Source organism: Choloepus didactylus, chromosome 8 (genome assembly GCF_015220235.1).
Source record: "Choloepus didactylus isolate mChoDid1 chromosome 8, mChoDid1.pri, whole genome shotgun sequence".
NCBI classification, from domain to species: Eukaryota; Metazoa; Chordata; class Mammalia; order Pilosa; family Megalonychidae; genus Choloepus; species Choloepus didactylus.
In genome coordinates, this window is record NC_051314.1 from 61107448 (window position 1) to 61240620 (window position 133173).

Consider the following 133173-nt stretch of genomic DNA (forward strand, 5'->3'; position numbering starts at 1 on the left):
ATATGAATAATAAGAACATGAGATTTATGTGCTAAAAAATCTCTTGCAACTCTACTGCTGACAAACATTCCTCTGCCAATAGAAGAAGAATCAAAATAACAGCATCTTTCCCACACCAAACACCAGAGATTCCATTAAAAGATCAAGTGGTAAACTAGTAGCTAGACCTAGGTCATGCTGGGACAGGCTGGTACTACAATTTAGGACATCCAAGCTTTATTTGAATCTAAAATACTAGAGGAATCCTGAAATAATCCACTCTAGAATTAACTGCCTCACTCCATTGTCTACAAAGGCTACACTGTTGGTAGAAAGGAAAACAAGTTTCCAACCATATAAAAAACGTATAAGCTTTATGTGATACTCATGCATCTGTGCTATTGGCAGTCTGGTCTTTACAGTTGGCCAAAATGCCCCAATGTATGTGTGAATGCTTAGTTACTCAATCCCTTTATAATCCCATTATTATTGTTACAATGATTCTGCTCCCTGCAGGTATAACAAGAACAGCTCATATTTATTTTAGAGGCTATCATGTGGGTTACGTATTTTATCTCATTTAATCTTGTCTATTGTAGATACTCACTGTATTCCTCTTTCGTAAATGAGGAAACTGAGGTTTAGGGGAGTTAAGTAATTTGCCTAAGGACACACAGATATAGCCTGCATTTGATCTGAAGGCAGAGTCTTTCAGCTCCTCATCTCTGGGTTAACATTTATGTTAACAGGTTTATTTCAAAATGCCTTCTAGGAGAGCAAGGGCCATGACTTTTCTTTTCTCAATAGGTGGACTCTCACAATTAATTTCTATCCATATGGCACATGGTTATCAGTGTCAAGGTAGAGTTCAAACTTTCCCATCCAAATTTACTTGCAACAGTAAGATAAGGGAAAGACAACTATTCAGCAGCCCATACCTAGAAGGAGAGCTAGTGTGGCTTAAATCTCCAGCTAGAGGATTTCTGGCCATTCTGAGTTGGAAAAGGTATATAAATCCTCTATAAGCCAGACTGAAGTATCTGATGTGAATTCAGCTGTAAAGAACTGAGAAGGGTCTTAATACCCTGGGAGAGAACCCCTCATTTGTAGAGGAAACCAAACTAAAACAAACAAATCAAAACAAAGACAATGGGAAGGTCAAATGCAACTACCTGGATCCAGATTGTCTGGGTTACATTAAAAGCCTTGTGACCAGCTAGTATTTCCATCTTCCCAAGAGGGCCTGTCCCACCCTCACAAAAAGCTTAATGTCCATCATGCATTGCAAAGCAGAGTTACAACTCTTTCTCTTGAATCTGTTTGATTCCCAAGCTACATTCTGCATTCTAGTGCATGTGTGTGTGTAGTACAGACACCCACACACATGCTCACACACACACACATAAACACATGGCAATCATGTGCCTAAATGTGAACTCCACATCAGACACCATCCACTCACTACCCCCTCCCCCCAAACACATGCACCACATCACATATGCTCAACAAAGTCAATGTTTAGTGGATCCAAGTTGACACAGCTGAAATGGCCTCTTTATTTTTCCCAAAAGTTTTTAAATACATCAAGACAAAGTAAAGTTGGAGCTGCCTATTTTGACCTCCTAGCTTCCTTAATACGAGAAGCAGTATCTTCAAATCCAACAGTACTGTTTCCTCCAGGAAATGTTTTCTTCATAGCCATGGCAAAATCAAACATCACATTTTCTCAAGTTCCAGCAAACACTTACTTTCCTCATTAATGACTCAAAACTGTTGGAAGCCAAAGCCTGAAAAAGTCCTTCAGCACTAACTGAATATTTTACAAGAAAGAAGTTGCAAAAGGATATACATTTCTGTTAACAGTATTTCTGAGTATTTTTCCCAATACTCAGAGTTCCCAACCAAACATGAATAAATTAGGTACAGCGTCGATAAAAGTAAAAGGAGTAATCTGTAAAGAATATCCCAGCAAAATAAGGATCCGTTGAACAGTCTGCTAAGCCCTGAAACAATAGGAAAAAAAAGAAAGATTAATATAAGGATTTGTGTGGAGGGTGGGGGTGGGGTTTCATTTCTTTCTTACTGAAAAGAAAAAGGAAAAAAAGAAAGCTTACCGGTGCAGCTACACGGAAGTGGTATGCACTTTCAGAGAATATGGCTACAGGGAGACTCCAAATGTGCTGATATCCCTGAATAATGAATGAAAGAGAGATCCATTTTATAACATTTTACACTCAATTGGAAAGAGTATACACCAAGAAAGCATTTCTTTGACTACTGTAGGAGAGGTATCTGTGAAAACAGCTTTTGCTAGGCATAGCTAGAACAGTTTGCAGCTTCTTAAGGACACAAGGAAGAAGCTGAGCAAAGCCCTGTGACCAGGGTCAGCCAGCAAGGGCAACACTGGCATTTGACTGAAGGCATCCCTCTCTTAGGGTGGAATACAGAGAGGTCCACAACTCTAGACACGCTTCCTGCTGGAACAGAGACCCAGAGCCAAGGAACCAGGAAAACATTACCTGTGTCATCTCCTGGGAGACTTCTTGGCTTTGGGTTCCTTCAGCTTCCCTTTTACTATGGAAACATATATTTCCAAGGGTGAATTCGCACTGGAAGACTATCAATGGCTCTGTTGTACTTTGAGAGACAAAGGAAAGAAAGGACAAATGGAAGAGCAGTTACCAGCTTCTATGTGGATACTTGATAAGAAAAGGGACTAATGGGAATGTAACTTGGAAATCCATTCAAACTTCACAACAGGCATTTTATTACACAAAGCTCACTGACGCCAATATGCTGGCTCGCATCTCATTATTACAGAAAGAAAGGATCTCCAATGACTACTGGAATAGCATATGCTTGTTCTAAAACTTGCTGTCATGATTTAAATCATGTCAACATCAAAACTTCTCATTTCCATAGATTTTTATAATATTTGGATATATCCCTTCTCTTTTCACTAGCAACTATATTTACATCTATTTGATGGTTCCAGGAGTTCAGATTCTGCAAACTGCTGGTTTCGGTAGATATAGTTTGAAACAGCAATGCAAACAAACAAAGGCAGGGATTTGGGGGTGAGCCCCATTAGGAATCACTAGCTTTCAAAGCTATCACAGAGTAGAAGTCCTGTGAGAAAGCCTGCTTTTCCTTGTCTGGAGGTCTGCCCATTAATAAACACAAAAAGGATGAGATCCATCTGTCTTTGAAGACAATTCTTCTGCATGCATAGGGATAAACTAAAATCTCAGTTTAGATATATGTGCTATTTTAAAATCATCCATATTAGGAAACTGGGTCTTAAACTAAAAGGTTTAATTCAGTGGCTCAAGATGATTTTTGCTGCTTCAGGGGATATACCATTTAATCTCATTTCCCTCCATCAAAAGCTAGTCATGAATGAGGAAATGCTATTTCAGATTACTCAAGGAGTGCTGGAGAATAGTACATTTAGCTTTTGTTCTGACTTGAAATATGGTGGGTTCAGAGTCAGAAACATTAGCTGCTGGAAACAAACCTTTCTAGGGTTGAATGTCACTAGGTCCTTGCAGAAGCAAAATTGATGAGAGAGGTATGCAGCATGAGTGAAACAGAGGAAGAGACAGAGAGAGCAGGGAAAATGATAGGGAAGGAATAGCAGAGGTGGGGAAGCAGAAAGAAACAAGGAAAGAAAAGGACAGAGGAAAGGGAAAGAGGAAGAGAATGAAGAGGAAAAGAGACAAAATGGGGAAGAGAGAAGAAAAGAGACAAAAATCAAGAGATACAAAATAAATTCATCTGTCTTCCTAGTGGGTAGTTCCCTGCATAATTTTTGAATGAAGTGAGTCAAAGGTATTAATGTAGTTAAAAGATCTGATAATAATAGATTAAATTAGGGTTTTGTGATTTTGGTGGAAAGGCAGTCATAATAAAAGCTACCATTTATTAAGTGCCTACCATGTGCCAGAGACGGCAATGTCTTTACATACCTTGTTTCATTTGGGGGGCAAGAGAGTGATGGTTAAAAGGATGGGCTGAGTTTGAAGCCCAACTCCACCAATTAATACCTGGGAAATTTGGAACAAGTGTTTAGATTTTTCTAAACCCAAGTGCCCCTACATGAAAAGGAAACTAGAATAGAAACAGTAACCACAGAGGGTTGTTCTGAGGATTATTAACCCAGAATTAAAATGTACAGTGTCTGGCATATTGTCTGTGCTCAACAAACAGTAGCTATTAATTTTCCTATCGTTAACAATAATTCTCACAGCAGCTCTACATATTATGGTATAATGGCATACTCATTTTACAGAAGAAATGGTAGTCCCAAGAGATCACACAATTAGTGACAGAGACAGAATTTGAACACTAGTCTGCCCAATTCCAAGCTCTGGCTCCTTTTTACTTGCAAAAAGGTTGGTATCTACATTAGCACAGTTAGCAGGATCTCACCAAAACATGAAGCCCTCCATCCGGGCCATGCCATCATTCTGGCTCCCACCCCTACTCAAAGACGACAGCTAAGGGCAGTTTGTAGCTCATGAGGATCAAACCCAAGGTCACTCCCACTTCCTAGGTCTGTACAGCCTATGAGCCTTTCCATTTCACTGCAGGGAGCCTGAATGTGCCCTGATCAAATTGTGAAGAATGTTTATTAAAATGTATTTATTTACTTATTAAAATATTAAAATTGTTAATAATGAAAACGGAATTTTTTTTTATCACCATGCACTTACTTGATTTCCAGAGAGAATTTTACATTGTTGGGTGTATACTTATTAACAGGAATATTGTAATTGTAATTTCCAGTTCTAAATAGGGAAAAATAAAACCATAAATCAAAATATGCAGGAAAGGCTTCAAAAGACTTTTTGCCACTCATTACATATTACATAAATTGTTAAATATTGTATAGCAAATAATAAATACAGAAAAGTACATTTAACTTGGTATAGTATGTTTTTTTGAAACATACTTGTCAAATTTTACAAAGGGATCTCTTTCAGGGCTTAATATAAAATCAGCCACAAAGATTTATGTATTTTTAGAGCACACAGAGTAAATGACAGAAAGTCAAAACCCAGACCAAATGCACAAAACTAAACACACAGGAAATAACTTCAGTTCCCCTTAAAAAGATAAAGATTTCAGAAAACAAATGAGGTAAAGACGTCAAGCTAACAATCCTCCCGGAAAGGAGGAATGGGAATAATAAATGCCAGCTTTTCTACCATGTATCATTCCCTTTTAAGCAACATTAGCAGAAAGTATCATGCACTTTCAGAATTTGAATTAACTAAATTATTTTCCTAATTACTCTCTAGTAATGGTGAATTAATGGAGAATATGCCTATGTGTATTTCCCTTCCCTGTAAGAGAAATATTTAGGAAAAAGTAAGAGTTCCTTTGATTCATATTGTAATGGAAAACTCCAGCAAAAATGTTCTTCTTATGACCTGGCTGTCCCTTCGAATTATATGGAGAAAACAACTTAAAAGCAGATAAATGGGGAAAGAGGCCATCATCTAAAATGATTCACTTTAATGAATACTAAAGTAGGTTGTAAGAAAGGTGAAAGCAAAAATGAAGGAAATAGAAATATCTGGATTGGGATCAGGAAAGCTTTGTTTGACTGGGGGAAGCTTAGGTGAATGGAATTTAATTCCAAAGGTGTTCCTCCCAGAATCTGCCCACTTCACAGCAACCGAATTCAGTAGGTAGTATCTTCATTTAAGATGAAGAAACGGATATGCAGGGAGAATAAGCATATTGCTGAAGTTCTAGAATTTGAAACTGAATCATCTGACTTCTCTTCATTATGTCACCCTGCATTCTAATTAATGTTCTGTCTTGGATGCTTACAAGATGGGTGACTTCAGGCAAACTTTCAACCCCTCTGTGGTAGTTTGGAGCTATGTACCCTAGAAAAACATGTTCTTAAACTTAATCCATTTCTGTGGGTGTGAACTCTTGTAAATAGGACCTTTGAATGAGGTTACCTCAGATAAGGTGTGCCCCAGAGTGGGTCTTAATCCTATTACTGAAGGTCTTTTAGGAAAGGTCATAGAGAGAGAAAAAAGCCACAGACGGAGCAATCAGAAGCTGAAAGTCAAGGGATCCTGTAGGAGCTGGGAGAGGCCAGGAGAGGCTGTCAAGTGTACTGCCATGTGACAGAGGCATCAAGGACCAAGGATCACCGGCAGCCAGCCCCAGAACACCAGTCCTGGAGAAGAAAGCATCGCCTTGATGATGCCTTGATTTGAACTTCTCCTAGCCTCAAAACCGTGAACCAATAAATTTCCATTTGCTTTAGCAACAAGGAAACAAAAACACCCACTGAATCTCAGGTTCCTTTATAGCAAAATGGGGGTCAATAATATCAACTTCATAGAAAATTCATGAGATAATGAGTGTAGAGGTCATAAACAATTCATAAAACACCATACAGGTCATTTTTATAACTCAGGACCATCAACTTGAAGCCTAAAGCCACTTCTCAGATTGAAAAAGAAATAAGGGTGAGAAGCCATAGATAGGAATTGTGATACTAGTTCAAATTACAGAGCCTATCACCTTGCCTTTAATCAGCAGGCACTCCATAACTATTCATCAAAATTTTTAAAACTCCTCATTCTTAATACCTGCAGCTTTTATATTGTGCTTGCTGAAGCTATTTGCACTCTCTGCTTCTACATGTATCATTACCTCGATAAAGTTTGTACACCATATGCTGGAGATGGATGTTGCTGATAACATTTGCAATACCTGGATTTCTCCTGCCTAACTGAAAAAGCTAATGCAAATGATTTTTTTCAGTAATTGAAATAATGATATCCCTTATTATTAAAATATACAAATGTTATCTCATTCATAACTTGGAGCCATCAGTAACAATGTCTTTCCTGTCTATAAAATTAACTAACAGCTCTGTGCCTATGTGCCCTCAGAGAATCAACCACAGAGCTGCCCCTTTGGTTTTTTTGCTTTGGACTTATCTATTAAACCAGGTGACAGAATTGTTGGAGCCGTTATTCCCAGACATTTGCTAATAGCAGCCATTCTATGGTCTCCTTGTCTCACCATGTAGCCATGTGTTTTCACTTAAGAAGCAAAATAAGCACACATTGATTTCACCCATAGCTTTAGCTTTTAAAAACTTCATCATTCCTGTTTCAAAAACTCAGACCCCTGGGTAAATTTCAGAAAGAATGGGGACACAATGAAGAGGCTTACCTACCCACATTGGTTTCTACTGCAATACCGACGATCTATTTTTTGCTGGATTTCCATAATCTGAATAGAACTGATGGTTGTATCAATCCCTGAATTGAGAAGAAACAGAGAAAAGGAAATAAATCCCTCTGCACTGGGGTGGGGAGGGCACAGTAAACTCTTTTGGGTATTACATCAGTCCCCAAATTGCAAAATGTGAAATAAGGGTTTCCCAGATAAATGGATTCCATTTGCATTCAAAATGGGAAAAAGAGAACATTAATAAAAATTAATAAAAATTCAGGCCCAATAAACAGCCTCATAATATCCCAAAGCATTTCTGGACCACAAAAGTCCTACTAAATTGAAATTTATTGAAAAGGAAGGGTGCAGCATGAAATGCAATCTGACAAATAAAGAAAGCTTTAAAAAATCAGAAAACAAACTGAAAATATATAATCATAAGAGAAGAGGAGGGCAGTGAGTTAAAATAATTACTAAAAACTATGGCACTCAACCACAACTTGTCCAGTAGTGAGGGACCGTTTCTAACGCCTCAGTTTTGGTTAGGCTGGTGTTGATTATAAAACATAACCCCATTGGCCTTTGTCCTAGTTCCTCACCCCAGAGATGCTTTTACAACTCGTTGTCACTCTGCCTGGCCCCTCACACTGAACCCCAAAATGGGGCCACTTATGCATAAACTTACAGTCACTCCCCCAGTCAGGGCTGGTTAGCGCATCTCTTGCCGGCAACGCTTTGCTTATACCTTCTGAGAAAGAAAGAAGTCTGTCAGTGTTTAAGGTTTGCTCTGGATGGGAAGAAACCAAGTGTAAGGCTTTAGTTTTCTCTGCCTTACAGACCTAGATTATTCTCACCCTTCTCTAAGAAGCCATCCCAGATCAGATTTCTCAGGCTCAAAGCTGCCTCCCCTCTCCTGCTTTAGCATTTATTAACGAAACCATCTACGTGGTGATCAATCAATGCTATTTCTGTCACTGTATTGGAGTTCATATTATTTCTTTGTTATTACTTATCTTTTCACATAGTTTTGCCCTTTCTCAGCAACTCCAAAATAGGTTCCCTCTATTAACTTTTGTTGAATCCCCTGCAACTCCTGGTGTAATATCTGACTTGTATTATGGAGGCCATGTTTTACTTTGAGAAATGACAAACTAATAGTGGTTGTATTTCTTATCTAGTTTGTGAATTAGTAATGTAGCTAATCTAAATCAAGACTACAGTGTACTTTTCCAGGCACCTAGTGTTACTATTTTAGGGTTATACATGCTAAGATGAAAGAAAGGAAGGAAGGAAGGAAGGAAGGAAGGAAGGAAGGAAGCATGGAAGGATGGAAGGCATCATCCGGGAATCCTTGTTTGAGTGTCTCCAGTGATGGGTCTTCCCTGACTCCTGAGGCAGCCCATTGCCTGACTGGGCAGCTCTGAACACCAGCTTTTTTCTTTTATTGAGCCTCATTTACCTTCCTGCCAATCCCCTGCTGATCTGGTTCTATCTCTTGGGTAAATATAACAGGCCCTAAAAGCAACTCCTCTGCCCAACCCAAGCCCTGCTCATTTGAGGCTACTAAGAGGCAGGGAGATGCTTACTAGCCATATTTCTTTTACATAGTGAGGGCAAAGGCCATTAAAAATAAAGCATTTAGAAAGCAGGAAAGAAAAAGAAACAATAACACAGATGTCTGGAATCTGACTTCTAAACTATTCCTAGAATTCCAAGGGAAGAGCAAAGAGGCAGAATTGTTCCATTTAAAACTCCCTTTAAAATTGAATCCAGGAACCACCAGGGCCTAGTGTCGAGTATATATCGGTCTCCATTGGTTTCCACCCCTGCCTTCTTGTGTGGCTGCACTGCTGTTTGATGAACCCTGTTAAAGTAGAGAATCTGGTTCAAGGACAGTGGAGAAAGGTAGCAAAAACTAAGAAAAATAGGAGCAAACCTTTTTTTTTTATGGTAAAATAATGAAATATTAATCATTTTCATACAAATAGTTTGGAATTTCTAAAGATAAGCAAAATTTATAAAATAAATTGCATATAAATGCCTTACTGTTTAATAATCTGAATATGAAATGTTGGAGAACATTCTAGGATGTATATATTCTTTCACTGAAGGGTAATAATGATAACTACAGATACTATTCATTGAACATTTACTATTTATTGAATATTGTTCTGAGTGTCTTACAACAAACCTATGAGGGAGATTAGCCTCATTTTACAGATAGTAAACTGAGGTACCAAGGGGTCATTCTGTGAGTAAGGAATAGAAGAGGGATTCCAATCCAGTCTGAGTCCATAACTTGGCTCTTCTAGAAATGTATAAAATGCGATACACACACACACACACACACACACACACACACACAATGTGAGTTTAAAGCCTAAGGTGAGGACTGGGCTACAGTCAGCTGAGAGGGTGATCAAACCGTCTGGTATCAGGCTAGAACAGGCTTGGAAGACAGGAAGTGACTGAGCCCACTATACTCACCAAAAAGGTGTTTTTAAAGCAATCTTGAAAAGGTAGGTGTTCAGTTGATTGTTGTTAAGGGTATGGAAAAGATACATATATTTTTAAGTTAATTGGGAAAGCAATCATTTAGGTGTGCTGTTAAATAAACTTTAATCTCTTTTTTTTCAGATTTTTTTTAGAGGAGAAGTAGGTTCACAAAAAAAAAAAAAAAAGGCATAAAATACAGAGTTCCCACATAACCATGCTCTTGTTAACACCTTGCATTAGTGTGGTATATTTGTTACAATTTATGAAGGAACATTGTTTATAATTGTACAATTAACTATAGCAAATCTTAATCTTAATTTTCGGATTTAGATCTATGTTCAAGTTTCTCTGTTGAATTTCAGGATAAAACTAAAAGCCACAGTGCACATTACTTGGGGACAATCACTCCTAAGTATCTCTGTCCCGGTGAAAGGGCTTGTTTACTTGTTTGCTCACCTGGCTGTGGGCTCCTTGAGTACCACGTTTGTTCACTGTTGTATCCCCAGAAAAATGCAGTGCCTGCTAACAGCAGGTGCTCAGTAAATATACGTGGAAGGAAGAGAGGAATAGAAAGAGAAAGTAAGGGAAGAAGGAAGGCCAGTTATATAACCTCTAGAAAAAAATGTTTCCTCTTACATGTTTGCAGGGAAAATTCCCAGGGAATGAGTGCAGAAGGATGCTGGGAATGAACATGGGAAGCTGGGTTCCTTCACTTCTAATGCAAATGGGAATGATACAAAAGTTGAAGACAGGCAAGTTCTTTGAGCCTCCTGCCCAACATGATGCTTTCCACTAAGAAGAGTCAGATTTTGATTTATGAGGATTTTCTAGATAATGGAATATTTCTGTCCCTTTATATATAAATATGTGTACTACCCAAAAGACCCCCAGATTTCTTGGATTCCAGCTATTCCAATAATAATTTTCACTATGCTTCGTGCTGTTACTTTTGTTTATGATTGCTTCCACGCAAGGCTGTACATTTACAGCACAAATGAGGCATGAAGAAAAGGGAAACCAGCACTTCATCTTTCTGTTTTCTTGCCCCACCTTTTGTTCTACCTTCCTACTGGATTTGCAAGAAAAGGGTTTATTATAAATTCCAGCAATAGAACCTCAGATTTGCCTCCCTACCACAGAACCATGTTTTCAGGTTCCTGGAGTCATAGAATCCTAAAATAGGACTGAGTATCTGATTGGATAAAGCATTTTTTAACAGGCATAAAAAGGTGAGGTTGAAGAGAGATAATTAATCTTAAAGATTAGAATTTTTTTCAAAAGCAGTATTGGAAACAACAATGTTTAAATCTCCTATAAAACACCTCCAATTTGTCACTGCTCTAAAGCAAGACTATTCCATTTTGAAACACTGGTTATTGGAAAACCATAAATACACCTATAGTCTTACAAAGGTAGCATTTTACAAATACCTTCCAGCAATATTCACTCTAAATAACAGTATAACAATATTCACTAAGATTCCCAGTGGTTTTCACTGCAAAGTTGAAGATACAGTTCACAATTGGGGGGTGGTAACCTCCCAGTAAACTAAATTAGAAGCTTCTGGTAAGGAGACATTTGAGATGGTATCCAGCCAAAGCACGTACTGTCATAGCAGAAGGTATACATGCAAAACTGTGTTCGTGGCTGAGTTCCAATTCAACATCTTGACTGCCTTTCTCTTCCCTTGATTGAACCACATTCATGCAAAGAAGACAGCAAGGAGCCACACCAGTCAATGATTGAGTCCTTTAATATAGGGGACCATTTTCTTTTAGTCAATTGCTCTTCTCAGAGTTCTGATCTTCAAAATAAAATGAGCATGAATCCAGATGGCTTTTTGTTTTGTGACTTTTTTTGAGTCTTCGCCAAGTCTTTTACAATCTGTAGAATTCCATAACTTTCTTCTCAAGAGCTTTTTACTTTTTAATATTTAACTCTGCTGTCTACTTGTTTCCATGGATTAAAATCTAATCTATAACCTTCAGTTCATTTCTCAGAGTAGACATTCAATATCCCAAAATACCCAGTTTCTAATTCCTGATTATCTTATTTACCCCCACCTTTTATAGTGGAGGAAAGAAATAATCTTTCTGAAAGAAAATCAACTTAGGTCCAAAAGAAGAAAAACGACTTAAACTCAGCATATTTTAAACATGCTGATTTCCTTTCACCTATTTTACTTGGAGGGTCACTCCTCAGGGAGGAGGCTCATAAATGTGTTTTGGGGCTTGATAAACTGTTAGATATTACTCTGCATCCCACTGAGAGTTTTCTAAGTATTTTTTTTTAACACTTACATTTCTTTCTTATTTTTACTTCTTATTTTTAAATTGGTCTTTAATGCCTCAGAAACATCTGTTGAAAAGGAATAGTTGCCTGCTTTCTCCTCTTTGGGATTTAGAATCCTTGTGGTATATGAGGCCTTGGACAGAAAGGAAGAATGGACCAACACAGAAGGGAAGTGCCTCTCCTCAGACCTCCAGAAATATCCCACACTGGGGTTATCTCAATGGCTGGAGGCCAACCTAGGGGCTGAAGGGGCTTTCTAGAACCATGAAGTAAAAACTTTCTGCATCTTCTAGCATTGATCCCAGGTATATTCACCCACTATGCCCAAATAAGTGGAGGTAGGATAGCGGAGTAGAAAGAACCCAGAATAGGGAAACAGGAGACCCAGAGTTCAATTCCAATGTTTCTAACTCACCACAGGACCTTAAACAAGTTCCTGAGCCTCTGTTTCATCAACTGTAAAATGGGTAAGTTGTTGTAAATCAGAGATTCTACTGACGTGGGGACTCTGGAATTATGGGTAATTACATGAAGGAGCTTGTGGTGTCATCTGTGAACTTGAAAAGAAACAACTCTCACATAGATTTGTACTATTTCTCAATTATTACTATTGGATTAATAAAAATAATTCAATTAAAAGCTTAACCAAATTCATAGTTATAGTCTCCCTTCATGTATTTCCTCAATTAAATAATTGTAAAAATATGTTAATAATCAATCCTGAAGGTCAAAAAGTTGAGGTGCCACTGGTCTAGCTGCTCTCTGACAGCCTTGGACTCTAAATTCTCAATAGTTTTCAGGTTTCTTGAAGATGAAAGTGAATATAACGGTTAAGACCTTTCCATTTTTCTTCAATTGAAAGAGGAAAGAGGGAAGGATGTTCCCAGTTTATCAGCAGGGAGCCTGGTAAGGCAGAACTTAAATTTTATTTTTAGCCAGAGAAGCTGCTAGTGTGTCTTGGTGGACACAGGTAGATACCCTGGAGCAGATTTTCTTTCTTTCGGAGTCACTGCAGTTTCTCTCCTAGTTATGGAAACTTAGATAAAGAGACAGTCATTGTCTAGAGAAGATGGTAACAGATCCCCATGAGGTTTGATGAGGCTCCTCTTCCAAATATTCCTTTGATGTGAAGAGCCTGGTTGCTATGGGAGTAAATTTGCTCAGGGGTCAAGAAAACTTTTGAAAATGGAGATTGGACCAGTCTATGACCTCTTCCTATTCTGGATCCATTGTTGTCAGCACAACTCACAGAGGTAGGATGGTCTCTTCTGAGGGCTGCTCTCAGGGAAAGACACCAAAGTGGACTCCTGAGGCAAGAAAGGAGTTTACCAGCCACAAGATGCCATGAACTTTTGCAAGGGATAACAACTATGTGACATTTTTATGGCACTGCTGGATTGCTCCATATTTTTAAATATTGAGAATCTGATGATCAAAACTAATTCCTTTCTTCAAGTTAACCCTATAGTAATGCATCTGTTCCCAGATGCAATCAAGAATTGCTTTCATGAGAAAAATAATGCTAGCATTGCCTCCTAAAGTGTGTGTGTGATGGAAGCCTATTTTATAGGCTTGCGAGGATTAAATGATTTATTCATGAAAACTACTTATGACAGTGCCTCACATATAGTAATACCTCACCACATCATGAAGATGATAATGATCATGATAATTTTTAAGTTATTTATCCAAGACTAGGAGATATCAAAAGGAAAAAGAAATAACTTTGTAGCCCCCAAACTTCTACCACTGACCATAATCTACATGTCAGTGATTAGGGCTGCTCACAAATATTCTGTCTCATCCTCTTCCAGGCACATGTTCACACTATACTTCCCCACCTGCTTTGTAATTAGACATAACCAATGTGACTTCCTTTGGCCAATAGAAAGCAGAAGTGACATGTGTTATGCCTAGGTGGAAGTTTTATGAGCCAGTACGTAATTTGCTCATGCTCTCACTCCTGCTACAGAGATTGTGGAAATATGCATTGAGCTGGAGTCTCCATCAGCTGGTCCTGAATGATACAATAAGCAAAAGCCCTCTTTTGATCTACATGTGACATATAAAATGAAGGAGAACTAAATTTTTGCCGTGTTAAGCCACTTCGATTTGGGGACTGTTCTTGTTACTGCAACCACCTAATAGAAAACTATTCCAATGTGTATTTATTGCTATTAGTAGCATCATCATTATTTTAGACACTCATTAATATATATGCATACAGAAGGGGATTTCTAAAAACAATAATAAATTAGTGTGCATTTGGATGTATTGTATTCGACCTTACATTAATAAGTACACTTTTAGGCCTTGATCAAGTTTCTATAATTTTTTTAACATGAAAATTATGTTACTTAAAAAATCTATGTGTATATATGTGTGTTGTGTGTATGTCCCTAAGGAGAAGATAATCTGAAAGTGGAATTCTAACCTTGTGTTTTTCACTAATTTAAAGCTTACCATGAACTCATTAGAGTTTCTAAAGTATCTTATCTTTGTCCTAGTTGATTTAGGCAGAGAGCCCAGATACCACATCATTTTTTAAGTTCTAAGCAAGCCAAAATATCTACCTATGTGCGTGTAATTACTTCACTAGTGCTACTATTACTATCTTTGTTGGCAACAGACAAATGAGAACTTTTCACTTGGTGAAAATTATAAGGACTTGAACCAACCAAAATTTCATCCCTGGGCAGGGAATTCAATACCATAAGTGACTGCCAGTTTGGGTATTTCCATTTTAAAGACTCCAAACAGAAAAGTGGAACCATTATCTAATCATTGACAGACTATCCAGTAAGTACTGGCAAAGCCCTAGCTGTTCTCTTTGAACGTCTTTTACCTGCCCACTGCCTCTGATGGATTTCCTTCTCCTCCTCCTCGGATTGTCTTTGTACACGAGTTGAAATGATTCTTGTGATTCCCCACATGGGGCAGCAGTAAGTCTCCTGACATGGCAGGATCTCACAGAAAGTGATTTCAGGTACTTGGAGGGAGGACTGTGTGGTTGCCAGGGATGTATCAGTAGCTGAAAGACAGAGGGCAGAGGGCAGGGAAGCAACAAGGTTAACCTGAAAGGTGGGTTTCTTCTGTTGACAGCTCACATGAAGGGGAGGCTTCAGGTGAGGAATGGGAAGACCTTACCGGAGGGGGAGGCTGTGGGAGTCGGATCTGGTTCCTGAGAGGCTGTGATATTGCTGGAGGAAGAGAACAAAATGATTAATGAAGGAAGCCTTCTACAATCCTCCTCCCCAGAGGAAAACAAGACCTCAACTCACCTTGAAGGGAGACTTGGGGCATGTCGGTCTTGATCTTTCAAGCTGAGTATGTAAAGGGATACTATTGTCAAGGCACTGAAAAAAAAAATGAATAAAGCATTATGTGGTGGATTTGATTCCAGACTTTTCTCACATATCCAGCTGGCCAAGGATGTACACTAACAGGCCACACAGATGGGAGAGGAGGGGGAGTGGGAAGCCATGGCTGAAAGGAGTGTCATGGAAACAAGCACAGTTAGGCTTTTCTATCCTGGTGAGAAAAAGCCCTCAGCTTCTGGGAGCTCAGGGGCTCCTGGGGTACTCCAGGTTGATGAATTTTTCCACAACACAGCCCCCTGGCTCTGGCAAGCTGTCTCAGAAGTGTCTGTCACTAGTGGAAGATTACAAGGGGAGGTGTGTGAATAGCCAGAAGCAGCCTCCTGCTCCTGGCAGGAAAAAGTCAGGGCGAAGTTCACATCCCACTGATGGAAGTTGCCTGCACTATAGCATTCGGAGATGAAGGGCGGCACAAGATTAGCCAGCTGTAGATGCCAAACCCTTTGGTCACTTCTCTGACCTCTTCCTGCTGTCTGTCTTTTCAGGGCACAATACACCAAATTGGGCAGAGGAAGGAAAAGAAATGCAATAAAGCATCTATTTCCATATTACATGACTTCAAAATAATGAGACTATCTTTTTTCTCCCAATTATCAGAACTCTTGTATCCAAATGGAAGCTTTCCTTAAGGGTGCTGATTTTGGGGAAGTTATTCTCAACAAAGCTCATGGATCCAAACACTTAGATTTCTCCTCTTTTGGGGATGCCTTTATAGCAATCTCACAGACTATACAAGGAATTCTGCCTTACAACTTTACAATCACACTTGGTGGTGGACTTGAACAACATTACCTAACTTGACTTCTTGCCAGCTTAACTTTATACCTGGTCCTCTAGACTTGACTGCTCATTATTTAGTTCTCCCATTAAAAGTATTGGGTTTATCATCCTTGAATATACACAAAGAAATGTGCCACATGACAGAATTCCATTCATAAAGAAAGAATTCTCAACATGTCCTCAGCAGCTGGTTACTCCCAGCAGGCACAAACCTGCCATCGTCAGACAGAATATGTAGTGTTTTTGTGACAACTGTTTGCTGTGGTCCCATCTGCCTTATTTTGTTCTCCCACGTATCCCCCCTCACCTCTCCCCCCAAAACTAATCCTTAACTAATCTTTCTGAATTGTCTGTGCCATCTACCTCATTATATAACCAGAGAATTTCCAGGACCATAGGGCAAAATGAACAGGTCCCTTCTTTGGGGGTATAGCCTACTGTTTGGCTCTTCTCAGGTATACACCAGAAACCAGGCTAGGAACAAGATAATAGGCCTAATACCTCCCATTTATGGTCTTGGATGGCTAATAATATTGGAATTCATAAAATCTGATAAGCACATTTTACAAAGCCTCAGAATTAGACCTTTCATGACTTTTCCATTGGTTTTAATGGAAATCTGTATTGCTAGAGAATGCTAAGTATGTCTGTCAAAGGCAGACACCGTGCTCTTCTGAGTTGAAGATTTTGTTTAGTTGTGTGAAATACTTGAGCCAACTTCCCACAGTGGGCAGCAAGTCAAAAGTGAAAATGTTAGGGGAAGAGATGGATACAGAGAGAGCTACCCTGGCTTCTATAGCCAGGAAGCTGCTGTAGATCAAGGAACCAGAAGCACCTTAGGAAAGTCACTTGCTTTTCTCTGATAATGATTGTCTCCCATAAGATAAGGCCCAGGAGCCAGTCCTTTCCCACACTAACAAAGCACTTTTTGAAAATTAGATAAATACTCCTTTCACCATGTGAACAGTCAGACTAAAAACAAGAAACAAGAGCAGGAGGCCTGCGGAAGGGAGCACAGGCTGACCAGGCCACAGGGAGGGGAGGCAGCACGGCAGCAGAGACCTGAGAAAGCTCATTCCACTGCCTGGGGAGGAGGGACAGCTCATCAAAAGTCACCCAAGGCTTGCATGCAAATACCGCTATCCTTACTGTATTTGTTTTATTTAATTTGCTTAGTAAATTTGGCAGCAGTTTCATCTTATTGTACATTGTGGGGTAAGCTCATAGTCCCTTTGGTGCAAAGTCTTCACTAAACAATTCAAAAGACTTCTAATAAATATGGGTGAACAGGGAAGGGTGGATTGTAACTGATTGCCTACTCACTCCTTTCCCCCAAGGAGACAGGAAGAACAAAGAATTTGAGAAAGTTATTTGCATGAGTAAGAAAGACACGTGTGCTAGCGCGCACACACCCACACACCCTCACACATAAGTGAAAGGCCCAGTGAGCTGCTAAAACATATCCGTTGACTGACACTGTCATTCATGTTTAAGGAGGCCTCCTTCATCTCACATTAAGTGCAGAAAGCCTGTGCTTTTCCCTTCAAAATATGAGTTTTAAAAGAGCTCTCTTATCTATAAGCTAAATAGAAGGTCAATCCCTGGTTTAAAGGGCTGCGTCTCTTCAAAGTAAATGGAAGGTCAACCTCCAGTTCATATGTGAGAAAAGAAAGATGAGAAGAAAAAAAGAAATAGAGATAACATTGAAGCTTTTCTTACCAAAATGCCATCACAGCAATTAGAGTTATAACCAAGGTCTGGAAAACCCAGTTAGGGCACGACTGTTTTTTTCCTGAAAAATAAACCTATAAAAAGATTCAGTAGTGAGTAGTGATAAATCAGCAACACTGAAGAAAGGAAGTCTGAGAAATTGTTCCCACTAGTGAACTTTTCAGCTCCCTTGTAATGGTTGGTGTGCTCTCGTCAGCTCACATTTCCCTCCTTCCCTCTATTTCTCTGAAAATGACTTTCTTTCGACACCTACCTCAAGTCCCTTTCCTTACACTCCAGGTCATAGCGATCTCTCCTTTCTCTGAAATCTCACAGGACAATTGTCTGTGCACTTAATCTTGCAGTTTTGTGAGGAAGAGGACCTGATGTGATATGGTTAGAACACAGATGTCCATCTCTTTAATAGGATACATTTGAAAATCAAAAGATCTTCAGGATATGAAGGAATAAATTCCAATGGAAGAATTTCAGGACATTCAGAAACACTATGGAAAGGATATTTGTGGCACGAAATCCTACCAAGTACTCCTTAAATCATATACATTGGTACTCAGTTCTTCCACCTGTTTAGAAGGACAGCTCTGGACCTTTGTCTTATTAATTCTTATAGCCATTCAAGAGATATTGACTGAACACTACTGTGTGCAACACTCTAGGGAATATAAAAATAAATAAATTACAGTCTCTAGAAAGTGAATAAGAAAAACCTTTAAGACTGGTACATACCAGCATGAAAACTTGCATACAGGTTATGGTCCAAGAGCCCATACCTCTCTACCTCCAAGAGTTAGGTGGGTGATTCCTGCTATGTGTAGGGTTGGGGTGAGGTGGGAAGGCCATCTGGGTTCAAGGAAGTATTTACTGAATATGTGGAGGATAGACAGTTGTGGAATGGAGGGGAAGCCAGCTGAAGAGACGGGCAGAGGTTTTCTGCCCACTTAAATAAGATGACACACGAAAGCAACTCACATGTCTGACACAGTGGGTATTCCTTAAATACGAGTTTTCCTTCCAATGCAATGGGGAGTATTATTTTTGTTTCCTCCTGGGGTAGAGGGCAGAGCCATGCTTTTGGTCAGAAAGGTGTTGGATGATGGTGGTTGTTAAGAAACAGCTTAAACTTGATATTTGGTTGAATTCTTTTATGCTAGTTATTTGACTAAAGAAAATGTTCTTCAATGTAACGTTGAGGGAGATAAATTAACTATACCCTTTTTAATAGGTACACAGCCCTATTGTAACAGACCCATAAGTACAGCTGGAAGCCACTCTGAATATCAAGACATGAATGGTTTGTATCATTCCTACATCTCACTGGGATGAGTCTAAGAATGTTCTAATAGAATGATGCACTAAGAAAGGACTCAATGAAATTTGTTGAATTGATTGGAATTAAATAGTATTAGTCTCAGAATAAGTGCTTTCCCCTCCAACTTACTCTCCCATACCTGCCAGGTTACTTTAAGTCTCTGTACTTTTGCTAGAAATCCTTTGACCTGGTGTATGGAGATGGCCTAAAACCTGGAGTCAGACTTGGTATCAAGTCCTGAACAACTTACCTAAACATCATTGATCCTCATATTCTTTGTCAATAAAATAGGAATAAAAAAATAATACCTGCCAACCTTCCAGAGTTATTGGATAGATCCAATTAACAATGTAATTGTTCTCAAATTCAGGTGTACATGAGAATTACAATGGAGTATTCTGTAATATCAAAAAACTAAATGCCCTGGAAAATACGATTCAGTAGATTTTATTTGGGGTGGGTTGCGGCCTGGAAATCTGTAAGAGGTGGGATAATGAAGAGTACTTATCAGTATTCATTCCTTCCCCCCTCTCTCCTCCTCCACATATTCAGTAAATACTTCCTGGAACCCAGATGGCCTTCCCACCTCACCCCAACCCTACACATAGCAGGAATCACCCACCTAACTCTTGGAGGTAGAGAGAGAGAGGGAAGGAAGAAGAACCCTATGGATTGGATGAGAGCTAATTAGATGAGACCTCAATATTCCTCCAGAAGAAGCACCATCTGCATCAGTGTTGGGAGCCGCATGGAAGTTGAGGCAGGGCCCAGCCTCAGTCATCCAGTAAGTACCGCCAACTGCCCACAGACAGCACTTTGCTCATCAACACCCCCCACCAAACCCTAGAGCACATACCCTGCTCACACATTTATTTGAATGACTCAAGGATCTTGGTGGCCCCTAGGAACAGAGATCACCTAGGGGGTTTGTAGTAGAATGGAAGAGAAAGTCAACCTCAAGGGAATAACTGAGACCTCCTACAAAGACAACACAGGGGAAGCAAAGCACCCCAATTACTTGTACTTTATTTAGCTCTGTGGAAGATTCTGATATATACCAAAGTATGAGAATCATGACTTTGAAAATAATAATAACCATGATCATTTATATGGCATTATTATGTGCCAAATGCTCTTTTGAGTGCTTCACATTTATTAATTTATTTAATCCTGACAATAATCCTCACCAACTCTATGAGGCAGGTATGTTATCATCCCCATTTTAGAGGTGGGGATAATGAGGCACACAGAGGCTAAATTCCTCACCCAGCATCACACAGATAATAAATCACGGAGACAGGATTTGAACAAAACAATTCTGCTTAAGAGTCTGTGCCCTTAACTACAATGTTTTGCTGTCCCCCCCCCCCTCCATTTTTTGGTCTGTAAAAGAAGGAAACACTACACAGCTAAGGTATTATTGTTATTATGCAAAAGATTTTCATGGCTTACTAAATGAACTCTTTAGCCTGGTGGTCCAAGAGACTCTGCGCCTAACCTAGATCTTTGGCCTTATCTCCCACTATTTCCACACCCAACTCCCACCCAATCCTTCACTGAAGCCAATTCCAGCTCCCTAAATTATGTTGTAACTTTCAGCTTTCAGAACCTTGCTCATGTCATTCTGAAACCTCTCCTATCAGCTCCCATCACTGTCTAGCCAAAGCTTAACCTTTGTTTAAGGCCCGGCTCCCCTAATATTCCTGCAGTATTCTGAGCCTCTGTGGCATTGATCACATCCAGTTTTGCACATCTGTTAAGGGTATTTCCTTCTGGTTTCCCACAGCTATCTTGTAGTTCCTTAGCAGGAACATTATCTCACTCATCTTTTTCTGTCTCCCACAGGCCCAGTGCAGTAACTGCAAGAGGTTTCTGAGTTGAGTGGGTGCTCTTAGGACCGACCTAAGTCTCCAACTCTGTGTCCACACACTAATCTCCCCACGCCACCCACCACCCAAGATACTGCACCCAGTGAGTCTTCAGGGAATGTTTTCAGACTGGGTTCTCCACTCACACATTTTTATATAAGTATTTGTTGAGTGCCTATTATGTGCTAGTCCCTGGAGATACAGAGTGAGGAAGGCAGACTCAATGCCTGTTCTCATGGACTGGACATTCTAGTTGATATTCTGAAATAACTGCAAAATAAAGAGTAGGTGCAGCAAATTGCAGCAATCAGGACTTTCATGGGTATCGATTCTGTCCCACTGCGAACTTGCTAGTACAAGGTAATCAGAAAAACCAAATTCATAGAGTCAGAAACCAGAATTCAGTTCACCAGGGGCCAGGTGGGGGGATAGGGAATGGGAAGCTAATGCTTAAATTGTACAGAGTTTCTCTTTGGAGTGGTGGAAAAGGCTTGGTTATGGATGGTGACGATGGTAGCACAGCATTGTGAACGTAATTAATAGCACTGAGTTATATAATTGAATATGGTTAAAAGGGGGAAATTTTAAGTTGTATATATGTTACTAGAATAAAAATTAAAAGAAAACCATAGGAATGTACAACACAAACAGGGAAACCTAATGTAAACTATGGACTATAGTTAACAGTACAATTATAATAATAAACTTTCATCAGTTGTAACAAAGATACCACACTAATGGAAAGTGTTAATAATAGGGAACATATATAGGGATTCTGTATTTTCTGCATTTTTCTGTAAAACTACCAGTTCCCTAGTTTAAAAAAAATGGGGGGGGGGCACCTTCACTACACCATGTTTTTAGTATGATTTTTAAAAATAATTCATGTTGTGTTTACTAGCATCCTAAGCTACATGCCAGGTATTGATCTAAAAGCTTTAATCCATGAACATTTATTTAATCCTATCAACAGATTTTGTAAAGTGGATATTATTATTGTCTCCATTTGCCAGTGCAATTAAGTAACTTTTCCAAGAACACTTCTATATGGATAAATATATCCAAGTATTTCAGGTTTTTGGTACATCAAGAAGCTAGTCCACAGCAGAGCATTTTATTTGTTTTTAATGTAGAAGGATTCTGAACTCCTTCTGCATCCTTTTAGAATAGTTCAATGCAGTATAGTTTGAGGAATAGAGAACAAATGGGTGAGGGGAGGGTGAGTTGTTTGTGAATGCCAAGTACCAGGTCTGCCCTTAACAGTGTATCAATTAAGTTTCTGATTTTTCTCCAGAAAATCCTTCACGAAACACTGGTGATCAGAGCAGGCAAGCAGAGTTTCAGCTATCTCTGAATTGCAGCTAGGAAGGGAGAATTGCAGCTAGGAAGGGGGTTTGGCAGCCTCAGCCCATGTCTTCCCTGACTGACATTTCTCTGCACAACAGCCAGGTCTCCTTTAAGTTAATAAGTGATTGACCTTCATATTTTAGCTGTAAATGTTATCCTAATTGATGACTGCCCACTCACAGTTCTTCTCTGGTTACATAGCAGCTAAAGTTATCTTTATTCATTAATTAAAACCATCACATTTCAATCGTTGCAAGCAAGGGAGTACCTATTCTCCCATTTGCATATACAGAACTAAATATCAAAGAGGAAAGAGGGATTTGGGGATTAATTGATGTCCTCTGGGATCTTCTGAAGCCAGAGATAAGGGATTAGGTAGAGTCAAGGCATGCACACAGATCTTGTAGCTCAGTGTCATTGCTATATGCATGTAGAGGCTGACACATTTCACCTGATGGGGACAATATAAACTAAAACTGTCAGGATAATATTTCTGAAATGGACGTGCTCTAAATTCATCTCTCTAAACTTCTGTTCTTTAAAAAACCTGCTAGTATCTATTAAAGGGTCTGTATTTAAACACCTGAAGTGCAAAAGGATGCAAAATAGAGACTCTATCACCAAATAAATGAAAAAAAAAAATTCTTGATCAATTTCTCTAAGGACAAAGATTTTTTTCATTTGGTATAGTAGACATCATCTGTAGTCATTATAAATTTAAGTTTATTTACCTTGGATTTTTTAGGAATGTTCCTTCTTGAAGAAGATGCACTAACAGCTCTGCTAAATTTACTTTAAAAAGAGAGAGAGAGAATTGATTACTATTCAAATGCCTCTCCAGGCATTATATGATAAAAGCCCAGGCTGTCACTAAGACAGCAGCATGACTTTCTTTTGCAATATGGTGGTGTAATTTAAAAAAGGAAAAGTCAAAGCAATTGAGAGTTCCTCTTGTGGAAAAGAACAAAAGCATAAATGAATGCATTAAACATTGCATTTCTGTTTTTCTCAAAATTAGACCCCAGAATATGTGCAGTCACCTTCTTAAGTAATTAAAAAAAATAAGTTTTTTCCCTGAGTACCCAACGATTTGCTAAATTTATAAATGGCCACATCTACTCATTAAAGAAGAAGCCTCCTTTTTGCTAAAATTTAGCACTTCCCACAACAATTGCTATTAAGCAGATGCTTCATGTTATTTTGCTTTTAAGCAACTAGTAAAAAAAAACAGAAAGAGGATCACAGAGGGCAACTGTATTCCAAAACATTCTAAAAGAAGAATAAGGACTTTATTATCAGAAAGAAATAGCTTCTGCTTGATGAAAAAGACCATTTTGATTGATCTAGTTATGAAAACAACCCACTCTCCTTTCCCCCAAATTTCTATGACAATCCTGGGTATACCTGATTGAGCTTGCTTCACTAACCGAGGACTTCAAACTGCTGAGCCGTTTTAGCCTGGCCAGCTTTCTGTTCCATATTTCCAACTCTTCTATTCTTTCTTCAAGGTTGTTGGTTAGTTTGCAGAGCTGCTTCACTGCACCCACATTTTCCATAAAGATCTGGTCCTAAAAAGGAAAATAATACAGAGTGCCTAAATTTACAGTTGTAGATCACCAGAGAACTGTCCATAGCCCAAAGTCAGTTGGAACATGCCATAGAAAATGCTTTAAAACACATGGCCTCAAGTTCATTCAAGATAAATCTGGGAAGTTTTGAAACTTAAAGTGGTCTTGCCAACCACTGGCTGTGTTGTAAAACTGCTTATGTTCCATTTGCAATAAAATGGAAATATGTCCTCGTAATCCAAGACAGAGAATGGAGCTGAAGGACATTGTCAAGTTTGGAATCCAAAGATTTATTTCCAATGACCATTATGCTATATTTAAAGCTCTTTAAAAGAAAGTCAGAACAGGTGTCTGAATGTTGATTTGGGTGGTCATCCCTAAATCCCCCTAAGAATGACTCCAGCTTTCCTTGGTAAAATGCCCATCAGCTCACTCAGATGAAGAAGGGAAGAATGAAGATCTGGTCTTCTCTGGATTCCGCTGTCTACCTACTGTGAGACTCTAGGTAAAACATATTAACCTCTCTGGGCTGCTTCAGGTTTCTTCATCTATAAACGAGAGGATAATTCCCGAGGTGTTAACTTCTGTTTTAACACCCAAGAGCTAGCTATCATGCACAATTTATATTTTAGCCGAAATCCCAAACAAAAGTAAAAGAAAACTTCCTCTTTCTGGCCCATCAGGAAGAGGAAGAGAGGGGAGACCAACCAAAGCCAGAGATGCCCTTCAGCCCTCTTCCCACCCACCCTCCTCGGTCGTGATATGAACATCCGCATCTCTCAGTCATAACAGAAACCGCAGAAAGCTCATCAACTCTCACCCCAAGCCCATGACTTCTCCTTCTTCCGTCTATTTACAAATACTTCAAAACCCCTCAGCATTCTTCCAGAGGGTGGTCCACGGTGGTAAACTGATAAGCTTAAGACCAAAAGAGAAAGACTGTTTTGTGGTTGGGGGTCAACCTTGGGGCTGTGTGCTTGGAGATTCTCATCATGCAAAGCAAGCTTTAAGGGACTCAAACATCTTAAAGCAGCCTATCAGAAAGGAATTAAAAGTTGAAAATTATAGATTTAAGGCTTAGTTTATGCAGTTGAAGGACAGGTATGTCTTGTGAAACATTAAGGACTCACCTCCTGAACACTTTGCACTCCCCCATACCTGAGTCTTTATTCAAACAGTTACCTCTGATAAGGCCAGTCCAAATCCTGTCTTACCCAGGAGGCCTTCCCAGCGGTCACCAGTCAGAGGCGCCCCTTTCTTCCCCAGTGATCTCCAAGCGTGTTCCATTTTATCACGTGCCCATTTGCCTTAATCAAGTGGTATGTGTCTGCCTCCTCACCCTGATTGTGAGTTTGTGGAGGGCAGCGATTATGTTGATTATGTTTGGCTCACACAAATCGGCACACTGCTTTGCCTGTAGTAAACGCTCAGAAAGAATGTACAGAATTGGAATTGAAAGATGGTGGGGGTTAGCAGAAAGCTAACCTTTTTGAGGAAGCAAAGTGACCAAAAACTTGGTGTCTGAGATCTATTATGCTTTCTCTAAGGAATCTTACAATAAGGAAAAGAAGGTAGGAAAGGAAGGAATGAAGGAAGGAAGGAAGGAAGGAAGGAAGGAAGGAAGGAAGGAAGGAAGGAAGGGAGGGAGGGAGGAGGGAGGGAGGGAGGGAGGGAGGAAGGAGGGAAGTCATCAGAAAAACCTTAGATTTTTCCTAAAGTCTTGTCAGACATCCTTCAAAATTTATCCAAAGAATGCAAATTGATAAAATCCTTATGAAGTAGAACTTGATGATCTCAAACAAAAATACGTATGTTTTTATCTTTGACCTAGTAACCCCACTTCTAGGAATCTATTTCACTGACCCCTTGGTGGAAGTAAAACAACAAAAACATATTCATAAAGCTATTTATTGAAGCATTACTTGTAATTGCAAAAGACTGAAATCAACCCAAATGTCTATCTATATGGGACAGGATGAAGGAAGTGTGGTACATTCACACAGTGGAGTCCTATGCAGTTGTAAAAAGGAATGAGGTATATCTCTGTACACTAATATAGAGCAAAGTATCAGATAAAAGCAGGTGTAGAAGAAGATGTATACTATGCTACCTTTTATCTAAGAAAGGAGGAGAACAGAAAAATATAAACATATTTTCTTATACTAAAAAAAGTTAAATCAAAAATTAATGTTAAATGGTTACAAATAATGGGAAGAAAGAAACAAGGTAGGTGAAAGAGACAGAAGTTAGGCTTTCTGAATATAACTTGTTTTATAGATTTGCCTTTGAAAAAATGTAGATACTTCAAATAATTGTAATTTATAATTAAATAAAAATTTAATAAGTAACTCCCCTCAAAATCAAGAGTAAAATAAAACAAATGGGAGAAACTAAGATGGCGGCTAGGTGAGACAGGGCAAAAAAAGCACCTCCATGAAAAACACTAGATAAAAACCAGAAAGTGACCCAGAATACCGGTTACAGCAATGCGCCAGCTGAACGAGGTCTGCTAGTATCACAGGGGCCGTATACTTGGTGAAACCAGGAGTCTGCATTCTGAAACGAGTGAGTAAGCCAGCTGGAAGACCTGCAGCCACGCGGTGGTCTGGGGAAGCCAGGGCTTGGCGTTTGGAGACCGACTGGCTCTTTTTTAAAAAAAAAAAAAAAAGGGAAAAACCCAGGAGCGGCTGCAGTTGCGAGAGTGGGAACCACGCAGTAAAACACAGCAAGAGGGGGCTGGGCCGGCCTCTCAGTGTCTGGCCTGGAGGATAGTCCGCTGCAGATACCTCGGGGCCAGGGGAACGGAGGGGAGAGCTGGAAGCTGAAAGAAACCCCGCGGCTAGCAGCTGGCTCCCCGGAGGGCTGGATAAACTCCTGCCTGGGGCCGTGCCCACAGTCCAGAGCCCCGCCAGTTGTCCCAGAGCTGGGAAGGAGGAACTGTGCGAGGAGGGGGGGGTTGAGATGCCCCATTTGGCCATCTTTGCATCAGGCTGAGAGCGCCGCTGCACAGCCCGGTGGGCCGGGAATTCCCTTGAGGGATGGCGCGCACTTGTGACGTAGCACGGCATTCCCTCGGCAGAGGTCCTGGAGGATCGCAGCTGGGAGGGGGGACCCACTCAGAGAACCCAGGAACACTACGCCAAGTCCGGTGGTTTGTGGGACAGCGAGAGAGAGGGTCTGGGGCTGAACTGAAATGAAGGCTTAGACTCTTGCGGTGGCCTTGAATCTCCGGGAACCTGGGGGATTTGAATATTAAAGCTACCCTTCCTCCCTGGCCACCTGTACACACACCCCACATTTAGGGCAGACGGCTTCAGCAACACAACCAAACTGAGTTCTCCAACTGAACCCCACAAGAATCATTCCCCAAACACCACAGGAACAAGGTGGAGAACTGACTTGAGGGGTATAGGTGACTCACAGACACCACCTGCTGGTTAGTTAGAGAAAGTGTATGCCACCAAACTGTGTTTCTGAAAAATTAGATTGCTATCTTTTTTTTACAACTTGAAAGAACCCTATCAAGCAAAACAAATGCCAAGAGGCCAAAAACAACAGAAAATCTTAATGCATATGATAAAACCAGACGATATGGAGAATCCAACTCCAAACACACAAATCAAGATATCAGAAGAGGCTCAGTACTTGGCAGAATTAATCAAAGAACTACAATCGAGGAATGAAAACATGGCAAAGGATTTAAAGGACATCAAGAAGACCATGGCCCAGGATATAAGCGACATAAAGAAGACCCTAGAAGAGCATAAAGAAGACATTGCAAGAGTAAATAAAAAAATAGAAGATCTTATGGAAATAAAAGAAACTGTTGGCCAAATTAAAAACACTCTGGATATTCACAATACAAGATTAGAGGAAGCTGAAAAATGTCTCAGTGTCCTAGAAGTCCACAGAACAGAAAATGAAAGAACAAAAGAAAGAATGGAAAAAAAAATTAAAAAAATTGAAATGGATCTCAGGGATACGAAAGATAAAATGAAACGTCCAAATATAAGACTCATTGGTGTCCCAGAAGGGGAAGAGAAGAGTAAAGGTCTAGAAGGAGTATTCAAAGAAATTGTTGGGGAAAACTTCCCCAACCTTCTACACAATATAAATACACAAAGCATAAATGCCCAGAGAACTCCAAATAGAATAAATCCAAATAAACCCACTCCAAGACATATTCTGATCAGACTGTCAAATACTGAAGAGAAGGAGCAAGTTCTGAATGCAGCAAAAGAAAAGAAATTCACCACATACAAAGGAAACAACATAAGACTAAGTTGTGACTACTCAGCGGCCACCATGGAGGCGAGAAGGCAGTGGCATGACATATTTAAAATTATCAGAGAGAAAAATTTCCAACCAAGAATACTTTATCCAGCAAAACTCTCCTTCAAATTTGAGGGAGAGCTTAAATTTTTCACAGACAAATACTGAGAGACTTTGCCAATAAAAGACCTGCCCTACTTCAGATTCTAAAGGGAGCCCTACCAACAGAGAAACAAAGAAAGGAGAAAGAGATACAGAGAATTTTAACAGACATATATAGTACCTTACATCCCAAATCACCAGGACACTCATTTTTCTCTAGTGATCATGGATCTTTCTCCAGAAGGGACCATAAGCTGGGACATAAAACAAGCCTCAAGAAATTAAAAAAAAAAAAAAAAAATAGAATATACTCAAAGCACATTCTCCAACCACAATGGAATACAAATAGAAGTCAATAATTTTTGAACTGTAACTCCACTAGTTACTTCCCACATGATATAAAATACACAAACTCTAATGACAAATCAGTGGTTTTGAACTCAGCATAAAATATGTAATTTTAGACAACCATATAAAGGTGGGGGAATGGAGGAGTATAGGAACATAGTTTATGTGTCCTATTGAAATGAAGGTGGTATCAAAGAAAAACAAGACTGATATGGATTTAAGAGGTTAATTTTAAGCCCCACAGTAAACACAAAGAAATTATCAGAGAATATAACCATAGAGATGAAAAGTAGAGTATGGGTTAAGAGAAATCGGGAAGGGGCAATGGGGAGTTATGAAATGAGTGTAGGGTTGCTGTTTGAGGTGAAGGGAAATTTCTAGTAATGGATGGTGGGAAAGAGCATTACAACATTCTAAATGTGATTAATCCCACTAATGGAAGGCTAGGGAGGGGGTGGAATGGGAAGATTTAGGCTGTATATATGTTTCCACAATTGAAAAAAAAAAAAAGATAATCTAAATAGATGACAACTGAATGCCAAGGATGAACCTGGATGGGATTGGAGGATGGAGGATAGGAGGCTCAAAGGGACAAAGTTGAGACATAAGGAAAAGGAAATATAGAATGTAAGCTTTGTATTATTGTTGAATCTCCTGTACTTCTTAGCTGCGCTTAATGGAATTGCATAAAAGAATGTTCTCATTCATGGGAAGTGTATATGTGAATTATAGTGTTTGTTCAAGGGTGTGTGCAGCTACCTCTCATATGTTCAGAAGACAGAGCAATAGATGATGGATGATAGATAGGGAGGGAGGGAGGGAAAGAAATAGCAATGTGACAGCTTGTTAAAGTTGGTGGATTGGGCTATTGGGGGAGTACGGTCAGGGTATGATGGAATTCTGTGTATGGGGTTAGTATTGTTTTTGCAACTGTTCCTGTAACTTTGAATTTATTTCAAAATAAAAATAAATAAATAAATAAATAAATAATAAAACAAAGGAACTACATTGGGCCTTGAGTTTCTGCTTACAGAAAGGATTTCTTTTAAGTGACTTCAAAACACAATAATTTGTCCATTACTAGAGGGATATATACTGAAGACAATAATAAAAAAAATCCTGTAAAGAAATAGTAAACTTTTCAATAATCATATTGTTAGTAATAAATGCAATGAATTTAATATATATAATTACTTGGATAAAAAAATGACTAGAGTTGTTCAGCATTTAAGAAAAGAAAAAAAAAATTGAAGAAATTAAGTAAAACTCCAGCAAACCTAAGTGTGAATTAGAAATATTAGTATGAACTCATGATGTATTTTATTTAAAAAAAGAAACATTTCCAAGCCATATCCAGTGAAAAGAACTAGAAAAAATTTTTCACCCTACCAGCAATGAGCACCCTTCATTGCGATCTCTACCGTTCCCCACTGAAAGGAACCAGGACCCTTGCGGAACTAGTGACTCCAGGTTTGGAGCAGGAAATGTATGAGATAAAGCTGGAACATCTTACAATACCAGAAAACAAATCAAAGACTGCAGGCATTATATGAAAATGAATAGGGAACTCACTGAAGAAGCTCCCATTGGCCAAAGATAGGACAATTTGAAGATCAAAAGGACTAATTACTATAATAGACTGAAACAACCAAATATGTTTTAAAAAAACTTCCAGGAGTTCATAACCCTATTCAGTAAAAAAAGAAAAAAAAAGATTATTGGCCACATTTGAATGATACTAAGGATTTCAATTCATTTTTCTGAAAACTGGTAAAAAAGGAAAGAATTAAGCTTATCCTGCTTTTCTTATACATCATCTACTTATTCAATGAAGAACAGTTCCTCATTTTAGAAGAATTACAACTCATAAATAAAGAAGAAATGCTAGACTTAGAATATTACCATTTTCCAACCCCTAATTAAATAATGGATCAAGGCAATTATCCTCAATGGCTGCTAAAACCAAATATGTTTGTGTTCTACACACACACACACACACATACACACACACACACACACAGATATAAAAAGCAAGTGGGAAAATTTCAATACTGACTAGATTTGATGATATTAAGGAATTACTGTTAAATTTTAGGCATGATAATGGTATACAAGTTGAGTTTTTTAAAGACAGTCCTTCTCTTTTAGAAAAAATATTGAAGTTATCTATGATAAAATTATATAGTGTTGGAGTTTGTTTCAAAATAACCCAGTTATTCAGGGAGGATAGTGAGGGGGGATATAAATAAAATAAGATTGGACACCTATTGATAACATTATACTAGTTTCTTTTATTTTATGTATGTTTGGATTTTTTTCATTAGAAATGTTAACAAATAAATCACACATACACATTCAACAACTCTCCCCACAGAAGACTGTCTAAATTTTATAATTTTGGTACAGGTTTTCTTTTAACTTCTCAATTTGCTTTAATTAAAATAAAGCAGGGGACTAAAGTCATGAGGCATGCAACTAGGTGAATGAATCTTGAAGACATTATGTTTACTGAAATAAGCCAAAAACAAAGGGACAGGTATTGTAAGGCTCACTAATATAAACTAACTGTAATGAGCAAATGCTGAGAATTGAATTCGAGAGCAAAGATATCTGGAAATAGAACGGGGGCAGAGATTGGGCAATCAATGATTAAGGAGTACAGAATGTTCAATAAGGCTCATTGTAAAGGCTCCTAGACTGTAAGCTCTTACAGCTGTCACGTCTATTCCTGAGTTTTAATGTTATTTCTAAACTCTGAGATGCTGTGCTCTTTGTGTATAACCTGATAGTTCCCTGGAACTTTAGGTATCTATGTGACACCTGAGACTCAGAGCCAGCGTTCAGCACCTCTGAAAGTCAGCATTACTCCATACAAAAACTGTTAAAGAAGCTGAAAAAGAGATCAGTCTGCAAATAGAGATATGAATGAAATGGACTTGGTTAAGACTAAGGTAAATTAGAATACAAGATAAAGGTTGATATTGACTGTATTTTAAAACTCCAACTTCTGTGTGAGACCAAAGGAAAAAGAGATTTATTTGGTACAAAATTTATATTCTCTGTAGCACACTATCTAATTTAACCTGTCTGGTCACTTTATTTAAACATCATAATTCCATGGAACCTAGAATAGGGAATAAGTTCTTGTTATTCTGCTCAGGCTAATGTAATACCCCAATATATCCCAGAGTATTTTGGGCAGAAAATAAAAAAAAGTATTTGCAAAGTCCCCTTCAGGGACTAGGGAAAAATGTGGAATTATTAAACTTCCCCAACTGGGAAATTCCTACTAAGCAATAGGGGCTCCCAATTTAATAAGCCAAGCCCTCGATCTAGAGGCTTGTTCTTGTGAAACTTCTCTCTCCAATAGCAAAGCTAAGCCTACTTACAACTATATCTAAGAGTCATGCTCACAGAATCTCTTTTGTTGCTCAGATGTGGCCTCTCTCTCTCTCTCTCAGCCGACTCTGCAAAGTAATTCACTACCCCCGCCCCCACGTGGGACATGACTCCCAGAGGTGTAAATCTCCCTGGCAACATGGGACATAACTCCCAGGGATGAGCTTGGCCCCGGCATCATGGGATTGAGAAAGCCTTCTTGACCAAAAGGGGGAATAGAAATGTAACAAAATAAAGTTTCAGCGGCTAAGAGATTTCAGACAGAGTTGAGAGGTCATTCTGGAGGTTATTCTTATGCATTATATAGATATCCCTTTTAGTTTCTGGTGTATTTAGAATAGCTAGAAGGAAATACCCAAAACTATTGAATTATAATGCGTAGGCTTGATTCTTGATGATGATTGTATAACTATATAGCTTTTATCATGTGACCGCGTGATTATGAAACTTTGTGACTGACACTCCCTAGATTCAGTGTGTGGGGCAAATGAATAATAAAATAAAGACAAAAATATATAAATAATAGGGGGGAATAAGGGGTTATGGGATGTTTGGGGTGTTCTTTCTATTTTTATCATATTTTTTATTGTAGAATATAACATCTATACATAAAAGTGATAACTTTCCAAGCGCAATTTAAGAAGTAGTTAGAGGGCAAATTTCAAAAGCTATTATAGGTTACAATTCCACAGTTTCAGTTATTTCCTTATGAAATTTAACATATATACAGAAAGGTAATACCTTTCAAAGTTTGATTTAGCTAGTAGATATATAGGAAATTTCCGAAGTTATTATGAGTTATAGTACCATAGTTTCAGTCATTTCCTTATTGCAAAATCTGACATACATACAAAAATGTATAGCTTTCAAATTACAATTTAACAACTAGCTATAGAACAAATTTTAAAGGATGCTATAGGTTACAGTTCCACCATTTCAATTCTTTCCTTCTAACTATTCTAATACCCTAGCAACTAAGAAAAAGAAAATAAGACTCAGTATTCATAATCCTTTGCTAAATTCTATCATGTCTGTTGCTACCCCTTCCTCTAGTTTAATCACTTTCCCAATCTTCAGGGATGTCTAGGCAGTGACCAACCTAACCTGTTCATGTTGAAAAGGGGTGTCAACTTTATGAGCAAAGGGGACACATTTAGTTGATGTTCTTGAAGAGGATATTGCCTCTGGGTTTCAGGACTTAGCTGGCATATGGGGCACTCTGAAGGATTTAAGTTTCTGATGAATAAACTTAGTGAGTGAAACTTTTATAGAGCATAGTATTCCTATTAATTACAGTCCCTAGTATGCAATGTGTAGATTTTTCCCATGTACCCTTCTGCTGTCAACTCTGTGTGCCAGTGTCATACCTTAGAAGTATATCATTGGGTTTTCTTTCTTACTTTTATTTTTTAATTTTTATTATTTGGTGGGGGGGAGTAATGAAAATGTTTTAAAATTGATTGTGGTGATGAATACACAACTATAAGATGAAAAAAAAAAACATAAGGCAGAAATCATAAAGTTAAGAATAACATTCCAAGATTCTAAATCATAGTAAATGTTATATGATTATTTGCTGTGTTTACATTGTAGAGAACCTTACACTATAATTACAATTATATTATTTACAGCAGATAACATGGTCAATTGATGTCCACCCAGAGTCCTGGCCATTATGCCTGATTCCTTCCCCTGCCTTGTTCCCTCACAATTTATAACACAGTGTTGTCAGTTCTATACCCTAAGTCTCCCAAATCTAGCCACTTCTGTCCATCCTCACTGCTACTACCATATCCAACACACTATTTTTCCCTTGGCAACTGAACTTTATCTTTTTTTAAAACAAAAATTGTGCTTGATATATTAATTTGCAATTTAGCCCAAACCAAAGCAGACCAGGGAGAACAATGATAAATTCTCCCCTAACTCACAGTAAGTTCTTTCTAAATATCTTCCCCAACAAGATTTTTAATACTGCCTCATGAGATACAAGCAATGGCTGTACTTGCCCAGTTACTTGTCAATAATGATAAAAAGCCAGCTGTAATTTCGCCAACTCAAATTTGCCAGTACCATATATCTTCCAGGGAGATTCAAAAGGCAAGAAGATATTTCATGTATTTTCCTATTTAAGAGGAAATAAAGGTAGAGAATTTACTACCTTCCTGATCATAATTATGGCCCTGGCTTTATGGCTCCAATGGAAAATTGCCAGAAAATAAATTTGCAGGACATGTTAAGGGGATTGACTCTTACTAGACTTCTGTCCTCCACAATCAAAGAAAGATCAGTATAAATATGTTCATAAACATAATCTAGAATTTTCTGAAAATATCCTTTTCTACACAAGTGATAATGTCCCTATCAGTGGATTTTAACCAGGAATGTGTACCATAGTTGCCTGAGGAACTTTTTTCTAAATACATATATCCAGGCCCCATGTAGAAATTTGGATTCATTAGGGCTGAGATGGTGATAAGGCCAGGACAATTTGAAAAGTTTCTCCATCTGATGCCCATCCTTGGTTAACTATTTTGTAATTGAACCTAATTCAAGTCTTTGACTCTGTGCAACTATCATTATTTCTTAGGGGGTCCACTACCTCAGCTGACATGGAGCTTTACAATTGTGATGTAAAAATGTTTACACAAGCTTGCCACCAAAATAACTGATGAAATAGTGTCAACTATTTCAAACCATACAAGAATCTTTACCCACTGTTTGAAAAACTTGCAATGGAGTGAAGATACAAAGAGACAGTCTGGGCATACAATTGGCCAGACACTCAGGGCAGTTCGGCAAGTATATATGCTCATGAAAGCAGAGCCAATATTCCAGCTTAAAATGGGTCCCTTATTTAAGTTTCATCTTTCACCACAGCCCCTTTCACTCTCCACACTCAAACCATACTGAAACACTTGCAATTCACTGAACATATCCCTTCTGTAGTCTCTGGAACTAGCCCTATCTGAACCACCTGTCCTCCCACCTCTCACCTTCCTTACACTTGGTGTCACATTTACTTATAACACCTGTAGAATGGGTATGCCAAGGACAGGTCTTGCATCTCGTCCAGAGTTAATTCTCCAGCACAGAGTGAAAACACAGTACATATCTGAGGAGTAAACACATGAGTATTCTTACAGTACATGGTGGTTCATGCCATAAGGCAGTGAGACATCATAGCATTGCTCTCTAGTGAAATGAAGAGAGTAGCCAAACTTCCAGTTTATTCATTTACCGTTGACTTTTATCAGAGCATCAAACCATAAAAAGGTCCAAATTCTCTTTCCATGTTAGGAAATGCCCATAGAAATATCAGTGAATTACACAAGTGCTTATTGCCCTTATAGCAATGGGCTAGTGGTTCAATTTAATATAACCCTGAAGAGAAAGATAAAGATACATGGAGATAATCACACTGTTTGGTATCATAAATCATCAGGCTTATTATTCTTATTCACCAGGAATCAATCAGGTTCCCACCATTCAAATATAGAGGGAAGGTGAAAGGTCCTTTAGATTCAATCAGTGTCTGAGTAAAAACCAAGTTTATAGAGGGCAAAACAACAGTGGCAGGCTCTTATCAAGCCTCACAGGTATGAGGGCACAGTAAACCCAGAAGTGCTACCATGATGTAAGAACACTTTCGTGGACCTGGAACTAAGAGGTGGGAGACAGTGATGTTCTGTGAGCTCACTCCTGCTCGTTGCTTGATGGACAATCCACTGACCTCGCCATTCAACAGGGTCGACGACAAGGGACTATGACAGAGGATTCTCTACTAGGGCAATTTTGCCCCCCAGGGAATATCTGGTGAGGTCTGGAGGCATTTTTTGGTTGTCACAACTTGGGGGAGTTGGGGTGCTACTGGCTTGTGGTGCATAGATGCCAGGGATACGGCTAATGATCCTATAATGCACAGCACAGCCTCCTAACAGAGAGTTATCCAGCCCAAAACATCAAGAGTGTTGAAGCTGAGAAACCCTAGGCTATAGGAGAAAAGAACAAGGACACAGGAACAGTGAAAAAAAAAATTAATTAAAAAATTTTAATTTAAAATTAAAAAAAAATTTTTTTTAAATAATAAAGGAATGGTTCTATGGGACAGCATAGAGGAAGCAGATACATGTCAAATCACTGTCCTCACAGAAAGTCATTTAAGCACCAGGGCTGGGCCATCAATGGGAATAGAAAGGTAATAAACATGGTCTCTCTCCATGAAGGGCTATGGTCACAAACTGGCAGCCCACAGACCATATCTGCCATCAGACCTGTTCTATTTCATCGAAACAGTGTTTTAAACATTTTTGAAGAGTTGCCAACATTTTAAAAATAGGACACTTCACACAAAAATCCAGATTTCTACCTCCTTGAGAAATTGGAAAATCTAGCCACCCTGGGCCTCTATTCCTGCACAGTAACATTCCTGCCTCCCAGCAATCCCTGCAGAGCTGCAGCTAATGGTGGCTGCACACTTCAGAAGGGCATGTCCTCTCCAAGTCCCATAGTGCTCAGTGCCCATATAGGCCATATACTTATTTGACGTGTCTGACTAGGCCTCATAGACATAAGGATTTGGAATCCCTTATCTAGTAGTTATCATGGAGTCACATAGCAGAAAACCTCGCCCTGGAGTTTGTGAATAGATTGCAAAGGGCCTTTGAACCTCCTGAAATGCAAAATTATATGTGGATGTGTTTAGGTACACTCTTCTAAGGAAAGAGTTCATAGTTTTCATCAAATTCTAAAAAATCAAAAACAAAACAAAACTGGTGATCTAAAACAGTTAACAACTGTCTGAAGCAAGCAAGAGATACAGTTTCACAACCAAACATTTCATTTAGATTTTGTGCAGATTATAGAAAATTAAGTTTTATAACCAAAATCAATTCTTCTACACAGAATCAGTGTTTTGCTAGATGTGTTAGAAACCACTAAAATTTTCTCAACCATGGAATTATGTCAAGGTTTATGGCAAATAGCCTCCAATGAGAATTCCTACTCAATTGTTACACCATTTGTAATGCCACATGGGGTGTATGTGTTTAACATCCTAGTTGCTGGACTAGAGAATAGTCTGACTCTGCGAAAAATGATATAAAGTCTTACTAGGTGATGGGGACATTTGCCATTACCTAACATGACAATCATAGGCTGACAATGGATGCTTTATTAAATACACAGAAAATTTCCATAATTCTAAACCATAGGTGATGATGTATATTTTTGGCAAATGGATGAATAACTCCAGCCAGAGAAGCATCTAACGTTATGCACAATCTGTTAAGCTGGTTATATGGTAAAACTTAGAAATTCCTGATTGCCTACCCAACCCGTTATTCCCTGGTAACTGAAAGCCCTGCTCAAATTGGACACCCCTGTTCTTCCTGGGCCCTTCCCTAGCTCCAGGTAGTAAACGATAATCTGTCTCAGGTAGCCACATTGTTTCCTTGTATTTTGCTGATAGTTGATTGTGTTAGGCACATTCACAGCGAGAAGAATGGATGGAGAGGTCAGCTGGGAAGCTGCTGGGAACATTCCCTTACTCAAAAAAAAGGACACAAGATGTGGATCTACCCCTTGTTGTCTCTGGATGTTTCAAAGCGGGGACCTCCTGCTTGGAGCAGTGGCAGTCATCTTGTGATCATGAGAGGAAAACCAAGAGAAGCACAAAGAACCACATGCAGTTCCCACAACCTTGAGTGGCTGAATTAACTGATCCTGAGCTACCCTGTAGCTTTTCAGTGAGATAATAAAATTTCCTCATTGTTTCAGCAACTTTCAGTTGAGTATTTTGTTACTTATAGTCAAAAGCACACCATCTCATGCATTTAGCAATAAATGCTAGTGTGGTCTTAGACTAAATTTTCTACCTTAAAACAATGTGGAGATATCTGCAGTTCCAAGTAACTGCAAACATTTAACCAAGTGTCCATAGAAAGTATTTTGAAGTTATAGAATAGAGACCACTGAAGGAGGTGGACAGGAGTTGTAAATCTGAGCTCTATGTGACATATGCCTCAAAGGGGTTTTTGATCGAGGGAGGAAGGCAACATTAAGAACCCTTAGGATTCTAGGGACAGGGTAGCCTAACTCCAAAGGTAGGCTTTGGAGTTAGAGTATGTTGAGTTTCAACTCTGCTATATCACATTGCCATTTTAGTCAAGTTATTTAACCTCTTCAAGTCCAGATTCCTCATGCCTTCTTATTATGGGAATTAAATTGTACTTACTTTCAAAGAACTGCTGTAAGGAATAAATGAGTTTGGACTTTCTGCCAGGATGTCATTTATATGTCTTTTTGTGTTTGTTTGTTTTTTTAACTTCTCATTCTGCAAGTCACAGACTAAAAACAACATGGATTAAATGGATTAATGAGGAAAATAGGATTAGAATAGGCAATTCAATACCTGCATAAATTTGTAACTAGAGCACACACAAAAAATACATTTCCGATAAAAACTACTGGCACAGTTAAGACTCCACTAGCATTTGTATCTAGACTCACAATTAACACACAGTTTAACTCTGGGACTCCTCCTTCCCCCTTTGAGATGTAAGTCTTTGAGAGCATTCATTTCTAATAGAGACCTTTTAATTTAAACTAAAATTCTAATCCGGGATGTACTCATCTTCACCAATTAACTTCTCTGAGCTGGAAAACTGTCTTCATGTCTTCTCTATCTGCTTGCATACTTCCCCAGATAGCTTAATAAAGTGGCAGATGTGCTGGTTCTTGGAGCCACTAAATTATTTGCACTAAAGGAAAGCACTTTTGTTGAATTCTCAGCTTTTTTTCTTAAGGTCTCCATACTTGCTAAGACTTTCTCCTAAATTGGTCTTACAAGGCAATGCAAGGGGAGCAGGAGGGACAGGGTGTTTGCCAAATGCCAACACTGACTCTAAACATCCTCTTTGTCAATGTTGTCATATGCTTGGAAAATGTTTATTAAGCTACTACTACATGCCAGGACCTATGCTAAATGTCAGAAGTACAATGATAAGCAAGGCAGACGGAATCTATGCCTTTACAGAGCTTACAGATATAAATAAACCACCACACAAATAATGACAACTACAGTGTGAAAAGCCAGGCAGGATGAGGAAGAATACTGAAGTACATGGCATATATTTCAAAAGACGCAGTGGGAACTGCGTGGGAACTGCCAAATTTTGCACATGATAGTTGCACAAAGGGATCAACCATTCTTGAGTTCACAGTGGAAAAACTGAGAAGGCCCCAAGACTGGAAGAGTCATTAGTACCCAGCAAATTGGTTTCCACTGCAGATTAGGTCCTTTTCCCTTTGGGAGGGGATTGGCTCAGGAAACAGATAAGCCCCCTTCAGTCACCCCACTGCCTAGGAAACCCTTGGACTCTGCAGAACACACTTCACAAGCCCTCTGTTCCTTGCAGGTCTGACGATAAATGAGCCTGCGACATAGGGGGAAGCCAGGCAGCAGAGGTAATTTCTCCTCTCTTTGAGAAACTGTAGCTTGACATCTGTCTTATAACACTGAATAAGGGTAACTAAAATTGATCACCAAGAAAGCTCTGAGAAGTTGAAATAGGCTCTTGTTTCTTTCCCAGTAAGAATCACAGACTTCAAAGTCTCTCCGTGTGGCAAGTGCCATATTTGTTTTTGCACAGACTTTTGTTTTATAATAAAATCATGGGAATAAAAATCCTATAACTGAACATTTTAAAAATGATTGTCAGAGGGAGAAATCCTGTCTTTAGCCAATGGGTGTGCCCATCAATTATTTGGGCTTTAGATCTTTGTCCAAGAGTTTATTGTATGGAAAGCTCACCAGGTCCTAACATGGATTTAAAAAAACAAAAAAATAATAGAATCCCAAAACCAGAAAAGCAGGCTGCTTGGATGGTGTGAAAGCTCAGACTTCCAGGTGAATTTTCAACAGGATCCCTGTTGCAAAGAGGACAACTCTTGGGCTCATTTCCCTGCAAGTTGTGCTTTGACTTTCTGACTTCCATGGGAAGAGCATGAAGCTTCATAAATCCTTTTAAAATTATGCTTTATCGTTTTCCTTTGTTTGCCTTAGAATTCTTGTTTAACTTTTGTTCATGGGACTTTCTGTGGAAAGGAGACCGAGTCCTTTAACTGAGACAAGTTTCTGAATTAGCGCATCATAGTTTGTTGTATCTCCAGTAGGGCAGGTCTCTTGTTAGCAAATTCTCTCAGCATTTGTTTGTCTGTGAAAAATTTAAGCTCTCCCTCAAATTTGAAGGAGAGCTTTGCTGGATAAAGTATTCTTGGTTGGAAATTTTTCTCACTCAGAATTTTAAATATATCATGCCACTGCCTTCTCGCCTCCATGGTGGCTGCTGAGTAGTCACTACTTAGTCTTATGCTGTTTCCTTTGTATGTGGTGAATTGCTTTTCTCTTGCTGCTTTCAGAACTTGCTCCTTCTCTTCCGTGTTTGACAGTGTGATCAGAATATGTCTTGGAGTGGGTTTATTTGGATTTATTCTATTTGGAATTTGCTGGGCATTTATGATTTGTGTATTTATGTCGTTTAGAAAATTTGGGAAGTTTTCCCCAACAATTTCTTTGAATACTCTTCCTAGACCTTTACCCTTTTCTTCCCCTTCTGGAACACCAATGAGTCTTATATTTGGGCATTTCATATTATCTATCATATCCCTGAGGTCCATTTCGATTTTTTTGATTTTTTTCCCCATTCTTTCTTTTGTGCTTTCATTTTCCATTCTGTCATCTTCGAGGTCACTGATTCGTTGTTCAACTTCCTCTAATCTTGTACTATGAGTATCCAGAATCTTTTTAATTTGGTCAACAGTTTCTTTAGTTTCCATAAGATCATCTGTTTTTTTATTTAGTCTTGCAATGTCTTCTTTATGCTCTTCTAGGGTCTTCTTGATATCCTTTGTATCCCGTACTATGGTCTCATTGTTCATCTTTAGTTCTTTGATTAGTTGATCTAGGTACTGTGTCTCTTCTGACCTTTTGATTTGGGTGGTTGGGCTTGGGTTATCCATATCGTCTGGTTTTTTCATATGCTTTATAATTTTCTGTTGTTTTTGGCCTCTTGGCATTTGCTTAACTTGATAGGGTTCTTTTAGGATTTGTAAACCAATTGAACTTATTTCTAATTTATCAGATCTACAGCTTCGTGGAGTACACTTTCTCTAACTAACCAGCAGGTGGCATCCATGAGCCACCTGTTCTCCACAAGCCAGTTCTTCCCTGCTTTGCCTTTGTGGTGAGTGGGGGAGCGAGTCTTGTGGGGTCCAATTGGTGTACCAAGCTTGCGTGTGTAGTTGGTGTTGCCCACCCTGTATATGGGGCATGTGTCTGGGTGGTCAGGGAGAGGGGGTGGCTCTAACAATCAAATCTCCCTGGTGATCCTGGAGTTTTAAATTTGCTGCAATAGTCTAATCCTTCAGTTCAGTTCTGCCACAGTTTGTCTCTGCCACTGACCCACAAGTCCTTGGTATTGGAGTATGGCTCCTGAGACTTGCGAGTGGGTCCCTCTTCCAGGCCGTGCACCCCCTGGTCCTCTGTTGAGGGATGACTGTGCTATGTCACAGGTGAGTGCCGTCCCCTCAGGGCAGTTCTGGGCTGCTGGGCTGTGTAGGGAGGCTCCCAGTGTGCTGAAATGATGGCTGAATGGGGCTTTGTTAATTCACACTGTTCCACCTTCCCATCTCTGGGACAACCAGCTGAGGGTGTAGGGAAGGCTAATGTCCACGCCCAGTTTTGTGGTGTGTGCATGTTATTTGAAGCACTTCCGTCACACTGGGTTGTTTGGGGCAGCTCTGGGCTATGGGGCTGGCAACGGGCAGGAGTGTTTCCTGTCCACCAGGATGATGGTTGTGAGCGGACACCCCCCTTTTCTTGGGAAGTTGTGGTGTTCAGTGAATTTTCTCAGCCACTGGATTATTGCCTTTTGTCTCAGAGCTCTCTTAGTTCTGCTGTTGTCTTGACCTGCCCAAATTGCAAGTCTTTGAGGCTTTCTGTATTGGGCTTCTTAGAGTAATTGTTTTAGAAACATAAAAAAAAAAAAAAAAAAAGCCCTCCTGGCAGATCTAATGGGTTATTGAAATGCTAAGAGGCAAAGCAATTAGGGCCATTAAGGAAAGGTCCACAGGGCAGAGAGATCAGCTTTTCTTTGGGATTTGCATATGAGCCTCAGGGTCTGAGCTCTGCCCTTCCCCTTTCTGTGTTCACCAGAACTCCAAAAATCCTCTGCTTTTATTTTGGAGTTTTTCGTGCTGCTTTTTTCTATGTCTGTCTCCTCTCTGCTGGGCTGGCTGCTCTCAGATTCTCCGGTGTCTGGTCTCAGTCTATCTATGGTTGGAGTTTGGATCAGTAGAATGTGTTTCCGATAAGAGCTGCCACTGAAGTTCTCCCTTCTCCTTCCCGGAGCTGACAGCCCCTCCTCCCACGGGACTGAGCCTGGCAGGGAGGGGCGCGGGTCCCCTGGCTGCAAAAACTTACAGATTTCGCTGATCTCAGCAGTTCCACGTTTTCATGAGTGTTGTATGAAGTATTCCCAAAGTCAAATTGCTCTGTGGTGTCCAGTCCACGCAGTTCCTGGCTTTCTACCTACTTTCCTGGAGGAGTAACTAAAACATAGAGCTCACCAGTCTGCCATCTTGCCCCGCCTTGTTGTAATTCTTTGTTTTCTTGTCTTTCCTGGGTGACCTATGACTCCTTGAGGGCAGTGACTCTCCAGGCCCAACTCAGTGCCTGGCACACTTAGATGCTCAATATTCAAGGAAGGAATGCAATCAATAATTCTTCATCAAGCACCTGTGATATGCCAGACAGTCTCCTAAGTGCAGAGATATAACAGTTAAATAAGACTGTCAGAGTCTCTGCCTTCAGAGAACCTATTTTCTACTGGTATAGACTGACCACTAACAAGTAAAGCACAAACAAATAATATAGTTTTAAGTTGTAATTATCACTAGGAAGGAAGTCAAGAAGGCATGGAGAAAAAAAATAAGAATTGTCTCTATCAAAGGCTATTGCTGTAGATTTGTCATATTAGTCTTATTTCTGAGAGTGCCAGGAAAGAATAAAATAATAGTATGTAGTGAAAAGGTGTAGTCTCATTCTGAAAAAGACAGTAATCCAATGGAAAATTGGGCCAAACAATTCACAAAGAGGAAACTTAAATGGTTAAACATAAGAAAGAGAAACTCAACATTATTACTAATAAGAGAAAGGCAAATTAAAATTAAAAGCAAATTTAAAAAAGATGCCACTTTACCCATTCAGAATTGCAAAAATGAGAAAGTCTGATAATGCCAGATTTTGATGAGGATATAGGAAAGCAGTAAGCCTCCTGCACTGCTGCTGTGAATTAGAATTAACCAGCAATCTGGCAATACAACATAAAATTAAGTACATGCATATTCTATACCCAGCTCTTGGGTATACATCCCAGAGAAAATCTCCCACAAGTTCATAATGAGACTGTGTGAGAACATTCATCACTGCACTGTTTGTGGTAAACAGGGCTGGAAGGGGTCCATCACTTGCAAAATGACAACTTAAAGAATCTTGGAGGCATGACAAGGATTTCTATGCATCAGTCAGAAGCTGTGAGCTAGCTGTACAAACAAGCAAGAAGAAAGAATACAAGCTACAGTGCAATATAATTCATATAAATCTAAAGCACACACAAAAACCCACACTAATAATATTCCCAAAAAAACCTACATGTACAAGGATTTAGATGAAACACATTAGAGTGGCTGCCATTGTTGTGACGTTGGATGGAAGTGCGGATAGGGATGTAGAGGGAAAAAATAAGTAAAACAAAAGAGCAGTAAAATGAGGAGTGTAGGACATTAACTCATAAATTCAATAATAAAAATGAGGGGAAAAATGAAAGTATTTTACATCTTCAATACTACTAGTTTTGCACAAAGTTTCTTGACTTAGCTTTTGCTCTCTTATCCAGTTTAAATAGCTCAAAAGCACAGTGATAGACTCAATAGCTAAGACAAAGCAAAGTAATGCTGGGGTGCTTTGTGGCTCTGAGTTAAAGGAAGCACATACTATAGGGAGTAATGTGACTCAGATCTAGGAATCAGACTTACTATATAAAGAAAGATTAAGATTAACCAGAAAGGGGTTCAATTACTCTTAAAGACTTTACTTTTTAAAGTACTCTAAAATATTAAATTTGAAACCTTTGGCAAAAATTCAGCCATTTTAACAGAGTTACACTTTGGTAAATAAAGTGTGCATTTTCAAGTACTAAATCAGGGAGAGCTTCAACAGGCCTATCTGAATTTCAAAGCATTACCACCACCTACTGACACAATATTTAAGCCGCTGTTTTAGGTGTCTGGAACAATGACTTCTTTTCTCAACATTTTATTATGAAAATATTCTAGCACACAAAAAAGTTGAAAAATTATACAGTTAATATCTTAAATTCCATGATTAGCATTTTGCTTTATTTTCTTTATCACATATCTATCCATCCAATCTGTCTAATTTTAAATGCATGAAGAAACAAGTAAATGAGCAATTACTTTTTTTGAGAAGGTATAACTACCAAAAAAAAAAAAAAAAGTTTTCTCTGATAACAATAAATGCTATATTTCTCTCCAAACTTTTTGCCAGAAACAAGAGAATTTTCTCCCTGCCCCAGTGTAAGGAGTTCCTAGGAAAAAGGAAGATGATCTACAAACCAATGATCAGTTGCTGAAATATCAAGGGTTGGTTGTTACAACATATTAACTCTAAACAAAGTAGTCATTCAGCTTGGAGTCAAATCTATTATGTGAGTAAACACTGAATGCTAACCCCAAGAAAGACCTGTGACCCTAACCCAATAAATGATTTCTACTTTCTCCCTTGACAAGAAAAGAATGGGTTTTAAACCACTGATGAGGAAATTAAAAAGCCCCCATGTAGATTCTGGGCTAGCTATCTGAACTTAAACTGATATAATCTTTTTTAGAACTCAGTTTCTCTATATTTAAAAATGGAGAACAATATATATCAACCTATAAAACAAAATCATTTCAGAGACACCTGAATTGGTGGCATCTCTGGGTTGCATCAAGGAAAACTTTCACTGACAACTAACTATTTTTGGAGTCATCCTATATCGTATGACCCAAAAGTTGTGGCCCTCAGAAATCATTTATTTTAAAAAACATTGCTTGAATGGGAGAAAAAGTGATTAAGGAAGGCAGAGTTTCAACTCACAATAATGAAGTTATTTTTATCGCAAAACTGTAAAGAATAAAATAACTTGGTTTTTATAGCTATAAAGTTGGCCTTATAATCCCCAAAACTTGCTGAGTCAGGATTTGGATGAAGGTTTATCTGATGCTGAAATTCAGGCTCTTAACTACTGCGCCATATACTATCAGTGATTTTTCAATCATCAAAATCAGTAATTTTGGAATAAGGTTGATTTTCTTCCCATCTCATCCATCTCCTCTCCACTTCCTTATTGATCTTCTCTGCTTGCCCCAAATTTTGCTCCTACTTTTTTGTCCAATCCTTGGGGCCTTCACAGATCCTCTTCCTCCTTTCTAGGCCCTAAGTGGATGTGTCCTCAAGGTGCTGCATTTTCTCCTCTTTGCTTCCCGTTCTAGATGAACTCAAATGCCTGTGAGACCAGGCAGGTAATAGGAAGCAGTGGTGGGAGACAATGGAGGGCTCCTGAGCCCCTACTCAGCTCCACATTTCAAGGGAGCCAGAAACCCAATATATGTGTGAAAATCTCATTTTTAAATATAGGCAAACAATTCAAACATTTAAAAACCATTATGAAGGGGAAACATAGTCTGCAGGCAAGATTTAGCCACCAGCTCCCAATCTGTGACCTCTCTTCATAATCTTTCCCTTAATAATTAATCTCTTCACCCATGTCTGTAGCTTCATCTCTACCCCCAGCTTCTCTCTCAAGTCTCCCATTCCCAGTCACCTTCTGGATATGTTCATCTTAATGTTCAGCTGACATTTCAAACTCAAAACTGGAGGGCGGGGGGGTGGAGGGGACCCTCAAAATTGAACTCTCTTTTCTCCAGAAAACCATTTTTGGACTTCCTTACTTATGTTAAGGGACACTCTTTTCTTCCTTTCTTTGAGATTCAGAAACTCAGACATTAACGTAAATATTCACACATTTGTTCAACAAATTCTTATTGGTTATCCAGGATGTATCAGATAATGTATTAAGCAATACAGAATTGAGGAGGCACTTTCTGTGGCTACAGAAACTTAGTCTAGTGGGGGAGACCAACCATGGAAAGATAATGGCAACACAATATGATAAATATTCTAGAAGATATATATTCCAAGGCCTAAGGTAGTATAGAGACAGAATCAAGTCATCACAAAACTCATTAATTCATTCAACCAATATTCACAGAACACCTACAATACTCTAATCCCTGAGGTTAAAAGTCACCATAAAGTACTGGAGATAGACTTTTGAGAAATACAGATAAAGTTTCTCATCTCACACAACTAATTGGGGAGACAGGGGAAGAACAATTAGGCAAATAAACAAGAGCACTTGGGTTAGGGATAAATATTCTGCAGGCTGCTATGAACAGGTTTGCAGTTTGTTCACTGCCCAGAGGCCCAGCTGAGAGGGTGGATGGGGTCTGGATCAGCCAGAATAGGCACCTCTTTTTAAAGAGTGTGAAGGCACCAAACACCCTTGCAGTGGTCCTCCATGTTATGAAGAAAATAACTCTACACCCGAGTCCTGTGGAGAGTGTTTTAGATAGGGTAGCCAGAGATCCAGATGATGACATCCTCTGCAGGGAGACTCTTTAGAACAGAGAGCACTCTGTGAAATGGCTCTGAGGCAGAAACAAACTTGGCATGTTTGGGGAAGAGAGAAAAAGGCTGCTGCAGTCAGGGGCAAGCAGACAGAGGGGCCTGGGTGTCCTGGTAATGAAGGTAATGGAAGACACTGGAGAGGAAGTTAAGCAGTACGAAGAAATGCCCAGGTTTTTGTTGGCATTTCATCTGAAGAATTATGGTAGAGTTTTCAGTGGTGAGAGGTAGTGAAGGCTTCCAAGTTAAAGGACACAGCGTGTGTCAAGTGTCCTGAAAGGTCCCAGTGTCCTTAGAAAATGGTAAGAGCGTTTTTCGTTCTGGCTGCACCATGGGTGTGCTGGGGTTGAGGAGGTACGGGTGAGTGTTGGGAAGTGAGTTGGAGAGAGAAGACTTGATCCAGATTGTGGAGGGTTATGATAGTCTGCAGCCAAAAGTGGGAAAGGGAAATTACATGATCAAGAAATTGTTTTATTTTGTTCCTCTTTTTTAAGGAAAACAATTCTACTGTGGCTAGCGGGTCAGTTAGAAGGTTGTTATAAAATTTTGGGAGAAAAATGGAAAAAATAGAGGGGAACAGATATACAAGAGATATTGCTAAAGTAAGGAAAACAGGACTTTGTGTCTAATCAGATAGGGTGGACAAGAAAAAGGAAGGCTTGAGGGGCCATCTGTGATGCCCCCCTCCCTCCATCCCTCACACATTCAGTCCCCAAAGTCTGCCAGTGTTTTTCTTCTCTTGTAATTCAAGTCTTTCTCATTCCTTCTCACCCCATGAACCCTTCTCTGGTGTCCAGATATTCTCTTTCCTTCTTCTGAACTGTGGTGCTTTATTTTATGTGTCCTGTCCCACAACACCTCTCCCACAGTAACTCAGAACTTTATTACTTGGGTATCTGTATTATCACCCCTCTTAGACTAAGTTCCTTGAAGGACAGGAGGCAAGTGTTATTTACCTTTGGTTGATTCACACAGACAATTTCTGGCACATTACGATTGAAGGGAAGATGGAATAATTAGATAAAAAGTATCTCCATGGTGGTGCAGGAGGGTGGGCTGCAGCATGCAATCTTAAATAAGCAAACAAATAATGATTGGCCAAGGACTACTTATTCCAAGGATGAACCCCAATTTTATATAGCTGCATTAATGAGCTTGTTTAAGGCATTTCTTACATTCATTAGGTACACTTTTCTCATACCAGGCACACATAATAATAATGCTCAAGAAAAGTTCCATCTTTTCCCAAATAATCAAAGAAACAAATAAAGTTGTCAAATAAAGAAATAGATGAACAAGCAAAAAGGCATAGCCCCCCAGAGGTCTAATGCAGGGTTAGACCACAGTATTTACCTCCTGTCACCCCTTTCTCTCAGTAGCACCCCTGAACCCACTTACTCCCTTCCCTTTGCGGAGCATTCTTCACTGAGGCACACACAGAAACCATGAGGAATTTATGAGAAGAAACAAGTCACCCCAGATAAGAGAAGTGTATCTTGCAAGGCTAACTCTCCTGATAAGAGGAGAGAAACGCTGTTTGTATCAACTTTGATGGACACCACTAATTCAAACTTAAGCTGATGGCAGAAACTGTCAAGCAAAGGAAGGCCCAGCCATTCTTTTCCACATTTTGTCATAAAGTTGCAAAAGTACATGTCGACGTGATATGGCAATCATGGAGAGCAACACTGTAACATTTTCATATGCATTTCTAGTTTTCATTTAACTTTAAAAAAAATTTCTCTATGAAAAGGGACAGGTAGATGGAAGCAAAGTGGAGTGAAGAGGGAAGAGACCATATCCTAATCTAATCTCTACCAGTCACTACAGCATATGAAGCGTAAACTATACTCGTGCTGTTATTAAATTGATTTAATTTTCAATCCATCCCATTGAAGTTAAAGCTCCTAAACATCTTTCAAATGTCAGTGTTATTTCCCAAGAGACAAAATACAAAATTCAGGGCAATTTCATCCAAAATGGTTTGAACCTAATCACCATATTTGTGATTGTAACAAAATAGAATTAACATTATGTGCATATTTGCAGAATGTCATGGTGACCTATCCAAAATACAGAAAATCCAAGTACGCATGGGCCCAATCAGAGCCTTCAAATGTTCACGGGGAAAGAGACAGGAGTCAAAGAGAAAATGGGCCTTTTCGAATAAATGAATTAGCTGAAACAAATAATTTGCCATAATGTACTATAATCCAAATGTTAAAGAAGAGAAGTAGCGTAGACTAATGGAGATGATCAGGAGACTCAGGTTTGTCTGTGCTTCCATGGCCTCATCTGTAAACTGAGAGAGTTGGAATAGGTGCTCTTTAAGATCCCTTTCAGCTTTAAAATTATATTACCTTATTTTCCACTGTTTTCATAGAACCCAGAGTAAGAAATTCTCACCTAGAAATTTCTGTAAACATGATGCTATAATACCATTTCACATTCTCATTTCTTAGAATTAAACAAGGCACATATCTCAGGGGTCACATGAAGTACTGGAAGGTCAGGTGATCTTCCTTTTAAGAAGACATAAGGAACTAGAATCTTTCAGAAATAGAATTTTCTGAGAGTTCGTCTAGTAACTCACTCCCCCTTTGACAGATGAAGGAATTGAAGCCAAGAGAAGTTAGGTGATCACATTAAATGTCTCAGCTAGGTAGTGGCAGAGTAAAACCAGTCTCCTTCTTTGCTGTTGAATGTTCTTCCTAAGATCCCATGTTGCTTTCTGAACTGGCAGTATATTTCTTTTTTTTTTTTTTTTTTTTGGTATTCAGATTTTATCTTCTCTACTAGACTCTATGTTTCTTTTTCAAAAGATTTTTATTATGGTAAAATATGTGTAACATAAATTTTGCCATTTTAATCATTTTTAAATGTACAATTCAGTGGCATTAATTCCATTCACAGTGTTATACTATCATTGCCACTATTTCCAAAATTTTTTCATTGCCCCAAACAGACACTCTCTACCCATTAAGCAATAACTCTCCATTCCCCCTCCTCCTTGACCCTGGTAACCTCTAATCTACTTTCTGTTTCTTTAAATTTACCTATTCTAGATACTTTATATAATTGGAATCATACAATGTTTGTCCTTTTCTGTTTGGCTTATTTCACTAAACATAACATTTTCGAGGTTCATCCATGTTGTAGCATGTATCAGAATTTCATTCCTTTATATGGTTAAATAGTATTTCATTGTATGTTATATACCACATTTGTTTATCTGTTCATCCATTGTTGGACACTTGGTTTGTTTCCACCTTTTGGCTATTTTGAATAAAGCTACAATGAACATTTGGGTACAAGTACTGAGTCCCCACTTTCAATTCTTTTGGGTATTTACCTGGAAGTGGAATTGCTGAGTCATATGATAATTCTATGTGTAACTTTTTGAGGAACCACCAAACTGTTTTCCAAAGCAGCTGGTCCATTTTACATTTCCATCAACAATGTACAAGAGTTCTAGTTTCTCAACACCCTTGCCAACAGTTGTTATTTTCCATTTTCTTATTATAGTCATTCATGTCAGTGTGAAGTGGTAAATCATTGTGGTTTTGAATTCATTTCCCTAATGACTAATGATATTGAGCATCTTTTCATGTGGTTATCAGCCATTTGTATATCTTCTTTGGAGAAATGCCTATTCAACGCCTTTGCCCATTTGTTACCTGGATTGTTTGTCTTTTAGTTGTGTTGTAGCAGTTCTTTAAATATTCTGGATATTAAACTTTTGTCAGGTTTATGTAGAAATGTTTTAAAGCAGCACTTAAGGAGAGTAGAATAAAAGACATGAAAGTGTTTTGAAATAAAAGGCAGTTTTGCTGAAGTGAATAGGAAATCCTGTATGGTAAAGACAAGAAAAAAGAAGACTCTGGATTTCCATCCGAGCAAAGTCCAGGAAATCCTAAAGAAGTTCCTTAAAACACAGCAGCTGGACACGGTGATCAAACTCACCATACTGCCCCTGAGAGTGGGTAGAAGGCAAGAAAGCAAGAGGCTCTCTCTATATCTTGCTTGCTTTTTACAACCAAAAGAGCCACATTCCCTGCATTCTTAATGAGAAAGAATAAAGGAGTTGCCCTGTGAAGCACTTGTAATATAGAGAAGGGATACCCTACAATGTCAAGGATTAAACCAGCAACTGATGTCTCCCCTAGGAGGAGTAAGCCAAAGAAGAAAGTCAGGATTCTTCCATGTCATCAGAGTGGAGAGATGTCTCCCTGCTCTTAATGTTACCAATTCTGTAAATGAGTGTGACCTTACTGACACCTGTATAGATTTTATCACTACAAGGTCCTGTTACTAAGAGAATCGTAACTTTTCCATTCTGGACTCTGTTGGTTTTACTTATTTATAAACTGAAGGTTGCCTTGGCATGGTTTCCTCCTCAAGTAACACATAAACTGGCTGTCTGGAACAGGAATTACACCTCCTGCTTTCCCAGCGCTCCTGGGCTTGCCTTCCTAGGAATGAGCTTAGGGTGTGGCCTCTCCTGGGAGAAATCAGGGATGGCCCATAGGACTCCTACTGTTAATAATCCTACCTGCCCCCGTTCAACTCAATTAGGGAATAAGAAGATATTGGGGGGCAGGAGGAGAGCTAATTGCTGTGCTGAATAGTGACAGTCATAAAGCCCTGAGCAGATGTTACTTACACAGAAAACCTCTTTTCTGAGTGTTCTAGGGGAGGGTCACAGCCAGAAATGATACAGATACTACCAGATGCTGTGAAGGCAAATAAAATTTAAAATAAGAGGTTTAATTCTCCCTGTTGAAAATAAGGGAATATACTTTCCTCCTCCTGTTTCTTTCAGCATTTACTTTAGAACTTGTAACTGCAAATTCTTTCTCTGTCCCTTTGAAATGTTTGCACATCTTTTTAAAAGACTACATAAGCCTCTTGCAAGAATGTTTCCTAAAGGACCAGAGCCATTCTTTGAAATCTAATCATCAAGGAAGATAGCACCCCTATCTCCCAGTTTCCTAAGAAGAGATGGCGCACCTTCAGGTAGTGCTTGACTCAAACTGCAAACCTATCTCCAGTCCTAACGATACCCAAAATATCTTGAGAACTTGTATATAATGGGCTGTGTCCACTTGGTAAAAGAAAAAGTGTGAGCTTTCTTTCTGTCTTTGCAGTCTCTTTAATAGATTACCTGTAACGTCTGGCATTTTGCTTTAATAAAACTTTTTTTCTTTCTCTTCTGCCTTTGTGTAGAGTGTCTCTGGTTTGAGAGAATATTTCATTTTAAATTATATTTCCCTAACAATGGGTGGCCCCAAAAGCCCCCACCCCCACCCCCCTGGCATCTTGGTGATTCAGTCCCAAGGTGGCTATGACCACACTCCTTTCTCACTCACCCCAGAAAGCTTATAAAATACTCAAATCATTGTAAGAAGTAGCATGTTGCTTTAATTATAATTTAAATCATATTATATGTGAGTGAGTAGTAACTCTGAATACACCTCCAGTAGATTGAATTAGGTACTTCATTTAGATATTTTTTTAATCTTAATCTGCATTCCTATGATTGTGAACCCATTGTAAATAGGACCTTTCAAGGATGTTATTTTTTCTAAAAGCATGGCTTACTGAAGCAGAGTGAACCTTAATCTACGGAGTCCTTTATGAGCAGAAAAAATTCAGACAGAGAGAAAGCCATGAGCCAGAAGCTGAAAGTCAAAAGGACAAGAAGAGAAAGAAGGGGACATCGCCATGTGACAGGAAAGCCAAGGAACCCAAGGATTGATAGAATGCTACAGTCTTTAGAGATAAAGAAAACCTTGCTAATATCTAGATTTTGGACTTCTCCTAGCATCAAAACCATGAGCCAATAAATTCCTGTTGCTTAAGCCAGCATTGGGTGGTATCTGTTACAGCACTCTGGCAACTAAGACAATGCCGTATTTTATTTTTTAAGTAAATTTTCGGAAAACTTCAGTATTTTATTATTAAAAATAAATTTCTCAGGTTACACCTCCCAAATGAAGTGATAGCCTGGGTCTGGGAGAAAGACAAAAACATTTATTCGATCAAAGATACGTTCCTGGAAAGGCGGAATACGTAACCCGACTGTGCCACTAGGCTCTTCCAGACCCTGTCATCTAAGTATTTGTCACAAGATCTTCTAGTAAGAAGACTGTTGAGGTGCCTGGCATGAAAATGCACGCTTGGCTTTGCTACTCCAAGCATGGCTTGCTGACCAGGAGGACTGGCAACACTAGCATCAACTGAAGGTTGATTAGAAATGCAGAATCTCAGGTCTCACCCCACTCTTACCACAGCAGAAGCTCAATTTTAACAAGATCCCCAGTGGTTTGTGCACTTTAAAATTTTGAGAAGCACAGCCCTTATGAACCAACAAATTATAAATTAGTCTTCACTGAAGCATCTCTCCCCACCACCCAGATACACCTATGTCAGTCAGTCTCTCTTCCCAGGTTCAAATGTTATGATGCAGTGTAATGCAAATCAGCAGCAGAGTGAACTTGCAAACCTTGCGAAGGATGCAGAATTCCATATAATTGATAAAAAGAATATTGGATAACTACTCAAATCATTCTAAGAAGTAGCATGTTGCTTCAATTATAATTTAAATCATATTATATAAAATACAATATATTTTCCTAAGTTTCCATTTTTAAAGGTAGAGTCTAATCAAAACTTTTTGTCACTATCATGAACATGCACCTTGTTTTAAGTGCATTCACACAAATGGGCTCTCCCAGGGCCAGTCAGCCTCCAGCAGTGAGGACCCACTGAACTCTGTTTTTTATTAGTGCATATTCTTTTTTCTTATTTCCTTATAGGGCTTCTTTCTGGTACCTGTGATTGGTGTGGGATACTTAAAACCAACTTAATTCACAACTCAGTGAAAAATTCATTTTAATATCCTGTTTCCTGGTTAGATGTTTCAGCTGATTGTGATTCCACAGAAGGGAGTTTATCCATAGGGTTATAGCTATAGCAGCAGATATTTACTCAATAATTACCTTATCCACCATGAGGAAGTTCTCCAGCTTCTCTCCATTTTCACAGGTGACCTCACCCACCTCTCTCACAGCTCTGGGCAGGATTTCTTGCACCTCCTGGGCAATTATTCCTACACAGAAAACACTCCAACAGGTTTAGATAAGAAAGACTTTTCTGGAGAAAATCAGGCTTACGTCAGAATGGAATAGCAGTACCACATAAGTCGTCTTTGGAAATAAATGGAAATAGATGTGATCCCTTCTTAGTTTTTACCTTGATCTACAATGCATTTGAGGCAAAGTAGAATTTCTGAGTCAAGAACCAGTATAGGATTAAAAGTGGGAGTGCCTCTTTCTCCACTTTTGAGACTCTGAGCCAAATATTTCAAAGGTGAGTAAACACCTTAAAATCCCTGTACATAGAAGTCAGGTGGGGCATTGGCTGGATTTTGTTTCTTTTCCTGTAGAAGACCTGTGTCCTCTAAATGTTCTTTCCTTCTTTAGGATTCCTGGATTGGAGTATAAACACCACTTTGCTTACAAGGCACCTTCTACGACCTAGAGCCATCTACTCTGCCACCTTCTATCTCCTCCCAAGACTATCCAGTGCTGCTCTTCACACAGTCCTAGCTTCCATCTGGCCCGAGCACTCTTTCCATGAGCAAGAGGACTCCAGTGAAAAAAAAAAACTATATAATCAAAATACTGCACAAGTACCTTGGAGAAGAGGTGGGGTGTTGAGTAAAGATGACACAGAAATTCTTTAACCTTTCCTATTCTAGTGTATATAGATTTCACAAAAGACAAGTTAGACTACCAGGGTGTTGTCAAATGTCATAGCACACAATCTCAAAGAGGGAATTAAAAACTGCAATAGTTGGCATTATAAAATTAAAAAGGAAATTTGTCTGTGTACCTGTTTGATGGGCAGTGTTTATTCCCATTGCAGATGCAAATTCAGGTTTGTAGTCATATTCAACAATCCTCATTTGGGCTATCCTTCTCAGTTGTTCATTTGTGTCAACCTAATTTAATTAAAGAAGAGCAGATTTCATGCACTTAGATATTTGCTATTCAAATCAATGTTCAGAGTGACCCAGAGAGATTAGGAACATTGACAATGGGTCTGCGCTTTTCTCTCATGGAAACTACTTTAAAAGAAAAGTATTTTCTCCTCAGAGGAACCAAAGTTTCAAGTCACATGAGTGACTTCCAAACACTGAATAATAAACTGAGCCAGAGTTTTTGTGTGCAAATTATGGGACAAACGCACCATCATTCACTGCTCTTGCCTTACTTCACTCCTCCGAAAGGTGAATCTTCCTCCTGGCAAATGAGTACACGTACTCACAGGCAAAACTGCTATTTAAAAATTGAAAATGTGGACTTAAGTAACAACCTGTGAGGTATGATATATCATATATCACTGAGCTGCTTCTGGACATTTTGCTGGTGAAAATTTATTCAAGTGACAGATCATAAACTGTTGGTTCTGCAGGACACAGGCCTTTCTCCTACCCAGGAAGCTTCCTCCCAACACCATGGTCAGTGATGTTTTCCTCCCCAGAGCTTGCTGTACTTAGGGTGTCAAAGGCATTCCCAAGAAAATTTTCACTAGGTCACAGCAAGTTGATAAAAATTAAGCCACTGTAGTGAATTTTTCCTAAAGGCAAATATGTCTGAGTCAAAAAATTCCCCATTAATTTGAGTTTGTTTTTTGTTTTTCTGATGAAATGATGATAATAGCAGAGGATCATTTTTTAAAAACAGCCATATTTAACAAATAAAAAGTTGGCAGCCCTAAGTGGGGCCCCCCAATTTTCTTTTGGAACATAAATGAATTATAAAACCAGTGGTCTCTTGGCAATAAAAAATACACCGCCTGGAGATTGGCAGAATGGATTTTTTAAAAAAAAGCATGACCCAATTACATGCTATTCACAAAAGACTCACCATAAATTCAAAGACACAAATATTTGAAAGTGAAAGGATGGAAAAAAGTATTCCATGCAAATACTATCCAAAAGAGAGCTGGGGTAGCTGTACTAATCAAAAACCGTTACAAAATTATACTGCCTGGGCATTCATCCATGTATCAAATCAACCAAAAATGTTAAGCTTTATTTTTTTTTTCTTAAGAGAAACCCTGTTATGATCCACAACTCCTCCTTTAACCCACTCAGGGTGAGACTGGTGGTGAAGCTTCCCCACCACCGTTCAGGGCTCACAGCCCTTCCCTAGTGTAGCTGGTTTTGAAAGATTGTGTCTTGGCACTTAATGGGCTAAAGGAATAGCTTTACTTCAGGTACTTGTTGGGGGAGTATAATTTTGAGCTCACTGGTGCTAAAGGTGATCAAAAGCTTGGTTCAATTCATTTATTCATTGTTTTACTCCACTAACATTTACCAATCACCTTCAACATTTCATATATTATACTAAGTGTTGGGGATTAAAAAATGATTGCCCTTTTAAAGTTTGTGGTATTGACAGGAAGGCAGACACATCATATTTCATTACATTGAGAGAAATGCAAGGCAATGATGGAATTATGAATAGAGAACTGTGGCAGCTCAGAGAAGATACCTATTTTAGTTTCCCAGCTGCTGAAACAAATACAATGGGTTGGCTTAACAACAGGAACTTATTGGCTCGCAGTTTCAGAGGGTAGAAGGCTTGCTTCCTCCTGAGGTTAGTATCTTCCGGCTTGCTGACAATCTTTGAGGTTCCTTGACTTTTCTGTCATATGACCATGCACATGGCAGCAGCTTCTTCTTCCTCTTCCAGTTTCTGTTGACTTCCAGCTTCTGGCTGCTCCCCATGGCTTCTGCTTCTGTGTTCAATTTCCTTTGCTTATAAGGACTTCAGCCATATTAGATTAAGGCTCACCCTCATTCAGTTTGAGCACACCTTAACTAAGAGTAACTTCAAATGTCCTATTTACAGTGGGTTCACACCCACAGGACCAGGAGTTGGGACTTGAACATGCCCATTGTAGGAGCCATGATTTAATCCCCAATAGTACCAAAACATTCTTAGGGAGCATATTCCTAGAGATAGTGAAACCCAAACTATATCTTGGTTTATTTCAGTTCTTCATACATGTTCTGCTCCTTCCAATTCAGGATTCTTGCTTATGGCATTTTCCTTGCCTGAAATACTCCAACATCCCATTCCCCAACTTCTCCTCCCCCAATTGAAACATCCCTTCCTCAGAGAAGCATTCCTTGATCCTGCAGTGCTTTGGAGCTGTATATACCCAGAAAAAAACAGGTTCTTAAATCTAATCCACTCCTGTGGGTGTAAAACCATTGTAAATAGGTTCTTTTGATGAGAAAGGTGTGACCCACCTCATTCAGGATGGGACTTAATCCTATTACTGGAATTCTTTATAAATGGAATGAATACAGAGAGAGAGAGAGGGGAAAAAAAAAAAACAGCCATAGAAGCAAGAAGCGGAAATCAACGAAACCCAGAAGAGAAGGAAGAGACAGCAGATGCCACCATGTGCCTTGCCATGTGGCAGAGGAGCCAAGGATCACCAGCAGTGGTCTTCAGGAAGAAAGCATTGCCTTGATGATGCCTTTACTTGGACATTTTCTTGGCCTCAAACTATGAGCTAATAAATTCCCATTGTTTGAACCTAACCCATTTCATGGTATCTGCTTTAAGCAATCTAGGAAACTACAACAACCTCCAAGATTGAGAAAGGTCCCTCTGCTTTATGGGCTCATAGCACCTGCTCTTTCCTTCATAGCCCCATTCACAATTATTACTGAACAACTAATTGTGTCATCTTTATTATCCATCTTCTCCTATAGGATATACAACCCATGAGGATGAGGACATATTTAAGGCCAAGATTTTTTGTTCACTACCACATTAGCAGTTTTTAGTATAATTCCTTGTATGTAGTAGGTGCTCGACTAACATTTGTTAGATAAAGTAATAACTTTAAAATAGGAGTTAGTAAGGGAAAGGTGCAATAGGTTGGGAGTGGAAGGAGGGCACTAAGACAGGGAAGCTAGGCAGAGAAAATAGCATGAGCCAAATACCAAGGCAGCAAACTGTTAGAATGGTGCCTGCACAATCAAGGCAGAGTCTGGCATTGCTATGCTGCAAAGATTAAGGCCAGAGCAGGGAGAACTTTGCAGGCTGTTCTATAAAGGTTCAATCACAATCCCATACTTCCCTGTGTGTGTGTATATATATATATATCTCACTGTGAGTGCCTTCATTCATCAACAAATATTTATTGAATATCTACCATGTGCCACATAATATCCTATACACTGAAGATTGAATAAGTGAACCAAATAAGGTTCCTTATTTGGAGCTTAAATTTTAATAAAGCCTCCCTTTCTGGGGGTAAGGCCTGTGTCTTGTTCATCTCAGAACCTACACAGTGTCTAGCAAAGTATCTGACCTGGGATAGACACCCAAAGTACTTTAATGAAGGAAAAAAGAGATGAAAGAATGAAGGCAGTGAAATGACAGAACAATCCCTAAGACGAGCAGAATTGAAGAAAGGGTCGACCAGAAGCCAGCCTAGACTGGGCCTGCACTGCCCAAGCTGTATCCAGCTCCTCGACTCCTGGACCCTTGGCAGTCCTACATTCACTTCTCATGTTCCCCTTGGTCCCTGTCCAACTTGCATGAGTCCCCACCAGAGAGCAAAGTGGAGGCCAGATTGGTTCTTTTGCTGCAGATGGAAAGAAGAGGAGGAGGGCCCTCATTCAGGCTATCCAGGCTACAGAGAGGGAAAATGGGCCCTGTTGTAAGTTGGATCCTTGGATGCGTTTTCCCAAAGACATATTGCTCAACATAGCAGTTAGTTTCCATAGTATTAATATGCTTGTCCTTTAGAAACACTTTTGACCAAAGAAACTTTTTGAGGGTTGATTTAGGGACTTAAACACTTTATAGAACAGTGTTCCTCTAAGAAAATACTCTTCTCGTTTCTAGTGCTGGCTTGTAGACTTTACAAAGCTAAATATAAACTGCCTGTATTTCAGGTCCCCTCTGTGTATGCTTGGGCAAGGAAAACCCTAAGGCAAGGGCTGTGCCTTCTTTGCATCCTCCTCCAGCAACCACACACAGGCCAGCACTTAACACAGTGCCTTGCTCATCTCTGTGTTTTAAGTAAGAAGCCAGAAACTGAATTCAGGTGTCTGATTTGATATTGCCCACAGAAGTTTTGGAAAGTTTTGGCCATGAATGCAAACGACCATCACCATCATGCTGCCTCACACCCAAGGTTTCTATATCATTATCTCAAGAATAGCAGCAGTAGAGGAGATATTCCAGTCTGTGAAGCTCCATTTTGTTCAGAGAAGGTGATCTCCCGTATCTGTCATCTGGTCATGGTCCACAGAACAGCTGATCTGTCTGGCATCAGGTGCAGCTCAAATGACACCTGCTTGCCCAGAGCTGCAGAACTTCTGCATTTGGCATGTGGCCCTGGGGAGGGACTTTGCATGTTTGGCTTTCTTGAGCTTTTCATGCATCCACTTTTGTCTCTAACCAGTACATGGCTGGTGTGCTAAGGGGATAAACAGAATGGTTTTTGAGCATTTCTTTTCTGGCTTTTATTTTTAAGTCTCTTGCTGCTTATTTTTCAGCCTTCACCACAGAATTTTACTGATGCATTCAACTCTCAACTTCCCCTCACTCTTTCTCTCTTTCTTTCTTTCTTTTTTTTTTTTTTTTTTTTTTTTTTTTTTTTTGTATGGGCATTGACATTCTTCAAACTGCTTTGGCTTTGAGCATATCATTTCCAGCCTAATTTTGCTCACTTTCCATTGTAAGAGCTGGATTTCCTTCTCCAGTCTGAAGTCACATCAGTAAACACGATGCCATTATCTGGGTAAGTTAAGCTGCTCCATGCCTAGGCCAGCCTCTCTTTCACGGATTTCAATCCTACCTGCCTTAACTCCTCTGTTTCTTGGATATGGGTCCAGATGAGAACTAGAGAGCTCCTCCACCAGGACTCTATGCAGAGTGCTTGTGTGCTTAATTTCCACAAAGCAACATACATTGCCTTGAATAAGACATATTGTCAAGGCAAGGCAGCAACTTATATTCATTTTGCCCAGTTACAGCAACGTTTGGCCACTACGTTTTGCAACAGCTCATTCTAAAGCAAGCAGTGGTTTCCATGTGTCCTTAAAGAATAGAAATTTCCTCCACTCCTATGCATGGAATCAAATCTACCAAGTTTCAGTTCCCAGAGTGTCTGGGAGAATGGTTGTCTTTTTAAAAGTTGAGAAAACTGAGTCAAGGAGAGGTGAAGATGTAACTCACTGTAGAGGCCCCGAGGAGATACATCCACATCCTAACCTACAGAAACCGAGAGTGTGACCCTGTTTGAGAAAAGGATATTGAGATGATATCATCCTGAATTATCTGAGCGGGCCGTAAATCCAATGACAAATGTCCTGTGGGTGACACCCAGAGGAGCAATGCTAGGAAAGAGGAGGATAAGGACATGTGAAGATGGAGGCTGAGAATGCAGTGATGCAGCCATGTAGAACACTGAAGCCACCAGAAACTGGAAGGGGCAAGGAATGGAATCTCCCCAAAAGCCTCCTTTGTCCCTATAATAAATGGTGAATGGGGCTGACAAGATTTCTAGGAATGTACATTTCATAAATGTGGATAGGCATACTAAGAACAAATCTTTTAATAAGAAATCATTTAATAAATGAATTCATTATAATTTACATTTGTACAAATAAATGGTAAAACAAATGATATCTATTTGCTTAGCCTCGTACAGTAAAAATGTTTCACATTTACGAGCTTATCTCCAGAAAAAAACCCTTAACAGGAGTAAGCTGTATATGAGAATTCCTTGTTCAGAGATGAGAAAAGAGGCTCATAGCATCTCAGGACCAGAGTTCCTAGGCTGCCAGAGTTAGAAGTAAAACACCAGTATTCCAACTGCAGACTGGGATTCCCTGGAAGAAGATACAGGAATTTCACATTGAGAACCTGGATTGGGTGACATTTCATTTATTTGGAGAAGGCTTCCTAGAAAGGATTTGAGAAGTTCTAGGGAAGTTTATTATTTTAAGACAATATGTTTTTTTCAAACCTAAAAGGAATGTTTAAAGACGTTTGGCAAATGAAGTTCCCTAGAAAGCCTTGTGTTAGTAGCAGGGGTTGTGGAGGATTGCCCACAGTTGTTATATTTCATTTAGATAAGACCCTGTAGGGAACTGTACAGTCAGTTGCAAAGACAGGTTTGAGTTGGTGTGATCTGAAATTCAGTTTACGTCTCTAAAAGTCAAAGCCACAAAATATAAGACCAATATCTGGAAATGTGTGTGAGGGCTTTCTAGCCCTAAGAAATCCCCTGCTAGGAGGTCCCGGCTCTTCTATCATGAGTCACAGATTCCTAATCAGTATAAAAGTCTACAATTCACTCATTCTCTGGAATTCTCTCAGCAAAGGAGGACATTCCTTGGCCAGTTTAGAAAAACCAGTGCAGATTTCACTGGGGAAGAAATGCATTCTGGAAAAAGGGCCAATGATTAACAGATTAGGCCTTCTTTTCATCAGAAAAGAATAAAGAAAAGAAGGAAAAGGAGGTTTATAAACACAGTTCTGCCACAACCTCATAAATGTTTATAGGCTGGTAATGTGAGTGAGAAGGTAGAGAAGTAGTGGAAGAAATAAATGGGAAACCGAATTAAGTGGTAGAAGAGCTATAACCAAAAGCGACCTAGCTAAGAATTAGAATCTTAATCCTAATCCCCTAGGTCTACATAGCACTTGTAACTTTCCAAGTTTATTCTACAATTACCTTACCTAGTTAGGAAAAAAAAAAGACTCGATAGGATCAGGCAGGTAGGCTCCATTTCCACTTTATAGATGAAGAAACTGAGTTTGGGTGAGGTTAAGTGTTTTATCCAGCATCATGTTGCTGGGGAGACCCCAAAGTGGAGGAGCAGACTCCTGGTTTGCAGTCCAGGTCCTTCCACTAGGTAGCACCACCTCTCCATATGGGCAAAGTTGGGGCAATGGGATTGACAGAGTAAGGGCTGAGGAGGAGGAGTTTCTCTAAGTGCTCATCTGAGAGAGGTGAGTAGGGAAGGCAATGGCAGGCAGGGCTGGTGCCAGGGACTCCAGAGGAAGAGGCTGGGGAGGTCCAGGAGAAATACGATCAGGAACTAGACTGAGACAGTGCTCGGAAGGATTAGGAGGGAGAGGCCGATTTGGGAGATGGAAAGGAAAAGGCGAGCTCTGGCAGTTGACAATGCGCGGAAGGAAGGGCAATGGCTTGTGGAAAATAACTGAGACTTCCTGCTTGTGAAGCCATGAACTGCTGTTGCTGCCCACTACTCCTGTCAGGTAAATATACTCTCTCTGGGCAGGAACTGTTTTACCATTCAACAGAGATGCCCAGTGGCTCACACTGTCATCATTTTTAAACCGAGTAGTCATCTCATGACAACAGGCAGCATGTAAAGATGCCCAGCGCCAGGCCAGTCAGAGACCAGGAATGCCCAGTCCATCTGGTTGGGTGTCATAAGAGGTGCCCAGAGTCTGTCCCTGTGCTCACCTCCTGGATATTCTGCTTCGCCCGGTTGTCAGAGGGATGCAGGATTGTCCCCATCACCTTCATGTTGCCACAGACAACCAGGGCTTCGTCTGGTGCATCTGTGTTTATTCCTACTCGACCATGACAGACAACAGATTCCGGAACTTGTCCTCGCTGCCATAAGGCATCACTGTCATTTTCAAACTGCCCAGGGTTAGAGGCCTGTAAGAGAAATATATTACAATAGAAGTTATAGCAGCAGGAATGGGTGATTGCTTTATTCTTCATAGTAAAGAAAAACAATGAATCTTTCACATGAGACTCCAAAGCTGGAACATTCTGACATAACTGAATAACTCTGTGATCCCAGGAATAGCCAGGCCCCCACAAGTGCCCTGCTTCACGCTAGCAAGAGCACTGTATGTCATCATTTGGAATGTCCAATTCTATTGCATATATCTAGAATTGAGAATGTGATCAATTATACTGTTACACTGGATGACTAAGGAAGAACAATAAAACTCAAAATGTCTATTTTCCAGGAATATTAATATTAATTTAAAACCATAACATTCATCAGAAAATATTATAAGTTTATTAAAGCTCAGAAAAATAAGAACACTTTGCATTTAGCTAGCCCTTTCAGAGTTTCAAAACACTTTTGTATTTATGATTTCATTTGCAATATCAAGCAAATGACATTACAGATATAATTTAATCAACTCCAACTATTTCCTAAACACAGATGAGACTGAAGGAAGAGTAATAACTACCACATTTGTTATGTGCTAATCCACACTCCAATTCCATGAAATATGTACTGTTATTCTTTTTACTGATAGCGAGGATCAGAAAGGATAAATAATTTGCTCAAAAGTGCAAAGCTAATATGTGCTGGAACTGGAATTATATTTCCTTTCATAATTAAATAATGATTCTAACTTTGCTGATTTCATGGTGTTTTCTAGAAGTAGCCCTGGCAGAATGTAGTCTTCAAAGAAAATCCAAGTGAAACTAAATTGGACTAGACAAAGTTTTGGAGATTTTACACAAATAAAATTCTTTGCCACAGAATTTTCAACTGTACCCCCATCTCTCTCACCTTCCCTGAAACCACTGAAGATATTTCCAAGTATCTTTAAGCAGAGATCTCTAAATTTGTCAAAATTCTCACAACAAAACTAATTCTTTAAATTATGGGATATTCTTCTAAATGTGATTTTTGTGTGTTTGAGGCAGGTTGTCAAAAATTCAGACAAACAGTAGGAACAATGATCATCTAAAAAGTCAGCACAATGAATTTACTTTTTGCTTTTCTTGTGGTATGTAAGATCTTACAAGCCCAGCCCTGAGTATGCACAGGTTATATCCAAAGAAATCGGCTACAGTGGTTTCCTCAAGTATGGTGGTGACTGGGAGATGGAGAAACTGAGGTGAGAGAGAGATTCACTGTTCACTGTATACTTTTTTGGTATTGCGTGAATGTTTTTACCATATGGGTGTTAACAATTTAAAGAAAACAGAAAATAAACCACAGAATTTATTTCTTAGTTTGGTTAAACTAAAGAACTTTTAGGTATCTTCAACTTCCTATTTCCCTCCCATGTATCTGAATCCTAAACTGCTTGGAAGACTACCACTGACACTTGATAGAAAAAAGCGATGAAAGAACAGAAAGTAACAACTTTGGACATTAGTTTGTATGAATTCACTTGAACAAAGAACTTTTCTGCAAGGTCCCTACAGGCACTGTTGGTTGTGACTGGCAAATTGGCTTTGACTCAAATTCTCTTATGGTGAACAATCAACTAAATCCAAAAGTATTCCATATAAAATATTGATGAATTTTGTTCTACACCGACCATAATGAGCCACTTCAAGCAAACACAATAGGACAGTAATTTGGATTTTTTTCTTGATGAGCTTCGAGGTAATCATCATCGTCTTGATAACTTGATACTGGAACAGCAGATATAAGTAGATTTAATTTTTTGGAACAATTGCAACAACTTTAGACAAAAACCCAAATCCTTAAAAACGTTCAAATCAGTTTGGAAAGGGTTACACATCTACAGTGTTTTAAATGTATAGCCCTGTATACCTTTCTATACCAGTTTTGCCCTCTAATGAATAAACATAATGTCTTCTTTACCCATCTCACAGGGTTGTTGTGGGTATGAATTGAAATCACATATATGTGAGCATTTAAAAAAAAAAATCTAAGAATTATATACATTCAAGGAAATAGAGCAATATGATAAATTCAAATTCATCCTCAACACACTCTGCCTGGCACAGCAGACACTGTGCAACCTATAATCACTTAATCTGCTCCCCTCAGCAACGCCCCTGGATTCCAGGGGAGATCCATTCACAAAGAAGACAATGTATATGGCGCCCCTGCAGGTACTTGGAATATGAAACAGCATTAGTAGTAATTTGGGGCCTACTCTGTTTAAGCTTGGAATGGAAAGCTGGAATGTCTTTGCTTGAATATTGGACTTCTAAAGCAGCAGCTCAAGAGCATATTAGGAAAGCTTGTGCTGCTCTGAGGAAATCAATATTTCAAACTTTTCTGAAAGGCTACAGAAAATGGGCCTGAGAGCTCTGGCAGAACTACGCAAAGTGGCCCACCAATCAGCAGCATCAGCATCACCTGGAAGTTTGTTAGAACTGTGTATTCTTGGGCATCCCAGAGGTACTGAATCAAAAACTGTGGCTAGGGCCCAAAAATGTGTATTTTAACAAACTCTCCAGGAGATTCTTAGGCACAATAATGTTTGAGGACCACTCCTTCATGCTACATATTTCTGGTCCTGAGCTACCCCTTCCATAGCAGACAGAAGCCTCTGCTGCATCTCATCTACAGGTGATACAGGCAGTGCTCCACAAACTGACTCCTTTGAGTAAGTAAAAATTTATCTGAATTCCAGAAGAGGTGGGGGTTGGATGGTGGGTGGTTGCAGTCAGAAACAGCGAAGAGCCGGTGAAAAGGGAGATGGTACCTGGGAGAGCTCTACTCTAACACTTTTGCCAGGCTTGCAACTGCAGTTCTTCTATTGTCTTTCCCTCTTGCCTGAGAGTTTACCTCCTCCTGGCAGAGCAGCGGAGTTAAAGAGGAGTTCTTGGGGACACGCCTATTTCTATTCTTCTGGAAAAGAAACTGGAATAATTTATTAGGTTTCTAAAGGAGGAAACCGTAGAGTGTCTTTGAAGGGCGGACAAAAGAAATCAACCCTCCCCCTCGTATCACAGCACTCCAAACCAGGTTTAATTATGTGTTTAAGAAGGAAGGTGGAGCTAACGTAAAGCCTAGTAATTAACTAGGGGATTGGAAAGAACTCCACTGGGGATTGCTCCCAAAAACAAAGACCTGGGAAGTAGTCTGTTCTCTGGAGTAAACCTTAATTTCCATTAAATTGGTCAATTTACACTACAGGACCATAATACACTTCCTTAGCTACTTGGATTGACAACTCAGATAAACAGTTCCTGAGTCCTGCCCACCATTCTCTCTCCAAGGATAATTCTGACAAATTTGGCCTCCTGAAAGCCTGCAACTCATCTAATAACCTCTGCTATTTGGAGGACTGAGTTCTTAGTCCACAAAATAAATTGGAATTTGTGAAATGCGGTTTGCAGTACTCCATTTAATGTGGGTCAGATGTCGTAACATCTTTAATTGTCAAATTTTTCTTCCCATCATTCATTCTGGGGCTGAAACTGGCAGAAGCAGGACATGGCCTAAGAGGCCATATCTGGCTCTTTTGTAAAATATAGGCTGGTCTGTCCTCGGCCAAATCCATAATACATATACCTGTGTAGTGTCTCTGGAATCTCAGGGGCACCGGACATGTTCTGTGGACATTTCTAAAGCTCACTGATTCAAACAATGCCATTTCTTAAATTCAGTTTTTCTCTTGGTTGGTTTCAACCTTAAACAATTACATAGACTCAAAAGTCCGCATTCATTTTCACATCTGTGTTTTGAGGTTAGAATGAAATAATTATCAAAGAGATACTTCAAGTTGGCAGGGAAGGGTCAGTGTTATTATGATTATTCTTCTTCTCACTGTTGTTGTTAGGTGATCTTTATCTTTCCCAGAACACCAGTAGAATAGGGTATTCTCCTTAGCCAAAAACTCTGGCTAGGAGAAAGCTACCAAATCTGGAATATAATCAATTTTTAGAAAACAAGAACTTAGTGAATAACATGACAGCAAAATCTATACTGAAAATAACTTAGTTTTTTTAGTATTCATACTGAATATGAACTTCAGAATCTTTCAACTCCTCAAAATCATTCTGATGCGCTAAATTATCATCATGCTTTAGATACAAGGAAGGGTTGATTATCACACAGTTCTGGCAAACAGAATGCTAAAGAGTAGAGGCCCCTCTAGTATTTTTGTGTATATTTGTTCAACAGTTATAGCTTAGATTTGTAGGAGCCACCAGCAGGAAAGACCTTGTCACCAGGTAAATTACTCAAAGCATGCAGGTGACTAGCAAATTGCCTAATTCAGGCCTGAGTTACACAGCTCAGGGCAGAAATTTTCATCATATCTAATCTATGCTAACTCAGAATAGAATGGCATTGTCTCTCTTTATTTCTTCCTATTAGAAATCAGAAATCAACAAAACCTGGGTTTTCAGACTTGACTTTAAATCAAATTTGTTAGTGAAGCAAAGCAACTTCAGTGTGCATCAGATGAGATGTCCAAGATAGCACTGAACCCTACTGAAGGATGGACTCAGCAGCTTTGGGATTGGCTGAAAACAAAGGAGAAAGCTGCACCTCCTTTTGCCCCAGAGGAGGTTCATTTGCCACTGGTTATATTACACCCCATAAAAATGCAGCCTGGGGCATATACCCTCCAGGCTCATAGCCCTGCCGTCACCCTGGGACATCTAAACATAGAAGTGTTTTACCTCATTTCCATCATTACTTCACTTCCATTAAAACACTGAGATGTAGTTTAAGGATTTCCACTAAGAGGTGGCCTATTATTTTTAATAGACTGCAAGAATTACACTGAGGCCCCTTTGTTTCTGAATAGCTCCAGGAAAGCAGTGGAAAGTGGCAAGACTCCACCTCCCCTAACAGGCAGAACTTCTTCCCAGGGCCTCAGGTTAACAGCCACATACCTGGGCATGCCCATAACAAACAGTTTTCCCAGTTGGAGTTGGCATGTCCTCCAAGTATCATTTCAAAGACCACAACAACACAGCCGCTCCTTGGGCCATCAGAACCTGTGGTTACCTGTTACCTCATGCCCCTGGCATTCTCAACGGTGGCCAACCTGACCTCACACAGCTGCAGCTGTAGCTGACAGCAACTTTATGCCTCTGTGGCTGCCAAGGCTCTGGTCCACAGCTGTGACCAATCATTTATTCAGCAAAATGTGCCAAGCCATTACTATGTGCTAGGCAATGTCCCAGATGGTCCTGGGGTCACCAACCATGTTGGGGCATGAAAATGCCTTCTTGCCATCTTCCCCACCCCATGGGCCTTGAGATCAGAGAGAACTGGGTTATAATTCAGGTTCCAAAATTTATGAGTGGTGTGATCATATATGAGTTACTCAGCCTCTTGAGTCTCAGTTCCCATAAGTGTAAAGAATGAAATGATGCTATGTAGAAATTTAGTCCGGCTCTTAAAATATGGTGTAAAACCAGGGTTTCTCAATCTTGTCACTGTTGACATTTTGGAGGGATAATTCTTTGTTGTGGGGCTGTTCTGTGTGTTTTAGGGTATTTACCAGCATCCCTGGCCTCTATCCACTGCATGCCAGTGCCTGCTCCCCTCACTTGTGAAAACCAAAAATATTTCCAGACATTGCCAAATATCAGTCACTTCTGGGTGAGAACCATCATGCAATACTAAAATAATGGGATCTGCTATTACTCTCATCATTATCACTGAGAAATAGCATACTTCAAGCATGCTCTTTAAAATACAAATTCTACCTACAGGGAGAAAAATTAAAGACCTAAAGCTTACCCTTAGAAAAATTAAAGAACTAAAGCTTACCCTTACAATGATCCTTTCGGAGATGTGGGCAGCCAACAGATAGACCTGGTCTTGGTTAGCAGCATAGAGTCCAACAACCAACATGAAATATCTAATTCAGAAACAGCAGAGCAATGCAAACACATCAGGGAACAGACATATCATTTGTGCAATCAAATGCCACCCAACAGTTATTCCAGAGTGAATTTACCTAGAAGGGTTTGTGTATTTAAAGGTTGCCTTTTCTCTTCTTCTCTAAGTTGGCCCTCCCGTGAAATGAGAAAGAAGTTGGTTCTCTCCCTATTTTTGTGGGTTGGCCCTTTGCCCAGTTTGAGGTATTTGCAAACAGTTCTGCAGGCCCCAAAGCACCAGGAATGCAGCCCTCACTGGGGAGGCATCTGATAGGAGTCTGGGCTCAGCTCATGGGCTGACTTGGGGCATGCCTCTCTCTCCCTCTTGCATTCCTTGGCCTTCAGCACAGCACTGCTCACAAACACACACACTGCAGGAAATTGCCTTAGGTATCCATTCATCCAAAGTCCCCAAGCTGCATGTCCTAGGCCTGAAGTTTTGCCAGACCACAGTAGATCCTGCCCATCCCAACCTGCTTCCTGCCAAGTATCCTGCACCCTTCACCTCCTCAGGTCAGGACTTCAGCCAAGACCTGAACCCTCCCCTCCATTTGCTTCCAAGGTAATTTCATCTCTATTATTTCAATTGCTTCTCCCCATGTTCCCTTGACAAGAAGAATTTTAAGATTAGACCATCTCTTGAAATTCAAAACAAAAACTTTCCCTATCAGAGAAGCTTTTGCTTTAAGAACTTCATGAGAAAAGCTCTGCCAACCTTCTCTGTAACACTCTATAGATTCTCCAGTCCCTTCAGGAATATGAGTTCCCCCTTCTCTCTAAAGTAAATCAATAATAGTAACAATTATCATCATCATTATTATTAGCAACCATCTTTTGAGTGCCCAAAATGTGTCACACACCAAGCTAAGTACTTTGCCTTATTTCATTTCAATCCTCACAACCCTATTGAAGTAAGTAGTATATCATTATAGCCTCTGTTTTATAGAATAAGAAAATGATTCTCAGACAGGTTAAGTAACATGTTCAAGGTCAACCAGCCAGCTGGTAAATGGCAGAATTAAATATTCAAACTCAATTCTGCCCAACTCCAAAACCTGTTCTAAACCAAGATTCTCAAATGTGAGTGTGTATCAGAATTATCCAGAGCACTTGTTAAAAGACAAATTGCTGAGCCCCACCCCCCAGAAGTTTTGATTCAGCAAGTCTGGAGTGAGGCCAGAGAGCCTGCATTTCTAACAAGTTCCCAGGTGATGCCAGTGATGCTGCTCTGGGTGCCACCCTTTGAGAACTACAAGTCTAAATCATTAGCGCAAATGTATTTTCTGTTTTAATCAAAGTGGCTATAGACGACCTCCAGGACTCAGAGCAATATGACTGGCACAGCTTTGTGAGATACAGTCAATCCTCAGCCCTCAAGCAACAAGGAGACATAAATATATGGCAACTCTGGAGAACCACGGAGAAAAGCAAAGCAAGCAAGTTTAGGGCTCGGCAGGATAGTGGGCCTGGTGGGGAGTGAGGATGAAAGAAGAAAGGTGTCTAATGGCAAATGTAATATGTTAATAAAGTGACAGAGAGAGGAGAGGGAAGTGGCTGAGGGGGGCCCAGTTTGCCGGATGGTGGGGCCAAGAGGATCTGAGGGGCCTCAGGGCACTGCTCAGTCACGCGAACTAACCGCCACACTGAGAGTACAAAGCGATGTCAGTACCTCTGATCAGGATTTGGTTTTCCCTTCTTTCTCATGTTATTTGCTGTGGTTTCGCTGAAGTGTAATCTTCCAAGCGTAACTTTGGTGACCTGGTCGGCCAGAAGGTCAACTCTAAAACAAACAGCAGAAATACCAAGAGACTGTAAGAGAACACAGTGTCTTTGATCATGTCTAAGCCATTCTCAAGCAGGTTCAGTCCCCAGCTCACTGCACCATGCTGAAGACAATTCATTCCAGCTGATTATTAGTCAGCTATCCACAGCATGGTCCAGAATGGCTTCCAAGGAAGGCCACAGGATAACCCTTGAATGGTAAGAAATGCTCATCCAGCAGAAGCTCAAGCCTGGAGTTTCTGACTCATAAGGACTGTGGGCTCCATATACCACAAATGGCTTCTTCTACGCCCACGTGGGGGAGAAAAGACATATTTCTTTTATGCCTCTCTGCCATAGCCCTCATCTCCTAACTGAAGGAGTTTCCCCAGGTGAGCATCTTTAAACCCTCTTCACATACTTGTCCTCTCCTAGCTTGGCTGTGGGAGGCAGCTTCCTCCTAAGGGAGACCACCCACAGTCTGCCCTGACAAGGAAGAACCGGAAGTCCCAGGTGAGCTCAGGCTGTGTTTGTGGAAAGGGGCATCCGCCTGAGCGGTGGTAGAGCTACTGCCCGGTCTGGGCCAACAGTAGGACCAGCTTCTTCTCAGTGCAAATAGAACTGACTCAGGGTAAAAACAGTGAGATGTTTCAGCTCCACCTTGCCCCCTACCAATCAGTCAAAAAGCAAACTCCAGTCCAAGTCATTCTGCAGGAAGAACTCTAGCTTTGGACCCCATATTGGATAGTCCCAGTTATGTCGGTTTTCCATCTTGGGACCCATTCAGCAATCTATCAATGTAGCTTTAAAAAATAAGGAAATATAAATTGTCAGCACAGTAGGGATCCAGAACCTTGAAATTAATTCAATCAGCCTTGTGCTGATTTAAATAAAAAAGTAAAAGAAAAATCCACCAATAATCTCTCAAGGAACCAAAATTGGTAGTAAGGTGGTTAGCAAGGTTGTTGTAATAAACGATTATTAAAATAATGGTGATTTTAAAAAGAACTTTTTATAAATAATTGTTTTGTAATTACTTCAATGCATTTTACCAATTTCATTTTTGTTGATAGGTGTGTGTTCATAAGGTATTGTTTTTAATTTAGTTTCTATAGTGGGTGTCATTTTAAATAAGCAAGATAAATTGGGCAATAGGAATTCAGAAACTCTTACTTAACAGGATTGAAAATCCTTTTGCTTCTGTCTGCTTGGGACTGTTCAATAGCAATTATTTGATTGGTGGCTTCTACCTGTATAGAACAATAAAAAAATAAAAATAAATTACCTAATAAATTAATTAACTTATTAATTTTAAATGTTCATTAATAAAGAATGTTCAAGTACTTGAAAAATTTTCCAAGGCACCATCCTAGGCACTGGGCAGGAGGGATGGGTCAGTGAAAGGACATATAAGACCATAGCCCCTGATTTAATGCAGTGTGCTATTGGTGAGAAAAGAAATAAATACCTGTGACATTAAACAATGAAAACACATGACAGCAGAGCATTTCAAGTAGGCAATGTGGGCTGGAAGATGATTGAAATATCAGGAGCAAAAACAAGAGCAAGACAGCACAAAGCATCCATTCATTCATTCATTCATTCATCCTATAAATACTTATTGAGTGCCTACTATGCACCAGACAGAGCTCTAGGCATTGGGGATAAAAAATGAACAAAATTAACAAAACCTAGCTTACATTTTAAGATGAAGAAATAATGATAAACTAACTAAATAAAATATATAGGGAGTGAGACAATTATTCTCTTCTTAATAACAAACTCTTCTTTTTATTCAGTGACACTGACAAACCAGGACTGTCAAATACTGCTTGTGAGTGTTCACATTGTAACAATCTTTCTGGAAAGAAGATGGGCAACCTACATCAGATGCTTGAATGATGTTTATATCATATCTGCTTTTGGAATTTATCTTCATGCAAAGATGCATGCATACGGATGTTCACTACAGTGTTATTAACAATTATGAAAAATTGGAAATACAATTTCCAAGAATACGGGAATTGATATGACACATCCATACAATGTAAAACTGTATCATCTTTGTAAATTGTATTTTATATAGAGTCTTTAATAATATAATATAATATTAATAATATGAGATTAATTTTAATAACAGAAAAAAAACATGAAAAATTAGGCTACCAAATAGTATAGTCAGTAAGACACCAAAATAAATAAATTTTACTTTTTTCATACTTTTCCATTATGTTCCAAGATTTTCACAATGGATTCATATCACTTCCATAATCAGAAAATATCTTTTGTGGTTTTTGTGTGTTTGTTGTTTTGGGTTTTGTTGAAGAGCTCAGTTTGGAGCTAGGGCAGCTAATGAGTTCAGAGGACAGCCCACTTTTAGGAGACTCTGCCTAAGATCAGATATAACACCCAAACAAAATATGCAGCCAATGGGTGTTTCTCACAAGAAGGAGCTGGATATGAGATATCATTTAATAAATGAACCACTCAGAAACCAGACTACCTGTGTTCTAAACCCAGCTCTACCGTTTACCACCTGGGATGAATTGTGCAATGTGACTGGGCCTCAGTCTCCCCAGGTCTTCCCCAGGGCTCTGTCAGCAGTGGGAACCAGGAAATGCAACAACACTTTGCTCGCTCTGTGCTGCTCCCCTTGCCCGTTTCACATACGGGTTGTTGAGTGACTGCCACAGTATGGGCACCAATAGGTTCTCAATACTCATTTTTTGAATGAATGCTGCCTTTCTTCCTCAACTATAGTGATAATATTTTCTTGGAAGCACTAAAAATGAATAGCATTTAAGAGCTGAAGGGGATCTTAGAGATTATCTAGCTTTACTTGTTCACTTTACAGGTAAGAAAACTAAATGCTAAAGAAGTTAAAGGATTTGTTCAGGATCGTATTGCTGGTTAAGTGCAGAACCACATCAAGAAAGTGAAATATCTCTGGCTATAGGGAAAGAAATCATTATACCATACTTTGTTGCCTCCCTTCCACCATTGCCACCTGAAAGCCTAAATCTGGAAAGGAATGCATTTTTATGAGGTGGTTGGAAATAAGTAAAAAATAGTTTTATGAAGAGAAGGGCTTATCAGGAAAAAATCAGGATTATAAAAAATTAGTCAAGTCTTGACTACTACTTCAACATCTTTATCCAACATTTTAAAGTCTCTGAAAAATCACTGACCTCTTCCTATGAAAAAATTTTTATTTGAATCAAGAAATAACCATTCTTATTTACAAAGTTATTCTAATCCCAAGTAGCATCAAGTAGCACAGTTAATGAAAAGGAATGATATTAATAATAAAAACATGTTATATCCAAATATATTACACTATATTTTTTAGTAAGTCTTAATGTGGCATACTAAAAATGCCCTCGAATTCTTTGACTCTCCTTTTATGGAGAGATGGCATCTATGTCCCCTCCCCTTGAATCTGGGTGGTTTCTGTGACTAAAGTGATACTGTGCCCGTGTCTGAGTCCAGTCTTATGAAATGAGCACCTTCCACTTCCTAAATCTTAGAGCTCTTGTTCCTAGAAACCATCCACTATGCAGCGACGAAGCACAAGCTGTACCACAGACAGGCCACATGGAGAGGAGCCAAGGCGCCCAGCTACAGCCCCATCTAAGCCATAGCCAATGGCCAACACAAACTTGCCAGCCATGTGAAAGAGCCTTCTTGGAAGTGGCCCCAGTCCCACATGGGCTGCCCCAGCCGATGCCTCATGAACTGGATGAGCTATCATAGCCAAGCCCTGAATAATTTGCAGATTTGTGACCCAAATAAATGATTGTTATTGTTTTAAGTCACTAAATTTAGGGATAATTTGTTATGCAGCAATAGACACCAGAATACTTGTTAAATGTTGACTGAATTAAATTGAATAAGAAACTTACCTTAACTCCAAAAGCTTTCAAGTAAAATGTTTCTATTGGCTTCAGGTCCATTTGGGTTTTGACAAATTTTGGACTTCCCCAAACCTGGATATGGATGGTTATCTGAAAATGGTTCTTCTTTTGGCAAACAAAAGCTTCATCTGCTGGTGAAAAATTAAATCCTTTGTCTGTGACAACTCGATAGCCTACATCAGGGCTACGAAAAGAGAAAACAGGAAACCAGTTGTACGAATAGTTTCTACACATTTTCTTTCATTAACGATATTGATTGTAAACATTTCAAGAAAATGCATTGTGGAAAATGCCTTTTGCTATATTTAATCAATCAACTTTCTTGAATTTTTACTGAGGAAATGAAAATGGTATTTCAAAACACAGCTGGCTCCTGCTTTTTATCTTCCCAGAGGGAAGAAGAGCAATTCTTGCCAAATGGAAGCATTGTTTCCTCAGACTGCCTTTGCCCTTTGTGCTTTCTAGAAAAACGTAATACAACAGAAAAACATAGGCTAGGAGTTGGGAAGTCACTGCCTTACTCAGGCTTGTGAAATATCTGGGATAGAATTAATCTCTTTCTTCCTTCTAAAAAAAGTAGCTAAATTTAATCAGCGACACCACACTCAAATAATCGCTCAGATGACTGAATACCTAGTCTTCTGGTCGGCAAACATAAAAGCAGACTGGTCAGAATGATCAGGAACAGGTAAGGTTAACCAGAGCCAGTCAGACTACTTATTGAAAATCTGTTTTCACTACAGCTAGGTCATTTTCTTTTTATCTTCCCTATCTGCTAGTAGCACTGAAAACCTACTCTAGTGGTTACTTCTGCAGAAAGGAATGAGATGGTGGTGGGGTGGCTAACCAGACTTTTGCTTTAATCCTATAGTTGAATCATTTTCAATAGCAATGTTTTGAGTATTGCATATTTAATTAAATACTTTTTAAATGTTAATAAAAAGAAAATATATTAAATGCCTAACGCTTATTAACTAGAGAAAAGAATGTAAAAGTTGAAAATTTCTTCGGTGAGTTTTCCCCTTACACATTGTAGGTACGGAAAATGATTTGAATTCATCAAGTTTCCTAAGTGTGGGTTCTTCCTTAGGGAAGAGGCTTCTTCCCAGACCAAAGGTGGTGGAGGGCAGCACACAGGGCTTGTGCTAACTCTCTACTATGTGGTTCTTTGCATCCTGGGATTTCAATTTGGATGGCTGCCATTATAATGAACATAGAGTTTCTAAATTTTCCTCTAATTCAGAGACAAAATATTAATGGGTCTCCTGGGAAGACAGTGTTCATGTTTTTAACAAGTTAAGCTGCAGGGTATATTGACAATGAACTTGAGGGTACTGATTTGCAGCACTGATGCTGAGGATGTTCACTGGCTAACAATTCAATGTGACCCAAAAAATTTTTCTATGAATTGTAAATTAATTACAGGATTAAATGATAGTGATTTGCAAAATCTCCATTTGCCAGCTTTTAGCTTAAAGTGGGCATATGATTCCAGAAAGATACCCTCTCCGTCCATCATTTAGTGGGTAAATTATAATGAGTTGAATTACAAGGCTGGATTCCGCTAGGCCAGAAGCCTATTTACTATTTAGGATGCAAAGTATAAGCAGTGAGACAAACACCTTCTCATTTACCCATAGCATTTGATCAAGACTGGCATCAAAGCCCAAATACTTGGATTTAGTCCTGAGAATAGCACTGCCTTGCTCCCCTCACTCTCCAGCCCACCCCAACGCATTCCAAAGGCCACTTACAGTTTTTCATAATGACTGTTTAACAAGCTGTGCCAGGGAGCGCTTTGGTAAGGCTGCCACTTGAGAGCAGGAGAGCAGTGGTCCGCAGGCATCACACACTGACCCTCACTGTCCTGGTCCTGTACTTCACTGCCATAACTCCTACTTGTCACTGCAATGAAATTGGTGGGTTAGATCTTCTCTGCCAGTACCTTTTACTTAGACTCACAAACTGATGCAAAGAATTAATGGATAGGCCATGTATTTACATATGGTTAACATGGAACGATGCCCAGTATTAGGGGCAGGAGGCATGCTGCTAGCCTTGCGTCCTCATCTGTAAAAAGAGCAACAGCAGCTTGGGCTCAGTGTTCCTAAAATGCTGGCTGGGCCTCCCAGTATCTATCTATTCTACTTCCTGCCATAGTGTCTCTTCACTTCCAGTGGTTCCGATGAAAGTCCACTGCCAGCTCCAGGCAGGTAGGTGACCCTAGGTTTGGGTGAAGTGCAGCATTTAGTACTTGCACTAGTAAGTGCAGCAGTGTGGACACAGCCTAATCCAATCCGAGCAGAGTGAATCTCAGACTTCAGGGAATGGAGGTTCAAAGATGCTCACTCTTTTCCACTGGATCTGAACTTGTGAGATACACCTCCAAGCTCTGTTGGCACCATTTAGAGACCATGAGGGAAAAGCCTGTCTGGGAATGAAGCCAGCACAGCAGAAGGCAGAGTTAAGAATGGAGGGTACCCCGGTCCTAATGATATGATCTGAGTTCTGGGAACCAACCCTAAACTCCTTGCTTACAGAGCCCCCCTTTTTAGGCTTAAGGTAGTTTGATGTTTTTTGCTTTTCATTTTTGATTTTTAATTGCGACCAACACATAATTTGTTTAGGGGTCCCTTGTGGCACCAAGAATCAATGGTACAACTAGTTTTTTGAACTTCAATATTTATTTACTTAGTATTGTCTACTTCTATCATCTGCAAAATAGAAATGAAAAACCCATGTCCTGCCCATCTTACCACATTACACAAGCAGAGAAAATGAGATAATAGAAGCGAAAGCACTTTCAGAAGCTAAAACCAAGATAAAGTAACAGAGAAGATCTTGTTAGTATGTAATATCAACCATATGAAATTGCCACTTTTGTAGGTCAAAATTACCCAAACAAGGGCAATTTCACATGTACAACCTACTATTTTTGTATAATCCTTGGAAGTTGTTTGACTTGAGTATGGCTCCCAAACTGTACAATTCAACCTAAGGCAGTTCTTATGCAAAATGCTATTGGTATGTTTGGTGTTTCCTTTTTCTTTTAACTGCTCTCTCATCACTCATGCCTGACATCAGAATTGAAAGGGAAATAGTGGCAGTTTGTAAGACCAGACGCAGGCTGTAAGCAACAATGCAGAAATATGCCATTGGCTTCTATGGAGTATATACTTAGCCCGCAGATTGAAAAATGCCTGAAAAAAAAGGGCTGGGTTTTCTCTTACTCATCTAACCTTTCCTTTCTTCATAGTTACATTGAGAACTTCCTAAAATAAATAAATAATAAAACTTTTCAGGTTGCTCTTCATCCCTAAAGTCATAGAAAATGCATTTTTCTTGGGGTATCTCTATCACACATCACCTAAGCAAAACATCTTTTTGGGGGGCTTTGTAACACACCCTTTTTGGAAACTCTTCTCAAAATCCCAAAAGATTATTTCACAGCTTAGAGTAACAGAGGTGGGCAATGCAAGGAGCTCTTTCTTCCCCCATCTTTCCAAAAGCTGCCTAGCCTAAAAGCTCCTCAAAAACAAAAAACAAAAAACCCTCTTCCATGGTTCTCCTGCTTATACCAAATGCAGAGAAAGGGGGAAAACAGTTCTTCCATTTTTCCTTCTTCTTGCCTACAATTGAAAGAGTTATTAAAGGAAGGGTCAAGGGCTTGGAGTCTGGAATTAAAAGGCCTTGGATTTGAATTGCAACTCTGCACTCAACGGCTGTACAATCTGTGGAAAATAATTCAAGCTCTCTGAACTTCAGTTTCCTCATCTGCAGAATGGGCATAACAATATATGATTCCTCCCAGGGTTGTTGAAAGGATTCAGTGAGCAATGTGTATAAAGCCTTCAGCACAGTGTCTGCCATCAGTGAGAGTTTAGAGAGTGTTGCCTTTAGTTGTTGTTAGCGGCATTGTCATTATCCTGTGTACTTGTTTCAGCTCAGGTGGCTCAGTTATTCCTAAGAAGTCTGGGCAAATAATTCTGTTCTTGGCCTCCAAGGCAACTCTATCTAATGTGAGATAATTCATATAATGTGCCTGACTGAATGCCAGTCTAACTCAGGCTCTTCCCACTCAAGTGTGAGAGCAAGTTCAGTGTGCCTGCAGAATGGTGGAGTGGGGGGTGGAAGTGGGAGGGAAGGAAGCCCCACCCCTCTAGATGCTGATGGGGTGGATCAGCAGTGGGCAGGAGGCATTGTCCTCAAGGACAACTTCATTTCCTGCCCTTTCCCATAATAGCAGCAAGGGTACAGCAGCAGCCCCTTCAACAGGAGTGATGTAGCTGAGGCTACCCTGGGAGCTGGATTTCAGCTGGTGAGATCCCAGGTACCAGAATCCAGGACCCCAGGCCCACACTGAATGCCAGATACAAACCTGAACCCAGTGTTGGGACTTAAAAATTATCATGAATACTAATAATACTATCTGCTACTCCTGAGTGCTTTCTGTACTATAGGCACTGTCCTAGACATTTTATATATCTCATGAACTCCTTAAATCACCTTTATGGTAAGGATCCTTTTTTCAGTAACCTTTTTTTAATTGAAAGATGAAGTACATGAAAAAAAAAGTGCACCAATCATGAGAACACAGCTTGATAATTTTTATAATATGAATTTGAATGTGTAACTATCAACTAGATCAAGAAATAAGACACTTTCAGCAACCCAGAAGACACCCTCATGCCTCCTTCCAATTATGACTCCCTCCTCCTGCCCAAGAGTAAATAGACTCCTGAAATCCAACACTGTAGAGGAGTCTACGGAAATGGAATCATATGGCATATATTCCTGGGCGCTGGGTTTCTTTTGCTCAACATTATGTTTATCAGATTCATTCATTATAGTGGCAAATGGTAGTGATTTGTACTTTTCATTGCTGTTCAGCACTGCATTGTATAAATATACCACAATTTATCCTGCCATTGATGGTCATTTGGGTTATTTTCAGTTTTGGGTTATGTTAAGTAATTCTTCTATGGACATTTTCATGCACGTCTTTTGGTGGGTAAATGTATACATTTCTGTAGGTATATTCCTAAGGGCTAAATCTCTGGGTCATAGGACACATTTTAGTAGAAGCTGTCAAACAGATTTCTAAAGTGATTAGCAGGTAAGAATTCTTAATCTCATTTGGCAAATGTGGAATCTGAAGTTCAAAGTCCTGAAATAATTTACCCAGTGTTACAGTGTTAAGTGGAAGAGATGGGATTAAAACCTTGTTCTTCCCTTCATGCTATACTGAAGATTTCTTGAGAAAATCTAACAGCAGAAAGAAGCAGAAGTGTGAAAACAGCAAACTACTTGCCCGAGAATACCTTTCAAAATACGTTCTTGTACATTACTTTATAAAAACGTTGGTGATGGATGAACTAGAAATTATGATTCCCACTTGAACCATAAGATTCATAAGAAAAGTAAGACTTGGAAAGTCTCTAATTGCTGGAAAGATGAGACAGGCACTTTTTCTGACCCTACAATCTGAATTCAGCTGTTGCACCTCTCATTGTGAGCCAAAGGCCACACTCTGAGGCTGGAAAACCCTTTTGTATTTGAATTTCAGACCATGTGGGGCCAGGAACCAGCAAGCAGGAGCCTGCCACCAGCTGCTTCCTCTCTAAACAAGAATTTACATCTGCCCCTACTATGATGCAGTAATTCTATATTGTGAGTCCTATTTAAATGGGGGGGGATCTTGGAACACTTGGCCAAAGTATACTGCTTGGTAGAAGGCCATCAGAAAAGCCTTACTGATTGATTTAAAACATCTGTCATCAAAATCAGCACTCCTACTCCTGCCTACAAGAATGACAAAAGCTCCTCCTTCATCTACCAATGTACCATTTCCCCAGGACCTTTATGAAAATTCTCTGCCTCTGCAAATTGAAGTTATCCACTAGAAAACTTTTGCTAAAAAAATATAAACTATAATCAAAATATGGAATTTGGATTAACTAAGTTTTTGCCTTTTCTTTTTTTGACCTTTGGCATCTGCTCATTTTCATTCTGTAACTGTTGTCTTGAACTAATTATCTTTAACCAGCTTTTCAGTGATTTTTGAACAGAACTTAAACAAGGGATTCAGGATTTCCTATCTGTCAGGATATTTCAGTTACTTTTTCATGGCTATTTTCTGGAGAAAAATCAATGCCCTCTTTGGGGATAGGCAACAGAAAACAATCAAAGGATGGAGCTTTAACACTGTAATAGCCAGGATGATTTGAACAGCAATCTGGTTTGATGAGGAAACTCTTGGTGGCTTTGGGGGACTTGCCCAGTATCCCTCAGTGAGTTGGTGCATTTGTAGGAGAGCGAACAGAAGGCTCTCTCATCTGGCTGGGAATTTACTCAGCCTTTTGTGTTTGAGAATCATGATGAAGTTGCTGGGTGGATGTCAGGAAGAAATTAGGGTAACCTCACATGGAAAGATGGATTATGAGCTCTATATTACCAGGAAAGCAAACTTTAATTAGCATTTTGTGTTTCTAGGGTTGAAAAAGAAGAGTTGTGCAACTGTGGGCCATGTGGAGTCATGTAAAAGGAGAGAAGGCAGACAGAGGCTCAGTTTATACAGGGACTGGATGCCCAGAGCAACACTGACGTGGCACTCCCGGGGATGGCAATGTGTGGGACTTGGCCGAGGGGGTGAAGCCATCATTCCCCACAGCCCATGCTGGAGCAGGCCAGGCATCTCCGAGAGGACCAGCTCTTACTGTGCAGCTCTGGAAAGCAAAGGCATCTATCTGTGTGGGTAGATCACATCTTTCACCACCTGGATTAGAAAGCCACATGCATCTCCTTTCAGAGCAGTGTAAACTTCGGGAGTTTGAGGACAGTAGTGGGAGGGGGAGCCCCAAGAGGGAACTCTTACTAACCTGACACATGGTGGGGTGGAAGAGATATGACTTGCTACCCCAAACTTGGGGCACTGTTCACACTGCCTATATTTGAGTATTTACAATAGAATTTGCCTGGGGTATTACCTTTTTTCCTTGTAAATGCCATAGCAATTACTCTGAAAATTCTAAAGTTCAAGGCTTCAGATTCCATAAAACCAATTCGTTCTCAAGTTGATAGTGTTTCTAAGCTCAAAACGTGATGTGTCACATGTTACATAAGACAAAGACAAAGGGCAAAGCAGGCTGACCACTTAGGCCTCAGATGATTCTGATGAAAGACTTCTAAAATGATTTTTCAAAACTTCAAAGATCTACTGGGAAGGTGCTGATTCGAAGTAACCGCTAGGAAACTTGGCTTTCTGCCTTCCCGCCCTACTGGAGAAATCCTCTGGAGTCTTGCTTCTCAGAGCACCTTCTATGAAGCAGCAGCATCAGCATCACTTGGGAGCTTATTAGAAATGGGGAATCTCAGACCCCACCTCAGATTTATTGAATCAGAGTCTGTATTTTAACAAGATCCCACTGTTACTCCTGTGCACATTAAAGTGTAGAAGTATTGCCCTAAAAGCAAAGGGTGTAGCAGCAGGCTCTGGAAGGTGCTGCCCAGGCCTGGGTCCCCTGAGACAAGTTGCTGTTGAAATGAAATGAGTGGCATTTCACCTCCTCCTCCAGAGAAAGAGAAATATGTCCCTTCCTGGGTGCTCCTGTATGATCCCACCGAACACTCTGCACAAGACATTATGTCAAGAGAGAAGATACAAATTCCCAGTGCCTATCATAGCTCTTCTATGAGAAAGAAAATAATTTTGTATGGCTGCTCAAAGGCCAGTGAAAAGCCTTGATTTAATGGCAAAGGCTGCGAGGGCACCAACTGTTCATTGCCCTGGGTTTGCTCACTTGGTTTGGAGTGGGGTGCCCACACGTGGCAGTCCCCAAAGTCTTCCGGCAACTCTGTGTGCTTTCTCTTCTTGGTGGATGGCAATGCAGCTCTAAAATCAAGAAACCAAAATGAAGGTTAGAATTCTCTTTAGCTCTCCATGTTGCGTGAAATCATATTTAATTTTCCAGGTCTCTGCTCTCTGCCCTACGTCGAATTCCAATTAGTTGAGGTTCCTTGAGCCCTGCTAGTCTGAAACTTAGTTTTCCTCTATCCATTGGATCTGGAATTCACCTACTTGAAAATTAAACTGACAACATTTTCAAAGGCAGAGGACTCATTGGGACAGAGAAGATATAGACAAAATATTGGTATATATTTGACACCTGGATATTTTTTTCACATGGAACTTTACTACAATTTTTGATGTCTTTTACTCTTTTTGCCTTCCTCTAGTTCCAGAAGGATGAATTAAAGGGATAAAAAGTTGGGGTGAGGGAAGAGAGAAGAAAAGAATATTAGATAATGCTTAATCAACAGATTTCTTTTCTGCATGCTCATTCACAAATTCCCTTAAGTACTCTAGCTGAGGCTGCATAAATAGTGCTTCTTCCATCATCCAAAATCTCCCTATATATTTCTGACATTTTAACTTTTCATTGAATGAGGACCTTGGGTTTAGAGGGTTTTTAATTAAAAGATTGTCTGAAGTCAAGAGCCCTGGGTCCTTGTCATGTGTGACACGTGTCTCAACACTGCCATCTCCTGGAGGTTTCCGCAGCTCATTCCCTCGACTGTCCCTGCCCGGGGAGGAGAGGGGGTGCCTGACTGCTCTGAGGCTTTCGGCTGTGGTCCTTCATTTTCCTTACCCAGGGCTGTGGCACAGAGGCTGCTGATGGTGAGAACAAGGTATCCCCAGATGGGAGGACACAGATTGGTCCAGGGCAGCCACAGGGTGATTGATGTTTGGGTAGCAGTTGGGAAAGCCGCCACGGGTATGGCCGGAGTTGCTCATTTCAGGTGTACTCTGGGGCAGCTGTGAAGGCACCGTCCCAGGAGCAGCTGCAGAGTGGAGAAAGGGAGCTGGAGTCTTCCCAGCTGTAGGTCTCAGAGGTCGGCAGCATGTACCTGGGGGAGCAACAAGTGAGACACGTCTCTCTCTTGCTCACCACCCAGAGTCCAAGGCTAGTTACAATGCAACATGTGCTGAAGGTGGGTCTCACTCACCTTTGACCTGTGGAGGAGAGCATGGGTCTGATGCAGAATAGGGTGGGGTATCTGGTAGCTGACGTTGCCTGGGGATCAGAGACATGTGTTGCTTTTTCTTAAAAAAAAGGTATTTCATCATTATAATTTTTGTCATGAACAGGAGGCAGGACCCAGTGTACAGCACCCACAGTGATGGTTATCAGGTGCTCCAAAGGGGCCAAAAGCCATTAGACCATGATCAGGGTCATATCGAGATTGAGCAGCCTTTGAATGAGGCAGACCTGGGTTTGATTCCCAGCTCTTCCACTTCCTAGCTGTCTATCCATGAACAAGTAGTTAACCTTTCCAGGGCTCAGTTTTCTCATCTACAAAATAGGAATAATTATTACACCTACCTCATAGCATTGTTATGAGAATTAAATGAGATAATGTGTGTAAAGCCCATAACTTCATGCCCCAAACATGGTGAGTGCTCAATACAATTTAATTAATATAGTATTGCTTCTTAACATTCTCAAAACATGTTGCACATGCTATTTGGACTAAGGCAATATAAAATAATAATGCTAAAGCAGTAGTTTTACATCTTTTCTCTGGGGAAATCCCAAAGTTCTTGGAAGAAGCTCCAGGGGCTTTATGAAAGAAGAATTTTTTAATGCTTAGAAAAATTTTAAAGTTTCTGTTTTATATATTTAGGTGCCAATAAAATTTCACTTAAAAAGAAAAGAAAACAATGAGTACCATAACTTAAAAAGTGTGAAACTAGAGCCCCAAAAGACCTACAAGTTCTCTTAAAACTCAGAAACTCTGTTGTTCTAAGTAAAAGCCATACATAAGCATCACAGTCCCACCACCACCACTTGAGTCTCTCACTTGGAGAATAAGCTATCTTGTTTTTTCCTGGTTCACTAAGATTACAACATAATAAAATGAAGAGAAATCTTTTTTTTTTTTTCATTCACTAGAAAAGTTATGTCTTCTCCCCAAATTGGTCTTTTATAATTTTTTCACTTCCTGTTATTTAAGGAAAAGAGAACATACATTTATCTCCCTTCAAAAAACCCCACCTAAATGAAAGTAAAAGAATAAGGAAGTATAAACACAAAAGAACAAGGAGTACATGAGCTGAGACCACAGCAAACTGTATTTCAATAACACTGTGGAAGAGAGAAATAGGATGGATAGCAATTGAGCTAGAAGAATGCAAAAAGCAAAAATATAACTGCCTGGGGATTGCAGAGGGGGCATACGAGTCAATGAGAAGTAACCCAATTTGAACAAGAGAACTCCAAAAAAGCTCAGGACATTGGAGTCACCAGGAATCCTTGAATTCAGGGGGAGGATAGGAGTGAAAACAAAAGGATTGGTTGAAAGTTTGAAGTAGTTGGACCTTTAGATCCAGTTTCCCACTTTGCACAGCTAGGCAACTACCACCATCACCCCAATAGAACTTGTAAAATTTGCTCTTTGGAGAAACTGAACAAGAGAGACTGAAGCCATGGGTGAGCTGCTGGAATAAAACTGGAAGGATTACTTAAAATTCTAGGTGCTAAACTGTGAGACTCTTCCTCAACTTTGCTTCACATGCATTCAAGCAGATTTGCCTCAGATAAGAAATTAGGGGACTATTCCCTAGAAAACAACTGAATATCTTCATGGGGAAAAAAAATTATTCTGAAGTCACCCAAGGAAATAGCCCGTCTGCCTGATCATGCTACAGTGAAACTCATTGTTTGAGAATAATGTACTTAGAACTTCTTAAACAGGAAAAATGCTTCATGAAGGATACCATTTTCTGAAAGCTTTTGACATTAAAGACAGAGAACAAAATAACCAGAGAAATAAAAAATACAAAAGAATCACAGAGTGTGCTTCTGCTTCTTATATGACTGGTAAATTCCTACCAGACCGGATGCTCCCACCAACAAAAACTATAAACTCAAGGGAGTGGGGGAGCTACCTGGAAACACTAGAAAGTAGACAAAAGCAAGCAGATTCTGAAAGAACACTGAAACTTGAAAGAAGGGAATGCATAAGCTGTTTTTAGCTTTAAGGCAGGCTGATTTGCCAAATATAGTTTACAGTTTGAGTTTAGGCAAATTAACTGCCTGCTGAAACAAAAGTATATATACTCTTCAGAGGAATATAAAAGAATCCAGACATTCACAATATCCGGGACACAATTAAGAATTACTCAACAAATGAAGAACCAGAAAAATGTGATGTAGCATTGAGGGAAAGAAAAATTAATAGATACCAATGCAGAGATGATCCAGATACTGGAATTCACAGACAAGGATTTTAAAGCAGCTATTATAACTAAGCTTAGGGGAGTACAGGAAAATATGCTTGCAAAGAATGGAAAAATACAAAATTTCAGCAAAGAAATAGAAACTATAAAAAATAACTAAATGGAAATTATAGAAATGAAAAATTTTAGGAATGCAAATAAAAATTTAAAAATTCATTGGGTGGGCTTAACAGCTGAACTTGAAGATAGATTGATATAAATTATCCAATGTAAAGGAAAGAGGGGAAGGAATGAATTTAAAACTGACAGGAAAAAAGACTCATGAATCTATGGTGAGGATGGAGTAGAAAGAAGAATAAAGATATAATTGCCCAAAACAGCACAAATGTGGATAAAGACACATATTTACAAATTCAAGATGCTCAGGGAATCCAAAGCAAGGTAAATATAGAGAAAAACCACACCTAGACCATCAGAGTTAAATTGCTGTAAATTAACAAAAAAAAAAAAAAAAAATCACACCCAGAATACCTTTTTTTTTAATCATCATTTTATTGAGATATATTCACATACCACGCAGTCATACAAAACAAATCGTACTTTCGATTGTTTACAGTACCATTACATAGTTGTACATTCATCACCTAAATCAATCCCTGACACCTTCATTAGCACACACACAAAAATAACAAGAATAATAATTAGAGTGAAAAAGAGCAATTGAAGTAAAAAAGAACACTGGGTACCTTTGTCTGTTTGTTTCCTTCCCCTATTTTTCTACTCATCCATCCATAAACTAGACAAAGTGGAGTGTGGTCCTTATGGCTTTCCCAATCCCATTGTCACCCCTCATAAGCTACATTTTTATACAACTGTCTTCAAGATTCATGGGTTCTGGGTTGTAGTTTGATAGTTTCAGGTATCCACCACCAGCTACCCCAATTCTTTGGAACCTAAAAAGGGTTGTCTAAAGTGTGCGTAAGAGTGCCCACCAGAGTGACCTCTCGGCTCCTTTTGGAATCTCTCTGCCACCGAAGCCCATTCCACTTCCCTTCACATCCCCCTTTTGGTCAAGAAAATGTTCTCCGCCCCACGACGCCGGGTCCACACTCCTCCCCGGGAGTCACACTCCACGCTGCCAGGGAGATCCACTCCCCCGGGCGTCCGATCCCACGTAGGGGGGAGGGCAGTGATTTCACCTTTCAAGTTGGCTTAGCCAGAGAGAGAGGGCCACATCTGAGCAACAAAGAGGCACTCAGGAGGAGACTCTTAGGCACAAATATAGGGAGGCCTAGCCTCTCCTTTGCAGCAACCGTCTTCCCAAGGGTAAAGCTTATGGTAGAGGGCTCAACCCATCAAACCACCAGTCCCCTATGTCTGTGGTCATGTTAGCAACCATGGAGGTGGGGTAGGCGAATACCCCTGCACAGAATACCCTTTTGTAGCTCAGATGTGGTCTGTATCTCTAAGCCAACTCTGCAAATTAACTCACTACCCTCCCCACTATGTGGGACACGACTCCGAGGGATGAACCTGGCTCTGGCCCTGGCATTGTGGATTGAGGATGCCTTCTTGACCAAAAGGGGGAAAATAAATGTAACAAAATAAAGTTTCAGTGGCTAAAAGATTTCAGGCAGATTTGAGAGGTCATTCTGGAGGTTATTCTTATGCATTATACAGATATTCCTTTTTAATTTCTAGGGTATTAGAACAGCTAGAAGGAATTACCTGAAACTGTTGAACTATAATGGAATAGCCTTGATTCTTGATGATAATTGTATAAGTGTGTGACTGTGATTGTGAAAACCTTGTGACTGACACTCCCTGGATTAGCGTATGGGCAGATGAGAAATAAAATAAAGACAAAATACATATAAATAATAGGACAGGGGAATAAGAGATATGGGACATTTGGGGTGTTCTTTTTTATTCTTTTTTATTTTTATTTTATTCTTTTTTTTTGGAATAATGAAAATGTTCAAAAATTGATTGTGGTGATGAATGCACAAGTATATAAAATCTCATTAAAAAAGATACCAAGATAAAGAGTATCACCATAGATAAAGAGGAATATTGCATAATGATAAAAGAGTCATTTCATTAAGAAGGCATAGCAATCATGATTGTTTATGTACCTAATAACAGAGCTTCAAAATACATGAAGCAAAAATTGACAGAGTTAAAGGGAGAAATATATAATTGTATAATTGTACAATCATAGTTGGAGATTTAATATCTGTTTCTCATTGATTGATAGAAAAAAGTAGAACAAACTGATAAGAACAAAAGTCAGTGAAGATATAGTTAATCTGAGGCATGTCTTTAAGAAGAAAAAAAACTGATCAATTTTAATGTTGAGAGAAATTTTGCAGTTTTTTTCAGAGAATTTTAGGGAAGAATTAATGATAGCTACATTTGAAGCCAAACAAATTGTTAAAACAGTAATTCAAGAAAAACAAAAAGTTCAAGAAAGAAAATGTAATCATAGTAAATTATATGTGAGTATACAGTGATAATAACGTAAACCCTGATTATTGATCTAACCAAAAATTTTTATATAACTTTATGATATTAGAAGCCTGAGTGTAGACGTGAGTGTACAGATGCAGTAATCCTCCTAGAAGTTGATATTAAAATCTAATCTAAAAATGTATAAATCAAGAACAGCAACATTGAAACATTATTTAGACATAGAGTGGTAGAAATATCCAAAAGAGTTGAAAGTGAGTACCTCTGGGATAGCAGGACTCAGGGGTGTGGGGAGAAATGGGGCAAGGAATTGTTCATTTTCATTATAAGCCATATACTCTGGTAAATCTGCAAATTAAATTTTGTGATTGATTCTGCAATCTTACGATTTCACCTTTAAGGTCATAGACAGCTGTTTAGTTACTCTTACAGCAAAGACACCACTGAATTCCATGTTTAATAAAAACTGAAAATGACAAGTAAATTATCAAGTCATTCAAGAAATATGGCCTAGCATAATATAAATGGGAATACAATGCTCCCTCCAACAGCACTTGTGGAGAACCAAAGGTTCCTGGGTTAAATGACAGCAATATATGTTGGTGGTTTTAAAATAAGGAATTTAAAATTTTAAAGGCTTTCCTTATTATATTTTACTCCCTTCCAAAATTCACCACAACGACTCCTTTATTTCATTGCATTTTATACCTTTCGATGCTCAATGCATTTTAATATTCAGAGAATTTGAGGAAAGAGTTAATGAAAAATTAATTCGAAGGCTACCTTCAAAACTTAACAAATATTAAAAGAAGGCAAGGATTAACTTCAAGAAAACCACTGTAGTTTGGTGTTGTTTCTGAATTGCTAAACTCCTGCCTACTCACAATCCCCATGTCAGGAATCCCAGCAATGCACATCAGACTGTTTTTGGTCTTCGTGCTCTGAATTTGTTTACTACACTAAAAAGATTTCCACAATGTGGATCTAGGGAGCAACAGACACAATGGGTCACTCATTGAGTGGATATTGCTGTCTTTCACTTTTGTAGAAGATAGTTGTAATAATCAACAGATTCTTAGCTGCTGATGAAAAATAGAACAATCAAAAGCATGGTTACCACTTAGCCTAACATATTCTAAACCCCTTCCTTTCAGACAGGCACATGTTTTTATCTGTTGGAGGGTGAAATGCCATTTCCTGTGTGCTTATGACTCCACAGGCCCTATGTGACTATTCAGCTGGGACTACTCACAGCTCAACAGTACAGTTCCCACTTTTCTCTAATGACTACCCAGTGCCTTCACACACCACCAACCTCCTCTTCCCAAAGTCCTATTGCACCTCACAGTGAGCTCAGCTCAACAAAGTGCCTGGTATAAGTCAGTACTTAATGAGTAGGACTTACTGCTTTTCTACACTACTCATGGCCATGTATATGCTGCATATATAAATTCATATATAAATAGAGGGGTTTCCTGACTACTCCATCTAAAATAGCAGCCTTCACTCACCCATCTCTTTCTACCCCCTCCCTTACCTTTCTTCTGATCATGGTTGTGGTTAAGTTATTAATTTTTCAAAACTCACAGACTATATCAAATAATTGAATATTACTGTATGCAAGTTTAAAAATTAATTTTATAAAAGAAAGTTGGAATGGCTATAGTAATACCAGATAATAAGAGCTGAAATCAATGAAATAGACAACAGAAAAACAATCAAGAATATAAATTTAACCAAAATCTTTGAATGGTTGAGAAAACTGATAAACCTTTTGCCAGACTGAAGGAAAAACAAAAAAAAAAAGCTAGAAGACACAGATTACTGGTATCAAGAATGACAAAAAGGATCATCACTATAGATCCTACAGACATTAAATGTATAACCCAGAAATATGAACAACTTTATGTCAATGAATTTGAACAACTGAGATGAAATGGAAAAATTCATTGAAAAACTACCTAAGCTGATAACTACTAATAGAAACCTGAAGAGCTCCATATCTACTAAAGAAATTGAATTTGTGGTAAAAACAACAAAAAACCTTCTAACAAAGAAAACTGCAGGTCCAAATGACTTACTGGTGAAATCTGCCAAACATTTGTAGAAGAAATAATACAAATTCTACCCAAGTTCTTCTGGAAAATAGAAGAAGAGGGAATACTTCCCAACTCAATTAATTATTTCATAATTTTAAAAACCTCAAGTGAAGAACAATGCTCTCATTACTTACAAGGCCCCCAAATCGAAGTCATTGCCCAAGAACTCCTCCAGCAGGCTTGTATCTAGGGCTGTGTTCCCCAGAGTGCCGTTGGCCCCTTGAGCTGCAAAGGTAAATAGAAATCTTGAGATCCATGAGGATTTCAGAACCAGTGAACCCATGTCAAGAATATTGACAACCTTACAACCTAGAATTTAAGCACCTAAATGGAATAATGCATTTGTTGAGAAAGTGGTTTTTCTTCCTTTCAAACATTTTCTTCCAAAATCTCTTAAGATGTCAGCCTCCTTCAGCAAGCATTCCCTGCCTGCCCAAGGCTGCTTTAGGCACCCCTTTATATGTGCATCCATAATACCATGTTCTTTCCCATATAAACTATTACAATTGCTTGCTTTTGTGTTCTCTCTCTAAAGTCTTTGAGGGTAAGGACACTTACTGTATCTTACTGTATCCACAAGGATCTCTGGCATAAAATAGACAGGCAATAAATATTTATTGACTAAATGGGTAGATGGAGGGACCAATGGATGGATGGATGGAAGGCTTGGTGGTTAGATGAAGTATTTTTGGTTAAATTTAACAAGAAATTCAATATCTTGCTTCACATTTTTGTTATACTTCCAAAAATGTAACACAATAGTTCTGTCCCTTTTGTTGTTTTACAAAATGAAAATTAATTTATTGGCTTCTTTCTGGTTATACTAAAGGTGTCGGAATTAAACAAGAATAAAAATACAAGACTACATATCGTAAAGGAGGAAAAAACTATTTGAAGATAACATAAATCTATACCTTGCAAACTCAAGAAACAACTGACAAACATTTAGAAATGATCGGAAAATTCAGTAGAGTGGTTGGTTAAAAATTAATGTGGACTCGCGACGGGCCAGGCCCCAGCCTCGGCCCTGGGTCCTGCCACCACAACCGGAACTGAAGTAGGGAGCCCCGTCCCTGGCCCACTGCCGTCCACAACACTCAGCCAACCCTCGCTCAGAAAAGAGGTTTTTAAATCAAAGATGGGAAAATCAGAGAAAACTGCCATTCCTCACAGCCAGCTTGTTCACGGTATACACTTATGTGAACAACCAAAGATAAACAGACAGGAAAGCAAATACAACTTACCACTAACCAAGATCACCTCTGCAAAAAGAAACGAAAATAATTTTTGGCATGATTCTGTTTCATCTGATATAATTCAGAAGCAAGAAAAAACGCCTTTTAAAAATACTGAGAACATTAAAAAATGTACATTTGAAGAAATCAGCATTTCCAGCTGAAGTGAGCCAAAAGGAAACTTATGTTGGGGCAAAGTTTAGTGATCGTCCTTCTCCTAGTGTTATTCCAAAGCCTCCTAGTCACTGGATGGGAAGCACTGCTGAAAATACCAACCAAAATAGGGAGATGATGGCAGTACATTTAAAAACTCTCTTAAAAGTTCAAACTTAGATTTCATGTTTGAGTATGTATGTAAAACATAGTTTTTCCAAAATCGCTGGATGCTTTAAAAGAAAATTGGAACATCTTTGCAAGACAAAGATGAGTTAAAAAAAATTATATCCCAATAGCTTGTATTATATTTTATATTTTGAAAATACTGTATACCATGTATTATGTGTATATTGTTCATACATGAGAGGCACATTATAGTTTTGTTATGAAAGTATGTATTTTGTCCTGCCCAAAAGGTAGGTGTTTTGTACATATAAAATGGAGAAATTTTAAGTGTATCTAAGGCACATGGAAGACCATTTATTTGCACAAGGTACCAAGAGATTTTTTTCAAGAAACAGCTATCTAATCTCAAGGTGAAGCTATAAATATGAACAGCACTATTGAAATTTAAATCTGTGGCACAATCATTGTAAACATGGGGTTTGTCTATGTTTCTTTAAATTGATTTTTGCCTTCTAATCTAATTACTGGAAATCTCCTGTTCCCATATTTACCAAACTTAATTTCTGGTTTTTGATTTACATCCATTATTAAATTGAAAATTCCTACGAATTTTAATGCCAACAAAATCAGTTGTAATCAAATTTTAAAATAATCATAATTTGGCCCCCCCTTAAAAAAATTAATGTGGAAATTAATTGCTTTCCTATCTACAAACAATAACCAGATAAAATAATGAAAAAAAAATGACTGCATTTAAAATAACAAAAATATCTAATATATATTTAGGAGAAATATTTCTAAAAAAGCTAAAAGCTCTATGAAAAGCCTTAAGAGAAAATTGAATAAATGAAGAGACCTTCATTGTTCTTAGACCAAAAGACTCAATATTGTAAAAATTTTACTAGACATTATTTTAGGATGCCTGCCAAATGCACATATTTATTTTCTGAGAACTCTCCCCTGACAAAAATAGTCTCCAGCAGCCATATCTGTAAATATAAACCCAACAGCCTGATTTGGTCAGGGAGAAAGGCAACTGAATCAGAAGTAATCCGTTGACTATCCAGTGACCAATCAATGATTCCTCCCAAGAATTTTAACCAATAGACTTTAAACCTGGTGGTTGACATCATGTATTAGCTAAGGAAGAAGACTAGAGTAGTAGTCTAAATATTTCTTTCACATTTACTTGCTTGATTTTTTTTACTCTATCTAGGAACTGGTTGTTCTGTTTTTTCTCTTATATACACCCAACAAATAATTTTTAATTGATTTGTGTGTTACCTGAAGGCAAATACTCCCCAAATTAACGTGTTTTAAGTTCTGCTGGAAGAATAAATACACAAGAATAGCCAGAAAAACTATGGGGGATGAATAAACAAGTACTAAGAGACACATGAATAGACACAGCCAAGGAACACCAATAAGTCCAGGAATAGACCCAAATATATAAGGAAATTTAGTTCAGGATAAACATATTCTTTTGGCATCAATGAGAAAAGACGGATTATTAAAAAACAATTTAAAAGATCAGAAAAAAATATTTATTGCCTACCAAATTGGCACATATTCAAAGAATTGACAAAACCCACTGTTGATGATTTAAATAAGAGGACCCTTTAATGCACTCCTGATGGGAATATAAATAAAATAATCTCTTTGAAAGTGGTTTGGTGAATGTTTCTAAATGTGCATATATACTTTGACCCAGAAATTCCACTTTTTAGAATTCACCCCAAGGAAAAAGTCACATAAATATAAGAAGGATGTGTATACAGAATGTTCATCACAGTGTTATATATAATAATGAAAAACAGAGAATAAATGGCCATCAATATGGAATTGATATTCATTCAATGAAATTTTATGCAGTCATTTAAAAAGTTATAATGTAGAGTAGTAGTTATTGACATGGAGAAATTTCCATGACATAAATGAGTGAAAAAAACAGGTTATAAAATTATATATATATGATTTATATAGAATTGTACGTATGTATCAGCATCCACTTTTACTCTCCCAGATTTTTCTATTATTTCAGTATTTTACATTGAGACTGCACCATTTTTCTTTTTCCAAAAGCCATGTTCATTTCTAAAGTTATATCTTTTTCTGATTGTAAATTATTTCACCAAACATATGTGTACTTGATTTGTCATCTCAAATATCCTACCTTCAAGAAGATTTCTTAAGCCCCTTTCCAAATGGGATGATAGTTTTTCTGCAACTTGAAGTTGGTGAAGAAATAAGGAGGTGAATATGGTGCATAGATAGAGACACATACAAAAAGCCTTTATTCCCAGGACTATTGACTGCCTGCCTCCCTGAACTGGTTGGGAGATGAGGGTCAATGAATAAAATAAAGATAAATTACCAAAAAGCTGGGAGGAAGAAACAGAATCACAAAATCTCTCTCTCTCTCCTAATATATAATAGAAGGAACAACAGAAACAACAACAAAAAAAAAAAATAGGGAGGAAATCACCAGCAGAAGTTAAACAAGGAAAAGAAACCAATCTAACACATAACCTTTAAAATCTGGCAGCCAAAGAAAGATTCTAGCTGGGCAGAAAGGCTCCTACTCCAATCCCAAACCCTCATCAGCAGTGGGAAAAGTGAGTTGAAAAATGTCTGAATATTCTCATTATTATCTTCCAATTTGGAGAGAAGTAGACTGAGAACTATCCCTTTAAAAAGTCGAGGAAATCCCGTTTAGAGTAGAACTTTGCAGAACCTCAGCAAAGCCAGGAAAGAGCATCAATGTTTGCCTGGTCCAGGGCCCTGAGTTAGGCTGAGGAATAGAGACTTAGAAAAATGGATATACCCCTACTTGGTGGAATGGTTCCTAGAATACTAAATACTACTGAAGCCACAGCTAGACTTTGAAGAAAGAATAGGATAAAGATAAGCTGGACAATATACATTCTTCCATTCATTCAACAAATATTTATTAAGCACCTACCTTGTGTCAAAGACTGTACAAGGTGTATACAGCAGTGAGAAAAAAAGACAAGAGCCCCTCAGGGGCCTGCATCCTAAGTGAGGGAAGTGTGGTAATGGCGGGGATGGGAGGATATGCATAATATATGATGAACAATAAGTAAACAATGTACTTCCACAGAGTGTTGAAAATAAAACGGGGGGATATGTTAGACCATGGGGGAGGGAGCTCCTTTCGATTTGGAGGCCTCTCTGAGGAAGAAACTAGCCATGCAATGATTGGGGCAGAGCATGCCAGGCAGAGGCAAGGCACGTAAGAGCCTGGGGGCTGGACCAAGCTTAGCCTGTTTGAGAAAAGCCATTGCAGTGTTCTCCCATGTTAGAGCACAGTGGGCAGGGGGCAGGGGGCAGGAGAGGAGGTCAGAGCAATGGAAGCCTTTGGAAAGTGTCCTGATAGGCTTTACATTTTTAAAGGGTCACTCTGGTTGCCTTGTGGGGAAAGGAGTACAAGGAAGAGAGGAAGCTAGTTTGAACACGATCATAGTGGTCCAGGGACTCTCCAAGTTTGGACTTCTTACTCTGGGTCAAGCACTTTACCCACACTATTTCATTTACTGCTCATAGCAGCCCTATGAGGGGACATTAATAGTATCCTTACTTTACAGATGAGGCAAAGTGATTATTATTCAGGTTAACTAGCTTGCCCAGGGTCACACAGCTAGAAGTGACCCACAGGGAAACCAATTGAAGCCTGCCCTGATCCTTGCAAGTGTCTTACCCACCCTGTGCTCCTCACCCCCCGCCCCCACAATGTCACTTGACCCACTCCTACTACTTCACTGGGCTTTGGACAAGCTGCCTGCTGAGAGCAGCAGATGGGCGGAGTGATCTGTTTAGTTTCCCACTGAAGCCCATACTGGTATCCCATCTGCTTTATCCATTCTCCTCCCTCTCACTTCCCCAGGTAGAAATAAGGGTGGTTCATAGATTCTAAGACCTGACGGATGTGTGACTCTTTACATCACCCACATGCCCCAGTCCAGACCCCAAGTTAGGTAGGAGACACCCAGAGATCCCAGAACCTGCCTCCTTTGTGCGGCATGTCCAAATCCTTTACTGAACAAAGAGAGAGTATCCCTACAGAAGCCTGCTTTCTCTAGGAAATCACATCTGTGTTTTCCAAACCCAAAGGAAATTACTCAAGAAGATAAATCCAAAGTGTCAGATGAAATTGTTTTCCGGAGGTTTTACACACATAGGGCAACACTCAAAAGACTTGTAAAATAAATCTTATGCTTTTAAAAATAATCACTTGGCTCTAAATGTCTTAACCACTTGTTTATAGCAACTCGGCCTGCAGAGAGAGCATCCTTGGGCATCCTACTCCCTGTCAGGAAGGCTCAGATTCAACCCTTGGTTCCACCCCTTTTCCACATTTATTTTTGGTGGCTGGAAAGGGCTGTCACAGTCCTGCTCACAAAAGCAGAAGATGCCCAGGCCTCCTGGGGGTGCCAGAGAAGCTGCCCCTTTATTGCTCTTGTAAAGCAAACCCCTTTCTCACCCTAGCTCTCTTCCTCTCCTTCTAGGCACAGTGACAACTGCAGCATGGTCACCTCTCCCACAGCCCTTGGCCTTAGGCAGACCAGAAAAAAGGTCATGGTTATGAACAGCAATACTGCAGAGAGTACCATAGACAAATCCAAGTTTTATACACAGGGTCTACTAATAAACCTGCATATGGCTTTGGGGGAAGTGTTTCTAAATACGGTGAGCACCTTGGCAGGTGAACTCACTGCCCTCCCCCTACATGGGACCTGACTCCCAGGGGTAGAAATCTCCCAGGCATCCCAGGGTATGACTCTCAGGGATGAGCCTGAACCCAGCATCATGGGATTGAGAACATCTTCTTGACCAAAAGGGGGATGCAAAATGAAATGAAGTGAAGCTTCAGTGACTGAGAGATTTCAAATGGAGTCGAGAGGTCACTCTGGTGGACATTCTTACTCACTATAAATATAACCCTCTTTAGGTTTTAATGTATTGGAATAGCTAGAAGAAAATATCTGAAACTACCAAACTCCAATCCATAGCCTTGACTTGTGAAGATGATTGTATAACAATGTAGATTACAAGGGGTGACAGTGTGATTGTGAAAACCTTGTAGATCACATTCCCTTTATCCAGTGTATGGATGGATGAGTAGAAAAAGGAGGACAAAAACTAAATGAAAAATAGGGTGGGACGGGGGAATGATTTGGGTGTTCTCTTTTACTTTTATTTTTTATTCTTAGTCTGATTCTTTCTGGTATAAGCAAAATGTTCAAAAATAGATTGGGGTGATGAATGTGTAACTATATGATGGTACTGTGAACAGCTGATTGTACACCATGGATGATTGTTTGGTATGTGAATATATTTCAATAAAACTGAATTTAAAAAAGAAGGAGGGGTGAGCAGGGTGAGCATAATAAGCAAGGTCCTCCTTCCATTACTCCCTGCCTCCTCCTCCCACGGCCCATCCTCCACCCACCAGTCCTACATAAAGACCATTTCTTGGTTCTCTCTGATAGGCTCCCCTACTCATATCATTTCCTGATGTCCCCCCGTTGTTTTATCTACTTTTTGCCCTTTATCCCACAGCAGTGATGCCCATCAGACCACAGGGAAGATGGCAAAGTTGGTCTGTTACAACAACTCTGGTTTTTTTAAGGATTCTAAAAAGCAACTGTGAGGATGCCCCAAATGGTTGTGCTTTGGCAATTTCCCTCTGATATGCCAGCATTCATGAGAAATTGGAGCATAAATGTCAATGGTCATTTAAAGAAGAAGGTGGAGGACAAGAAGATGGAAAAGAGAAGGAGGAGGAAAGGAGGAAAAACCAAATACCCCACCTTTCTGATTTATTAAAGATACCTTGTCTTGAAAACCCATGGAAAATAAAACTGGATCTGAAATCCAGTGTTGGCATTTAGAACCACATCAGAGCAGTTATATGAGTAAAGATGTTTTCCCAGAAACATTTTCCAAGCATCAATTGACTGTTTTATTCATTTATTCACACATTTACTTAGTGTCTACTATGTATCCATGAATAAAAATCAGAGATGAGCTCACAGGTCAGTGAGAAGGCCAAGAAGTATCAGCTACAGGGTGATAAGCGTTACTATGAATGTATAGTTGGATATATGGAGCGTTTCAAATTGGCCTACTGGGGAGGGCCAAGGATTCTTGGCAGGAGACACTTGAGAGGAATTTTTAAGGATAAGAGAAGTTCACTAGGTGATTAAAAAAAAAACATTCTGGGAAGAGAAAAGAGCATGTGCAGAGAAATTCAGGTAATCAGCAGCAGGTCTCTAGAAAGTGCCAGGCAGAGCGGGGAGGGAAGAGAAGAGGTGGCAGACCCCGAGAGCAACTGCCCATCACCACCCCGCCACAACCTATATGTCCTTTTATTTCAACCACTGCAGCAATCACGTGTTGTGTGTGTGTCTCTCTCCACTCAACTCTAAGCTCCTTTAGGGCAGGCATTGCCTCCTACTGTACAAATCCTGAGCACCAAGAATAGGACATGGAACATAGTAGTTATTCAATAAATACTGTAGTTTTTGGATGAGTTAAAAAGCTTTGAATGAATAAATGTAATCGTGAATGGTGGAAGGTGTATGCACAGAGGCTGGCAGACACCAGGTCATGAAGATTCGTAAGTATTGAAGTAAAGAATTTATCTTAAAATTATGTAGTTACTGAGGGTTCTTAAGCAAAGGTCAACTACATATTTTTGAAAGGCCATTCTGCCTGCAGCTGGGAGATTGGACTGCAACCAGGCAAGTCTAGAGCAGAGAGAAGAGTCAAGGTCACTGTTGACATCAGCTTTCCCACATTAAATCACTTGATATACAATCAGTGCCTGAGATCTCCCCAGCTATGCAATCTTGGACAAATTACCTAGCTTCTCTGTGCCTTCTTATCAATAAAATGAGGATAATAAAAGCATCTACCTCATAGAGTTGTTGGGAAGATTAAACGAGATAATGCATATAAAGTGCTTAGCATGTTTCCCGGCTCAATCAATGCTATGCTTTATCATTACCATCACTTTCTGTACTCAAGAAGTTCACAGACCAGTGAGGAAGACTGACATAGAAACATAACATAGCAAACCAGTGCAACAGGGATGTATACAGGGCATCATGGAACACCTAAACAAGTCAGTAGGAGCAAAGGAGTGCCAGGAAAAGCTTCCAGGGTAGATGAGAATAATTGAGGCCAGAACCATGATCCTAGGGCCTTGAATGCCATTATAATATGGCCTGGGGCAGTGGAGGTGGGACCAAGGTAGTGGTGATCAGGAACCAGCCACAGGCCTGTAGGGCCGATTTCCCCATCTTCTCCCAACTCCGGATTTAATGGTGTCTTGCCGGTAGCTGGAAATTGGCACAGAAGTTGGCAAACATTTCAAATCAGGACTCCCCCACCCTCACCCCCACCGCCCTGCCCAAGAGCTGGTTGTTAAACATTTACCAACACACTACTGGATTTGAGTGGTATTTAGGAGAATTCGCTGGACTTGGTGACTGATTGGAAGGAATCTAGATGATTCCCCAGTCCCTGTCTTGGTGACTGGGTGGGTGGTTGTGCTAGTGCCCTGAGATAGGAAATAGGAGAGAACTGGGTGATGTGGCCTGGGAGGGAGATGAGGAGTACATCTGCTTATGGCCATGTCCTGTCAATCCTGTTTTGCACTCTTGGACATAGAGGCAAGCAGCAGGACACTGCCCCCAAGAAAAACTCCACCTAATGAACCGGAATCCTGGGAGGCTCTCTGGTCCTCCTTGCACTGGTAGTCCCACATTGATCCAGAAAAATCTAATCTGTCCTTTCAAGCACAGTTAACGTGACCCACCATTGGGAAAAGTGACCCAGTTAGAAGACTGTCTCTGGACTTTAACATAATATGAATCACCAGAAATTCACGTGCCTGATAATCTGAGAGATAAAATAAAAGCTAATCTTTATTCAACTTGAGTAAATAAATAGTTCAAGCACATTTTGTAATAGGATGGTGACACCCACATGGGTTTTCTAAAACTGTCACAGATGCAAAACTCTAGAATGGATTGATAAAAACATGGCTGCTGGATTCTGGGACACACAGGCTCCTCTGTGTGTCCTTGAGAAGGAGCTTTGCAGACAGACTTCATTTCCTTTCCTGTTCAGCTGTCTCACTGGTAGATCAGGAGACTATCAATGGAAATGTGTATCTTGATTTCACCTAGACACTTGACAAAATCACTATTTATTCATTCAACATTCGAGAACTATTTAATGAGGTACTGTGTGCTAAACACTGGTGATATGACAGTGAGCAACACACGGTCAGCCCTCAACGGAGGGGAGGGGACCACAGACAAGGAGACAGGCAGGGGCAATATAGTGTGATAAGTCAGGGCTCCAGGAGGCACAGAGGAGGGGCTTCTAATCCAGTTGTGTTGGGGGGTGGGGGTGATTATAGCTAAGAAGGAGAAAGAGAGACAGAATTACATTAGACTTAGGTGAACCTATACCCGAGAAAACAACTGTAAGCTAGAGAAATGCTAACCTAGAGAAATTTCTCAAGTTCAGTATAAAATGGCTCTGCTCTAACCTTCTCAATAATGTTATTTGTGCTTTGGATGAATATAGAGAAAGTAAACTGGGCAAATGTGCAGATGGCCTGAGGAAGCAGACAACAGCTCAACACGATATGAAAGAGTCTGAATCTAATCTTGGCCAACTGGATTGATGGCTGGCTCTGACAAGATGAAATTTAGTAGGTTAAACCATACAACTTCTCATTGACTTTTCTAATTATGCAAATACAAGATGGGGAAACTTGTCTTATGCATGAGTAGGTGATAAAGACATGGGTCTTTTAGTTGCTTCATCATGAGGCAGCAGTGGGAAGACAAAGAAATTAATGTGGGGCTATAATAATAAAAAACAGTGAGTATAGAACTAGGGTGATGAGGTCCCCGGTCCTCTGTGTGGAGTTCAGATCTTGATGACGTGGGTCCCAAACCTTAAAAGGAATATTGAAAAATACTATGGTGTCAAAAGAAGATCCAGCAGGGTGCAAAAGAATCATAAGCCATACCATTTAAGACATGGCCAGTGGAGAATTATAATAATAATACTTGGTAACTTTATCAAACACTTATTATGTAGCACATACTGGGTTAAGAATTTTACATTAACTTTCTCATTCAATCTTGAAAAAAAAAATTCAATTCTGTAAGATAGGTACTATTATTATTCCCACTTTTTAGAAGAGGAAACAGTTTTAGTGAGTTTAAAGTAACTTTGTTCAAGGTCACAGTCGTTTTCAGAAATCCAGTTTTTTTTTTACAATAACATAATGTGTTCCTAAACAACCCTACTTTCTGCAAAATCATGCAAAGTAATAGCAGAAAATATGGTTGGGACAAACCACTCAAAAACCAACACAGACAATAGCAGTCCTAATAAAAATGTAAAAGAAATGTTGAATTATTATTAATGTTATTAAATACTTCAGCAAATATAGGAATTTATCCTTTTTTTAAAAAAAGGCAAAACTAGCTTGTTGGAAGGGGTTGCAAAGGAGAGTTGTGGCTGCTGAATTACAAAGATTATGATGACTGGTTTAGATCAATTATAATCCATCTGATACAGCTGGGGTCAGAGCCTTTCCTTCCTGAACTCAAGGGCTCTCCTCCTTTCTCTGGATAGATTAGGTTTCTGCTGGCAGGAAAGAAGGTGGATGTACCAATACTAGGCAGGCAGGTGATTGTGTCTGCCATATATAGCTTTAAAAATGTCAGGCTAAGATCCTCCAGTATTAATATTATTAAAATGCCATATGAACATGTCCTATATTGCTTTTTGCAAATTAAGCGCCAAATATGCCATTCTGGGTAAATAGTAAATGATTGTTGATTGGGTCAGTACCTTTAGAGAACTACCCTTGTAGGATTCACACACTTCTCAGTAAATAATCTGAAAATAAACATGAGGTTCAAAATAAGAGGGGGAATGGTCAGTCCATTGCATTACGGAACCCCTATTTTGATGAAAATATTTCATTATCTTCACTAGTAGATTATTAGGTTTACACTTCTTTTAAAACAATGACTCGAAATATAAATTGAACAAGATCCTCTGGCCTTTTTGAGAGTCTGGGAAACCATTTTTCCAGAAGTTTTAGATCCTTACAGTTGTCTCCTCCCAGCCCTACAACCTGAGGAATAAATTTTTATGCTTTGTCCACTTTCTCTCCAACAATAAATATTAAAGGAACAGGAATAAATAAAACACCAGAAGAGGAATAAAACACAATTGACTGCATGTTAACCAATATTAACTTTAACAATAGAAGATAAATTTGGGAAACAGAAGCTGACAAAATAAAGAAAAATGATATGGGAACACATCAAGTAACCTCAGATTATTTTATAACTAAGTTTTTGAAGAATAATTTTCCATTTCGGTCTATTAGAAAGGCCAATTTTGGCGAAGGCCTAAAAAGAGGAGGAATAAGAAGAAAGGAAAAAGAAAGGGGAGGAGAAGAAGAAAGAGAAGAGGAAAAGATCATCCCAAAGGAAGGACAGCTAAAGAGGGGATACCTACCCACAGGCTTTACGAGGTGGATTTGGTTCAGCTGTAATGCACAGTGTTCAATATATAATCAACACCCCCAGGCTGACCCTGCAGGGCACATATTTAGGAAAATGTCAAAAGGAAATCCTGTGAGTATTAGGGGTGCCTGTCCCATCTCAGCAATGCCTTCCCATCCTGCCAAGTCATGCAGGTTGAGAGGAACAGCCCAGCAGAGCACAGTCTTAATGCCAAGTCTTTGGCCAGTTGTAGCACAGATTTACGTCCTCTTAAGTGCAAGAAATAATGGAAGGAAATCCCACAGGCTTGGAGCCCTGGAAAGAACCCATGCTTGGAGTTATTGATTGATTGATTCAACAAATACATTTGAATGGTTACTATGTGTCAGTCCCTAGGTGCTGAGGTTACAGGAATGAATGAGACATAGTTCATTCCTTCCAGTTGCCCATGAGAGAGAGACCATAAAAAGGCAATTACATGCTTTGAAGGGAGACGTACAAAGTACTATGGAAATACAAGGGGAGCCTCTGAGGAGACAATGCCAGAGCTAAGACCTGAAGGGTGAACAGCAGTGAACCAGATGAAGAGGGGAGGGCAGGGTGATCCAGAAGAAGGGGGCCCCATGTGACCTGGAGGTAAGAAAAGCATGACAGATTTGGGAAACTGCAAGTCAGGCAGACCTGGGTTTAAATTCCAGTTCTACTTAACCTTCGTGGCCCTATTTCCTCATCTGAAAAAAAGGAGATATGTTTCCTACTTTAAAGGGTTGCTTGCCCATTAACTGGGATAACATTATACAAACCCTATTGATAATGTTTGGCACATGATAAATGTGCATTCTCTTATTCCTTCTCTGCTCTGTCCCTACCCTCCAAACACAGGGCTTGGAACAAAGAACCAATTGCTGAAGTCAGGGCAGATCAATTTCATCAAAGTAAGGATTAAGTGAAGGCCTAGAAAACGAAGCTAGAAAAAGATAGGAACTTGCTGGCTGGCTCCATTCCAGATGGGTGGGTGGGAGGTGGTTGGATAGTGGCCAGTGGCCAGTGTATGGGAGATTATACAGTGGCTGGAATGAGGAAGAGGAAATCAGACAGGAGGAGTTTTCTCCAAATACTGAAGACAAAGGTTAAGTCGTTTTCTGACGTCCAGCACTAGTAAATGGAAGCCTAAAGCTACGTATGTCTTTACCCTGGCTGGGCCCTGGGGAGCTGGGACAGAGGTGGTCCTGAGCTTGGTTTTGCCATTTTCATTTCCTCACCACCATTAATGGTCTTTTCAGATTTTCACACAGAAAACTGCCCCTTCTAGGGCAGAGAAGAAGTTGTGTTTTTTTGTTTTTTTTGTCTTCATCTTATCCCCATGAAAATAAAAAGGAGGAAAATGGTAATTCTTCAACAGCTTCTTAAGGCAGGATACTTCTTGAGATGCGGGGATAACAGATTTTTAAATGTCCCTTTTCTGATCAACTGGGACTAGCCTAGTGAAGCTAACAACTAGCTCTTACTTTTTATATTCAGGTGCAAAAAAAAATATCATCCCAAAGGACATTTACTCTCAGCAGAAGAGCCTAGACTAGACATTATCTTGAAGAATTTAGAAGGAATATTTTATAGGTGTCCTTTCTGCCTCTGTCTGCTATGGTTCTTCATAGGATATTAAACACTAATGTATTCTTTAGATTCTTTTTGGGCATCCAAACCTTTCCTTACTAATTATCCAAGAACAAAAACAACGGAAGTGATTAAAAGCTTTGATAGCTCCTAAGGAAGTAGAAAGTCCAGTTTTAGTTAGGGACCTAAAAGCCAGCTTCCTCAAACTCTGCCAATGTTTGATTAAATGACCTATTTGAGGTCAGTGGTTACCAAGGTCAGCAGATAATATTGTCTAGTATGTATTTGACACCACCCCAGCCTTTCCCACAAGATAATCAATAGAGAAAAGAATGAGTACTTTTACAGAGGGAAAGTAATAGAACACGGTTGAAATGAAAAAAGTTATCCCCTTAATATAAATTTGCAGTCTCCTAAATTCAGAACTTCTTACATATTTACTACATAATTAGCACAGAGTGCTTTACACTATTCAAAAAGAGGACAATAATAATAATATAAACCTTTCAGTTTTGAATTTATCCCCAAACAAGGAATGCCAACTATAAACCTTGGAAATATGGTATTAAAGTTTCACTCTTCTCTTTTCTGAAAAATGTTGATTTCAAGACCAACATGGAAAAGCTGAACCTTTTGCAATGAAAGGAAATTCTCAGTACTTTGTCCTTTGTTGCTTGGCAACTAAAGGCTATAAATGGATTTTATGATTATAAAGGCTCTGGAATTAATGTGAACATGTAAAAGTAGCAGTAACTCCCTGAGAGAAGAGTGTTTCTTTGAAAAAAGAAATGTATGGATAGATACATATAGCTTGTACTCATTCTTGTTTTAAAATACGTGAAGCAAGCAATGGTTTCTTTCATCCTTGTAAATATTATAATAAAAATCAATAAGCACTATCATTATTAAGATATTTCATAATTTAATCCTCATAAACCTAAGTAGGTATTCTTGTCCTCATTTTATAGACAACTAAAACTTCAAAAGATTAAGTAATTTGCCAAAGGTCACACAGTTAAGTGAAATAACCAGGATTCAAACCCAGGTCTGTTTGAATCAAGGCCTATGCCCTATCAAGCACACCACAGAGATTCCTAAGAAGAATGCTTCTCAGCTGCTAATATTTGAAGACATTAATAGTGTCAACCCTATAGGAATGGCACTAATTTAATCATCCAGTCAAATGATGTTCTCCTTTAGACATGTTAGTTCCTAATGCTATACATGATATTTATTTCTTATGTTGTTTATGCCAGACTATCAAATATCAGGTTCCATCTTGCTGGACTTTTTGTCCTACTGTATTTCTGAGCAAACCTGGTTGCCTAAAGTCTCTCTAGATCTTTGCTATGCACTGAGGAGTACTACATACCAGGGCCCGTGATCTTATTTCTTTGCATTCCTATTAGTGGCTTTGTCTTTCGAGTTTCTGTACCTGCCTACTTTATGAACATAAACTGTTACCCTGAGCCACTAACACCTCATCTGGTGGTGCTGGAGCTGAACTTTGCCAAAAAAAAAAATGCCAGATCGCACTGAAGTACCAACTGCTCATTCTCCAGAATAATTTGATCTATAGAATGGACTTGCATGCAAGTTGTCAAAAAGAAAACCCTGGTTATTTTAATAGGAGTTGTGAGTGCCACAACTACATTTACAGATCTACTTTTGCAACTGATCCAGAAGACAGTGTGCCCAGAGGTTAGGAACACACATCTTGAGAGTCAGCCAGACTTTGGTTCAAATCCAAACTCTGATAGTATTAGCTGTGTGACCTTGGGCAAGGTACATAACTTCTCTAAATCTGTTTCATCATCAGTAAAATAGTGATAATATTATTTATCAGTTCACTTTGTTGTACAGGTTAAGAATTAATACAGCTAAAGGTCTTAATACGGTCTAACATAAAGTCAAGCATTTATTAAATGGTAATGGTTTTCTTACTGATCATGGGCTGCTTCAGGGCTCCTTTATAAGTGTACAAATTTTCCTTAATGGTAGAACACTACTAATAATACTTCATTGAGCAATAACTATATATCAAGCACTATAAAAAGTAGTTAACATGTATTATCCTACTTAATTCTCACTCCTCACCTATGAAATATGTGTTACCCCCCATTTCTAGATGAAGAAACAGTCTCAGGGAGGCCTGATCTTTTGCCAAGCAGCATCTTAACTATGAAGGAGAAGTGGGGTTTGAATCCAGGGAAATCTGGGTACAAACCTTATGCTCTAACCACTATGTCACTTAACACCACATATTCAGACTGAAGTCGGGAACACACACGATCATGGCTGATGTGGGTCATTTGCAATGGTGCCGTCTGACCCCAATTCCCAACGCTGATGGGGTAGCCTGTTACTTGCAGCCACAGACTGGGAAAATGCTGTGCTCAAGCCATCCCGAGATTCTTCCCACACCGCGAGTGTGTTTCCTTGAATGTATCCTGGTTCCTGGACCTCTAATTTTGCTCATGACTACAGCTTCCATCCCTCTGCTTGACTCCTAAAATCTTCTAGTGAATTCCAAGCATTGATCCTCATTCTCAGCTGAGCTAGGTTGAGCTGAGTCTTTCTCCTATGGACTTTCGTTTTGGATTTTCTCCAACCCCAGCTGCATCTCTGCCATGTTTTGTACTGAGCACCACACCACTTTCATTATCTGCCCGCCAATAAATAGTCCCTTTTAAGCGAAACTAGAGTTACCATACCAGAAGATTGCTACTATGGGCTATTATTTGAGAGTAAGCTATATAAAACACACCAATGAGGAACTGTGACTTCCTCTTCAGAGTTGATTCTGATATGCAAATAGCTGTACAGAAAAGGAGCACTAAATGGAGCACTAACTTTGTGTAATGCAATAAAAGCCCCAGCCTTTCCACATGCAGTTTGGTCAAACATCTCATTCATTTAACTCATATTTAACAAACATTTTTTGACTAGCCACTACTAAGCCTGAAACTAAGCCTGCAAAGCTGAAAAGACAAAGTCAAGTCCTCACCTGGAGATATTCACTGTCTTCTGTGAAAGACAGACATATAAACACATAAATTAAACTTTGAGGTGATTGGGTGCTATTGCAGCATGGATAAAATTCTAGGGAAGCATGGAGAATTCAGCTTCTAACTCTGCCCAGGGAAGTTTGGAGATTAAGTGCTAGGTAAAAGCATTCTGGACAGAGGTAGCTTTGTTTTATGAAAGGGCATGCTGTATTCAAGAAACCAGGAAAAGCCCAGGGCAGCTAGTGTAGAGATAATATCAATATTGATAACAACAATAACAATAACAATAAAGACATAGGAATCCAGGTGCTGGTGTAAAGCTCATGCATATTGGATCATTTAACACCACAAAGACCCTAGTAGGTAGGTATTTGTCTTATCCCTATTTTATAGATACAGACCTAAGGCACAGAGAAGTAACTTGACCAACTAGCAAGGGACAGAGGCAAAATTAGATTTCTGACCCTGGAGCATGTTCTTGGCCACTACACCAAACTACCATTCATAGATTGTGAGTATGGGAGAACTGCTGGAGATAAGGTTGGCTGGAATGTTACATTGGGACCATTATGCCAAGCTCAGGCAATGGAGTTTCAACAGAAATTTTTAGGCAATGTTATTTGAATGAGCTAATAGCAATGTGGAAAATAGCCAACACAGAGAGAAAAATTAGGAGTCTAGGTTGCAGCCCAGAGATGTTTCTGAGGTTGAAGCAACAAAATTTGGTAAATAAATAGAGGGTGTAGGAGGAGTTGTCAAGAGTGACACTCCTGTTTCTAGTTTGGGAGGTTTGTTGGGAGTAAAGGAAATACAGGAGGTAGTGAAGATTGGAATCAGGGAGGGGAAGGATAATGAATTTCATTTTGAGTGTACTAAATTTGGAGAGGCTGAGGGACACCCAGGCACATAAGGATGCAAATTAAGTAGTTGTAAATTTAGGTCTGGAACTTGGCAGTATGATTTGGGATTGCTGACCCATGGGAATAAATGAAATCATTCAGGGTAAGCTTCTGGTGTTCAAATACAAGAGTTTCAGAAACAGGATTCTGGGGCAGACAAGGACAAGGGTGAACTACTAAAAGAGACATAGATAAACCAGAGAGGCTGGATGAGAACCAAAAGAGAAAAATTCCATGGAAGTAAATAGGAGAGAGTTCTCAGGAGCAAAAATATGGGTGATGGTGACAAATCCTAGACAGAACTCCAGGAGGATAAGAGCTGGAGATTTTTAATGGGATCTAGCAATTAGGAGCAATTTCAGAAGGGAAAGTTGGGACAGAAGCCAGATGAAGTGGGTTTTAAAGTAAAAGGGAAGCAAGGAAAGAAAAGAGTAGATATTTCAGTCTGTTGATAGTGGGGAAGAGAAAGGTCATTGTTTGGAAGGAGCAGTAGAGTTGGAAGGAGCAGTAGAGTTGGAAGGAGCAGTAGAGTTGAGCAGTTCTTTGTAGGGAAGAGATACTGAATTTCCTGGCTAACCTACTGATACCTTGATTTTGATATTACTGTCCCTTTTGTCTTGTACTGACTTTTTATACCAATATTTAAGGCAGACTTTAATATAAACTATTTCCAAACTCTTTTTGAAAGCAAGCTAGGCATTAAATGACCAATAAATATTGATCCACAGGAAAGGGGTTCCTCCTATCAGACTGGGCACCATCTAGACCCCCGGAAGCATCTCTACAAGGGCCTTTAGCAATGGGTTTTCAGCAACAGCCCCAGGAGATAGAAGGAAGCACAGAGCAAAGGAATCATCACCTTTTCTTGATCAGGTCAACTGTTCAGGGGGAAGCCACCTGGTTTCCTACACCTACCAGGGAAAATGAAAGCAGATGTTTAAAAATTCACTCCCTTTTTAGTTAAAGTATTGTTTGGTATAATGTTTACTGATAATATTCCTTGCAACTCAGAGTGTAAACATGAACCAGTAATTTTTCATCACTGCTATTAATCAAGCTGTATGTCTTCCTTTCCCATCCCTTACCATCATTTTCAGTAGGACCTATAAGTTTCTAGACTCTTTGATAGTTGAAACTTTGCCCAGCCCAGAATCTCCTACGTGATTCAGAACACAACCTCCCTCAAGGTGGGCTGCTCCAGACTGGCTCCTCCAGGAGGGCAGGCAAGAGGAGCAGCCAATAGCTTGGCACTACAGGAGTGGTTCATTACCTCTTCCAAGTCATGGACCCACTGATAATCTGATGAAAACTATGGAGTCTTTACCCATTTCAAGCCTACACCTCTAAGCTGAAAGTTGCTGAGAAAATCACACAAATGTAATGACTGATCTCACTTAAAATTTATGACCACAAATGTCAAATGGACACAGTACTGACTGGCAATTGTACTGTATTTCCCTAGTAGATCTGCTTTTATACTCTCTATACTGGGTTGAAAAGTATGTGAATATGTGACCTCATTTAGAAAAAGGTTCTTAGCAGATGTAGATGAGATCATCCCCAAATCCAATGACAAGTGTCCTTACTAGAGAAAAGTAGGGGAGAAAGAGGCAGAGAAGAAGGCAATATGGAGACAGAGGCAGAGATCAGAGTGATGAGTCTACAAACCCAAGAATGCCAAGATTGCCAGCAACCACCGAAAGCTAGGAGAGAGGCATGGAATGGATTCTCCCCTAGAGCCTTTGGAGTTAATGTGGCCCTGCTATCATCTTGATTTTAGACTTCTGGCCTCCACAACTATGAGAGAATAAATTTCTGTTTTGTTTTTCATTTTTTGCTTTTTTCAGTCACCAGGTTTCTGTTAATTTGTTACAGCAGCCCTGGGAAACGATTACACTTTCCAAGAAGATAATTTCATAACTTCTTCTTATCATCACTCCCATCACCAGCTCCCTCTTATCTCACCTCAAACTTTGTAGGTAAAGCAGAAGTAACCTATCTGAAATCTACCAAACTATCTGCCTCTGTTCCATATACTCCACCTCTCCCTTTATTACAACAGAGTAAGTATTCCTGCTACTTTAAGGCAAGGTCTCTCCAGATGCTTGGCATCCCATCTTCACCAGCTTATCAAGGTTTTCCTCCCGCAATTATCCCCCAAAGCTATCCCTCTTCTGCATTATGCTTTTATCCCTCACTACTGAATCATTCTCATCAGCAAACCATGCTTTAATATCTCCCACCTTAAAATAAAAAACAAAACAAATTATTAAACAAAAATTTTCTCTTGCCTCCGTACCCCTCAACTATTGCCCCTTTTCTCCACTCCTGGCACAGCCAAACCCCTCAGAACAGTTATCAATACTTGTCCCTCATCTTCCATTCTCTCTTCAACCCCAATGACTGGGCTTTCTTCCCTTCTGTACTGAAACCACTTGTAAAGGTCATCCACAGCATTCTTTCCCCTAAATTCTGTGGTCGATTATCTGGCATTTCAGAAACATTAAAAACGTTTTCTTTTCTTTTCTCACTTAACATTCTCCCGGTTTTCATCCTACCTTGCTTAACATTCCTTTGCTAGATGTTCTCACTTGAATCCCTAAGTGTTGTCCTGGGGCCTTCTTCTCTATCTATATACCCTACTTGGTGCTCTCATCTGATCTCAGGACTTTAAACACCATCCATATGCTGGCTTCCAAATTGACGTATATACCCCAACACTTCTTTGATTCCAGACTCAAATATCCAACTGTCTTCTCATCATTTCCACTTGGTTATGTAAAAGGCCATCTCCAACTTAAAATGTTCCAAGTGAATTCTTGATGTACACACACACACACACACACACACACACACAATTATGCACTTCTCAGTCTTCTCCATCTGAGTACATTGTACTACCATCCACCAATTATTGATGCTGAAACATAGACATCATGCTTAATTCCTCTCTTTGCCTCACCTCCACATTCCATCCATCTGCAAGTCCTGCCTGTTCTCCTGCTGAAAACCCTTACTGGTTCCCCATACCACTGAGAATAAAAATCCAAACTCTGACACCATCTCCAACCACTCTTCCCCTCACTCACTACACTCCAACCACCTTAGCCTTGCTGACTCCCCTCAGCTACCCCAAGCTCAGGGCCATGGCACTGGTATTCCCTTTGTCCGCAATGCTCTTCTCCTAAACCAACCCATGACATGCTCCCAGGCATATTCAGTTCTCAACTTCAATGTCACCTCCTCAGATATCTTTCCTGATTGCCTTAGTTCAAATAGCTAGACTCTTTTCCTTCATTAGTCTCTCTCTGCACCATTACCTACCTGTTTTTAAAATTCCAACTAAGTTGTCTTTACCTAGGAGCTACTAACATGAAAGAAGAAGAGAGACTTCTTCTCGTGGCACCAAGCCAATAGTCTCTGTTCTGGGTGCTTTGTGCCAAAGCAGCCTAGTTTCCAACCACCTACCAACATCAGATAGAAATGTTCAGATAATCATAAATCGCTTGCATGAACTGGCTGGTTCTTCTTGTCCTTTGCATGTTCTTGCGACCTGTCTCCTGAAAAGTCCAAGGTGTCTCCAGACAGAAGCAGAGACTGCCTCAGATAGACAAGGGTATGCCCCTGCTTCTGTGGTATAATTTCAGGGATGCTAGGAAGCAGCCCAATGCCTAAAATCCCACCATTAGGCATTAGCCAAATTGACCCTTGGAGGAGGTGACCCTTTTGATTCATTTGATCAAAACGCTTTGTGTTCTGAGGCTCTATAAAGGTGAAAGGTGGTATCAGATCACTTGCCATTCATACTTTCTGTGCAAGCTCAGGTTTCACTAGGACAGAGAGTAAAGACTCTGACTATCTGAGAGGGTGAGGAAGCAGTTATCCTAAAGTGAAGTAAAGAAAATTGAGAGAGCCTTTATTCACATCATAGTCTTGCCCAGCTCCAGTCTTCAACATGGAATTCAGCTGTTAGGAGTTTCTAAATCTTCTCACAGGAATTCAGAAACATGAACCTTTCAGAGGTGGTTTCTTATTTTTTGGAGAAATAACATATGGGGACTACTTACGACATCTACCGTTTTACTGCTTGCAATAATGGAATCTGAAGCTTTCCATCAACTGGCAACTCTTTGCCTCACTGCCTCTGTTCTAGTCACTGGCCCTGGGCAAGTTTTCCTTCTTCCTAAATTTAAATTTGCGGAATGCCTCAAACCTAGTTACGGCTCAGTAAGTGTTTGTTGAATGGAATAGTCTTTTGTATTATTCTTTCACTCATTTATTCTGTAAATATTTATTCATTGCTTATTAGATGCTGACACCGCAGCGGCTTTTTTCCCAAGCTATATCTCTCTTCTACTCAAACTCAGCCATTCTGCTTAAACTGCCTTGAATCCTTTTTAGATTAATCCCGTCTGGGTTAGGCTCTTCAGTCACTGATTTTCTGCTCCAGAGCCTTTAGTATTTTCTCCATTTTCCTGAACACTTGGTGCCTGTATGGTATTCCTGTACAGCTGGTGGGTAGCAGATGTATTTGATTTCCCTGCATGTTTAACTGCCATCTTTTGTGTGTGCGTACTATTTTTTAATTCAATTTTATTGAGATATATTCACATACCACACAGTCATCCAAAGTGTACATTCAGTTGTTCACAGCACCATTATATAGTTGTGCATTCATCACAATTAATGTTTGAACATTTTCATTACCACAAAAAAAAAAGGAATAAGAATGAAAATTAAACTAAAAAAGAAGATCCAAAACATCCCAAACATCCCATGCCCCCCATCCCTCCCTATCATTCATTTACTTTTTGTCTCCATTTTTCCACTCATCTGTCCATACACTGGATAAAGGGAGTGTGAGCCACAAGATTTTCACAATCACATAGTCACACAGTGTAAGCTATATAGTTATTCAATCAATCATCTTCAAGAATCAAGGCTACTGTCTTGCAGTTCAACAGTTTCAGGTATTTCCTTCTAGCTATTCCAATACACTAAAAACTAAGAAGGGGTATCTATATAAATGCATAAGATTAACCTCCAGAATGACCTCTTGACTCTATTTGAAATCTCTCAGTCCCTGAAAGTTTATTTTGTTTCATTTCTCTTCCCACTTTTGGTCAAGAAGTCTTTCTCAATCCCTCGATGCCAGGTCCAGGTTCACCCCTGGGAGTCATGTTTCACATTGCCAGGGAGATTTACACCCCTGTAACTCCTATCTTTTGATAACATCTAACTTATTTTCTTTGGGACACCACCACTTCCCACAGCAGGCAGTCTTGATGGAGTGGTTACTCCAAGCCCTGAGTCCACTTGCCTGACTAGCAAGGTCAGTGGGAAAGTGGGTTGGGGTGAAAGCCTGTGACCCATGTTAATCCAGGCTCTTTCTAGAGAATTTAATATTAGAGAGTCAGGAGCAGCAAATGGTTGAAGCTTGTTTATCTTGACAGCAGCTTCCTGGATGACTACTCCTCCTCCTGGATCTCAGAAGATGCCTGGTGGCTCCTGCCCTTCCAAGGCTTTTGGTTCCATGAGATGCTTCCACAGACTTCAGTAAATGAGCCAGAGTTTCAGTCTGCCAGTTTCCCACTTGTGCTTTTACTTGTGGTCAACACTTAGTACTTAGTTTTTCCTATTCTGCTAAATCATGGCAAGAATATTCTCTTTTGCTGCCATGATAAGCCAACAAGTGTTTGAGTTTCTAGTAGAGTGAATTTTAAGACAAAAATTCTTGAGCCTCACTCCAGCCCTACTGAATCAGAAACTGGGTGTGGAGCCATCAGTTGATTTTCATGCATGCCAGAGTTTGAGAACACCTATACTTCTGTTTGCAAGCATCCTGCTTGGGCAAAGGCAAGGCTCCTTCAGTGTTACGATGGATAAATGTCCTTAACTCTTTTGCAGCATGATAGTCATGTTCGTAAACTAATACAAGTTTTATTTAAGGCTATTTTTTCCTATGGAAATCTTCAAGATAATTGAGTAATGACCTCTGGCAAGCTCCTCCAAACTGATTATCTGATGATCACTGCGGTAGGAAACCTCTGAGGTCACCCCCAGTGATCCTCGCCTCCTGGCATTCATGCCCTTGTGAACCCTCTCCCCTTGATGTGGACTGGACTTATTGACCTGCTTCTAATGACTAAAAGTTTGGCACAAGTTAAGGAGATGCCACTTCCAGTATTAGGTTATAAAAAGTTATAAGAAGACTTTCAGTTGCTTGCTCTGAGGGGAGCCAGCTGCCACGTTGAGAGCTGCCTTAGAAGGAGGCCCACATGGCTAAGGGAGGTCCCTGGCCAGTACTCGGTAAGGAACTGAAAATCTCAGCCCAAAAACCTGCAAGAAACTGAATCCTATGAACAACCACTTGAGTGGACTTGGAAGTGGACCCTCCCCTAGTTGAGCCTTCAGATGAGGTATCAGCCCAGTGCAGCAGTTTGACTGTAGCCTCATGAGAAACTCTGAACCAGCTAGGCTGCAGCTGCATTCCCGACCATGGACATTATGAGATGATTGATGAAGGTTTGCTGATTTAAGCCACCAAGTTCGAGGGCAATTTATTACTTCACAGCAGACAGTTAATACAGCCACCAATGCAGGGCAACCTCTGGCTTGAGTCTTAAAATCATATGGGGGTGTTCTAGTTTGCTAATGCTGCTGGAATGCAAAACATCAGAGATGGATTGGCTTTTATAAAAGGGGGTTTATTTGGTTACACAGTTACAGTCTTAAGGCCATAAAGTGTCCAAGGTAACACATTAGCAATCGGGTACCTTCACTGGAGGATGGCCAATGGTGTCCGGAAAACCTCTGTTAGCTGGGAAGGCACGTGGCCGGCGTCTGCTCCAAGTTCTGGTTTCAAAATGGCTTTCTCCCAGGATGTTCCTCTCTAGGCTTCAGCTCCTCAAAAATGTCACTCTTAGTTGCACTTGGGGTATTTGTCCTCTCTTAGCTTCTCCAGAGCAAAAGTCTGCTTTCAACAGCCGTCTTCAAACTGTCTCTCATCTGCAGCGTCTGTACTTTCTTCCAAGTGTCCCTCTTGGCTGTAGCTCCTCTTCAAAATATCACTCACAGCTGCACTGAGTTCCCTCTGTCCATCAGCTCATTTATATGGCTCCAGTGACTCAACTTAGACCCACCCTGAATGGGCGGAGCAACACCTCCATGAAAATTATCCAATCAGAGTCATCACCCACAGCTGGGTGGGGCACATCTCCACAGAAACACTCAAAGAATTACAATCTAATCAACACTGATAACATCCGCCCACACAAGATTACATCAAAGATCATGGTGATTGGGGGGACATAAGAAATTCAAACTGGCACAGGGGGTACTGGGATTCCTTTGTGGCCATGAGCCTTCACTATGTGATACACAATGGTAAAGGGAAAATGTTCAAAAGCAGCTAGGAACATTTAGATGAACTTTCGAAGCCAGAGAACCTACACCAGGACGTTACAGAGGAGGAGCTAAATAGCTTCTCTCCAGTTCAAAAATGTCCTCCTTAGAGATTAAATATAATGACCAGTAATAATACTCTTTTCAAATCAGTTTTAATAAACTTTGTTCTAAAACGGGTGAGTCCTCTGATATCAAGATAGTCCAAAAGAAATATCCATATGGAAAATAGATTAAAACTTTGAGGTCACAGCTGCCAAAGATAAGCTATAAATGGAGGAATGGGATTTATTGTACCTTATTTTCTTATTCCTTTTTATCCAGAGGATTGTTATAAGAATTAAATAAAATAATGAATGCAAAATGAATAGCACAGTGCTTGGCACATGGTAAATGCTCAATAAATGTTATTATTAATCTGGTTCAGACTTAAAGTAAAATTTACAAAGTATTCTAAGTTGACCAACTTAAAACTTTGCAAGTGTTAATGGACATAATTTTTTTTAAAAAGAAAGTTAAAATCATGACTCCCATACAGATATAAAATTAACATGTGTCAAAGATTTTATTTAACAACTTAGTTAGTAAAGGACCCAGTAAACTGTTGAAACCAGTTCAAAGGAGAATTCAAAGAGCAGACCTATATATAGGCCATCAAATGAATTTAAAAATAGATGCAAAACTGGCTTTTCCTGGGACAAACTGATCATTTGTATATCTATAGATTAGAATCATTTGCCTTTACATAAATTATCTACAATATACAGAATTTTAAAATGGCTCAAAGTCAATGAAAGATATAAACCCCATAGAATCAGATAGCCTAGAATGGCGTGATCTAGGCATAGTTTTTCACTGAAGACACCCAATAATCTTTTTCTTCAGTGAGAAAGGCCTTACAATTTTTCTTGGCATATGGATCTTCAACAGAAGACATTTGCTGAATTAAACCCATTCTCCTTTGTATAAATAATCTTTTTCCTGATGATAGTGTAATAAAGATAGGGAAGTCTATATTGTCAATACTTAAAGTATAATCTTCCAGTTTTTAATGTATTTGTATGTTTGTATATCTATCTAAACTCTTTTCAAATCAGTTTTAATAAACTTTGTTCTAAAAAACTAAATATATCCTATTGTAATTTATACCAATTATTCACAAGCATTTTTTCCTTGTCATCATCATTTTCAATAGCTGCTAAATATTCCACTATATGGAATAACCATAATTTATGTAATTAACCCACACAGTTAGAAATTTAGGTTGTAAGCAATTCCTAGTTATTGTAAATAAAATAGTGTGCCCCTTTCTGATAACCTTTCTCTTGCAGTAGTATCAACTTTGCTGAAAAAGTCAAACACTTTGCTTGGTGTCTAAGTTTCCAAAGGATGTTGGGATTCCCAGACTCCCCAGTACAATTCCTTTGCTTTAACTAGTGGGTATACCTATCACATTAGTGCAAACAGGCAATTAGAAGTAGCGTTAAAATTGCCTGGAACCACTCTTTGTTCTTGTCATTCTCCTCCGACATACCCTAACACTTCAGGCATATTTGAAAGTTTAAAATAAAAACTGAGCTTTGATGGGCAAGGCCATTTAATTCAAGATGATGTTGTCAATCCGGATACTTTTTATTATAAAACTATTTATTGGGAAAATACATTATTCAGTGTTTAATTTCTTAGAACGAAGAGTCCAGGGGAAAAGAAAAATCACTTTACTGTTGGTAACAAATTGCTAAAACTTTTCTTGATGCTCAGATTTTGATTTTTTAAATACAAGATTGTATACAATTAGGAACAGTAACATATCAACTGGAGAATGACATGCAATAACTGGCCCTCCTTATTAGAATAACATATCTAATTTTGCTCTCATTGTCCTAAGGAAGATTTGAAAAAGGTCCAGAAAAAAGAAATCATTAAAATCTAATGAAAGGCCTCAAAGCCCTACAAGTTACCATTTGAAGGAGGTGATTTGGGGCTTGGCATTGAGTAGGTGCTCAATGTTTGAAGAATAAAGGAAGTAATAAAATACAACTAGTTGTGTGATTTCGAGGCGGAGGTTGGGGGGCAGTGATCACTTAAGTTAGTGCCTCTATTTTTTTATTTTTAAAGTTTACCAAAGATGATATAAGAGAAACACTATTTGACTGTCTTTCCATGGACAACTGTCTCTTCTTCCATCAAAAAAGGTTTCAAATGGAGCAAGAGAGTTTGGTTAGGACACTATAATAATAATAATGAGATATGGCCATTATTAAAGAGGGGACTTGAGGAAACTATATCCCCAGAGACTGCTGAAAGTAGTACAACCAAGGATGGTATAGGGATCCTATAGGTATAATAACACTATCCAAAAAAAGGAAGGCAGAGTAGATTAATTCTTCAGGTCTCCTCCAGCTCTGGAGGGAAATCAAGCAGAGTTTTTCCCTTTTAGAAGATGAATTGTAGTTTCTCTAAAACAAAGCAGATTAAAGTGTAGCTTGGAGCTTGCTACACAATGCTAGAATAAGGGTTGCATATGAAGTAAAATGAGGCCACGACAATCAAGCAACACTGGTGCCAAATGTAAACAACAGCAACTTGGACACTGCCAGAGATACAGCACTGGATGGGATTGATCCCAGGGCTGAAATAACTACTCTCTAGGTCTTATGTTCCTTCTTGCCACTTCTGGCAAGAACAAAGCCCTGGAAACTACTGCACTGTCTTGATTCCTTCTGATTTAAACCTAGAATCTCACTATTTCTTTGGTGTAACTTGTTGCTGTTTAGGGTCTGGCACTGTTTAGTGTTTTTGGCCAATTCCATTGAATCTTTAAACATCTACTATTTATCAGGCACTTAACTAAGCACAAGAGATGCCCAAAGCAGTGTCGTGCTGTGCTGCTGACTGCCTTATGGATTCTGTAAATAGAAGGTCTTCCATCATGGGAAATACCTTAAAAATATGTAAACTCCATGACCACATTTCCCTTCACATGAAAGTCTAAGCATGGCTAACTGTAAGAACCTGGCGCCTCACAGTTGTGCCATCTTCCAACACACACCTAAAAGGGACCACAAGAGGACACGTCCTTGCTAACATTTCCAGCAAACCCAATTAAATATGAGAAGCGGTACTGCCATTTTAGGTTTAGACGGAAGAAAAACCTGTGTAACTCTGTTTCATAGTATGCTCCTCCCTTTAGGAAAATTATTTTTAAGAAAAAAAATCATTATCCAGTTCATACTTACAAAGTCTTGTGAAAAATAAAGATGAAAATGGGTTCTATATTGTTGGGAGCTGTTTTATATTTAAATATACTGAGAAAAATGCTTTAAATAAAATTGTCTTGTGTTACATTCAATAATTTTAGAGATAAGACATCAAAATCTGTAAATTTTTTAAAAATCAGGGGTGTAGAGGAGTAAAATCTAGCACAGAACAGGAACAAGTCACGGTAACAGATATGTTAACCCCTTGATTCTTTTCACAGTCAGTTAGATGGAAATCTTGTCTTTTTTATCACTATGTTTATGATTTTTGCTACAAATGCAACAAATAAACTATCTACTTCCAATTTCAGTAGATTATCTCAGCATGACAGCATGATAGCATTTCTTCCAAGATGAAGCTTAAGTGAATTCTGAAAAGGTGAACAGTGATAAGGAGCAGTGCCATTTCTCAGAAGCAGTAACTTCATGTTGGAAACTGGCCTCTTACCTTCAAAGAACTGCTGCAGGGCCTCGTTTTCACCTACCACATCCATGGTGCTGTGGTCCTAGCAATACTTCCTCTTGAACGAGGGTTATCAGACCTCAGGAAGGAAGTGTTGTCCTCGCGACATGAAGCCTATGAATGCTCTTTAAAAAACTTCATTTTCTTTTCATTGGCGTGAAGCATATCTTCAGTCTTCCAGTTGTGTCCAGAAAGATGGTTAAATTCTCGAAATGTGACTATAAAACCGAAAGGATATATAACCATTCAAAAAAAAACATTCAAGAAGAGGGAAGTGGTAGCAAATCCATCTATCTTAATGTAAGGAACTGTTTCTACTCTGCCTTTCGTCTTTGTTTTAAGGACTTTGTCCTTAGTGACACATGTAATTTCATAAATGGGCAATAAATACAGTCTTATCTCTTATTTGTCCTTTAACACCAATATCTCTGCCTCTATCAGTCAGATCCATTTTAGTCACAACCTAGCAAAGATGCAGTTTTTTTTTTTTTTTAACCTATAGAGAAATGGGCAAGTCAATATAATTCACTGTAATGGATGCTTGGAAGAGCAGATAGTTTTAAAAGTCTTGTAATAATGGAAAGTTAGGATTTGTTAAATAGGGCCAAATTTACTCAGTGAAAACTTCATTCCTGAATACATATCTAGCCTATTTGCTCCAGAGTTTATTTCCTTTAAAAGTTTAAACGATAAAGTATGAGAAGTTCTAATGAGCAAGAGAATCGCATTACCAATTGAATAGCTTTTTACTTCAGAGCACATGGTTCTCCATTAACTGGTTTCATTCCTTAATGTAAAGCCATACACAAATAAGTTTTGTTTTCACTGCTACCCATTAATTTATTTAATAATAGCCTAAGAGGAATACAATTAGGAAATTAAACTAGTCATTTCAGTCCCTTCCTTTTCTCTTTTTTTCCCCAACTTTTTATTTTGAAAAAGGTTTAACCTATGGAAAACTGAAAGAATAGTACCATGAAATACTCATATACTCTTCACCTAGATTTACTAATTATTAATAGTTTGCCACATTTACCTTTTTTTCTTTTGATATATTTATGTACTTTTTGTTGACTGAGCAATTTGAAAGTAAGTTGCTGAAATCTTAAAATTTCATCTCTAAATAAATCAGAATGTCTCCTAAGAATAGACATTCTCCCACATAATCACAGTACCATTATTATATGCAAGAAATGTAATATTAGTTTAATATTACCTCATATATAATTTCCACCATTGTCCCCAAAATATATTTTATGACATTTTTCCTGATCAAACACCCAATGTTCATGCATTGCCTTTTGTTATGTCTTTTTAAAACATTGAACAGTTCCTTTGCTATTTCAATTTGTTTTTCATGACACTGACATTTTTTAACACTCCAGGCCCATTGTCTCAAAGAATGTCCTACATTCTGAATTTGTCTGGTTGTATTTTATTATTAGAATTAGTTCATAGAATTTGTCTGCTTGTTTTATTATTATTAGAATTAGTATTGGTATACTTCCAAATAAATGCTCTAAAACTTTACACACATAAACTGTTCCTTGAAAACGAGCAAACTGACTAATTCTAGCTTGGAAAAAAAAGAAGCAATTTAGAAGCCTATTATGAAGATCTCATAGGCACCAGTTCTATAAAGACAAGTCATCAAGGAAAGCTGCTTAAAGAAATGAATTTTTCAATTTGTTTCAATTTAACTTGTGTAAACTCTCGGCTGGGGGCAGGAAATACAAAAGATCAATGAGTAACGGTCCCTGCTCACCATAAGCTGAAATCTAGGGCATGGGGAAAACACAAGTAACTATAACTCAAGGCAGGCTCTGTTAAGAGCTGAGGACTATGTCCTAAGAGAACAGAAAGATTAATTTAATATGGGAGGATCTGGAAAGGCATCATATAGAACTAGCTGGGATTTGAAGAGACTTAAAAAGCGGGTATGTCTTTTAAAAACATGAGGATTCTCTTGATGGAGAAAGAGCACACCCCAAGACTGGTGTAATGGGTGAGAGATTGGGACAGTGAGAGAGGATTGAAAAATAGGCTGAAGAAAGATTGTGATAGATTTTTAATGTTAGGCTAAATCTTAATTTTATTCCATTCATATTCACTCTCAGTGTACCTATTAATTGTTTCTATTTGAGTGGGCGTGGGGCATGATATAATTAAATCCAACTCAGAAAGATAGCTGTATTAGAATGAGTTGGTTAGGGCAATGACTAAAGTTAGATCAGTTAAGAAGATACAGCAAGAATCCAGGTAGGTAGTAATAAAACTTGAAATAAGATGATGCAGAACCAAGAGAAACTGGCTACTGATTGGATATGGAGAGTAAGAAAGAAGTCAAATGAAATTTTTAAAAGGATTTAGGTGCCTTTAGATAAAATATGACTAAGATGTCTAAAACATGTATCCGATGGCTAAATCTAGACTCCAAGGGAAGTTCCAAGACAAGTTTTCTGGAGGCAGTTGGAAGTAGATCCACTATATCCACTTCCAAATGATGTTTCTGGATCCTGTCCAACAATTCACCCAGAAATTTCCTTCTCGGTAGCAGAATACTGAGTGAAAAAAAGGGATGGGAAACACCACAGAAAAAGAAATTAGATTCCATTTAATGGGCTGAGAGGCAAAGGTTAGAGTTGGGGTTCCAAGCTCAAATATTTGAACAGCCAACTACATGAGGAAAGTGGGCCAAAATAAGCAAAATCCAAGCATGCAAGCATATTGATAACCGGCAACTGACTCTCAGCCTTGGTGTCAGGGAGACAATCAGGGAGAAGGGACACAGAGCAAACCTGAGAGAGAGTACATGTCCTGCTAAAGGGTGTAGCCACTCAAAGGATGAAGTCACTCAATTCCATCAAGTGTTGCCATTCAAGAACGCCAGCTCAGTGTTGTCAAAATAGCTAACTTTTAAAGAGAAGCTGGATGTGCAGATTTTAATTTTAAATCTCATTTTTGAATGTTGGCAACTAATTTGTTTTAAAACAAAAACAAATGAACAAAATACACCAAGGTGTTGTCAAGGCCAAATAGGATACATGTGAAAAACACAATTTAGCAGGCAGGCCTTCAGGTTGCAACCACTGGGTTAGAGGCCAACGTCTAACAACCAGTGGGATCTGAGGAAAGAAAACTTAGAAGTTGTTGTAAGGACTGGAATATATATCTGTATTACTTAATGAGTCCAGAAGCACTCATCTGAGGGAACAATCTATGTGGTGGCAATTGGGATTTAAGTGGAAGTTTATCCCTCTCAGAGTTTAAAAAATATTACACGTTTCCTTGACTTCTTCTCATCTTGTCTTCTCATCTCTAACCTTTTCTAATTCTATTTATGTCCCTAGTTTTCACAGATTTGATAGGGTTTCATTCTCTTCAATAGTAATCTAATTTAGTTGTGGTTTGGGTTTGTTTGGGCACTGGCATTTCCTACAGAACCCCAGTATATAAACAGATAAAAGTTGAGCTGCTGTGGTTAAAGCTGGGGGTGTGGTGATGGAAACCCACTGTCCCTGAGACCTAGAGCCCTGGAATTCTAGTTCTCATACCACATTCATTCCTCTTAAAGTAGATGGTGAATGGACTTGAGAGGCTGACCTTTGGGAAGAGTTTCCATTCTTCGTGTTTTGACAAGTTTGCTCCTCTTCTGTAGTATTACAGTGTTCTGGTTTTTTTTTCAGTTTTAAAAAGATTCATAAAATGTTTTTAAAGATTTTAAAAATTATTTTGTTAGCAACTACCACTCATAAAAGCTTGATGAAAATTTTCTGTCGAGTATGAATTTTATTTTTCTAAGTGCAATAGGAAGCCACAAGAGGACTTTAAGAAGGGAAGGGACGTCTGATTTTGTTTTAAAAAGTTCATGTGGGCTGCTATGTCAGTGATTGTAGGAGGTCAGGAGTGGGAGCAAAGACACCAGAGAAGAGACTATTGCAGAAATCCAGGTGAAAGACAATGGGAGTTTGCACAAGTGGTAGCAGTGCATATGGAGGGAAGTGGACAGTTTCAGGATATGTTTTGGAGATAGAGCTGATGGGACCTGCAGATGGATTGGATGTGGTGGGGCACAGGTGGTATGTGTGTGACAGAAATAGAAGACCAAGAATAAACCCTAGATTTTTGCTTAAACAACTGAACAAGAGTTCAAACCACCACCATGGCTTACCAAGATCTGACACTTCCTATCTAATTTCCTCTTATCACTTGTGGTTTGGAGCTGCATGTACCCCAGAAGGACACGTTCATAAAGTTAACCCATACCTGTGGGTATGGACCCATTGTTAACTAGGACCTTTTGATGAGGGTACTTCAGTTAATGTTGACCCACTTCATTAGGATGAGTCTTATCCTCTTACTGGAGAACTTCATAAACTGAATGAAACAGAGATAAAAAAAAGGCCAGAGAAGCAAGGAGCTGAAATCAATGAAACCTGGAAGAGAAGGGAGAGACCAGGAGACGCAGCACGTGCCTTGCCATGTGGCACAGGAGCCAACGATTGGCGGCTGCTGGATCTGGAAGAAAGCATTGCCTTAATGATGCCTTGATTTGGACATTTTTCTTGGCCTCAAACTGTAAACTAATAAATTCCCATTGTTTAAACACAACCCTTTCATGATTTTGCTTGAGCAGCTAGCCCCAGAAACTAAACAGATTTTAGTACCAGGAGAGTGAGGTGCTGCTATGGCAAATACCAACAAGGTGGAAACTGCTTTGGAATTCATTAATGGGTAGAGGCTGGAAGAACTATGAGGTGCTTATAGAAAAGGCCCAGATTGCTTTGAAGAGACTGTAGGTAGAAATATGGACACTAAAGTTACTTCAGATGAGGCCTTAGACAGAAATTATACCAGAAACTGGAAGAAAGGCAACCCTTGTTTTAAAGTGGCAGAGAACTTGGCAAAATTGAATTCTGATTTCAGATGGAAGGCAGAATTTGAGAGTGATGAAGCTGAATATTTAGCTGAGATTTTGAAGCTAAATGTGGAAAGTGCAGCCTGGTTTCTCCTTACAGCTTACAGTAAATGTGAGAAGAGAGGGATAAGCTGAGAACTGAACTCCTGGGCATAAAGAAACCAGAAATTGATGGTTTGGAAAATTCTGAGCTTCTGGAAGGCCAGTCCCCAGAGAATAGTGTTCCATGTGAGGGATTAACTGAACACGGAACCAGTCAGCCATTCCAGTGCAAGTCGGGAATGGAAACGCAGTTATCGGAATAACTGCGTAACAATGCAGGGTTTCAAAGCTGTTTGGGACCCATGGCCCCTGTTTTCCTTCTAATCTCTCCCTATAGGAATAGAAATGTTTGTACTATGCCTGTCCCTCCTTTTATATTGGAAGCAGATAACTTGTTCTCTAAGTTTTACAGGCCCAAGACAGACCACACCTATAACCAATTTTGATGAGATTTTGAACTTAATACTGTTACTGAAATGACTTAAGGCTTTGGGATATTGTGATTTTGAATATTGAATGTATTTTGCATACAGAAAGAACATGTCTTTTGTGGGTCCAGAGAGTGGAGTGTGTGGTTTGGAACTATATGTGTCCCAGAAAATCTTGTTCTTGCTAATCCATTTCTACAGGTGTATACCTATTGAAAGTAGATTTTCAAGGTTACTTCAGTGAAGGCATGGCCCAGGGTAGGTCTTCATCTTATTACTGGAGTCCTTTACAAACAGGATAACTACAGAGAAGAAAAGCCACAGGAGCAAGAAGCTGAAATCAATGAAACCCAGAGGAGAGGAGGGGAGAGACCAGCAGATACCTCCATGTGCCCTGCCATATGGCAGAGGAGCCCAGGATGGCCAGCAGTCTTCAGGAAGAAAGCATCACCTTGATGATGCCTTGATTTGAACACTTCTTGGCCTCAAACTGTAAGCTAATAAATTCCCACTGTTTAAACCTGACCTGTTTCATGGTATCTGCTTTAAGTAGCCTAGGAAACTAAAACATCACTCTACCACCCATTGTGTTCTAGGTCCTCTTGCTGTTTTTCAAAAATGCCAAGTTTGTCTCTTCCTTAAGACCTGTCAACCAGTTTTAGAATGCTCCTGCTGACAACAGGTTGGCTCTTATTTTAAGCAAAGCTTTAAAATGTCACCTCATAAATGTGGCCTTTCCTCACCATCCAATCTTAAGTACTCATTTATTCCCTCTTTAGCTCATGATCCCATTTTAAGTATCTACTGAGCATTATCTTTTAAATTTGTCTTTGTTATCTGTTTCTTACTAGAAGGAAAGCTCCATGAGAAAGCTGAGCTTGCCTGTCTTGCTTACTGCAGTATCCCCAATACCTAGAACGACTCATGGCACATGCTAGACTCTCAAATGCATAAATAAAGAATGAATGAATTTGGTGAGAAGGAATCCTATGCTCTCCATCTTTCTAGAAGTTCTACACAAAGATTACAGACAATACTGGGCTTTTGTTTACATATCAAAGGCAAGAAACTCAGTTGTTCACTGTGATGGCAACTGTGCTGAATTCTATAAAGAAAATGAAGAATTATTTTCTAGAACAAAAGCTAAACACAAATTCATTACTGCTCTGGAAGGTTGGTTGTTTTAAATGTTGTGTCTTACAGGGGAAAAAAGATTACCTAGGGAAAAGCATGACAAAAAAGAAACCTTTGAAAACAAAACCCTCTGAATAAAAGCAGTTCTTATTTAGACAAAATGCATAAGACTTATTTAGTGGTGGTGGTGGTAAGTGGGTAAGTGGTTGCAAGTTCGTTTAAAGACTGAAATCTAACGCCCAGAAACCAAATCTTTGTCCTTCCAGTATAGATGCTCACAGGATGTGAATTGTCTTAGAGTTGAGAAATACCATGTAAAGAACACCTGATTCAGCCTTTCATTTTATAGATGGGGCCAGAGAGGTGCAGTAACTGACCTAACCTTCCAGTTTTGGGGGTGCTAAGCCTGAGCCAGAAGGCAGATCTCTTGAGCAATTCCCAATCCAGAGATCTATTAGGCCAGGCTCTCTCCCCAGCTCTAAGCCTACTTATACAAACTTGTCCAAACATCTTTTCCTCGTTTTTAGCATTGGTAATCTTGGTGATTAAATTTGTTTAGCAACACACCCCTGACCCTAAATAATCAGCACACTAATTCTTCTCTTTTATCATGCCATTCCTAACAGCTCCTCCTTAGTCTTCATTGAAGGCTCTTTTTCCTCTCCCTGTCAAAATAACTAGGAACTCAGTGCCATTTTTTGTCACCAATGTATCCTTAAAGCTCCCATCTGATCCCATGGTCAGTTACTCCAAATTTATCTCCTGGCCTGATCTCATCACTGAAACTAGACTTGTATATCCAATCCCCACTTAATATCTACACTTGGATGTCACCTCAAACTTAACACGTCAAACAATGAATTTTTGTCTCTATTCCATACACACCCAAGTTTGCCTCTACCTTAGATTTCCACCCTCTCAATAAGTAGCAGCAATAATAGCTCAAGCCAAAAGCCTAGGATTCAGACTTCATTCTCTTCTTTCCTCTCTTCCCAAATCCAATTCCCAAGCAGGTTCTGTCATCCCATGTACTTTTTGATTTGGAACGCAGGCACACATAATTTGACTAATCACAATCCTTGGCTCATAACACATCATCATTGGTCCAGGCATGACTCTATTAATTTATTTATGTACTTATTTTTAATGACAAGTGAACATCCATGAACCTACCACCCAACCCAGGGAAAAGAACATTAACAGGGACTTACCATTATTTACTTGCTCCTCCCTATTTTCTCCCATCACTATTCCCATCCCCAGAGATAACCACTAAACTTGAATTTTGTGCTTATTACAACCTTATTTTTCTTTTCTTTAAATAGCTGCCTAAACAATGTTGTTCAATTTTAGTAGTTTCTGAACTTGTATGTATGTATTCCGGGGTACTTTGTGCAGGAATTTCTCTTGAGTATATGGAGTGGAATTGCTAGGGCATGGGTAGGCAAATATTCTGTTTTTCACCTGAATGGTTTTTCAAGGTGGATATACTAATACTCCCATCAGTGATGAGTGATCCCTTTTGATTGCTATCCTCTCCAATACGTGACTTTGTTGAACTTAATTTTTGCCAATTAAATAAATTTAAATATGTGACAGTGGTCTTGATTTGCATTTCCTTGATTTTTAACAGGGATGAACATCTCAATATATTTTTTGGCCTATATGTACTTCCAATTTATGGAAGGCATGTTTCATTTTTTTTTTTTTTTTTTTTTGCCAATTTTTCTATTACTTCTTTTATTGTTGATTTGTAGACTTTCTGTATATATTCTTGACACTATTCTAGCACTAATTCATTGTTGGTTATATGTTTTGCAAATATCTTCTCAGTTTGTAGCATGGCTTTCTTTTCTAAATTAATAACCTATAGCCCAAATGTTTTTTTATGGTTTCTTTTTTATTCCAGCTCTTCTCATTTAGCAGGTTAAGAAGATGCTCACCTATATTTTTTTATTAAAAGTTCTAAAACCCTTAAAACATTTAAGGACTTACAGAAAGATTTTTTTTTGCGAATGATGTGAGGAAGAGATTCATACTTCCTTTTTTTTGGTCAGCAACCTTTAATGAATAGTTCTACCTTGATCTATTATGCTTCCATGGTATTCTATAAAATTTCCAAATATGTGGGTCTGATTTGGAACTGTTGTGCTCCACTGGCCATTTTGTCTATTTCTACAGTAATATCACACTGTCTTAAGAACTTCAGGCTCAAAAAAGTCCTTCTGGTAGGACAAGTTCTTTTCCTTTTTCTTCAGAAGTGCTTCATCATTCTTCTTCCTTTACCCTGCCAAATAAATTTCAAATCAGTTTGTCAATTCCAGGAGAAATTTAGGGATTTAGTTTGGAGATATACTGAATCTATAATAATTTGCAGAGAACTGACATCTTTTTGATACTTTCTACTCATTAACATGGAATCATTCTAGTCCTATTTAATGTCTGCTCCAGTTTGCTAAAACTGCCATTACGCAAAATACCAGATATGGACTGGCTTTTATAAAGGGGATTTATTAGGTTACAAATTGACAGTTCTAAGGCCATAAAAGTTTCCAACTTAGGCAACAAGAGAATACCTTCACTGAAGAAAGGCCAATGGCATCTGGAACACCTCTATCAGCTGGGAAGGAACATGGCTGCCATCTACTGGTCCTTTGCTCCTGGGTTCTGTTTTCAAAATGGCTTTCTCCAAAATATCTCTGGACTTCTGTCTCAGCTTCTCTCTCTCAGCCTCTGTGCATCCTTGCTTGTTCTCCCAGAGTGTTTCTCTCTAAGCATCTGGAGGTCCTTTCTTAGTTTCTCTGGGGCAAACTCTGATTACATATCTTAGCTTCTCTCCAAAATGTCTCTCTCAGCTTCTCTGAGCTCCTTCTCTCCATGAGCTCTCTTAAAGGACTCAAATGATCTAATGAAGACCCACTCTGAATGGATGGTGTCGCAACTCCATGGAAATATTGAATCACAAGGTCCCACCCCAAAAGATTGGATTAAAAGATCATGGCTCTTCTGGGGCCCATAACAACTTCAAGCCAGCACAATGTCTTTTAGTAAAGTTTTAAATCTTTCTGTATGTAGGTCAGGCACATCTTTGGATAGATTTATTCTTAAACACTTTAGAGATGGTTTTGCAATTGTAAATGGTGTCATTTTAAAAATTCCATTTCCTAATTGTTTTGTGACTGGTGTTTAAAAGTATAATCCATTTATATATGATGAACCTTTTCTCCAACCTTAGATTCCATTCAATATCATGTATTGCATTTAACTGTCATTATCTCTATAGTTTCTTTCTTTTTTAAAATTAACATATATACAACATAAATATTTCCATCCTAACCCCTCCCAAGCATATATTCAGTGGAATTAATCACATTCACAATATTGCAGTACCTTCACCACTATCCATTACTAAAATTTTCCCTTTACCCCAAACATAAACCCTACACTCATTTTGCATGAATTCCCCATTGCACATCCCCTACCCCCCACAGCATGTGCTCTACTATCTGTCTCTATGAGTTTGCTTATTTTCTGATATTTTCTTTGTGGTTACCATTGGGGCTTAAGTTTAACATCTAAAATCTATAACAATCTCATTTGCTTTGATAGCAACTTAACTTCAATAGGATATACAAATATGTTCCCATTGCCCTCCATCCCCCAACCTTTATATGATTCTTGTCATGAATTACATGTTTATATATTATGAGTCCAAAACCACTGATTTATGATTACATTTTATGCATTTGTCTTTTAGATCCTACAGGAAGTAAAAAATGCAATTACAAACCAAAAAAACTACAATAGTACTAACATTTATATATATCTATATCATTTCCCTTCTGGACCAGATCTTTATTTCTTCACACAGCTTCAGTCTAATGTTTAGTGTCCTTTCCTTTCTACCTGCAGAACTCCCTTTAGCACCTCTTATAAGGCCAATCTAGTGGTGACAAAATCCCTCAGGTTTTATCTGGAAGTATCTTAATCTCTCCCTCAGTTTTGAAAGACAGTTTTGCTGGATATTGAATTCTTGGTCGGCAATTTTTGGCTTTTAGCAGGTTTAAATATGTCATCCCACTGCTTTCTTGACTCCATGGTTTCCAATGAGAAATCAGCACTTAATCTTATTGAGGCTCCCTTGAACATGACATGTTGCTTTATCTTGTGGCTTTCAGAATTCTCTCCTATCTTCGGCATTTAATGGTTTGTTTATATTATTTTACAGTATAGGTCTTACTTGAATTTATCCTATTTGGAGTTCATTAAACATCCTGGATGCGTATATTCCTGTCTTTTATTAAATTTGGGAAATTTTCAGCCATTATTTCTTTGAATATTCTCTCCACCCCTTTTTTTGTCCTTCTAGGACTCCACAATGCATATATAAGTATGCCTGATGGTGTCCCACAGATTCTTCAGGCTCTGTTCACATCTCTTCATTCTTTCTTTGTTCTGCTCCTCAGACTGGCTGGTTTCAATTGTCTTATCTTCAAGTTCACTGATTCTTTCAATGTGCTGTTGAAGGCCTCTAGAGAATTTTTCATTTATGTTACTGTGGTCTTTAGCTCTTTTTGGTTTCTTCTCATAATTTCCATCTCTCTATTGATATTATCTTTGTGTTCCACTGTCTTCCTGATATCCTTCAGTTTTCTATCCATTTTTTCCTTTAGTTCTTTGAACATATGTAAAACCTTTAAAAGTTTTTGGTATGTCCCAGATATGATTCTCCTCTTTAAAAGTTTCTAATGCTTTAATCTTCTCCTTTTGCCTGGACCATCATTTCTTGTTTCTTTGTATGTTTTATAATCTTTTGTTGAAACCACAAAACTTTTATATTTTAATGTACTATCTGTGGAAGTTAGACTGTGAGGTGTCTGTTCTTCCTTAAACTTCTATCCAGCTAGTGTTATGACAGAGCTTTCCTTCAATGCCAGGGATCTAATGAAAAAAAGAAAACATCTTTACCTTTCTTTGCAAACTGACCTGTGCAAGTGCTCTCCTTTAGAGCTTACCATACAAGTTTAGACAACAGCTCCAAGTCAAAGCACAGGGGCCTCCCTGAAGCTTTCTGTGTATGCATCTTGTATGTGTATGCATCTTGCATGCATGTGTGGCCCTAGGAACTCCTCCATTTACATGAATATATATGCATGAGGATTACTCTGCTCACTCTGGAACTGGTCGGACAGTGAGGGCCAGCTCTACACCAGGTTAGTGAGGGGATGGAAGAGGGGTCAACCAGGGAACCACAAAATCCTACTTCTTTTAAAAGTTGCCTTTTTATTGATTTGGCACTCACCCTGTTACTCTCATCCTTTAACTGTTTTCTGGAACTTTGAGAAAGATGTATCTGTGAATTCTTGCTGGTTGTTCAAAACATCTGTGGGAGAACAGCACCCTAAAGCTTCTCACTCCCCACAATTAAATATTGATCCCATATTCAGTCACCTTACTAAATTCTCCAATTATGTTTAATAATTTGATGGAAGACTTTTTTGGATTTGCTATGTAGACAGTAACATCATTTTACTTCCTCATGTTCCCAGCCATTATACGCAGGCTAACATGTCCAGTACAAAGTTGAATAAAAGTGAGGATAGTGATCATCCCTGCCTCGTTGTTCAGTCTAAGGAGAATACGACTAATGTTTCCTCCTTTAGAAGGAAGTTTATTTCAGGATTTTTGAAGATACATTTTATCAGGCTTAAGAGTACTCTTCTACTCCTAGGTTACTTAAAAGTTATCATTAATAGGTGTTAAGATTTTATCAAATGTTTTTCTGCATATTCTCAGCAAACAGTTTTTCTCTTTTAATCTACAAATGTGGTGAATGAGATTTATATTTTCTAACATAGCACATCTGCATTCCTGGAGTAAATCCCACTTGGTCAGTGTGTTAGATTCAGGTTACTTCTGCATATATATTCATGAGTGAAGCATGCCTAAAATTTTTCTTTCTTGTTTTGTCCCTATCTAGTTTTTACTATCAAGACTATATTGACTTTGATGTAGGAGGGATATCTTATTCTAGTTTCTGGAAGAATTTATATAACATTAGAATATCCCATTGCTTAAAGTTTAGTAAAACGAACTATGCCTAGAGTTTTCTTGGTGGCTAGATTTTCATTCCCATTAATAGTAACAGTATAACTCAGGTTTCTGATTTCTTCTTAGTCAAAACGTAACATTTTTCTAGGAATTTTTCTGCTTTGTTTGATTTTCAAATTTATTGGTATGTTGTTTATAAGATCCTCTTTTTACCTATTTAACATCTGCAGCATCTCTAATGACATACCCTTTTTCATTCCTGATTCTGACTGTGCCTTGTCTCCCATCGTGTTAGTATTGTAAAGAATTTTAATTCTGGGTTATGCAGCCTACTTTTTATTTTTATTTTTATTTGTTTAAGTCATCAACAAAGTTTCCCCTAAAGTATTTTTTCTCCTTTCTTCTCAAATCTCTTGTAGCACCTCCTGCATTTATTTCTCTTCTTATTTAAGTACTTTCTCTCTAATTAAAATTTAAAGTGTTATTAATTTGTGGCTTTGTATGGGAAATCTTCTGAAGCCTTGAATGCTGAGAATATCTTTATTATGCCCTTACATTAGAATAACTAGGTCACTCTGGTGGGCACTCTTACGCACAATATAGATAACTCTTTTTAGGTTTTAATGAATTGGAATAGCAGTAGTAAATACCTGAAACTATCAAACTACAACCCAGTAGTATTGAATCTTGAAGATGATTGTATAACAATGTAGCTTACAAGGGGTGACAATGTGATTGTGAAAACCTTGTGGATCACACTACCCTTTATCCAGTGTAGGGATGGATGAGTAGAAAAACAGGGGGGAGGGGAGGGACTAACAGAAAAATAGGGCGGAGGGGGACAATTTGGGTGTTCTGTTTTCAATCTTTTTTTTTATTCTTACTTTCACTTTTTCTGGTATAAGGAAAATTTAAAAAAAAATAGACTGGGGTGATGAATGAGCAACTATATGATGGTAATGTGATCAATGGATTATATACTTTGGATGACTGTATGGTATGTCAATAAATCTTACTAAAAAATTTAAAAAAAAGAATAACTGTTTGGGCATAAAATTCTAGTTTCAAAGTTTTTTCCATGCTTAATCTCAGATTCTTGAGAAGGGCATGGTAATGGTGTTTCAACCATTCTATCCCATACTCATAAGTCCTTTTGTCTGGGATCTAGCCTGATGACTGGTTCTTCCAGGTAAGGTTTATCAAAACACCGAGTTAGTAATTTAAAAATGGCTTCTTCAGAAAACCAGCTCTCTTATACATTGCTGCTGTAAATATAAAGTGGTTCAACTTTTCTGGAAGGCATATTAGCAATTCAGATAAAAAAATTTTAAATACACATATACTTTGACCTAACAATTTTACTTCCAGGTATCTACATTAAGGAAATAACCCAACAATGTTCAAACAGGTACACAAAAGGATACTCATCACAGCATTCCGATATCAAAAAAAAAACTCTCAATTAGATTATATTAAAATCCTATAATTAAAAGTATACAGTGATTAAGATGATGAGGCATTATCAACAAGGAAAAATATTTAAGTTAGCAAGTCTACTTTCTGTTTCAGAAATATCCATATATAGGTAAAAAATAAGAAAGTTAAAAGATTATTCTCAAAAATATTAACAGTGGGTTTCTTTGGATGGAAAGATGGACACAGTTTCTCATTTCTTTTTGCTTTTCTATACTTACTTTTTTTGTTTCCTGGGCTGCTCAAGCAAATACCAGAAATGGGTTGTGTGAAAAAATGGGAATTTTTATTCGCTCACAGTTTGAGGATGGGAACAAGTCCAAATCAAGGTATGTTCAAGGCAATACTTTC

General features: G+C 39.1%; 1 protein-coding gene across 4 annotated transcripts; it reads right to left on the bottom strand.

Moving 5' to 3' along the window:
• Positions 1-1448: 1448 nt before the first annotated feature.
• Positions 1449-118982, bottom strand: MYRFL (myelin regulatory factor like). 4 transcript variants are annotated; one of them, XM_037848077.1, is made up of 25 exons: positions 118762-118982; positions 90175-90265; positions 83240-83307; positions 82882-83140; positions 82033-82124; positions 75988-76138; positions 74222-74417; positions 71493-71569; positions 70228-70338; positions 68449-68539; positions 62436-62636; positions 54789-54897; positions 53894-54003; positions 23799-23962; positions 23126-23186; positions 17859-17944; positions 15264-15338; positions 15130-15182; positions 14828-15013; positions 7880-7942; positions 7196-7280; positions 4695-4769; positions 2499-2616; positions 2094-2168; positions 1449-1982 (listed from the first exon to the last, which is right to left on the bottom strand). In XM_037848077.1, exons 1-25 carry the CDS (start codon positions 118805-118807, stop codon positions 1896-1898), a joined length of 2730 nt encoding a protein of 909 aa, XP_037704005.1. In that variant the 5' UTR covers positions 118808-118982; the 3' UTR covers positions 1449-1895. The 4 variants fall into 4 exon arrangements, with proteins under 4 accessions (XP_037704005.1, XP_037704004.1, XP_037704006.1 ...); XM_037848076.1 differs by lacking the exon at positions 118762-118982 and having other exon boundaries at positions 90175-90494; XM_037848078.1 differs by lacking the exons at positions 1449-1982; positions 2094-2168; positions 2499-2616; positions 118762-118982 and having other exon boundaries at positions 4711-4769; positions 7192-7280; positions 90175-90494.
• Positions 118983-133173: the final 14191 nt, after the last annotated feature.

Excerpts from the sequence above, each read along its gene's own strand:
- MYRFL (XM_037848076.1), bottom strand. The coding sequence starts at position 90,323 with ATGGGTTCACTGGTTCTGAAATCCTCATGGATCTCAAGATTTCTATTT. Across the intron at positions 74,418-75,987 it reads AACAGTCATTATGAAAAACT|CCCTGATGTAGGCTATCGAG; the intron begins GTAAGTGGCCTT and ends CTCTTTTCGTAG. Across the intron at positions 2,617-4,694 it reads AAATTCTCTCTGGAAATCAA|TACAACAGAGCCATTGATAG; the intron begins GTAAGTGCATGG and ends TGTCTCTCAAAG.